This window comes from Callospermophilus lateralis, chromosome 6 (genome assembly GCF_048772815.1).
Source record: "Callospermophilus lateralis isolate mCalLat2 chromosome 6, mCalLat2.hap1, whole genome shotgun sequence".
In the NCBI taxonomy this organism is placed as follows: Eukaryota; Metazoa; Chordata; class Mammalia; order Rodentia; family Sciuridae; genus Callospermophilus; species Callospermophilus lateralis.
In genome coordinates, this window is record NC_135310.1 from 25,760,136 (window position 1) to 25,904,314 (window position 144,179).

At 33.4% G+C, this 144,179-nt stretch overlaps 4 protein-coding genes across 4 annotated transcripts; 2 read left to right on the plus strand and 2 right to left on the minus strand.

Moving 5' to 3' along the window:
* Positions 1 to 3,951: 3,951 nt before the first annotated feature.
* Vta1 (vesicle trafficking 1) lies at positions 3,952 to 71,273 on the minus strand. The gene is made up of 8 exons (XM_076858194.2): positions 71,102 to 71,273; positions 49,550 to 49,644; positions 48,096 to 48,223; positions 47,334 to 47,409; positions 30,388 to 30,496; positions 19,229 to 19,414; positions 14,501 to 14,581; positions 3,952 to 4,193 (listed from the first exon to the last, which is right to left on the minus strand). The coding sequence occupies exons 1-8, from the start codon at positions 71,211 to 71,213 to the stop codon at positions 4,048 to 4,050; spliced, it is 933 nt and encodes a 310-aa protein (XP_076714309.1). The 5' UTR covers positions 71,214 to 71,273; the 3' UTR covers positions 3,952 to 4,047.
* A 9,310-nt stretch (positions 71,274 to 80,583) lies between these two features.
* On the minus strand, positions 80,584 to 82,287 carry Gje1 (gap junction protein epsilon 1). The gene is made up of 3 exons (XM_076859680.1): positions 82,249 to 82,287; positions 81,453 to 81,635; positions 80,584 to 80,979 (listed from the first exon to the last, which is right to left on the minus strand). The coding sequence occupies exons 1-3, from the start codon at positions 82,285 to 82,287 to the stop codon at positions 80,584 to 80,586; spliced, it is 618 nt and encodes a 205-aa protein (XP_076715795.1).
* A 32,430-nt stretch (positions 82,288 to 114,717) lies between these two features.
* Nmbr (neuromedin B receptor) lies at positions 114,718 to 127,127 on the plus strand. The gene is made up of 3 exons (XM_076859682.2): positions 114,718 to 115,139; positions 124,027 to 124,375; positions 126,726 to 127,127. Exons 1-3 carry the CDS (start codon positions 114,718 to 114,720, stop codon positions 127,125 to 127,127), a joined length of 1,173 nt encoding a protein of 390 aa, XP_076715797.1.
* LOC143402287 (transmembrane protein 254-like) lies at positions 119,201 to 120,805 on the plus strand. The gene has a single exon (XM_076859681.1). The coding sequence runs from the start codon at positions 119,213 to 119,215 to the stop codon at positions 119,585 to 119,587; it is 375 nt and encodes a 124-aa protein (XP_076715796.1). The 5' UTR covers positions 119,201 to 119,212; the 3' UTR covers positions 119,588 to 120,805.
* Positions 127,128 to 144,179: the final 17,052 nt, after the last annotated feature.

Consider the following 144,179-nt stretch of genomic DNA (forward strand, 5'->3'; position numbering starts at 1 on the left):
CCAGAACCCCAGTTTCTTAACTCTACATCACCCTGTGCCTCTGGCTTTTACAACCTTCACACCGTTTCAAATGCTTGTCTATGGACTTGCGGGAAGCAGAAAAAAAGTATAAATTGAGGGAGGAAAATCAAATGAATTGATCTTCTCCAAACGTTCAGATCTTAATGGCAGTTTCTGTTAATTTTTAATGATTTGCCTATTCACCTGTAAAAGTAATCTTTTGGTTACAATTTCCTTGGACACAGTAATTATTTTCAGTTTCCAATGTGGTATGGATATTTTTTCTTTTATCACACAAAATTGTACTTGTTAAATAATTTTAATGGGTGGGATACATTATTATTTTTTGCCATAATGTTACATTGACTAAGAATATGTAGGCTGTCAGCAGAGGACGTATAGTGTCTAGGATGTTACAAGCACATATTCTAAGAATGTTCTGAGCACATCTGATTCACTATTACAATTCATGATTTCAAAAGATAAAGACCTATGTAAGTTAGACATCATTGAGACTTGTTAGGTGACATGACACTGTAATATTCCAATATTCTGATGGTCGCTATTTTGGATAAAGATTGACAACTGATTTTGATGTTTTTTTTCAGTACTGGGGGTTAAACCTGGTGCCTTGAGTCTGTTAGGCAAGAGCTCTTCCATTAAGCTACATTTTCAGCCCAGATTTTAATTTCAGTACAATTCTTTCATCTATTCACCCATTAACTCCATTAGTTAGGGATACTTATTATGGACCAGGTTTTATAAATTTGTATAAATAGCTCTTACCATTAAAGAGCTTAACATCTTTTGGGGGAGATGAACAAGGAAATAACTAAAAACAAACATCATTGTTAATTTTGTATTGAAATCCATATTCCAATCAGATCTTTTGAAGGTGAATGCTATCTAATTAGGAAAGGCAGTAATGTTATTTAAAAAACAAGAAGGAAGCACAAAAAGTACATCTGAAAAACTTAAGGTTCCCTAGTGATGTGGGACACCCTCTCCAATATTATACATTGATCTACTGCAACAGTTACTTAAGTCCTGATTTTTATCTGCTGAACTCAAGTCCCTTTGATTTCAGGCCATAATCTAGTATGTTCCAAACATCAAGGATCCAATTATATTGAAGTTCGTACTCTGTGTTCCCTATCTAGCATCCACAATTAGAAGTTAGTGCTCAAACAATGGAAAAATCTAGCTGCTCTGCTCCCCACAAATACAAGGAATAGCCAACGATGCTGATAACGTGGGATTCACTCTTAACACCTCACTGGTGATTAACTTACATGGATATGAATACTTTTAATAATCTGAACTAGGCAGTCTGAGCTTAGAAATAACAATTAGCAGTGTAACTTCAGGCAGATTGATTATCCTACCTGTGGCTCACTTTATTCACCCGTGAAATAGGGATGTAGGACATACCTTCCAGGTCTATGCTCTAGTTTTCACTGCCCATTATTGAAGTTTCCAAAGTGTCATCCTCAGAACTTTCTAGCAAGTTCCCACATCACTAGGAACTACTTCCTCTGGGGACTCTCTCCTCCCAGCTTCTCCATCTTCTTGATTTGGGAAGAGGTAACCCCCTCAAATATTAGGGATGAACAGACTTTAGGAATTAGCTAAAGTATCTGAAAACTCAAAAAGCTGGGTCCTATCCTGAAAATTTCTGATTGGGTAGGACTAGGCAGGGCCTGAGAATTATATTCCTAACACTCACCCTTTGAGAACCACTGGTCAAATACTATATATGGTATACCTTTATTGAGTATGTCCATTTCCTCCCCATTAGAATGTATGAAGTCTATGAAGCAGAGATCGTATTTTTTTTTTTGTTTGTTTTCTGCTATTTTTCTTGCAAGGAACAATACTAGGTAGATAGGAGCTGCTCAATGCATACATGTTGAATGAACAAATGAAAATTGCTTATTCTAGTATAACATCAGAAAACATTCTAATTTTATCATCAGATTTTATATGAAGAAAGACAAATACAAAGTTAGAAAACATCATATAGTCAGTCTCCTCATGCAAGAAAGCATTTGTAAGCCTTTGGCCACAAAGACAAATGAAATTTCTAGATATTTAGGAAATAAATTATTATTAATAACTTATATTACATTACTATAGCATTAAAATGAACAATGATAAACACTTATGGAATGCTACCAGGTGCTAAGCACTTCATGTATTATTATTATTATAATAAAACTCTGAGGTGGCTAATGGTGTCATTTCCATTTTACAGAAATTGTCTCTGCTGCACCAAAGATCTGGCTACTCAGTGGACTTCATGGTTTCCATGATGTCTCCTCCTCTCCATGTGCTCTCCCTACTGGGAACCAACAAGGGTGTCAAATAGGGGGCAAGTTTGACCTTGTAGAGTGCAGACTTGTTAAGGTTTGAATTAAAATGTGTTTACATCTTTTAAAAAGGTCACCCTGACCAGTTTTTAATTACAATGATATCCTACACAACTATACTAGAGTACTGGATTTCCAGATGCAAATGCTTAAGACTACAAATGTCTACATATCTTATGAAAAATCCGAGAACGATTTTCCAGAGGTAAGTTTTTTTGGGGACTTTTTTGGGTGATTATTTAGAATAGTTCATTAAGTTTGAATATTTATTCTACCAACCCTGTACAAAGGCAAGCATCATATTTACGCAGGAAAAAGCTGACAGATAATTATGAGTTAGTGATTTATTTTCTTTCAAATGGGCAGTTAGATTAGATGTTGGCAAACCTTTTCTTAAGGGGCTAGACAGTAAACATTTTAGGTTTGCAGGCTCCAAACTCTGTAGTTGTGGTGAGCAACCACAGATCAAAAAAATAAGGATGGTTTTATTGCAATAAATTCTTAACACAACAATGTGAATAGCCCAGAGGCCACAGCTTGCTGACCCCTAAGTTAAAAGATTACAATCCAAGTAGCATAAATGAAATTGACCAGATAAATTTCTGGTAAATTTGTCAAATTCATTAATTTTTTTTTTCTTACTAAAGAAACATCTATATTTCTGTATCTAAATATAAATACTTAAAAAAAAAAAAAACAACGAATCTACCACACAAATCAAAACAGACATTTGGCTTTGTAATAAGTTGAACTAGTTAAAAGAATCCTTGTATTTATTTTTTTCATAGCACAAATGTAGGAGGTGACATAGTAAGTCCATAATTCCTCACAAAATTATCAACTTAAAACCAAGAACCTAAAGTCCTATGATTTTCTGCATCATTCCATCCATACACTCTGTGGATTCCATCCCATAACAGCAGAGAACCTTAATTTAAAGCACCAAATTTCCAGGCTACATTTCCCCCCGCCCCATTTTTTAATACATGCAGTCAAACTGCCTAAGAAACAAACACCAATTCACCTTACACTTCAATGCATCAGGGGAAGCATTTGGGAAACCAATTATATTCTTTAAAAGTCATTCTACTTTTCAAACTTACATTTCCTTCCATGAAGCCTTAAATTTTTAATGTATTTATACTAACATGAAAAAAATTGAGTTTTTAATATAATCTCTTGGACTCATCTAATATTTTTAGATGTTCATATTTGTTTTATTAACCTTGAAGAGAACAAAAACAATCTCTAATCTAGAAATCTGGAAATCTTTTTACTTTAAGTTAAATTTAGAATTTTATAGCAAAGAAATACGGTTTGTGTTTCCAAGTATAGACTTAAAAAAATACCCTTAATGTAAGTAAATTAGGAAAACTTATTCCCAATAAAATTTTACAGAGTATGTTTTCATTTTTGGAAGGATGACCAGTTCAATGGGCATTTTGGGGACATTGATAACACCGACCCTAGGAACTCAAGACTTGTTTACTGGAATAAATGAAAACTGGCAGAGGCTGTTGCTGAGTGCTTCAATAGGAATTAGACACACACAGATTTCACTGTCATTTTCAATGGAATTGAAGTCTTTCTTAAAAGTGTGCTCCTGATAGGCTGAAGATAAAGTAATGGATTGGTAGTTCCTTATGCCAAAAATACACAGATCTGTCGTACAAAGGCTTCATTCTCTGCCTGTAGTCAGTAACTTGAGAGCCTTCTGGAGATTCTGTACAGCAGCGCTTACATCTTCATACTGCAAAGCACTGCCAGCATATTTGCAGTATTTCTGAGCTCTAGCAAAGTCCTCTGGAGTTAGACGGACGTCCCCTAGAAAAAAATAATAATTAAGATATTTATTAGGTTATAGAAAGTGCTGTTAGGCATGTGCTTACATTCAAAATTAATGAACATATTTAAGGTTACATAAAAACATAAAGGTTTTCTTAAACTCAAGTGCATTTTGATCACTTTACTTCATTCTTTTCAATATTTTATTACTAATACAAACCACAGATATGGCAACATAGTTGTGGAAGATTTTCCTTCATGGGGTATTAAACTAGAATTCTTTATATTTTAGCAAATTAACTGCAAAAGTTACAGTTTGTGCAAAACAAGAAAAGTAGCTTTGGTGTTCATGCTAGAATTGCTGAGTCTCTCTCTTCATGGAACAATACACCCAGACTAAACTAGTCAGCTAGAATATAAATATAACCCTCAATATAGAAAGGTGAATAATGTACTTTATATAAAAATTACATGTCACTTAACTTTTTCTTGCATGAAAATATCTTATGTTTTTGTACCATCTGTGGAAAAATTCTTAAGATTTCCAAAACTTTTTAACATTACTATAAACAATTAAAACATGAAAACAACCATTATAAATTCTTTCTCCAGAATTTATCCCTAGTAAGTTTTCTAGCTCCACATATATGATTAATATGTATAGAGCCCAACTAAATAATTTGGGGAAAATATTAATCTAAGATATGAATATACTTGCATGTATATTTCTAAAGACAGGGTAAATACCTGGCATTGTTTCTTATCATTTGAAATAAGGACTCTAAGGAGTACTGATTAGAGAGGGCTGGGGTCATAAGACCATGAAGAGCAGATGACATATTTCAATTCTGTTTATAAGGCTATATTTTTAAAGCAGAATAATTTTTTTAAAGCTGTTTTAAATTTTGCTGTAGACAGACATAAAATGAAACTATGACATTCCCTAGGTAAACAGGTAGCAATGCCAGGTAAACTGATATCAAATTTTGATTAATATAATTATTGCTTTCTAAAATTTTCAAATAGTACTAAAACAACGTATCTCAAGCTTTTATCTCAATGCCAGGTACCTGCAGGTACTCAGCTCGATAATTTTACTGAATGAGTACCAACAAGTTGTCTATACTTCTAGTATTTGTTGAATTATTATTAAAGATTGCATAAAATTTGGTCCTTCTATTGTGAACCACATATTACACATTCTAATTATAATGAAAATTATTTTTCTCCATAATTCTTTTAGTATTTTAGTGGACTTGGAATTTGTTTCCCATCAAATCTAAAAAAAAAAAAAAAAAAAAAAAAATCTGTCCTTCAGTTCTGTTTACAATTTAGTAAGCACACTTTAGTTTAATTATTTATTTTTCTTGAAAAACACTGATCATATTCTTAATTATTCTTTTTCAAAATAATTAAGAGACTTTAGTCACTTGCATGTATACACCATGTAGGTGAGTAAGGCACTTTTGATAAACAGCTTCCCTTACTTAACACTACCCATTCGTGCTTTAATACTCTATCCTACCATCATAGGGCAACCTTTAAAATATGCAGGGCCTATGTCCAAAATTTACTGGACCTGCTGGAAGAAAGCCCTAATGCTCAAACTAATGTTACTTTTACAGCATAGCTTTAGCACTGTTTTGCTCACATATTGCTTATTTATTAAAAAGATAAAATGCACAAATGTTACTATTACTATTTTAGTTCTTATAAACTTATCCACTAATAATAAACTATTTCAAAACACAAATATTACATTTTTCATGAAATAATTTAAATATTTTTAAAACATGAAATATTTTAACTGAAAAATATAGACTGTATATATAAAGCTTATAAATATGCATAACAAATTATGTAACTCATATAAAACACAATCATTTCACGATACTTAACTGTAGATACAAAAATGCTTTATAGTCAGAGATGTCAGACTTATTTTCAACAATTTAAAGAAATTTAAAGGCCTTATCAAAAACTTACTTTAACTATTATCTAACACAACAGGCATTCTTTCATTTAAAAATAAAGTAAATTAATAACAAAAATACCTAAATTAAAGTTTTAAATAGAATAAAAATAAAATCCATTTCCTAATTATGATTCTTATGAATTCTCATTATTTAAAAACTCAACAGAGAAAGCAGAAGGGAAACATATTTCAGGAAGAGAATAACTGTTCACTTTCAGTTTATCTGATTTTATATTCAAAACAAAACATAAACTTAATGTAACCAAATACAAGTTGTTTTTCCTGCCATTCAAAATTATTAGAAGTTATAATAAGAACCAGGGAGGAAGGACAGCAAGTATATGTACGATGAAGATTTAAATGATGTCAGGATTAGAAATGTTGTCTAACACTATCTCTCTTTTAAAATGTGTGCTTCTAAGTTCCATTCAGGCCACAACCCCTCTTTACAGAAGATTTCTTCTCCCCTACAGAGGACAGGACAATGATATGCAGAAGATACTATCAAATTCTCTGCTGTAGTGGTGAAGGTGGCCTGGGTCAGCACTGGATCAAAGACATTTTTTGGTGTAAAGAGAAACCTCTGTATGCTCAACTGACATAAATATCCATTTCCAAGGTTGATTTGTCTAATGTTAAGACAGAAGACAAAACAATTAATTCTAAAAATTTCCAAAATGGGTTTTTAAAAGCTTTCTAATGTATTTAGATAGATCTTGAAATTGGTATGTCCAGGGCCTTGGATAATCTCATCCTAGTGTACTCCTGACAGGGAGGACTGAAAGAGAACAATCTGACCTGCAGTTAATCTTAGAGGTTGTAGGGAAAAATATACATACACTGTGTATACTTTTCAGATATAACTATCTACATAAACTGGAAAGTTTTAAACAATCATTTAAGTAAGATTCAAAAGACTCAGAAGTTGTTATTCTTATCCTAGTGCCATATGGAGATCTACAAATAGAAAATAAAAAAGTAAATACTGTGCTTCATTCCAATTCTGTTCTCTTCTCCAGAATCAGCCACAAATGCATTGCAAAAATATTTAATATACTTTGATACTGATATACACAAATATAGCAAAACAACACATTTTTATTAAAAGGTACTAAGCACTAAGGAGACAAATGTATCACAAAGAGGAAGTACTAGAGTTGGTGGTGATGGTAGTTACCTTGATTATAAAACCTCTATTTTTAAAAAACCTTAAAGAGGAGTTTTAGGCTCACAGTCAAGTTGAGAGGAAGGTAGAGAGATTTCCCATAACACATGCATCACCTCTTCTATTACCATCACCCTGCAACTGTGTAGTGGTACTTTTCTTACAACTAATGAACTTCCACTGACACATCATCATCAAGAGTCTAATTAGGGTTCATTCTTGTTCTGTAATATTCTTTGTGTGAAAACAAATTATACTGACACATACCTATCATTATAGATAGTATTCATTCATTCACCATTATAGCTTTTCTGCTATAAAATTTCTCTGTTCCCCACTCTGTTCATCCCTCCCTTCTTTCCTCCAACCCCTGACCAACTATTGATATTTTTACTCTCCACAGTTTTGCCTTTTCTAGAATGTCAGAGTGGGAATTACATAGTATAACAGTCTTTTCAAAGACTGGTTTCCTTCACTTAGTAATATGCATTTAAGTTTCCTCCATGTCTTTCAAAGGTCTGAAATTATTTCTTTTAAACAGTGAGCAGAATCCTATCTGGATGAATGTATAGCTGACTACTCTATGTGCTATTCTGTTGCACTGATCTGTCTCTTCTTTTGGTAATACTACACTGTTATGACTACTGTAGATTTATACCATGTCTTGAAGTCACGTAAGATCAGTCCTCCAACTTTGCTCTTCTCCTTCAATACTGTGTTGATTATTCTGCTTTTTAATTTTATTTATTTATTTATTTGCCTCTCCAGATATGTTTTATAGCCAGTTTGTTGATATGCACAAAATAACTTGTGGGATTTTGAGTGGGATAGCATGGAATCAACAAAAAGAACTGATATCTTGGGAACATTGAGTCTTCTGATCCCTAAATAACATGTAATATCTCTCCATTTATTTAGATTTTTATTTCTTTCATTAGAGTTTTGTACTTTTCTAGGAATCTTGTATGTTTTATTAGATCTATACCTTAATATTGTTTTTTAACAGTGTTGATATACACAGTACCTTGTATAACTATTTGTATTTGTATAAGCATAAATACAACGGTACTATGTTTAAATTTCAAATTACACTTGTTCTTTGCTGGTATATAAAAAGATTGTTGACTTCTGTCCATAAGTCTTATATTCTGCAATCCTGTTTTAATAGCTCCATAGTTTTAGCTTCTGCATATAAGAGGAAACAAATGACATAATTTCATTCTTCTTTATGGCTAAATACAATTTCATTGTGTGTATATATATGTGCAGACACACACACACACACACACACACACACACACAAACATTTTCTTTATCCATTTGTCCACTGATGAATTGATGAGCACTTAGGCTGATTCCATAAATTGCTATTATGGATTGTGCTGCTATACGCATTGGAATGCATGTATTACTAAAGTATGCTGACTTTAGATCTTTACAACAAACACCAAGGAGTGGGATAGCTGGATCCTATTGCGGTTCCATTCTTATCTGTTGAGGAATCACTATACTGCTTTGCAAAGTAGTTGCACTAATTTGCAGTTTCACCAATAATGAATGTGTATTTTTTCCCCTACATCCTCACCAGAATTACTGCTATTTGTATGCTTGATGATTGCCATTCTGACTGGGTAAGATAAAATTTCAGTGTAGTTTTGATTTGCATCTCCCTGATTGTTAAGGATATTTTTCTTCATATTTGTTGACCATTTATATTTCTTCTTTTGTGAAATGTCTCTTTGGATCTTTTGTGAGTGGGTTATTAAGTTTTTTTGGTGTTAAGTTTTTTGAGTTCTTTATATATTCTGGTTATTAATCTCCTGTAGGCAGAGTATATGGCAAAAATTTTCTTCCATTCTGTATGATGTTGAATAGCCATAGTGAGAGGGGATATTCTTTCCTCCTTAGTGACGGTCATAGAGTTTTTAGTTTCTCGTCATTGAGTATGATGTTAACTATAGGATTTTTGAAAATATTCTTAATCTAGTTGAGGAAAGTCCCCTTAATTCCTAATTTACTCATTTTTCATTCATGAATGGATATGATATTTTGTCAAATGCTTTTTCTACACTTACTGATATGATCATGCGACTTTTCTTCTTTAGCCTATTAATGTACTAGAGTATATTGACTGCTCTTCAAATGCTCAATTAGTCTCATATACCCAGAATAAATCCCACTTGGTTGTGGTTTATAACCTTTTTTTTGATATTGTTGGATTCAACAAGATGACACACTGTTGAGGTTTTCTGCATAGATATTGGTCTACAGTTTCGTTTTCTTGTAATGTCTTTATGTAGATTTGGTATTAGGATAATATTAGTTTCAGAATGAGTTAGGAAGTATTCCTTTACTTCTCTCCTCTAAAAGAGATCATACCAAATGGTATACTTTCTTTCTTAAATGTCTTATGGAATTTATTAGTGAGTTGGAACTTATTAGTGAGTTGGAACTTATTAGTGAGTTCCATCTGTACCTGGTACTTTCTATTTTGGAAGGTTATTAATTATTAATTCAGTTTCTTTATAGGTATAAACCTATTCAGATTATTTCTTCTTATGTGAGCTTCGTCAGACAGTTTATTTCAAAGATTTGGTTCATTTCATGTAGGACAGCAAATTTGTGGTCATGGAATAGTTTGGAGTATTTCTTTATTATCCTTTTAATGTCCACAGGATCTGAAATAATGTCTTCTCTTTCACTTGTGGCATGAATAGTTTGTGTCTTTTCTTTTTGCCTCTCTTTAGAGGCTTATTAATTTTACTGATTTTTCCCCAAAGAATTAGCTCTTGGTTATACATTTTCTTTACTGAGATTCTATTCCCAGTTTCATCGGTTTCGCTAATTTTTGATTATCAAGTACTAACTGTACATATTAATGGAACTCGGTGTGATATTTCAAAACATATGACGGGTAATGGCCAATCCAACCTCCCTTTGTCCACCCTACTCCCAGTCTCTAGTAATCACTATTCTATGTTGAGGTTTTGAATTTAATGTTCACATATGGGAGAGAAGATGCTTCTTTGTTGGCTGGCTTATTCATTTAACATAATACACCCCCATCCCTCCAGGTTTCATTCATTTTGTTACAAATAATAGGATTTCATTTTGGCTGATTTCTGGTTAAATAATTCTCAATTGTGTGTGTGTGTGTGTGATATAACATTTTCCTTAGCCATTCATCTACTGATGGGCACCTAGGCTGATTCATATTTTAGCTATTGTAGACAGTGAGGCAATGAACAGTGATCTATTATACTGAGGTATGTCTTTGGTATGCTGACTTCCTTGCCTTAAACTATATATCACAGAAATGGAAGTTATATCACATGGTAATATCTATTTTAGTGTTTCAAGGAACCCTCATACTAGGGGTTCTTCATAACAGCTCTACTATTTTACATTCCTATCAACAGTGAGTAAAAGTTCCTTTCTCTCCATATCCTTGACAACATTTATTATTATTATTTATTTTTTCATAAAAGTCATTCTATCTGTGGTGAGATGATATCTCATTGTAGTTTTAATGTGCATTTCCCTGATGGCTAATGATACTGAGCATTTTTCTGTATGTGTTGGTCATTTGTATTTTTTCTTATGAGCACTGTTTGTTCAGATCCTTTGTTCACTTCTTAATAGAATTATCTTTTTTGAGTTCCTTATATATTTTGGCTATTAATACATTTTTGGATGAATAATTAAAAAACATTTTCTCCCATTCTCTAGGTTTTTTTCTTGACTCCATCAACCATTTCTTTTGCTGTACAGAAGCTTTTTTAGTTTGATGGGATTTCATTTGTCAATTTCTTCTTTTTTTTTTTTTTTGACTCCCCCAAAACTCACTGTCTATTAAAATGTCTTGAAGCACGTCTATATTTTCTTCTAGTAGTGTCATCAGAGTTGCACATCTAACACTAAGGTCTTTGATCCATTTTGAGTTATTTTCGTACAGGGTGAGAGATGGGGTCAAGTTTCAATCTGTTATGTGGCTATCTAGTTTTCCCTCACCACTTATTGAAGAGGCAGGTTGTCCTTTATCCAATGTACGTTTTTGGAAACTTTGTTGAGAATCAACTGGCTGCAGATGCGTGAATTTAATTCTGGAATCTCTATTCTGTTCCACTGATCTTTATTTCTGTTTTTTATGCCGGTACCATACTGTTACAGATACTTGGCTTTGGATTGTCTCTTGAAATTGGATAATGAAATGCTTCCAGCTTATTTTTGTTCAAGATTGCTTGGGTTATATGGGCTCTTTTGTGCTTCCAAATAAATTTTAGGATACATTTTTTTCTAGTTCTGTGAAGAATATCATTGCTATTTTGATAAGGATTACAATGAATCTGTAAATCACTTTGAGTAGTTATGGGCATTAAAAACAACACTAAACTAATTTTTCAATCCATAAACATAGGAGCTTCTCTATTTTTGGTATGCATTCATCAATGTTTCATAATTTTCATTGTAGAGGTTTTTCACTTTGTTTAAATCTGAGGGGTGTTTGCTTTTTGGGGGGAGGTAGTCATTATAAATGGAAATGCTTTCTTGCTATAGTGTTTATTATTTGTTTTCTTCTGTTTACTTTGGATTTACTTTTTCTAATAAACTAAGGTAGAATCATAGATGATTTTTAGCTTCTTCTTTTCTAGTATAGCATTCCTTCTAAGTACTCTCTTTTCAGGATTCCCCAAATTTTGATATGTTGTATTTTCAAATTTCTCTTTGTATTTTGCCTTTGACTTGTGTTATTCTGAAGTATGTTTCTGAATATCAAAGTATTTGAGATTTTTTGTAGCTATCATTCTATTATTGATTTCTAGTTTAATTCCAGTGAAGTCTGAGAGCAGAAACTTTATGATTTATAATTTAAAAAAATTATAAGGTATGTTTAATTTGTCTAGACTCTAATTTATCTGAAATCACCATTCTTTGTATATTCTACAGATTGTATACATAGGAAGATACCTTTTTGTTTTCTTTTTTTCCTAAACAGGGTCATATTATATATAATGTTCTGCAATTTGCCTTTATTAGTCACTCGGTATATCTGGGCAATCTTTTTTTTTTTTTTTCCCACAGGACAGTTACATATTCTTCTTCTTTTTTACAGTGCTGGGGATCAAACTCAGGGCTTCATGCATGCCAAGCAAGGATTCTACAACTAAGCTACTTCCCCAAGCCCTAACCCCCTTTATAATAAATGTACAGTATTATGCAGTAGAGATAGACCAAAATTAATTTAACTATTTTTCTGTTAATGAACATTTAGAATCATTTTTATTATTACTACAAACAATGCAGTAATAAATATTTTCATAAATATATGTGCCCATGTCTGAGTATTTCCTAATGAAACATTCCTACAAGTGAAATAGCTGAATAAAAAGGCTTATGCATTTGCAATTTTGATAGTGAAATATGCTACTGAATACCAATTTATACTCCCACCAATATGATGCAGGAGTCATTCCTCATACCTTCATTAGCACTGTTGATTATCATTCTTTTAAAGTATCTTTGCATTGATTGATAAAGAACTGAACTCACCTCAATTAAATTAGTAAGGTCCTGCATCTTTCATGAATTTATTATACATTTGTATTATGTTTTTATATTTTCACTCATTTTTTTCTATTAAGTTTGACTTACTCATTTGTAGGAATGTTTTACATATGTTCCGGACATTATTTATTATTTAAGAATTATATATTTTCTCCTGGTCTATTAACTACATTTTAATAATATAAGGGTTGAAAGTGGATCTTTTCTTGTATGAAATTTGTTACTTTCCATCTTTCAAACCTGTTAGTCATAACTAAACGAGACACAAGAATTATGAGACAGGTAGCCCATTGTTTTAATTATGCTTTACAACATATATTCTTGTCACAATGATAAAATACTATCTTTACCATTAGTTTAATGTCCACACTATGTCACTTGATTTCCGTTTTAGCTATTCTGTTTCACAGATCTATTTGTATATTTTTCTTTCTGCTATTTTCATATCACACTTTAGATTTAAAAAGTGGTGGGACTATAGAAAGAAACCTGGACACCAAGACTAACAAGAGGCATATAGTATTAATTGGGTAGGCTATTTTCTGTCTGCTAACAATATATATCTTCCACTATTCTCCTGAGTAATGTGACAGCTTCCTAATCTATTCCTTTTACCCAAACACTGTCATTCTCTTAAGAAACATATAAATGCTCTTAAAATAAGGACTTCCAGGATTTAAATTTACTGTAGCTCTTAATTTTAATTCCCATAATTCATTTGCTTTTAATAAAACTGGAACAAGTAGAATACATTTAAAATAACTCATACATTTAAACCTAAGTAAACAATATACTACAGCTAAATGTATAGTAAACAACAAAGTTCATAGTATTGGACAACAAGATCACCGTATAAACATAGGTATATAGATCTATAAAAATAGACTCTCCTCCCTCAATGACTGAAAGACATGTAGGCACAACGACCAGTTCCAACTCATATAGGGAGCACATAAAAATAAAAGTCGCAAAATATATCTACATACATAATGTCAGAGAAAAATGAAACATCTTCTTAAAAAAATCTATTAAGATCTTCCTTCTAGATAGAACAAGACTAAATCTCATCAGACACATGAAGAAAATAAACTGGGAATGAGAAAGTCCAACATAAACTCAAAATATGACTTGGGATAAAAAATGGGGAGAGTCAGAAAAGCAGGAAATATTATAATCAACAAACCAATCACCCAGCCTTGAACCAACCAACCAAAATATCAACCAAAACAATTAACTTCAAAGATTTCTGTTTTCAACAATAGTAATCTCCATTCTTTTCAGATAATCTAAAAACTCAGGGTACATAATAAAGAACATAATCACAATACATAGTAATCTTAAACCAAACTAATTTAGCATAAACTTCTATGGTAGCTTTGCTAGATGTTTCTGCCACTATACCCAGTAGTATGTGAAAGAAAAAAGAACTTCAATAAAAGGGAACACCTTGGGAGTTGGGTATTTTTAATAATATGAAACAATCTTGGTTCTTGTGAGAAACCACAAAGATATTTGTTTTGAATTATCTTGATGTTTGAATTTAAATATGAACACTTAAATATATGGTACTCTCAAGGTAATATTACAAAATAACACCCCAAAATGGGAAAGACAACATAGCTCAGAAAACAGCTGACTCACCCTGGGAAATTGTACTAAACAGTGCAGGATCAATGGCTGGAATAGTCTGTGGAGTAGGTTGGATAGTGTTACTCGTTACACCTGCAAATCAGAAAATTACAAACAGGTATAAAGTGTTACAGCTCTTAAATTACATGTTAGAAAATAAAACTAGAAGATAATGGAAGAATTGTATTACTTCATTTAAATATTTTCTTAAAACCTTTGTGCTTATTTGAGGTTAGAGGCTAGTAGAGAAAATGTCCCCCTCCTTGATTTTGTTTAGTGCTAACCAAATATATTAAACTATAAACACCTAAAAAAGTTTTCTCCACCAAACCTGCTTAACATTTAAAGGCATGTAAATATATGATATTAAGATAGGTTAGAATGTAGGATCTAAGAATCTTCAAAGATTAGTCAAGTCCAGTGCTCTGATGCAGCTATACTCAAAAAATGTATGTAGATAATAGTATATATTTTTCATATACATCTTTAAAAAAAGACAGTCTATATGTCAATACCATTTTTGGCTAAATAATTTGTATTTGTTCTTAAATTAAAATTCTCCAACTGCTTTTTGGAAAAGGTATATAATTTTGTTGGGCTCCTGCTCTAACCTTTTAACTTATTTGTGTAACTTCTATGTGATCAAATAAAAAGGCACTATTAAGAACAAAACAGAACTCACAGGGAGAAAATTTTTAGTTATATAGTAAAATTTCATTTGAGCAATATTAAACAGTCTGCATGTTATGAAATAATGTCATTCAACTAAGACTTGAACTGACAACACAGACCCTTTAAAATGCCTCAGACAGCACAAAGACGCTACTTCTTATTCATCTTGAAGCATAGAGGCCAGGTTTGTCCTCTTGGCAGCAATCATGAGCATGTTACCACTGGGCCTAGAGTAACTGGCTCAACAAAGTTTATAAATACCCGTGTAGTTATTAAAATGCTTTTTTGTTTATGCTGTTTGTTTATTTAATGAGATGCTCAAATCTAGTTATTTCTCCTTCTTTCTTGATTTGGACAGGTCTCATGTGACAATTTGCCACACGGTTGTAGCTCTCTAGATTGCAATATGTTGGAGTGATGTGACCCTAAAGCAGTCCTGGGGAAAGCAGAATTGGGTTGGAGATTTCCTCTATTCAACAATTTAATAAAAAAGAACTGTTGTGAAGTAACTTCTGATTAACTTTTAAGTAGATAGTTATACAGCATATTAGATGGGATCAATACATATTAAATATTGCAAGATTTGTAGGTATGCACTAAATTGCTTTACTGACAAAGCAGTGTGGGGATCTGAAAAGGGAGGCATGGCTGTTGGTTAGAAAATTAGATAAGATGATCCAAAAATTCTAATTAAATAAACACCCCAAAAAAGGAATTCAGAGAGGCAGAGAGAAAAAAAAAAGTTAGCCTATGAGGAACAAAAGGTAAGAAAATAGGAAGATTAGATTAAGTTAAACCTCAGTGTAATCATGAAAATAGAACTGAGAGAAATGGGCAGGCTAGAATACCAAAAACACATCAAAGCCTCACAGAAAACAAACTCAGTACTTTTGACACCAGGACTACCACAACATAGTTCAACTTTTCTATGTATAAGGTGAGCTACACTTTCAATGAAAAGCTTAGCATTGATTAAAACATGTTCTATTAATTCATCTAATTATATATTCTACCAAGAGCTTCTATAGTATTTATAGACTGTAAGACGTATATGCTTCAAGAAAGAGGAAAAAAAAGGAGTTTACAGTCTCCTACAATGTGATGTTTGCGAGTGGTTAAAGCAAAAAAGGCAAATATTTAGCTTTTTAAACAATCACTATCCATGTCCTCTTTACACCCCCTTTGCTTTTTTGTGGAAGAACTAAATATTGTAAATTAGTACACACTATTCTTTTCAGCTATCTTAAGGATTTCCCTTTGATAAAAGTGCATCCTGGACCTTTATATGAGAGAAAGTAAATCACCCTTAAAGTGAATAAGAGGGGAAACATCTGCTATATTTATAAACTAAAAATGTTATTCTGTTTTTTTTATTAGACAACTATAAACTGATTTTTAAAATGTTTCAAGTATAATAGAAAAAAAATATCTGGGGACTAGGAGGAGAGTTCCATATCTCAAACCAGCGTTAAAGAAAACTATAAGTTCGCTTTACTATCAGAAAAGTAGGTTTGGATTTGACAGTATTTTAATTCTTTGGAGAAAGGGACACAGAAAGGAGATCATAAAATCATAAAGTCATAGAGGTTTGGCTTCAAATTTCGCTAATGTCACTGGGTATATTTTTTTATTTTTATTTTTTAATTGTAGTTGAACATACTACCTTTATTTTATTTATTTTTATGAGGCTGATGATGGAACCCAGGGCCTTGCATGTGCTAGGCGGGGGCTCTACTGCTGAGCCACAACCCCAGACTGTAGATTTGTTTTAAATGCAAAGTTTGCAAGAATTTATAAAGTAAGATAGAACTTTATCCTGTAAAAATTCAAAGGTTTTAAATTTTATTCTGTCCACTGAGGACCAAAAGTCAGAGAAAGAGAGAGAGCAGGGGAGGTCATAAAGACCAATCCAAAATAAAAAACAGCTTATGCCCGAGTTAATCAGATCAGATTAAAGTGTCTACACTAGAAAATTTCCTATTATCACCTCCTAATTTCTATCTTTACAACATGAATATTCTAATAGACATTGTCTATTAGTTTGATCACATGAAACTATCAATATTTTGTCATTTTTGTTGCATAAGACTAGCAATTACATATAAAGCAACTTAATACAGACCTTCTACTAACAGTATGTTCTTTTCTTTCACATTGAGTAAATCTGTAAGTACACCATATACATATGTGACTTTACTATAGTTCTGCCCTAAGATATATTGTCTAAAACAATATCCCTTGGATAATATTTTTGTAAGTTTAATATCCTCCCCCCCAAATATGACACTTCTTTTGATTCATAAAATTATTTCTAATTTTCATTAACTTAGCATTAAATGCCCTGTGTCTTTGGCAAAGAAATAGGAAGGAAAGGGGAAAAAAAAAAAGAAGGAAAGAAAGCCAGTTTGCTGATTGCTGAGTTTTGTGTTAGGCTTAATAGTAGTCAATTTTTTATACTTTTTCCCCTTTTAATAATTAAAATACCCATGAGAAATAAGTATTAATTTCACTGTAGAAAGAAGAAAAACCTAGGTTGAGGGAAGCTGAAAAATTGTTGAGTTGGTGGTTTAAGAAGGGGTAGAAATTAATAACAAATACCATTTGACACAAAAATGTCCCGCATTCCTCTATAAGAAAGCTTGTTTGGGACTCTTAATTAGTGTTTAATTTTGAAGTACCTTTCAAAAGTATTCACAAAAGGCTACACTGAAGTAACTGGTTTTGCTTAATTATCCTACATTGGGAATACTGAATGTTTCTACAAGATAATAAAATATTTAAAACAAAGTTCCATAAAATTTTACTTACAAAATAAATTCAAATTGTTTTATTAATGTCATCATGCAGACCAATAAACACGGAAAAGTCAGGGTAAAATATGCCAAATGCTGACACAAACAGATCAGGGATATGATGATCAATTTCATTAATCAATTTAAAGACAAAAAGTCAGCAATATCTGTAGAAAATATAAGGCTGAAAATTTTAAAATAGGAAGGAAAATATTTATTGTAATTGCTTCTACAACTGTTAAGATGAAAAACTTTTAAATGTTATTCAATTTGTGCAAAATCACCTGAATGAGCTGGATAAAATGGGGCTGAAAACTAACTCTATGAAGTGAAAATGTGGGACTGTAGCTCAGTGGTAGAGCTCTTCCCTAGCATGTGTGAGGCATGGGGTTCGATTCTGAGCACCACATATTAATAAATAAAAACAAAGGTCCATCAACAATAAAAAAATATTAAAAAAGAAGGCTAACTCATTTTATTAAATATCCTGTAAATGTTATATAGTGTTATACCATAGATTATTGAGGCTGAGACAAATGAAAAAAATTAAGGATAATTCTTGGAAAAAAAATCAAAATTGAATGTAAGAATTAAGTAAGAACACACATAGTTTTTAATTTGTGATTAAGAATGGTACTTGTCAACAACACAAGTAAACTGGAATGTATATTCAATTTTGTGAAAGTGTCTTCACTGACACTGACCCAATGCTGGATATCAGTATTTTCATAAAAACACCCACAGAATACTGATCTATTCAAAGATCATATACAACTCTCCTGCTCTATTTTAAGGCCACACATTTATAATATTAAAAAAAATATAGTAACCTGAACTCCCTTCTTTCAGCTATGATTTCACTGCTCCCAATCATTGATAATTTCCATATAGAGGGTAGAAGCAGGGTCCTAATCTTGCCATCACAGTGTGACCCTGACATCTCCTACAAGAATCCCCACTCTTCTCAGTGCTATTCTTAAACAATGGTGGAAGAGAAAAAAAAAAGGGAGTCTAGAAAAACAGCAATACCCACAAAAAAGTACAGAAACTACTCTTATTAATAAAATATAAAGTTAATAGTAATCCACACATAGAAATATTTGTCTTGCTCAAAAAAGTAGATTATAAAACATCAAAATTATGAAAATAATTTTTATGAGATCACACAGAACTTAAGTATCATAGAGTTTATGACTATCAGTATGAGATTCAAATATGATAAATGCAGTTCTTCTTTCTGAAAGGAGAATTCGAAAGCTGAGTTCTGATTTCCTACCTGTGCTGTGAGGCACTTCTGCTGGAGTATTTGCTGGAGCATGTGCACCTGGAGGAATCTGTATTCCAATATAGCCGCCTGAAGGCATGCTGGATGATGGGTCATAAGATGATGATGATGATGATGATGGCTGAGTCGGCTGTGTGGGCAGGGAGGATGCTCCAGCATCTTCATTTTCCTCAACATCTATTATGTAACACAATATACTGTATTAAAGTAGGCAGTTTGAAATACAAATGCTGAATACTCTTATTTTACTATACACACAAGATAAAAGGAATCTTCATATGCAATTCTATTTAAGGCAATTGATAAGTAGGCTCTTTCTCTTGAAATAATTACTGCAATTTCTTACAAAAATTAATTATCCAACAATATGATTATCACTTTTTTTCAGTTTAACACTAATTTCATAAATTTTTACACATAGCATATTTTCTTTTTCTTTTTTTAAAAATTATTTATTTTTTTAGTTATAGGTGGACACGATAACTTTGTTTTATTTTATGTGGTGCTGAGGATCAAACCCAGTGTCTCATGCATGCCAGGCAAGCGCTCTGCCTCTGAGCCACAACCCGAGTCCGCATAATTTTCTTTAAAATAAACTTTCTTTAAAAACTTATGAAAGATCAAGGAAATTTTTGACAAAGAATGAGTTGAATTTATGCTATTCAATGTGAACTCTATTTTCTGAAAACTGCCTTTTACTCAGTACTTTGTATTAGCTATTAAATAACTTATGTATGTTGTTCAAATTAAGTTAATAAAAACAAAGGAATATAATTTCACATTTTGTTATGTAGAAAGAAATATGAGCTACCTGGTTTTTAAGTTTTGAAATGTACATTTAAAAAATATATAGTATCATTAGCTGACTCTAAACACTAATCTGAGAAAATTAAATTTTGATAGTATATTTCAAGTGACAATTATATATCCTATCTTTAGGGCAGGTGGCAAAGATTTTCTCCCATTCTGTAGGTTCTCTCTTCACACTCTTGATTGTTTCCTTTGTTTTGAGAAAGCTTTTTGGATTGATGCTATCGCATTTATTGATTCTTGATTTTATTTCTTGTGCTTCAGGGATCTTCTTGAGGAAGTCGGTTCCTGAACCGACATGATGAAGAATGGGGTCTACTTCATCTTCTAGTAGGCTCAGGATCTCTGGCCTAATGCCTAGCTCCTTGATCCCCTTTGAGTTGAGTTTTGTAGGGTGGGAGATAAGGATTAAATGTCATTCTACTACATATGAATTTCCAGTATTCCCAGCACCACTTAAAAAACAAATAACCCAGTCAAAAATGGGCAAAGGAACTGAACAGGCACTTCACAGAAGAAATATGAATGGTCAACAAATACATGAAAAAATGTCCAACATCTCTAGCAATTAGAGAAATGCAAATTAAAACTATACTCAGATTTGATTTCACTCCAGTCAGAATGGCAAATATCAAGAATACAAATAACAATATATGTTGGTGAGGATGTGGGGAAAAAGGTACACTCATACATTGATGATAGCACTGCAAATTGGTGCAACAACTGTGGAAAGCAGTGTGGAGATTCCTCAGAAAACTTAGAATGTAACCACCATTTGACCCAGTTATCCCACTCTTCAGTATATATCCAAAAGAGTTAAAAAAAGCATATTACAGTGACACAGCCACATCAAAATTTACAGCAGCTCAATTCATAATAGCTAAGCTATGGAATCACTCTAGGAGTCCTTCAACAGATGAAAGGATAAAGAAGATGTGGTACATATACCAATGGAATGTTACTCAGTCATAAAAAAGAATGACTATGACTTTTGCTGGATCTGGAGACTGTCATTCTAAGTGAAATAAGTCAATCCCCCAAACCCAAAGCCTGAATGTTCTCTTTGATATGCAGAGGCTAACACACAATAAGGAGTGGGGACAGGGAAGAATAGAAGTTCACTGGATTAGACAAAGGGGAATGAAGGGAAGGGAGGAGGGATAGGAATAGGAAAGAAAGAAGAATGAATCGGACTTAAGTTTCATATGTTCAGATATGAATACATCAACAGTGAAACTCCACATCATGTACAACCAGAAGACTGGGATCCTAATAAGTTATATTCCATGTATGTATAATATATCAAAATACACTCTACTGTCATGCATATCTAAAAAGAACAAATACAAATAAACTTCAAGAAGATACCTGCATACCCCGGAATTGTACATACACACTTAGGGACTACTCAAGGAATCCTTAAGAAAGCAACAACTTAAAGCTGAAAGTGGTAAAAAGTTTAAGTTAAGGCAAGTTAACTGTTAGAACAAGAAACAGGACTTTACAGAGGAAGATAACAAGCTGCAGAGAGGCTATAACATGCTATTAGCAATAGGAATTATTCGTATGTGGGAAGAAAGGACAATGTGAATAGAAATCAGAAGAAAAAATGTTTATAGAAAAAGACTTTGGATATAAAATTAGCATAAAAGAACATTAAGTTAACTATTATACATATGATTAAGGTCATAAAGAAAAACATGGCCAAAATGAATGGCAGAGGAATAACTCTCTAAGAGAAAAGAAACTATAAGATGAGAACAAAAATAGATGAGACTAAGGAGACACATGGCAAAATAGGATGAAATCTAGCTGTAGCATTTACATTCAATACAAATGGATTAAACACTGTTTTGAAGGTAAGTGGTGAGAGAGCCATTTCTGAGGTGATACAACTAAAAGTTATGACATTAACACTAATTTATGATACCAGTTATATCTTAAAATCATTCACATTTATACTTGTTGTGTGTGTGAGTGTGTGTTCATGTACAATTTAAAAACAAAGTAATCTCCATAGCTTCTCTGTGTGTGTGTTGGAGGAAGTAAGTTAAAAAAAAAAAAGGGTGATGAACAGAATATGAATGAAGTCAGAGAATGTCGAGCCTGGATGAAAGGCATATAGTAACCCTTTATTCTGTTCAGACAACATTTTGGTAAATTTTCATCGTATCAAAAATAAAGTTACCATATAAAAGGAGTTTATTTCAATTTTATATTTTTTATATCTTCAATTTTATATAATGTCTATTAAAATGTCATGGCAAAAGGGTATACATTCTGCTGTCAAAAGTAAGTGTATTACTTGATTTTTACCTAAATTAATTAAGTTACACTATTATTTTCTATTGGTTTTATTAGAAATTCAATTTTAGGATAACAGATTAGATTTTGGTTAAATATAAATACACTGTTAAGAGCTGAAAAATACAACAGAATATAATACTATACTGAGAAAATGGGAAAAGATTTTTTTCTCATACAAATTGAGATTTAATAACTTACTCTTGTAGAGCCTTAAGCCATTTCTAAGCAGATACTGTAAGATGTTGTGACATTAACACCTGATTATGACACCAAGTTTGTTTTAAGTTAATGAGCTAAAAAAGTATACAGTGAAAAATATTCTCCTCTATGCCTTTCAGGATTTCTGTAGACATAATTTTCTACTATCAAGAGGCTCCATGAAATTTGTATGACAACAGAGAATAGAAATTAAAACTTTGGGCTGGGGCTGTAGCTCAGTGGCAAAGCACTTGCTTAGCATGCGTGAGGCACTGGGTTCAATCCTCAGTACCACATAAAAATTAACAAACAAAGGCATTCTGTCTGTCTACAACTATAAAAAAATTAAAAAAAAATTTAAAAAAGAAATTAAAACTTTTCCTTACACCAAGTTTTGGAAAACAAAGCAAAAACTACCTACACTTAATAATCTACTTAGTGTGATAAAAGGGCAACAAATAACTGTTTCAGAACAAAGGAAATCAAGACGATAACCAAAATGTAAAGGAAGAATACCTAAAAAACAAAACTGATAACTCTGATATGCCTAAAATGACATGTGAAATCATCCTAAAAAAGCAAACAGATGTTTAATGTAAGTATTTTCATTGTATATTTAAGAGTATAAGCATAACCATATAAAAAAGCTATCTTCCCAAATCAAATGTGATTACTACACATAAAGACCTAGTCCATTTTTGCTTCCATCTTCTTTTAAAATTTTTCTGTATTTTTTTATTGGTGCATTTCAGTTGTATTTAATGGTGGGATCTGTTGTTATATATTTGTACATGCACATAATATAACAAAATAATTTGGCCAATACCATGCTTGGTTCTCCCTGGGAGATTCACATTGCACTTCTGTTTCACCTCTTGCTTTTGAGCTGAGAGCTTCAACTTCTACTTTTATCCCAACCCTTTCTTCAGAAATCTTTGGTAGAATAGCTAATTGCCAGTTGGAGCACTTCAAGTAGTTGTTACCTTAGCATCTCAATGTCTTTTTAAATAAAATCTCTCCAACCAAACCTACTCATCCTGTACTAGCCATTTCTTTGATGGAATTACCATGCCTCCAATCACCTAAGTTGGAAAAATAGGAGTCATATGCCATTATCTCTGTCTTCTTTCGAACTGTCTTGAAGTCCTATTGATTATACTTCTCTATTTGTTCTCTGTATGCCCATGGCTGAGAACTTACACAGGCTGTTATTATCATTTGGATTACCAAAAGCCCTTGAATTTGTCTCACAATTAGAAGACCTCTCCTCCTCCAATTCATATACCCTCACATTCTGAATCTGCCTCCCTGCTTCTGTGGAAGTTCTTTTCAGATATAGCATCCCTCTCCACTTTTTACCTGACTTTAGTTCAGTTAACTACTAAGACATTGTTCAGGCATAATCTCTTACCATTAAAAATGCTGACTAATCTATCATCACTCCTCATGGGAATAGAAGCTCCAATAAGAAAAGGGTGTGTGGCATATTCATCTCTAGTATTTGGCTAATACAAAAAAAAAATGACATTAAAAAGGAAAAAAAATTTCTTGAACAAAAGAAAAAATACATAAAGATTTTAAAAACAGAAGCACAAGTGTATGTCCTGGCAGGTAGAGGTCTGCATCATGTCGAAAGCACAAAAATCCTCCTCATAATGTTGATACTATCCTCTCAAGGGAAGATTAACAGTTATGCTGAATGACTGGCTGAAATTATTTCTTAAAAGCTCACTGGAGAAGATAAATATGTGTAACTCTTCTTATTCTATGTCAAACTAGTTGAAGGAAAAAAAAAATGCATGTGCTCATTTGGATTAAAAAAAAGATCTGGGTTCCAACAATGGCTATATTAACTAGTTACTAGAACTTGGGAAAGTTATTTATTCTTTTTAAATACTTATTTCCCCAATAATAAGTAGGGATGATCAACCATGTCCCAAATTTAAGACGACTAACTTAGATAGTAAATATTTAGCATTGTGCCTAACATCAAGCAAGTACTCTATAAATCATATTATTATAAGTTATAAAGATACCTTTTATGTTGAAAATAGATTTTATAAAACTTACTATGCAGAAGTTCAGATGAAAGAGGTCATCAGATATCATTAGGATTTGTATAGGCAAAGAAAGAAAGAAAGAAAGAAAGGAGAAATAGTTTTCACTAAGGAGACAATGGTGCTTTCTGCTAACTACTATGGCTGTCATAACAAATTATATGGATGTCATGAAATGAACTGTGCACTTTCACTCAAATGGTGAAGCTCTGACCCCCTTGTGACTGTATTTGGAAATAGTCTTTAGGAGATAATTAAGATGAAATTAAATCATAAGAGTGAGGCCTTAGTCCCAAGGAACTGAGTCTTTTTAAGAGGATACAGAGAATAAGATAGAGACATTTTTCTTTCTTTGCCATAGCAAGAAAATGGCCATCTACAAGTGAGGAAGGGATCAGAAATTTATTCTATTGGATCTTAATCTGGGAATTCTAGTCCCTGGAATCACGAGAAAACAAATTATTATTACTTAAGCCAACCAGTCTACGGTATATTATAACAGAAGTTCAAATCAAGACAGTGAAAAGTGGAATGCTATTATAATAAGTAATTACAAATGTGATAGTAGCTTTGGAACTGGGTAATGGATAGTGGCTCTATTAGTTTTGAGGTCCATACTAAAAATAATGGATTGCTAAAGGCAACTCCAGCTGGACCAGTGGTGCATACCTATAATCCAGTTACTTGGAAATCCAGCAGGAGAATCACAAGTTTGAGGCCAGCCTGGGCAATTTACTGAGATCATGTCTCAAAAAAAAAAAAGTAGGGGGTTGTGGGGGCGGCTGGGAATGTATGTAGCTTAGTGGATCTATGTTACTCAGTGGCAAAATAATGGCCCCTTGGAGATTTAAATCCCCGTTCCACACCAAAAAACAAAACAAAAAACCAAAACCACACAATTCTGGTAAGGTTTTAGATGGAAATGAAGAAGTGATCCTTCTTACATAGTGGCAAAAATCTTGGCTAAATTGTATTCTAGTGATGAAACTGTATATTTGGCAGGGGAGATTTCTCAGCAAATACTGAAGGTGAAGCTTGGTTCTCCTTAGTACTTATAGTAAAATGTAGAGAGAGGGAAATTAAGAGGGATTTATTAGGCCAAGAGGAACCAGGACTTGGGAGACTTGGGGAAAATTCTTAGTTTATCCATATTGAAAAAATTAGAACGCTTGTTTTACAGAAAACACTATGGGTGTGGCTGAAGAACCATTTAATAAAGAAACTAGGGTGCAACTCATGGAATTGATCAGCTGTCTAAGCAGAAGCCAGGAATAAAAATGGAATTTTAGCAGTAAAAACATTGTCAGCTAGGACTAAAGTGGATTGAGAGAGACAAAATGAAGGAAGGCTGTCATCCTTCTTAGATCACATAGAACCTAACCATAAACTGCTCAGTTGTAAATATGTGTTCTTCTCTTTAAGGGTGGAGCTATCACCTCTATTTCAGTGTGCTAGATTGCTTCCATCCAGAGTCATAGGGACAGAGCCACTTGTCCTGGAGTCTTGTGAGCAAAACTTCAGGGATGAGATTACCACACCAGTGGGTCCAGAGGGTAAAACACTGAATTAAAGAGGATTATTTCTAAGTTTAAAACCTTAATGGAATTTGCCTTTGCTAGGTTTTAGATTTGCTTAAGACCTGTCCCTTGTTTTTCTTTCTGATTTCTCTTTTTTGGAATGGGAATATCTATTCTATCGATGACTGTCCCACTACTGTAGTTTTTGGAAACATATAACTTGTTTGGATTCATAGGTTCAAAGCTGGAGAATAATTCTGTCTTAGTATGAACTGTACCTAAAATCTCTCTTATTTATCTGATTCAGATTAACAGGTGAGACTGTGATGTTGGAATGAGTTAAGACTTGGGGCACAGTAAAGAATTACTGTATTTTTCATGTGGTAAAGACATTCCAAGGACCAGAATGCTGCAGACTGAAGTGTGTCACCCCAATTTTCATATAGTAAAGCCTGTCAACCCAATATTACTATCTGGAGAGAGTCTTCAGAACATATTAAAGTCAAAAAGGGATATAGATAGGGCCCTTATCTGACAGGACTGTGGCCTTATAAGAGGAAGAAGAATGGAAGAGGCTCTCTTTTTGGCATGGGGGGACACAGCAAGAACCATATGAAAGCCAAGAGAGAGTTCTTATCAGAAAGCCAATCCTGTTGGACCTTTGTCTTGGACTTTCTTGTCTCCAGAATGGTGAAAGTAAATTCCGTTTGTTTAAGTCATAAAGTCTGCAGGATTTTGTTATGGCAGCCCAAACACATTAATACAACAGAAGGTAGGTTTAGAAAATAAAGAAAGTGAAATATAGTGTTACCAGACAGTGGTGAGTCTTGCTGATTAGCTAAGAATCTCAATTTTTTTCTTGTGGTAAACTAGAAGTAATATACATGAGGCCTGGTATGATACATACCTGATTATAGTCAGTATTAACATAGAAAAGGAAGTATGTAAAACATTCTAAAATATTAATTGGAAAGTGAGAAAATCAGGACAACATACTTTAAATAATCAATTTCTACTGTAATGACGAATAACCCCAAAACTTAATTCAGAGTGGTCAGGACTCAGAACACTCAAGTTCTGGTTGTCTCCTTGTGCTTTTATGATCTCAGGCAGGCCACACATGACAATACCCAATTTCTTCTGTAAAACGGGAATTATATGAACTAGATCTTAGGAATTTTTGAGGACATGAAATAAAATATGTTAAAAATGATTTGCAAGTTTTATTGCACTGTAAGAATGTGAGGCATTTATTATATAAAATTACTAGAAGCAGCATTTTTTAAAGGATATTTTTCTAGTTTTTTGGGTTTTTAAAAATTGTTTTAGTTGTTGATAGATGTTTATTTCATTTATTTATATGTGGTGCTGAGAATCAATCACATGCCAGCAAGGGCACTACTGCTGAGCCCCAGCCCCAGTCCCAGTGAAGAAGCATTTTGTATGAAAAATTACTTTAAAAATTAGGCAAAAACAGATGGTAAAATATACTTCATAAATAGATAGGAACAAATTAACTTGAAATGCTATATGAAAGAAATGAATAGTAAAATAATTCACACTTAGGATTCATATGTAAAAGTATGATGTTTTCCACCATATTAAAATTCTTAATAATCTTTGAATAAACAAAACACAAAGATTTTCCCTAATTCCTATTTTAAAAAAATTCTTATAAGGTAATAATTTATATGTAGTGAAACTCATCCTTTGTGGGTAGTCTTAAAAGCTTATACAGTGTATAAATACCACCACAGCTATAATACAGGATATTCCCATCATCCCCTAAGTTTCCCGTGCTCCTTTGTAGTAAATCTCCTTCCCTATTCTCTGACTGCTCACTGATTTGATTCTAATCCTTATAGTATTGCCTTTTTCAGAACATTACATAAATGCAATCATATAATAGGTAGCTTATTGTGTTTGGCTTTTGAGATTTAGTTCACATTGTTGCGTACATCTGTTCACTACCTTTAACTGTTTAGTATTTGAGTGCAAGGATATGCTACAATTTTTTGACTCATTAAAACTGATGACATCTGGATTACATCTAGATTTTGATAATTACAGATAAAGTTCTTATAAACATTTACATATAGGTCTTTGTGTGAAAATACATTTGAATTACCCTTGGGCAGATAATTAGGAATGAGAATGCTAGGCCTATATGCTAAGTATATGTTTATTTTTTTATGAACGTACCAAACTTTTCCCCTTTTTTTTATGAGCAGTATATGGGAAATGCAGCTGTTCAGCATCCTTGTCAGTAATTCTATGAGTCTGTAAAACTTTAGCTCTAGGTTCCAGTAGGTGTGTTGGGAATCTTGTTTTGTTTTTGTTTTTCAGAATGAAGATTTCTGCATGTTTCTGTGTGCTTCTGTGACCCCCTACTCATTCTTCAAATGATTTGTAGAAATACTCAAGATAACTCATATTTTGCCAGTGGATACATACAACTCTGTACAAGTATGCACATTGTTATACTAAAGTGCAACTCAGGACTGAAAAATGGTAAGGACTATAAATATGAAGAAATAAGATTGGCTAAAAGAAGTAAAATACCACTTATTTTATCAGTGCACATTCATTTAGTGTGAATTGACTGAGGAAAAAAAATTCCATGGCAACAGATTTGCATGAAAAATTAATGCCAAAGAGCATCTTCAGTACCAGGGCAAGCTGGTTTCACAAAAGATTTCCAGGAAGCATTTACAGAGTAGAGAATTCAAAAGCTATTTAGTCTGTTCCAAAGCATAGAAAAAAACTAGAAATTTTCAAAATTTTATTTGAGAAGCATAATATTGACAACAAAAAGAAAACTGTAGACCAATTTTAGTTATAAATGCATTGCAAAATCCTCAATGATACAAGTGTAGGGAACTGAATCCATCAATAAAATTAAAACATCACAACCAAGTGGGATTTGTTGCATGGTGAAAACTCATTTAACATTAGGCAATCTTTGAAAAATTCTCTATAATAACATAAAACATAAGGAGATGAATCATATTAGAGGCCAACTAGCCAGTGGCTGGTTGCCTACTTTTGTAAAAAAGGTTTTACTGGAACACAACCATGCTAAGTTGTTTACATATTATCTATGGCTGTCTTAATACAATAGCAGTAGAGTCAAACAACTGTAACAAATCATAGTCCACAGTTTAAAATATTGTAACTGATCCTTTTTGAAAAATTTACTGACTCCTGCATTAGATCATTGTCACAGATGAAGATGTAACAAAACATAAGGAATCATTTGGAATTTTCTCAGTTTAGAGAACAAAATTGTTCTTTTTGGAATGGTCTTTTACCTAGAGGTCTAATCAATAGAAAAAAAAAAAAAGTGAAAAATGTTTTTCCTTTCTGTTCCATCATACATTATCTAAAAGGTCAAGTAAAATAAGACCTTCATTTTTTTTTCATAATTAAATTGTGTAAAACCCACTTACAATGTGATAAGATTTTGCTATCTGTATAAAGTTAAAAAATGACCTCTATAAAGATACACAAAAAACTAAATCTAATGTTTACTTATTTGAATTTTGGTAGGACTTAGGAATATGGGGCATGGTGTGGGGAGAATAAAGTTTCTTTGTACTTTTCACATACTCTGTAATTATTGAACCATGTATTACTTACCTACCATCCTCCCAAACTCCTGCATAATTCAAACATGTATACAAAAAATAATAATTAATTATTAATAATAATATTCTTTGTTGTCTGGAAACATTTTATAAATTATGAATGCATTGCTTTTCCTACACAGGAATAGAATTTGATTAAGATATAGGAGATAAGCTGGTGTGGTGGTGTACATCTGTAATCCCAGTGGCTCAGGAAGATTGCAAGTTCAAAGCCAAACCTCAGCAACTTAGCAAGGTCCTAAGCAAATAAGTGAGACCCTCTCTCAAAATATAAACAATGAAACAAAACAAAAAGGGTTGGGGTTGTGGCCCAGTGGTTAAGTACCCCTGGATTCAATCCCTGGAACCAAAAAACAAAAAAAAAAAAAAAAAAAAACAAAACAAAAGGTGTAGGAGATACTCAAGTCATTATGTGCACGTGTGAATACATATTATAGCAATTTGGCCTTAATCTCTCATTGTCCCCAAGTTTATGATTTTTATACTTGACTTTTAAGGATTTTGGACTTTATAAAAAAATTAAAACTGTATCATTTCTTCCTAGAAATTTTGAATAATGTTCTGAAAAATATTATCTCATTAAATAATTTCACTTAAACTATATAAATACATACCATTATCTTCTTCAATTCCAACAGGGCCCGCTTGAGGAGTCTCTCCATTCTTTAAACAATTATGGATATACGCTGCCTTCCACCTTGCATATTTTCTGTGTTTCACATTCTAAAAGAGAGTATTTTTATATTAATATTAGATAATGGCAAAAAAGTAAAAATACTAAGCATTTAAGATAACCTATATTATATTTCTGAGATAAAACCTATTTTTATGTCGCACAGCTCTGAAGTGTCTGGTGATCACCCCACCCAGTTGCTGATTCTATTAACCGTCTAGGGCTTGACAGACTCCATGTAAAGCTATCTTCATCAAAGAACATGCCCAGTTCTTCTATAAAGTGTCACATTTCAGAAAAAGTCTGCAGGGAAAATATGAGAGTTTTCTTCTAGCAAAATTTGCAACTCTTATGCACAACAGAGAAAGACACTAAATGGAATTTTTAAGATTAAACATAAAATAGAATAACAACAAATTAAATTATTTTCACTAAAAATCTGTGCAAATCTATGAAAACTAAGATGACACAGTTGTTAAAACATGCATTAGACTGAGAGCCAAGTAAACTTAACTTTTAACCTGTCATATGCTACCTAATATCTGAATGTCATTAACTCAATTCTAAGGGGAAAATGATGCCTCATTGTAGTACTGTGAGGGGAACTGAAAATATCACTTAAGAACTTGCTAGCTGCCTCTTTCCTAAATTCCATACATTAATTCCTGTCTTCTTCCAAGTCTGATTGTATTTTGTTTCACTTTACCAACAATGTTACCAAAAGAAACATCCACATTTAAAGTCTTCGCTTTTTTACCTTTCTGTTCACTCAGTGGGAAAGGGTTTGCTTGCTTTCTTTTCTGTTTAGTTCATGTTTCCTTGTCAGAGAATTTTAATGTGATGGTGCATTTTAATGACAGGGAGTCCACGTGTGAGCAGCCTGTATGTCACTAAACTGCTCTTGCTAACCTCACCAACAACCTACTTCACACTGGCAAATCTAATGGACATTTTCCAGGTTATCACCTAACCAAACCTATCAGCAGAATACTAGAATCTGGAACATTCCAATTGTTGAGAAATACTCTCTATTTTTGATTTTTTGACACTCTCTCCTGGGTTTTCTTTCTACTGTCTGTGTCTACTTATTGCTCTATCTAAACACCAAATAATCTGCAGTACCCTGTAGAAGCAGAGATTGCAAACTAGTGGTTCAGTCAATGCTGATTCCCACAGAATTTAAAGTATGAATTGTTTTCCATATTCTAGGAAAATTATGGAAATCCACATTTCTCTTTTTTTAAAAATGGGAGTTCTAAAAACACGGAGCCTGCCTTACTTGGTAATAATTACCTGAACTGAACTGTAAGTACAGTTCTCTTCAGTTGATGTATGCTCATTTATACTCATTCATTCTGGTTCTCTCCCCTGTTCCCCACCCCCTCCTTCCCTTAGTTCCTTGTTGCTTATCATCAGCTGCCACCTATTATTTCATACTGGGCTGCCTTTATTCATTACCTATCAGGTTTCTACAAGGTAAGAAAAAGGTACCCTCATATAGTCTATTTTCTTATCTCTCCACAGTCATTCCCATGGCTTTAAGTACTATGGACATCTTTATCACTCTTAAATGTCTGTACATAGCCTGAATTTGCTTCTGGCAAATATCCAACTATGTGACATCTCCAATTGCATGTTCATATACAACTAAATTTAATTTGTCTAAACTTTTCTCTTGATTCTCTCCCAAACTCTCCTACTTGCAGGGAACTTCATTCTCTTAAGTTCATACCCACCCACCTAATCCTATTTTCCCAGTTCCCTCATTTAGTCCACTAGGGATTCATTTGTTTTTGCTTTTGGAACAGACCCTGAATTGCTCTTAATCCCACTTTCTCTGCATTATTCCCCTAATCTGTCTCCTTACTTTCACCCTACTACTGCCCCCCATCTTCCTCACTCAGTACTCAGGCTGTGCCTTTATAAAATATAAATCCCTGCCTATCAATCTTCAATGGCTTTCCAATGCACTTAAGATAGAAAACAAACTTGTAACCTGGGCTACAGGAGTCTATTCTACATAGTTCTTAACTGTCCAGCCTACTCTAATGTGTATCCCATTCATTCAGTACCACCAGCCAGGAGGATACATTTTCTATCTGTGTACATGCCAAGGTCTACACCACCTCTTCTCCACCTGATTTCCTTTTTTTTCCCCCACATGTCAATTCACTCCTATCACTCCTACTCAACTCACCCCTTATACATAAGATCAAATGTTACTTCTCAAAAATATTTCCCTGACCATCCCAACTTAAAAACACTCAGTAATTCTATATCTTTTCTATAACAATATTTATTACAATTCATAATTATATACCTAACTGTATGTTTATAGAGTATTCTCCCCACAAACACACACTTAACATATTTTAGAAAACAAACTCAAAAAAGGCATAGTTCACGTCTATTATTTATTACAAGCACTTGACCTTGGTTTCAGCACATAGTAGCTGTTAAACAAATATACACATTTCCAACATATAATACTTTGATTTTAATGGAAGTTATTCTGTTCACTAAACATATTTATTACTTCTGTGTTAATGTAATAGATTATAATTTTTGTAGTAGGTAATGGAATATTGGGATTAGACAGTTCAATTAAGATTATTGATTTAAATGTATGAATTGCCAAGATCATTGTAATGTCATGTGTAGCTAATTAAAAAAATAAAATTTAAAAAGAGATTATTATACAGTTAGATAGAATAATTTGAAATTTCTAGTCTTTGACTGTTTTTGACCTACAGAATAGTATTATATGGTTCATGTTTTTCTTCCATTTCATTCTTTGGGAGTAAAGAGTAGGTACACTGAAGCACTGAACGTTTTTTTTCTTTAATTTTTCAAAATCCTGAACAACTGAATTCAAGTTCCACAGATGTTACATTATTTCAAATTTAAGATACTCCAGGTTTAGTTGTTCACTTGAATTCATTATTTGCAAACATTATTTTCCTTCTTTTGAAAGAAAAAATAAGATAGGCATAGTTCACTTCAAAATTTTTGTAGGCTCAATACATATTTGCTATTCTGAAGACCTTCAATTACCAATATGGGAAATATAAAATAAATCAATATGTTATTTCTGTTTGTAGGAAGCTACCTTTTTTTGGATGCAGAATTAAAACATCAAAGATTACTATATAATATAATTAAGTAGGAAATATTAAATTTGTTTCTTACAGTAAATGCATGTAAGAATTGAGTAAAATATTAAAAAACTGGATAAGTAATAAAGGAAACAACATTTTAGTTTGGCTTCCCAGGGTAAGCACGATGGGACAAAGTAGAAAGTAGTAGTCAGACTTCTCTGGGGAGAAGGAAAACCATGAGCAATGTCAGAAAGACAGCAATAAAGGAATTATTTCATTTGAAGATAAATCAATTTGCCATGGGTAGAAGATACATATTCAGGGCTGGTGGGATAAGTAAGATAAGTCCAAAATAAGACAAAATTTTGAATTAATACCTTGATAGTACTTTACAGGTTATAAAGCATTTCTGTACATTTTATTCTTATTTGGTCCTCATAATAACCTTGAAATATAGGCTAATCGTGTTTTAGTTCCATTAAGGCTTTGAGGCATTATAGGATTAGCTTAGATACTTTGGCACCCAAGGCCCTACACATTGTTGACACTGCTTCAGTCTTGGTTCCTGCTATTTCCATTAATTTCAGAAGGGATTGTTTATCATATGCCATCTTTTCCACATTACCTTCCCTTATCTAACATGATTTCCTTTTCAACCCACAGTCTCTTTCTCAAGTTTCAACCCAAATATTCATTCCCAATCAGCTTCCTGCTTTCCAGTAAGATAACATTTGTCATTTATTAAATCAGGCACTATGCTAAGTGTTGAGGATTACCAGGATCAATGAGTCAGGTATAACCATTAGTCCAATATGAAAGCCAGGAACTAACTGCCACGCCTAAAAATGATACCCATCTTATCTAAAGTTTGCTTTAGTCAGTCTTCCATTGCTATAACAAAATAACTAAGGTAATTAACTTATAAACAGAAAACTTTATTTTACTCCTTAGAGGCTCTACTCCATGACTGGTTCACCTGCTTGCTCTGGGCCTGCCTATGGTGAGACAGCACATAAGGATAGGAGTACACAGTAAAGCAAAACTATTCGCCTCATGGCTAGGCAGTGTGGGGTAAGGAGGGACCAGGAATTCCACAATTCCCTTCAAGGGCAGGGTTACAATTATATAAGTATCTCAAAAAGGCCCCACCTCCTAAGGGCTCTACTACCATCCTAGGGATCAAGCAATTAACACATGGACTTTTGGAGGTCTCTTATCCAAAACACAACAGTCCCATAATAGTTCTTCATCTTTTATCTCTTAGGGTTTTAAAAATCTCATCACTGTAGAGACAAGGAAATGCCATTAAAAAGTCAAATGATTTGCCCAAGGTTACAATAATTTAGTAGTCAAGCCAGACAATTCAGGACTTCCTTTGTAAGCTATGCACTTAGCAATTCAGATGGACATACATGAAATAAGGGAAAATGGGCTTTAACAGGTGTTTCAGCCAGCTTTTTTTTTTAACTGCCCAGACCAAAAGACCTGACAAGAATAATTAGAAGAGCTAAAGTTTATTTTGGAGCTCCGGGTTTCAGAGGTCTCAGTCCATAAAAGGTTGGTCCCAATCCTTGGGTCTCCAGTGAGGCAGAACATCCTGACAGAAAAGTGTGGTGGAAGAAAGTGACTCAAGGACATATCACTGAGAAGGGGGGGAGGAGGGATAAGAGAAAGGGAGAGAGAGCATATGTACAAGTGATGTGCCAGGGACCAAAGGCACACCCCTAATGACCTACCTCCTCTAGCCACACTCTTATCTGCTTTCAGTTATCACTCAGTTAATATCTATCAGGGGATTAATTTGCTGATCCTGTTAAGGCTCTCATAACTCAATCATTTCACTTCTAAATCTTTTTGCATTGTCTCACACATGAGCTTTTCGGGGACATCTCATATCTAAACTAACAAGTCAAGTACTTAATATGTTAAAGTAGGATATATCTTGAAAGATAAAAAGAGCTTCACTTTGAAAGTATATGAGTACATTGTTTTGGATAAGAGTGGTCCTAAAAATAAGACAAATCTTTCCCAATCTTGAATGCTTTAATCCTTTCTGAAGATCTAAGAGGGAAAATTGTACAATAATGACTTATAAAGTTGTCTTTTCACCTTAATAGTATATGAAGTTTAATAAAACATTAATAAGCTAGAAAGTGTTCATTTTAGTAAGCATAATTTAAAAAGTGTACCCAAAGCAGACAAAGCAATAGTTTTATATTACAGTTTACAAAATACCTTCAGTTGGACAAACAGGAGTGAATAATATTTAGCAGCAAATTCTGACAGTAGTAACTTCAAATTAATATAATCTAAAATACTGCTTTCTTTAAAAAAAAGAATGCTGGTATTGCAGAATATTTTATGAGAAAATTTTTAAGATGTCAATATTCTTGAAATCTGTTAACTCCTTTTAGTTGATTAGACATCCTTTTTGGGAAACAGAAGTTGCAAAGAAACCTTTTACGTTTGTCCCTGGCCTCTAAGTTTCTGTTTTGTAATTGGATAATGAGAACCACTGATAAATATAAATTTAAGCTACTAAAGTCAGTAGCAATATACAAAGTTTTCATTTAATCCTAATTCATCTGGTTGGACTTGATATTCCTAAGAATGACTGGTAGGAAAACACTAGCCATAGACTAGATCAGATGTTTTAAAACTCAGTACATTTAAGAATGACATGAGGATAAAATTAAGGCACATACATGAATGTACACACACTCACACACACACACTCTCTCTCCACAAAATTCCAACCCAATCTATAAAAAAATTTAAGATAAAATATTCTTCAGTAGTATACCAATGAACCATCTTAAAAGAGAATGTTTTGTAAGAGCTACCTCCAATTCTCCTTTTTCGATTTTCTCTTGAATCCAGCCTAGTCAAGTTTTTATCCCTACCACTCAATGCAACTGCTTTTGTCAAGGTGAGATTTCTTCTCTACTGCTAATCCAATGGTTAATGTCATGTTCCCCAATCCTATCAATATGAAAAGATGATCACTTTTACCTTGAACCTGGGGTTTCCTGGTTATCAAGGTCTTCTGGTTTTCCTTTTACCTTGTTAGAGTTCCTTCTGTCCTTTGTAAGGACCAAAGGCTAGGAGTGCCAGACTTCATTTCTTAGATTCTTAATCTTCTCCTCCTATACTTTATCTTAATGTTCTCATTCAACTTTATGGATTTAAATACCATCTCACATGTCAACTCCCAAATTTATGTCTTCTGTTCATACCTCTCTTCTAAACCTTAAATCTTATTATATCCAACTTGACATATTATTTCTACATTGGATAGCCTTCTTAAAGTTCCAAGCCAACTACTGATCTTCTGCCCCTAAATCTGCGACTCCACATGTTATAAATGACAACTCCATTCTTATTAGCAGTTCAACACAAACCCTGAGTCACTTTACTACTCAAATCTCTTCTGTCATCTCTATATTTGAAATAATCCTAAATTCAACTCCTTCTTGACATGACCTCTACTGTAAATTCTGGTCTGAGTAATCATTATCTCTTACTTGGATTATTTAATAATGTACTAACAGGCTTCTTTTTTTCCCCACCCTTGTCCACTATAGTGAAAGGAAAAATAGATTTTTTAAAAAATTTTCAGTACTGGGGATTGAACTCAGGGTCTCATGCATACTAGGCAAGTGCTCTACCACTGAGCTACATCTCCAGCCCTTGACTTGGTTTCAATTCCCCCTCCCCATCCTCATCTCCTGCCACTCTTCTTCTCCTTACTCTGGATTCAGGGACACTGTCCTCCTTGCTATTTCTTGAATAAGAACAGGCAGCCTATATTGTCTTGAAAACTTTGCACTTTCTCTGAGTACCTGTACCATTTATTCCCTCACTTCTTTCAAGGCATTGCTAAAATGTTGCCTTCTCAGTCAGGCCTTCCTCAGTCAACTTACTTAAAAATTAATTGATCTTTTTATTCCTACCTTGAATTCCTTGATGACACTTACCATAGGACAGAGTATACATTTTAATTATTTATTTATTATTATTATTATTTATTCATTGTCTCTCATAGGACTGTGATTCCCATAGGGCATGCATTTTGCCAATTTCTATATTGCTAGTGCCTGAACAGTGCTTGGTGCATTGAGCTTAACAAATATTCGGTGAATGAATAAATCGATAGGTAGGTTTTAAGTGTCCATATTTTTACTTAGTACACCAAATGATTCTGAAGCTATTTGGAAACCATACTATGAAAATCACTGAAACGAAACATAACTCTTTTTGCTAATTAATAAACAGGCATATCAAACTTGAGTTCATAGTTTTTAGACTTTTGATCATAGGGAAGATAATACATGTATATTCTTAAGTCCCTAAATTCTCCCAAGTATATCATACAAACAGATGGTCTACATAGCAATACTAGGATGTAATACAATGAGAAATGCTTGAAAAACAAGCATTAAACAAACATTACCATAATGAGTAATAACTCAATATACGAAGCATTTATAGTTACAAATTACATGTACTTCCTGAGATTCATTAATTTTTATAGTCTGATACTTTTTAAAGCACACAGAATTTCATAAAACAAGTTTTAAAAAAGGAGAACAAAACTGCACCCAAAAAACACATTTAAAATTGAATTCGAATACTTAAATTTAATTAGTCTTTTTATATTTGAATGTACATTCCAATTAGCCAAAAGATTTAGCTATTTAATCCTTTGTTTTCATTGAACTTATAAAAAAGTTTCAACAATAGTACAAGATATTCCCACGTAACTTTTAATTAGATTCTCCAACTGTTTACATCTGTCAATCTATTTATGTAGATGAAAACATAAAATACAAATGTGTATATACATTTTTTTTCCTGTACCATTGAAGAGTTAAGTTGAAGACACTGTATCCCCTTATCCTTTCACTGTACATTACTAAGCTCCAGGACAATCTAATACACAATGGTTATGAAAAAACTAATGTCTGATACACAGTTATAATAAATTCTGTCAACTGTCCCCAAAATGTTGTCTGTTATTATTAGCAGTTCAACACAAACCTTGAGTCACTTTACCACTCAAATCTCTTCTGTCATCTCTATATTTGAAATAATCCTAAATTCAACTCCTTCTTGACATGACCTCTACTGTAAACCTCTACGTGGGTTCTGTCCCAAGTTTAGATCTAAGGAGCATGCATTATTTAGTTGTCATGTTCATTTAGACTTCAATCTGGACTACCATTTGTTAGTTTTTCTTGACCTTGACATTAACCTAGTTGTATAATGTCTGCTGACTTGGATTTGTCTGATATTTCTTCATGATTATATTCTCATTGTGCATTTTGGTCCATTACCATGAAAGTGATGTTTTTCCTTTTCAGTTGATTTTATGAGGCACATGATGTGGTTTGTCCAATACTGGTGGTGGCAGGTTTGATGACCTGGTTAGAGATGTATATGACAAAATTTTTCCTCTTTGATAAGCAACTTGAAGGAAATAGTCATTGGACTCTATGGTAAAGACCCTTGTTTTTGTTCTATCATTTTTCTTTGCATTGTATTTGTTAGTATGAACCCACAGACTCTTACTTAATGGGTTATTATTCATTACTATCATTCTTCATGCTAAATTGTTCATGACATGGACAGTGGGAACTCATTTGAGTAGTTGCTGGGCCCCTGATTATGACCATACTTGCTTACTTTCTGGCACAAGAAAGTTCAGTTGTCTAGTGCTTTCTCTGACCCAACTAGAGATTTAGTCATTTGTATAGGACTCTTGTTTCCTGTTATAGAAGACTGGTATTTAAAGCCATATTCATGTACTAGGGGTAATTATTGCTACTGCTGCAACAATGCTTCTAGGTCTTTTCAGTATAGAGATTAAAAAAAAAACTTCTATACAGACTTATTTTTCTAATATATTCAAAAGCATGATTTAATATAATTCTTCCAATTCTAACCAAATGCCACAACACAATTTAGTCATCTCCCATTCTTGTCTGAAAATGAGAAACCTGTCTCCTTCAATATATTCATTTACTCAATCCTTGAGTACAGAGGAAGTAGGTTTAGAATTCCTTACCTTATCAAGATAAACCAAATTTATGGAGAGTTACTGTTAACTTTATTTGCAGGAAAACTGATATGTCTTGATATGTATAAATCTTAAAGTGTACGAGTTGATGTTTTGTGCCTGTGTAAACCATACTGCTATCAATATACAACACTTCTAGTTCCCCAGAAAGTTCCTTTCCAGAATTTCAATTTCCTTTAAATTTTAAGTTCCTTTCCTTTCAATTTCCTTTGCTGCAAAAAAACCTAAAACTATTTTCTATTTTTATTTTTTTTTAGTTACAATTTGTAATAGTACTTGATAAGAAGGGAATCACAGAAACTGTATTGACTATTCTTTTACTCAGTATGTCTGCAAGATTCATCCATGTAGACTATACTAGTAGTCAGTTCCTTTTTGTGTCTAAGTAATAGCACAATTTGTTTATCAATTCCCCTGTTGGTAGACATCTGGGTTGTTTCCAGCTTTGGGCTATTATGAATAAATTTCCTATGAGCACTCCTGAACAAGTCTTTTTCTGGACATATGTTTTCATTTCTCTTGGATAAATACCAGAAAAGGAATTGCTGGGTAAAAGGGTGGGAGCATGTTTAACTTTACAAAAATCTGCCAAATCTTTTCCCAAAGTAGTTATAACATCTAATATTTCCACCAAGCAATGTATGAAAGCTCTTATTTTTCCACATTCTGGAAAACATCTGATGTGGCTGGTTGGTATTTATTCATTTTAGTTAATATTACTAATTTTTAAATATATTTAGTCTATCAATGACTGAGGAGCATGTTAAAATCTCCACATATGATTATGAATTCTATATTTTACTTGTCAATTTTTATTTCATAGAATTTGAAGCTCTCATTATTAGGTGCATAGACATTTGTAACTATAATGTTTTTCTTATGAACTAGCCCTTTTATTATTGTGGAATATCCCATTTCACTTCCAGTAACATCTTAAAATTTACTTTACCTAATATTGTCACTTGTGATTTTGTTTACCTAGAATCTGTATTTGATGTCTTTCCCATGTTCTCATTTTCAAAATGCTTGTCTCTGTACTTGTTTCTTGTAAACAGCATATAGTTAAGGCTTGCTGCTTTCATCCAGACTGAAATTTTCTACTTTTATAATGAAGTGTTAGTTCATTTGCACTTATAGCACATATTAACATAGTTGTATTTAGGCCTGACTAGTTGTTTTGTATTGATTCCATTTGTTTTTGTTTCCCTTTCTTTCCCTTCTTCTGGGTTTAACGATTCTATTTACATACACACACACACACACACACACACACACGCATACACACATGCACACACACAAAGACATGCACACACATACAAATAAACATATATAAAATGTAGAGTTATAAAATTTTTACATAGTTATATATCTTTTAAAGAAATAAAGAAAGTATATAGTTTTTTTTACATTTCCACACATCACCATGCCTAATATTCATTCCTTCCTGTAAACTGAAGTTTTCATTTGGTATAATTTTTCTTCTGCCTGAAAAACTTATAGCTGTTGTTTACATGTTTAGTACTCATCTGTTATCAATAAATCAATGTTTACTTTAATCTTCATTTTTTGAAGTATATCACTGCTATAGATAGAATCTTGAGTTTATAGGCCTTTATTTTTTCTGTCGCCACTTTAAAAAGTTCATTATTATCTTCTGCTCTCTACTTTTTTCAAGACTTTCCTTGGTTTGACTAAGATGCTCATAGGTGTAAATTTTTTCTTTTAAAAGTAATTAATTAATTAATTTTCTTTCCCCTCCCTTTTTTAAAAAGTCCTCCCTGCTTTTTTAAATCCCTCTGCTTTTATTGGTATAGGTGTGATTTTCTTTATGTTTATCTTATCTAGTATGTACTGAACTTTTGGAGACTGTAACTGATTTTCCATACAATCTGGAAAATCTATGGTCTTTATTAAAGTATCTTTTCCTTTTCATTTTCCTTATACTGCATCTTTTGTGGAACTCCAAATGTGCATTTTAGATTTCCAAATATAGTGGCAATGATACATAATGCTTAGGTATTTCTGCATAAGTTCATTTAAATATAGAATAAATACATAAGATTGATTAGGGTAGTTTCTGTTGAAATTCTCATCTATTTGTTGATATCTCTAAATACATTTTACAAGAACATTATTAAACAGGGTTATTACTCTTTATTATATTAATTATTCCTTATTATATAGTAAAAATATGGTTCAGACTCAGGTTACAAGCCAAAATAATTTTAGATTCTGGAACATTTCAGAATATCATATTAGCATACTCAAATGGTAAAGTCTATGCAGTTATTCCAAAATGCCAAAATCTTGGAAATCTAAAAAACTTCAGGTCCTAAGCATTTTGAATAATGGATACTTAACCTGTAACACAGAGACTGTATTTAAAAAATTCACAGCAAATTAGGCTCATATTTTCTGTCTTTCTAAATTTTAATTTTTCTAATAATCCATTTATTCTTTACATTTTATAAAAACAATCACTCTGAAAAGGATTGGGAATTAAAAAGTAAAAATTTAAAAAAGTCTTATTTGTAAATTTTATCATAGAGTGTTTGAGGAACATTATTCTGGACTATAGTACCTGGGACATAGTACTCATATTTTCATGACCCTCCATTTTCTCAGTATAATTCAGAGATGTGAAAGGTGGAACATGATGTATGTGAAATGTGTCAGTACAGTGCCAGGCAAATGGCAGGTGCTGCACATGGTCCCTTCCTTTCACTTCATTAGTCAACCAAGTAGCATCATAGTTATTTTACTTCTCTACATTAGAATATAAGCTCTGTGAAGGTACAAAAATATATTTCATTAATCTGATCCTCCCAAATTAATAGAAACAACAAATAAGGACAATATTATCTTTTACCTGCAATTTCATATTTTTTCTAAATAAGCAGTATGAAACTTTAACCTAAGATTATGATAGTAAAAAGGTAAAATGTTACCCATTCCTCAAATATTGTTGGTAGTGAGATAAATCTAAAATATAATAAAAGGAAGCCCATGAACAATACTGATGCAGATTACATAAAATACCATTATAGAAGAAAAACAATTGTATTTTGAAGATCCCTTGCTCTAAGATATAAAATGTTTTTAAAAAAGTAATATATACTCTGGTGTTTCTATTCCTCAAATTGGGACACTGACTCAAAGAGAGCCACAGGAATACTAAAGGTTTATATAGCAAGAAATTTAATTAAAATGCTGAAAAAGAAATGATATAAGTTAAATGTATATATTTAAAACAGAGGTAAGAGAGTTGAGAAAGAAATAGGGGCAGATCAATTATACTTTAAAAACTAACAACAAATGAGTTGAAGACTAAGGAAAATATACACTTATTTAGTTTTGTATGAGTAATAATATGAAGAGGAAAAAAAAATACCAGGAAATGGACCAAGAAAAATTTGGTGAGTAAATGAGATTTATTAATTTTGAGGAGAATTAGGAAAGAAATTCTGTGTACAAAAGTCTAAATATTTTGATCTACAGATAGAAAAATAAAAGGCTGACTATAGCAATGTTTGAAACATCAAGTAATCAGTCACTTCTTTAATCTGATATTTTACTCAGTGTATAAATTTATACTTAATGTTTCAGAAGGAAAAGAAGAAAGTGAGACATTCTGAATTATAATATAAAAAAAGTCAGTATAGTTACAATGTAATATAAGTAACTCTAAATAAAGGGTAAAGAATTGAGAAAATGGACAAATTCATACTCAGGCTAGTTAAGACTTGAAGAGAACGTAAAACGTAGGCAAAGCAGGCTAAAAATGCATTTTCCAAATGAAAACTGACAGGATGGTGAGCAGACAAGTCCGACAAATAAAAATTAGGACAGGTAAGTAGTATAAGTCAGGTACAGAAAACTATGATAGAAAGCCTGGAAATCTAGCAGGACAGCCTAGACTTGCAGTGCCAGGAAACAAAAGTCCCTGAACATTCTTTAATAAAACAATGACAGAAGAGAACGGACTGTGAAGAAACAGAGCTCAAAATAGGAAGATAAATAAACTAGGTAAATTACACTATTTCAGCTTGTGATCCAGTGACTTTTATGCAAAGTGCTGAAATTTCAATTAAAAACCTAACTGGAAGACTCACAAACATTATGCTACAAATATCCTACAAAAGGCTTCAGGTGTTCGGGTTGCTTCTTCTATGCTTATTACCTCCTATTATTTTTATATTTTGTGTTATATTGGTATTTTGAACCTCCTAGTATTGTTGCTATGAGACCTGACATCCTCCTTCTTCCCAGAACTTTCTTCCTTGCTGTCATATTTTTCAGGTTCTACTTATCACTAGTCAATTTTTTACCTCCCACCCTAGCTCCTAATTAAAAACTTTTAGTTTCTCTCTGCCTTTTCATTTTTTGGTCTGCTTTTTCATCTTCTTTATTTATTTATTTATTCTCCTTTTCCCATTACTTCTCATGTGCCTGCATACATAATCATAACTTGGTACAGTTGAAATGACTGCAGTGATTGTCTTATCTAAGCTTTCTGCTTTACAGGAGAGTAATTAAATCCAGAGAGGTAAGATGACTTCTTGTTCTGGAGTTCAGTGAAGCCTGGCTCTGACAACCAGAGTCTCTTTTCTTTTTAGCATAATTTTTAGGGCCAATAAGAGACAATTGGAAGACTGAACCCAGGGCCTATTGTTAACTAGGCAAGTGCTCTCCCACAGAGTCACAGCCCCAACCCTGGAAATATAATTTAAAAATACAATAACAAAAACAATTATAAAGCTCTTCTCCCCATTTTCTGATGCTATTTTAGTGTTTCTCAAACAGCATATTTTGAGGAGCAAGGGAAGGAACAATTTTGAAGAGAGTTTTGACTGTGCTGAAAATCTCTGGAACATGATGCAGTTCAGTACCACCACTGCTTTTCCCTTATAAATGAATACACTAGTTATAGAGTCCTGAAGTACATCTAAAGATTATATATTTAAAATAAAATCTGCCTACCTGAAATCCTCAACTCATTCTTTTCCCACTTTTCTGTTTCCTGTCTTTGTCTCTGCTAGTTTTTTCAAAGTACAGGATGAAACTAAAGTGGAAGTGGAAAGGAGGGAATGAGTTAAAACTGCTAAATGCTTTAAGTAACCAGTTTATACAACTAAGCTTTTTATTAGTTTTTGAAATAAGAAATTTTACAATAGTTTGTGTCTTATTTTAGGTACCTTATACTTATATCACCAGTATATACAAGTCTTACATTTACACAAAGGAACTATGAGAAAGGGCTAATGCCACTGATTGCTCTGTTTATCCATATTTGTAGGATAAAAAAAATCACAGCTAGAGTGTATTTCTCCCTATTCTACTGAAACAGAGCATCATTTAAAATTAGTGGCATTTTAGGCCATTATTTTTTTTAAAAGTTAATCTCAGTAATCATTATGAAAACTCCATTTCTAGAAACGAAAAACAATGGAACAATAACAACAGCAACAACAAAATGGAATAAAATTAAGAGAAAACAAATTTGAAACAAGGATGATCAAACTAATTGGTTTCAGGATTATGCTGATGGCATATGGCCAGTCTTACTGGCACACTTTCTTTGTAGGTTGACTTTATACATTTAGTTAATCTTCATTCATAGTAGAAAATCCTTAATCATGTAAGGATAAGATCACTATAGCATAATGGTTATGAAAACAGCTACATAATTACCTGTTAACTGTGTACTCATATATTTTCTAACTTAAAAATGTGGAATTTACAAGAAGGCCTAAGAATAAACCTCAGAACAATCAGGTGACAATACGGGCTTCCCTTTCAACTTTGGCCTTAAATTGTTTAATTTTCTTTCTTTCTCTCTTTCTCTTCCTCTGTTTCTTTCTTTTTTTTTTTTTCCTGTACCATTCCAGACCCCTCCAGGTATCTAGAGTCCCTTATTCAACAATAAAGATGCTATTTCTTATTTTGTTTTAGTGCAAGTGCAGGGCACAGGAAGTGCTTAGGTAGTGAGCTACCTAAGTGGGAAGAGTGTCAACACTTTGGGAAAATGTTTTATGCTACCTTATTGGTAGTATAATGCAAATTCTGCCTCAAAATCCTGAACTTCTTGGGAAGACTTCTCAGTGGCCTCATTTGAAGTCTTTGCCTTAGATACAATATTCAAACAACTAGGGAAACTGTCGTCAAGGGTACATGAAATTAGATGTTTCTTCTGAAATGCAGAAAAATCATAGGCTTTATGCGTGTGAAAGTGTTTAGGTATCCTTTAAATGAGAAAAACCTGTTACTTGAGATTTCAAAAAATTTTGTTTTCTTTATCTTGTTTTTTCATATTATCTGAACATTTCTAGTATTTATAACTTTACTTTCTCCTCTTGTATTTTAAATACAGATGTTTACCAAGATATCTAGTTGAACATGTTCTCCTCTCTTTTAAAATAATCCAACCTGACTTTCATAACTTGAACTGTTCTCTCTACTTTGCCATTTCTTGCCTATTTATTTCCAAGAGTGATTTCTTTTTGATGTCACCTATGCTTCAAATTTTGAAATCATAGTCTGAACATATTATTTTCTCCAATCAAAACAATCCAATGTGTATGACTCTCTACTTTGTAATTAAGGTGTACAGAATTCATCAAATTATTCTTCTTTTGCCAAATGGCTTGCAGTTCTCTCCTTCTACAGATTCCTATCATATAAACAACCCCAAAGTACAGTTCTTTACTACAACACTACACTAATCAAAGATTGCAGGCCTTCTATTATCAGTCTAATCTGGCTTATAACTTACTTTTCTCACTATTCTCCTTCACTGTCCTTTTAAGCTGGCAAAGTCCCTACTTCTAATCATCTAAGCTACATTTTATGTACAAATAAAAAGAACTTTTGCAGTTTTCATATACAATCTTTTTTTTAAAAAAAAATGCATATATCTCACAGATAGACAGTACTTTTTGATTGGAACTTTACTAAGAGTTGCAAATTATTTTTAAAAAATCGTATCATGGAACACGATGCTCTTTGTAGTATTTAAACCACCATATATCATGACTGCATCAGTCGAGTATGTAGCTCTCTTTATCTCTTTCCAGATAAATATCTTTCCTTTCACAAAACAAAATTTTCATGCCAATTGTAAAGCCTGTTACCGTGAAAACAAAACTGAATTCAAATCAATGACTTTTGTCACGTAGCCTCTATGTGGGCATGTATAAAATAATTATGTACTTCGCTTATCTTAGAATCATTATGAGAAACAAATTAATAAAATGGATATAAAGTAGCTTTTAAAGTATCAAGTTCCATATGTACTTCATGAGCAATAATACTTCTGACTAGAAATGAAATGGAAAAAATGTCCTAAAGACTTACCTCTGTTAATTTTATCAGACAACAGCGTAGAAATTTAATACTATACAGGATTAATAACATTTGAACACTTAATAAAATCAAATTCTAAACTTGTAGCTGGCTAATAAAGCTGCTATACATATGGTGAAGAGTAAAATACATGCTGGATTTAAAGAACTTAGTACAAAAAATAAAATATACTATTAAAAATAATTTTCACTTTTAAACAGTGGCTAATAAAAATTTTTTAAATTATGTTTTGTTTCCATTATATTTCTGAAGGATACATTGCTTTAAATAAATCATAAAATAATAAAATTGATAAATGGCAACATTACTCATCTTCAACTAATAAGACAATAAAGAATATACACTCACTTCATCAGTGAGTTCTCCAAATATGGTTATGACATCTATTAAAAGGCTTGCAGTATAGAAGGACTTGATCATGTTCCTAGAAGAAAAAAGAGAGTCTAGTTTAAATGAAAAAAATTACAATGTAAGATTAGCCACCTAGCTTGAAGAAGAAAAATTGCAAGGTTTATAAAACCACTTTGAAACTAATGTTTAAATAAAATCAGATTTCAAGAACACAATGGAACTCCTATATTAATGTTATTAGAAGAAAGTAACAACACTTACAAAAATACTAAAACAAGGTTTCATAGTATGGTTTTGATTTTATAAAATGTAATTAGAGTACTATCTGAATCCATACCATATCATAATGCACTTCTGTACATTTAATTATTAAATTATAATAATGACAAATCATTTGAATTGGGAGGAACACTTTAAAAATCAACATTACTGGGTTAGGCTGTGATTTTGGTGAAAACATACTCTTAGATTTTCCTAAATGTTAAGAATGGCTAATGGCTAATTAGAGTAAATTTACCTGGGGGGGGGGGGGAAACAAAAAACAGCAAAGCATGCCCTTTTTTAGCCATTTCTCTAAAAAGAAAGCCCCATATTTATAACCCCAAGTCATCCTGAAGGTCTATAATTTAAAACAAAACAAACAAACAAACAAACAAAAAAACCCTAAATCATTAAAGTTTCAAATGAAAACAAGATAATTCATATCAGGCAATAAATAAACTTATAAAGTAAATTTTAGTTTCTTCTTTCTTGACTTACTTGTGAAATCGCCCAGCACGATCTTCATTGTCTGCATACAAAAACATTTTCAAAGCATAATTCTCCAAATGAGCACAACCAACTATTTCTTGAGTAACAGCTTCATTATCACCCAACTGTTTCTTAAGCTAAAACAAAATCAGATACATAGCTCATAGTTCTGAATTTTTAAGTCTCTGCTTAAGTGCACACGAAACTAATAATCATTTAAAGTAAATTATTTTATATTCATTTCAATAAAATATAATAATGAAATCTTACAGAAAGTGGTTGTCTCTTAGTCCAATGTATTTAAAACAAAATCCAATTTTTATACAACTATGAAGAAATATACTTATGATAACATAATAGTATAATTTAGTTCTAAAGACAAAAAATAACCAAGAACAATCAGATAATATATGCAAGCATTCTTATGAAGCATCAGAAAAATATTTCAACAATATTATCCCATATACTATAAGTTACCCTAATAGTGAGATTAGAAAATTATTCCCCAAAAATATATAATTAAAAATCTTAATTTATTCTCATTTAAATTTCTTCTATCAAATATAAAAAAGAAGACTAGAAGAAGCATTATGTCTAAAAGCAGTATTTCTTAGAGCACAATGTGTAAAAAAATCTAACTCTAAATAAGATGACCAACTTAGAATTAGATTATGGAAGTTTTAAAAATTTAGACAATAGAAAATAAGCCACAGCTATCAGTGTAATAGCCTAGGAGAAAATGCATCGATATGGACTAGCCCTTAACTTTGTTAAAAGCAAACGCCGGGACAGCTGGCCACAAAAAATCACAGGGTAGCCTGATTATGAAATGAAACTACTATGCCTGGCACTGCATGTTTTATGCACTGACATTCAATCCAACCCATTTGATTTGTCCTCAATAGTCAACTCTACAGTGACCCGTGAAGTTATAAAATGTTCAAGAATGTGACTTATTAGTCACCCCCACATTCCTGCTAGGAGGGAATGATGCTAAACCCTAAGAGTAGCATGCCCTGACACTCAGAAGGGGAGGAAGAGAAGATAAGTAACTGGTGTCATTTCCTTTTTCATCTTCCACTAAAGAAAATAGCCTACTTCATCATGATAAGAGCTATTTAAGGCCTTCCAAAACAATCATCCACAGGACTATGTGAGGGAAGGTTAGAAAGGGTTTGACACTCAACAGATGATGAGCCAAAAGTGATCTACAAAAATGGGGAAAAAGATATAATCTATATAAATAGACAGTTCAACCTAATTTATACTCAACAATTCCTCTTAGAGTACGATGTAAGTACAAAAATGGTGTGTCATTTTTTTCCTCAGGTATAACGATACTGCCGAATGTTGCTAAGGGAAAGAACAAAAATGACCAATATATACACACGAGTACACAAACACACAAAATAAAATGGCATTTAAAACTCATTCTGATAATAAATTATCTGTGTTTAACTTACGGCTTCTAATTGATCCATTAACTTTGATAAAAATTTACGACATTCAGGAGTTTTACTATCAATCTTCATTCCAGTTTGCATAGCATATAAACGACCTACAAAGGAAAGAACAATAAGTTGATTTTAAACTTCCTTTTAAATGACACAAAGTTTTGCCTAATAACTAAAATAAAATTCTCATTTACTATGAATTTTATTTATAAATATGAAGGATACAAAAGTATCATCCAAATAGTAAAAGGAGGTCCATAATGATAGCACATTTTCACTAAGCAAGGAATTATATTTTGGATTATGCTTCAAAACAAACAAAACCAAGAAATGACTAGGTAGGTTAACTTGTCAAAACAATCTACAATTTAATTAGCAAGTCAAGACATTCAGAACAACCATATGTACAAGAACACTCAGACTTTCTGAACAGAGATAGTAAGAACTTTTTTAGTTATTTTTATGTAGTATCTCTTTAAATAAACCTTCTCTTTAAAAAAGAATAAAAACACTTGAGATAAGACTAAAGACCTTTGTGACAAACATTATAATTTTAACAGCATTCTCAGTGACAAGAGCTGTGAACAGTTTTGGTGTAATTACTCTTATCACTGGTATATACATTCAGGGTCTGTCATTTCCTCTAATATAAATTCAACTATATCCCCTAGCGATCCATGTAAGCACTAGTTTCCACAGTATACATGTATCATTCAAACTAAAGCACATTTATGTAGTTTTCAAATTTTCATTTTTTATAAATTATGTTTTTCATTGTTATAAATGATGCTGTGATACCATATCTCTTTGTATATACACACAAGAGTTTCCTGAGCTAGGTGCAATTCTCAGGTCCTGGTATGTGTGCCTTTTTTCATTTTGGGATTGTCTTTTATATGTCTAAATTTTAGACATTCCCAAAATGAAAAAAGGCACACATATCAGGGTGCATATAGATATAAGTGCATTCGTATCTATAATATATGCAAGCACCCATTTTTCTCTCAACTCACAAATTAAACCTAAAAATTCTTGTCAATCAGAAGACTGAAAATAGTAGTTCACTCTTTAAGTTTGCATTTTCCTGAATTCTAAAAAGGTATTAGATGTTTATGGGATAGCTCTATATTCTCCTTTGTGGATACAGAAATAAAAAAAATAAAAAAAATAAAACTTTTGCTAAATTGGTTTTCTCTTCTTTTTCTTTTCTTTTCTTTTCTTTTCTTTTTTTTTTTGGTACCAGGGATTGACCACTTAACCACTGAATCACATCCCCAGACCTTTATATTTTTTTATTTTGAGACTGGGTCTTGATAGGTTGCTTAGGGCCTTGTTAAATTTCTGAAGCTGACCTTGAACTTGTGATCCTCCTGCCTCAGCCTCCCAAGCCACTGGAATTACAAGTGTGCACAATGGTGCTGACTCAGATTGGTTTTCTTTTTAACAAAATGATTTGTAGCAAAATTCCTTACAGGTTATGAAGTAGAAATATAAATTCCTTCCCCTTCACTGGAATCTTTGTGAAACTATCTTCCCTCCCTGCTTTTCACCTAAAGACAAAATCATCTTATATTTAATAATGCTTAGTATTTATCTAACCACAATTCAAACTTCATGATAACGAGGATTTTATCCTATCTTGTTGCTGATGTATCCCTGGCATCTAGGCTAACGCTTGGCTCTGAATAAACATTTTCTGGATAGATACAAACATAAATGAAATAAAGTGCATTCTGCCCCACTGATAAAAATGTCACTTTTATCATCCATTATGTTTTCATGAAATAGGACCCAATTGTTCATCCTGCTTTTAGTCCAGTAGCTTATCACCATTTGCTTTACTATAGCATCATAATGGAATATGTTAGTTACTCCTAGGATTTACAATTCAATTATGTCTACCTGATAAACTCCTCTTTGAAAATGTATTAATATATTCACCATAGTGATTTACTGTACCCGCTATTAATTTTAATGATATTATCTGATTTTGTACTTACACAATTTTTTTTTTAGTTGTAGATAGACACAATATCTTTATTTCATTTAATTTATGTGGTGCTGAGGATCGAATCCATTGTCTCACACATACTAGGTGAGTGCTCTACCACTGAACCACAACCCCAGGCCCTAATTTTATACTTTTTAATGTCTAAGACTTTTAGACCTCTCATGTTAGACAGCTTGAAATTTACTAATGTATTTATTTCCTCATACCAAAACTAAGGATTAAATCCAGTTTCGGAAGGAAAAAATGGAGGTTCAAAATGCCATACATGGGCTGGGGCTGGGGCTCAGCGGTAATACACTTGCATGGCATGTGTGAAGCACCAAGTTTGATTTTCAGCACCACATATAAATAAAAATAATAAAAGGTCTATCAACAACTAAAAAAATATTTTAAAAATGCCATACACATTTGATACTCCCATAACAGAGTAAAGGCATGGTGCTTTTATTGTATACTAGCCAGCAAAAGTGACCACTTTGATGTACAGATACTAATTTGAAAGGCAAAAAAAAGAAAAAGAAAAAAAATGTTGAATAGCTTAAATATCCATTGCTTTGATCACACATCTGACTTAAATTCTCCTTTTCATTTCTCTTTTAACCATTCACATTATCAACCAAATATCTAGGCCTTTTTCCCATTTAACTATGCTAGATTTTAATCAGTTGCCTCAATCCCTATTAAAAATGCTTCCAAGGCTGATTCACAGGGAGTGGGAGCATGGGAGTAATAGACAAACTTTAGATAGGGCAGAGGGGTTGGATGGGAAGAGAGGGGGCATGGGGTAGTTAATGAAGTGGAATGTGATGATCATTACGATCCAAGTACAGGTATGAAGACATGAATTGGTGTGAATATACTATGTATACAACCAGAGATATGAAAAATTGTACTCTTTATATGTAATAAGAATTGTAATGCATTCTTCTGTGATATATAAATAAAAAAATTACATAAAAATACTCAAGGGATGCAAGTAAGAATAAAACATAATGCCATGAAAAAAATGCTTCCAAAACCACTCATATTTCTTTTGAGTTATTCGAGTCTTGTGCCTGACTAAAGCATGCTGTTTTACTTAAAACTATCAGAACTCCCTAACCACTTCTTTTCTGTGTGCTGTCCTTGTCCTTTCAGAGTTTGTGCTATGTTTCTTTTCTTTTAAAAGTGTATCATATGAGCTCTTTAAATAATAAAAATATTGGCTGTAAATACTATGTCCAGTCTTTTAATTTTTGAATGTTATTTTTAAATAAAGTACCTTATAATGCTTATGTAGCCCAAACTACTATTTGTGACAATCCTCCAACCCCAACAAATCTAAGTCTGGAAAGTTCTTTTATCTCCAGAGAATTAAATAATCAGTTATATGACATTTCTGTTTTTTTCTATGGTTTAGTCTTTTCAATTTAACTCTAGTCTAACTTGTATTTCCCAAGTTACTGGTATCTGTTTCAAAATCACTTAATATGCTAATCTTTTCTACAGTGGTTTATGGTTTCTTCTGTAATGCTTTTTGGCTATTTGATTTTTGCTATCATCCCATATCATGTCATCTTCTTCCATAATAACATCTATAAATGATAATATAATTTTTCTTTCCCTAAATTTAATCTTACTATGCCTTACTGTACTGCCCAAATTCCTGAAGGCTAATAGGGTCCTTGCTCTTATTTTTAAGAAGGCGACTTCCAGTAGAGAATAGGGATTAGAATGCCAGGTTGCATGCACATTGCTCATATTTTCTTAACAGAGCCAGTACCCTCAGTTACACTGAAGCTAAGATCTTTGAGACTCACATATCCCAGGATTCAGAAAACAACTGCCTGGAGTGTACAAAGAAAACATTACCATTTTTGACTGGGTACTTTTATTTCATTCTTCTAAATTTTATATTTTTACATATCTCATGATATATATTAGTACATCAATATAATTTACAAATAATATACACAAAAGAGATTTAGGTTCATTTAAAAATATATATATGGGCAGGTGATCAATCAAAAGGTTGAGGATCATGGCCCTACTGCATGACTAATTCTCTTAATTATGATGAGATATTTTCTTGCCCCAACTAGGACAGTTTCCTCCCTACGCCCTTATTCCCCCTATTTCAGGTCCCTGGATAACTACTGCTTAATCAGCATACCCCTTTACATCTTCTCAGATCTCTTTCTCTGACTTAACTAAAACCTGATGTCACATGAAGAAATCACTTATAATTTCAGTTCTTTTGAGTAGTGAGGGATTTAAAAAAAAATTCTCTCACATTCCTCTTAAGATTGGCATGTTTTCCTCTTCACATACTTAAATCTACTGCTATTTAAATTTCAATATTTTCTCAATGTCTTCTCAACACTCCGGTCTTGGGCTCATGCCACCCTCTGCCATCTAAACATGTTACTCTTGTAATCGCCCATGAACTTTGGGGTCTTTTCTTGTCCCTTCATCATCTTGAAAACTTTGTTGTTACATAGATACTCAATACCATGGTAAAGACAGTAACCATTTCACTTGATTCTTCCCATCTTCCTTTCTAAAAGATACCTCTATCATCAAGGATTATAATGTACTTAGTCAAGAGTAGATTCCCTAGTATTCTTCAAAGCAAACTAAGGCCATGTAAGTAAGACTAACATCATACAACTTATGGAAAGTCTCCTTAAAAGAAAAAATGACATCAGAGGAAAGATCTTACTGATCGTCTCTCTCTTTTCTCCTCCTTACTGCCGAGAATGAATATGTGAGATGACTAGGTTTTAGCATTCATCTTAGTCTACATGTAACCCTAAAAATTACAACTGTGCTAGTTAGTAACTTTGAAACTAGAATGAGCTTCAGGGAGATGGTACAATGGCACTGCCACTATAAGCCTTTCTTTTAAAAAAGGGATTCAATCCTTATTTTACTTAGCCATTATTAACATTAGTTTTTTGCAATAAGCAAGCAAATCTAATTCTAATGTAACCCCAGCAACATGTTCTTAATTCTTACTGACCCCAATAATTTTATGTACTCTAAATTACACTCTGACCATCCCACAATTAAATTAACATTTCAAAACGCTGTAGTGCCAAAATAATCACCCACTCTCTGAATGCAATCTCCTTTTCTTCCAAAATTTAACTTTGCACATTACTACAGGCTTCCAGTCAGCTGGCTCCTCTCTATTCCCTTCACTATTTTGTGAAACCAGACTTAATTTTATAATATACTTTTCAACAATGTTATTGTCCTATCTCCTCTACCTCTAAAACTTTTTATTACATCCCTCTGGCAAAAGTATACTTGTATATAATACCATTTATCTTTTTCCTCTATGCCTGCATCTAAATAGCAAAAACTGATAGAAGATAGCATCATTAAAAATATAACCATTCCACTGTTCTTCCCGCTCCCTTTCCCTTCGTTCCCTTCACCTAGTCCACCAATCTTCTATTTTGATGGAATCCTTCCTTCCTTCTCTCTCCATCCCCCTATTTTATACTAGCTTCTGCATATCAGAGAAACCATTTGATCTTTGGCTTTCTAAGTCTGGCTTATTTCACTTAACATGATTGTCTCCAGTTCCAGCCACTTACCAGAAAATGCCACAATTTCATCATCCTTCTTTATGATTGAGTAATATACTATTGTATATATTCACCAAATTATTTTATCCATTCATCTGCTGAAGGGCACCTAGGTTGGTTCCACAGCTTGGCTACAGTGAAGTGTGCTGCTACAAATACTGATGTGACTGAATCCCTGGAGTGCACTGATTTTAGATCTTTTGGATATATGCTGAGGAGTGGGACAGCTGGGTCAGATGGTGGTTCCATTTCTAGTTTTTTGAGAAATCTCCATAATATTTTACATCTGGGTAAAATGTGCATACATATATCTTCTCTGAAAAAAAGATCAAGTTGGTTCCATTTCACCATACCCACCTTGATCATTGAACTCTTATCCTTTAGAGTTAACCTAATGCACCTGAAATTAAGTGTAAATGATAAGACAGTTTATGGGACTTGCATGAATATATATATGCATATGTGTGTGTATGTATATATGTGTGTGTGTGTAAATATATATATATATATATATATATATATATATTTAGTCTTAGCAAATAATAAGGACATTATTATATAGTAACATTCTTAATTGAAAAACTGGATCCTCTCAGAATGCCTTAGGACAAAAATTGGTTTGGCATAGTTTCATAATAACTTCAGTGATTTACAATTCTTAAGTACAGAAAATTATCACAAGCTGTATTTTCTAATATAAACAAAAGTGAGAAGATCTTAGATCTACTTATTAAAATTCGTAAGTATACTAAAATATTTTTTGCCATAGGGATGGAAAAATGATTACTTTAATACGGAACTCTATAATTCATTTCAGCAACAGCAATATGAAAAATTAATGTTTACCATGGAAAATACCTACCAAAGCAGAACAAATAAATGTGTAGTTAAAATCATCTATAAGAAAATAATCTGATTTATTTCATAACAGAAATGTTTATTTTTTATGAATAAATATCATTCAATGTTAAGTTATGAGGCATGTTTGCAAAAGGATTAAATACTTCTAACCTGATGTTAGTTTAATGTGAGGCATTTAGGAAACATTTATTAATCCTAAAGGTATATGTAATTCAAAGTTCCATGGAGCCTGAACATAAATATTCTAAAAGTTTGCTTATCCTTGACAAAAATAAAACACATGATATAAGCACAAAAAGATATATCAAAGCAAATGTGAAGAGTGAAGTTTCTTAGGTTAAAGAAATGTGGCACTCAAATAGGATATTTATTGATATTTTGAAGCAAAATTTCATTCCTAAAAGTAGAACTGAAGATACTATTCTAAGTATATTGAAAATACCTGCTACATGATTAGTGTTATTGTTTGTGAAGGGACTTCTAAGTCAAATATTAAATTACAAAATTTTTATGTAGGTATACCTTACTATTTTCCAAAGTAAAATAACAAAAACACCCCCTTGTATACAATTTGACATTAAAAAAAAAAAAAAAAAAGGAAGGAAGCATGAATGGGTATGTACTAAAGGGTATTTCCTTATCCATTAAATAAATATTTTTGGAGCACATGTTATAATATAACAATATGAAGTTAACAATTACTTCAGACCTTCTAAAATTAAAAAAAAGTTATGAAAAAGTAATATACAGGTTTTTTATTTTCTATAAAATAAGCAGACATTCACTTTGATCCTGAATGTTAGCACTGTGCCAATACAGAGCAGGCACTGACTATATGTGATTAAAATGAGACCACAGAGTCTACCTCTGGTAATGATGAAACAACAACTTATCATTCCATTTTATATACCTGCACAAAATATAGGAAACAAGTTTTCAGAAAACAGAAAAAAGACAGCAGATCATCAGAGCTGGAGAAAAGAACAGAAGTGGTGACATCATTGACTAGCCCTGCACTGTGCCTGGAGGCACATTCCAAATTAAGGGTCAAAGAGGAGAATTCCAAGAAGACTGTGTCCTCCAGTTGAATTGAGAAATCTGAATTCAAGGAGACTGAGGCAGTTATATGTTGAAAGGCAGCAGAGTTGTGAAGAGTGATTAGCTGAATGCTACTATGTTCATGTGTACGGGAAAACTCCAAAAGGCCAGCAGAACAAACAAGAGCTACAGAACATTTAAGTTCCAATGAGAGTAGACCCAGATGTTTGCCCTGGGTGTTCAGTAGACTCCAACATCCATACCTTAATAGTATGGTTTACCTGTCCGTGGAGCAAAGGCTATTTTATACTTGCCTCAAAGCTAAAAACAAAAACAAAAAGAAACAACAACAAAGGCACAAAAGGATTAAAATGAACTGCAAATAACTTGGTCAGATCAAACCCATTTAAAGTAAGACCACAAATGTCAGATATTAATGAACTTAAATTTACCATGTCCTGCATTCAACAACAACAACAAAAATCACTAAGTATGCCAACAGATTAAGAAAATGTGACCCATAACAAAACAATGAACAGATCAAACAATATCAAAATAATGGAAATAGCAGATATAAGTCAGTACTAGGAAATATACTATGAAAAATATTTAAAGAAACTGAGTTAAAAGGAGAAATGGAACATAACACAAAGGAACTCAAATGGAAATTCCTAGGGATAAAAAATATAATACCTGACATGAAAAACTAACTGGCTATGATTAATATTATAGATACCAAAAAGGAAATGATTAGTGAACTTCAGAACATGGCATTAGAAACTAACCTAAAATAAAACAGGGAGAAAAATGATTGTTTAAAAAAAAAAATCTACAAGGCTCAAAGACCTTGTTTTTGGATTATCCATGTAACTGAATTCCTAAAGAAGGGAGAAGAGTGTCAAAAAAACAAAAACAAAAACAAAAAACCGCTGAAAAAATTTTATATTTTTCAAAAATGAAGATGGGAAAGAAAGCTTATTTTTCAAACAACAAAAGCTAAAAGAATTAAATGACAGCAAACCTGCAAAATAAATGATAAAGATCTTCAAGGGAACAAAAAGACATCAGATTTAAAACTTGGATCTACACAAAAGAATAAAAAGAGATGAAAATTGTATTCATGTGGTCAAGTTTTAAAAAATTATTTTCTCATTTTATAAGCATCTTTAATTGGAATGTATATTTAAAAAGAAAAAAAAATCTATTAGAGGCTATATAGCATATGTGTATGTACATAATAAGACAACCACAGAAAATGACAGGAGAGGTGAAAAAAAAGTAATTACCTTATATGTGAGGTTATATATTATACCATGATAATATTATATATTATACCCAGCAACTTGGAAAGGAGGCTGAGGCAGGAAGACTGAAAGTTTAGAGGGAAGCCTGGGCAACTTAGCAAGACCATATTTCAAAATAAAAAATAAGGAGTTGATGATATAGCACTGAAATAAGTAAATAAAATTAAGAGTTATATAAAAAAATTATGACCCTGATCTATTATTTTGAGTTTATTATCAAAGAAAGCAAATCTCCACAAAGTGAGGTGTATTTGCCCAAGGGCACACAGCAAACAAGTGTTAGGTTGAGTTTGGCACCAGAGTCATTTTTCTTTATACATGCACATAAAATTATATATAACCACATATTTAAGTTTGTGACCCATAAGAAAATGTGACCCATAACAAGAAGAAATAAACCAACAATCAACATATCAAACAGTATCAAAATAATGGAAATATCAGATGTAAGTCAATAGCAGGAAATATGTTATGAAAATATTTAAAGAAATTGAATAAATGGAGAAATGGAACATAACACAAAGGAACTCAAATGGAAATTCCTAGAGATGAAAAATGTTTTCTGCACCATGCTTTTGTATACTATGTTGTAGACATCTTCTGTAATAAATATAGCTCCATATCATTTACCTAGTTACATAATATTCTATTATATTAATGTACAATAATGTACCTGAACTTGCCCATACTGGCATTTAGATTTCTCAATTTTAATTATTATAAAAAACAGTTAAGATACCTTTATATGTCTACTTTTTACAGTGTCAACATTGCCTTTAGGTAAAGTCTAATACACTGGACTAACACATTAAAAAGTCTAGTTCTCTTCATATGGTGACTGTTTAATCAACTTGTGATCATTACAGATTAAGAAGATACTAATCTGATAGAAATCTTACTGACCCAATCATTAATTGGCTGATTTTTTTTTCTTGAAAGAACTGAGGCCTTAGGAGAGTAGGTGGTACCCGAAGTTATAGAACAGATGGTAATGCATATAATTTTATATTTTAGTTCAAGAAAATGATGCTCACTAAAGAAAACTGAATGGAATGTGGCAAAATGCTAATGGTGATGATTTTAAGTATGAAGCTATGTGCTTCCTTTATTTTTTTCTATGCATTACAAATTTTCTATTGTAAGTACATATTATTTAGACCAATGGTTTTCAAGGGAGGCAAAAGTAACACTGCTTTTTGGGGAAGCCAGAAAAGTGGCGGCTTACTTATTTTTTAATTTTGTAATCTGTTAATGCAATGTCAGGGGGGACCATTTAAAACAGTGATATACTGAAATGTGCTGGGCAATCCTGACAAGAATTCGCCCTTCAAGATGCTAACAGTGTTTCCAAAGATAAACAATAATAAATTGAGGTTAAAAACAAAAACACACAAAAAACAAAACTGAGAAGCCCTGTTAAAGCACAGTGGGATGGGAGGGTAAATATGATCCATCTGTGATGAATTTGAGCAAAAGCAGGAACTAAACAAACATGGTTATTGAACCTATTATAGAGAATCCTATGCTGCTCAAAAAAGGACATAAAGTTACACTTTGAAAAGCAAATGTAATTAATATTTAAAAAAAATCCTTATCAAAGATGTTTACATTTGCCTGGGTACTAAAGAAAGAAACGAAAGCTCAAGATGTGTTATTTGACTCCATAGACCCCTATTCCTTCAAGCTCATGTTGTTTTTTTTTTCTTAAGAGATATAAAATGATTTATTTTATTCAAGAAAAGAGTATTAAAATGACTACTGTTACAAAATAAAATTAGTATTTGTATGTATACCCATAAAAACAAATGATGAACGGAATGCTGATTAAGTTGGTAGTATACTCTTCTGTGAATTTTTGTTATTAACCTGTCATTCCCACAGTATAGTATCCTGAAGTAGTCTATAATAAAAAAAAAGAAGTACTTAAGCAAAAGAACTATGGTCTCCAATTTATCATTCAGATTCTGAAACCAGCAAAGAAATAAAAGAACTGCTTTTATTTACTAGTTAAGCTTGTCTGACTTTTAAAAATCCAATTTCTGTGTGATCAAAATAACAATAGGAAATAGATTATTAATGGCTAATCTCTATGTAGATTACCATCTAATAACAAAGAAATCCAGTATTATTTAGCTTTTACTTATACTAAGTTAAATTTTTCTATATGTCCTGTATCATCTCTGAAATAAAATAAGCAGATGAACTAACAACTTCCTAAATATTTAATTTTCCCTTTGATCATATAAGCAAGTGAAATCTCTCAGGAACGTTTATATTCCTTCACTGAAAGTCTATTGATTTTACAATGTCACCCCCTAGAGGAAACTTCAAAAAAACAAGCGTGAAACTTTATACTTTTAGTTATAACAAACTTAAAAAGGGAAAGAAAGATCTTTCTGGCTTTAGCTTTACCTACAGGATTAAACTTGGCAGTATCAAAATGTTTATCATACAGTGTCTGCTGTTACTAGATGCAAAAAAAATTTTTCTGCTTTATTAAAGGGAAGGGAGATGCAATTCAAAGATATAGTGTTAACAGAAAGTCTGTCCTTCATTTCCAGTCTCCACTTTTTCACTGTCTTTTTGTCCTCCCAGTTTAACTATCCCCTTTCCCCTCAATCACTCTGCTGCTTATTCAACAACTTGTCCTCTCATTATAGGCTACTGACAATTTTTTATTCAGCCATTTCTCTTTTGACATCTGACAATAAGTTCCTGAGTCTATTACTTAGTTACAAAAGGACCAGAATCACAGCAAAGACCAAATGAGGTTATCTTGAAGAAAATCATTATTGTTACAAATGCCAACAGCTGCATGTCAGTTGCCTGGCTTCTTGTTTTGGTGACAACAATATGGTTATTGTTCCCTCCAGGGACCACTATTGCAATAAAATCCAGGTCCTTTTAGCAAATATTTCTGGAATTCCTATTCTTTCAAAGCAGCAAGGGAGCAAGTTGGCTTCCATAAGTATAGAGTTTAGAAGAGAAGACAAATAAAAACACAACTAAGGTAAAGCCACATAAGACAGAAAAGACAAAGCAAATATGTACCTGAAAACTAGGGGTTTAAATGAAGGCCTCCCAGGAAAAATGACTTCAGGCTAGTAGTACTTTAAAGATAAAAATGGAGTTTGTGTGGTGGGAAAAGGAAGAGGTGTGGAAGTAGAAAAAATAATGTTCAAGTCTTGGAAACAAGAGAAAGTAAGGTACCAAGAGTGGAATGAAATTGATTAAAACTACAAACTATTATTCGAATTCAAATCATAAGGGGCCACTGAGGACACATTTTTTTTCTGACTGACATATGGAGCTCCTAACAGGTGGCTTTAAAAACATTTTTTGCTTTTCATAAAGCTTTATCTTATTTTTATGGTCTGAAATATGCCTCCTTAAAAGAAAACAGAAAACTTAAAAATCACCATCTCTGAACCTAAAAGCCACAACATTCCCCTAAGTACACACATACAAAAATACATATCAGATCATTGTGTATATAGAATTGTGTACCCTACATTTTCATATAACTTTCCCCTTACAGAAAAAAAATGCTTTGTAATTTTTACACGATTAAAGTAACCATTTCCACAATAACATTTTTATATATATTAACATTTATATAACATTTATATATGTATAACATTTATGTGTATATTTATATATGTGATATCACAAATGTATAAATAACTACTCAGGAAGTCTGCAAAAGTTTCTTAGTATATTTGTGATTATTTCCTAAAGATGAATTTCCTAAAACCAGAATACTTCATTATAGATATTTTTATTTTACCCAAAGACCTTCAAAAACTTTCTATCAATCAACACTGCTATGTCAATACAGGCTTTACAACATTGATTGGCACTCAGGTAAAACTTTACCATTTTAATTCACACTTATTACTAAGCTGAATGTTAATAGTTACTATTTACTTTTTCATGATTTGTATGTACATGGTTTTTTTATTCAGTAATTAATGGGAATCTCAGTTTTAAAAATATATATATTTGTGTTTTATATATTAGAGATACTGATCCTTTGTCCTGTTACTGAAAATGTTTTCCTAATGTATTATCTATTACATTAATTTGTAATATGCAGAAATTTGTAATATGCAGAAATTGTGTCACAGAAGTTCTACATGGTTAGAGTACACTACGTCATTTACTTGAGTTCTTTCATTAAACATTTGAGGCAACAGGAATCACCTGTTTGAAGCAGAAGCTAGGAAGATACAACAGTGCAAGTGTAAGATGAGGGTATACCAGAAAAACTGAGATGAAAAATTAATGAGTGGTCAGTTGTGAGTGAAGGGAAGTTCAGCTTTTAATTTTCAGCAATTTGAAAGTATGGCAGAAATAGAAGATATTCTAGAAAACTTAATATATCAACATTAGCTCAAGCAGATTTTTTTCAATAGAATTTAAGAAATACATTAAACTTCCCAAAGATTACAAGAGTTTTGCTTTATTGATGACTTCTTAACCCAACTTAAGTTAAAAAAGATGTGCTCTTCTCAAGAATATTTAAGAAACCAGCATAACATTGTCACCCAAAATCCCAAAATGGTAACTTAAAAATAATGATAATGAAAGAACTAAATAGTCTCACTTAAAAACATTCTTGGGAGAACATAGACAAAATAAAATGAACTAAGTAAGAAAAATAATAGTCTTGATGTTCCAAAGCACAATACAAAAAAGAATAAAAAAAATAGAAAAAGATAGATGTCACCCAAATTACCACCTTTTTGTTTGTGCAATACTTTGTTATGAAGACAAAAAGACAAGCTAAAGACTGGGAGAAAATATGTGCAAAACAAATACCTGACAGAGGACTAGTAACCCAATGATGTAAAAAAAGGGGGTGGGGGCAGAAACTTAAAATTTTCACCAAAGATGATATGCATGTAGTAAAAAAGCACATGATAAGATGTTCAACTTCATGAGCCATCATGAAAACAAAAATTAAAACTCTGACACACAAATTAATGCTAGGTACAGGAGTGCACATCTATAATCTCAGCAGCTCAGGAGTCTAAGGCAGGAGGATAACAAATTCAAAGTCAGTCTCAGAAATTTAGGGAGGCCCTAATCAACTTAGTGAGACCCTGTCTCAAAAAAAAAAGTTTGTGTGTGTTGAGGATATGACTCAGTGGTTAAGTGCCCCTGGGTTCAATCCCTAGTATCTAAATAAACAAAAAACCAAATAAATAAATAAATGCTGTGCTGAGGTTTTGGAGAAACAGGTTCACTCATTCATATGTTGTAAGTCGAATGTAATATGATACAGTCACTCTGGAAAATCATACTAATTTCCTTTAAAATTAAATGTACAATTACTAATTTTCTAGATTAATGGTAGAAAACTAAAAGTAATGAATTGCTGTATATATAAGATCCAGAAATTATACTTCTGGTCTTTTATCTCAGAGAAATGATAACTTATGTTCACACAAAAAACTGTATATAAACATTCTAGCATTATTTGTAATATGTATATATTGGAAACAAACATCCTTCAATGGTCAAATTGTTAAGTTTTAGTATAGACACATGACGAAATATGACTAAGCAAACTAACTTGGATCAATTTCCAGAGAATTGTACCAAGTAAATAAAAGCCAATTCCAATAACTTACATAATGTATGATTTCATTTATATAACATTTTTGATGATAAAATTTAAGAACCAGAGAACAGGTTAGAGTTTACCAAGAGACAGAGGTGAGGTAGGGGTAGAATGGAAAGTAATATGGTTATCAGTAGGCAAAATGAATGATTTTTCTCGTGGACTATTCTTTCTTGATTAAGGCTATAGCTACAGAAGTATATACTTGACAAAACTGTTAAGAACTAGGAATGTATACACACAAACAAATGTAAGTAAAACTGGGAAAGTCTGAGTTAGACTTGTGAATTGTATTAATATTAATATTTTGGTTGTGATGATATATTTTAATTTGGTAAGATATTTCCACTGTGTAAAAGGCACGTAGGGTCCCTCTCTCTGAATTTCTTAAAACTGCATATGAATCTCAAATTATCTCAAAATTCAAACAGGGAAACAATATACATGTTTTCTGTATAAATAGACAAAAAGTAATCTGACTTACATTGTTTCAGCATTTCTGAAGTGTTCTGAAAATAAAAGAGCAAACAACCTAGAAACAAAATTAAGGCAATTTTCGAATATGGTTAAACACTGGAGAATTACCATTAAGGCCAAAGATGGGTAATTTTTGGAAATTATAATAAATACTAGAAAAGAGAAGGCACAATGTGTATATTCTATCATGATATGACCTATGACTTATTTGAAAACTGATAACAAACACAGTAAGGCACAGGTTGAGAATCCTTTATTCAAAATGCTTGGGACCAGCAATGTTTCAAATTTTGGAATATTTGAATAAACATAATGAGATATCCTGGGGAAGGTACTCAGTCTCAAAGTGAAATTTTTTTATGTTCTGTACACATTTTGAAGGCCATTTTCTATAATAATTTTTATTAATTTTGTGTATGAAATAGTTTCATGATGTGGAACCTTCTACTTGTGACATGCAGCACTCAAAGTTTCAGATACTTAGAGAGTTTGGGTTTTGGATTAAGGATACACAACCTGTAATAAATTATAAAATATACAGTATTGGGATCCTATTACATTTCCCTCCTAGATTAGTGGAAGAAAACTAAAAGTAATGAATTGCTGTATATTTACTTATTCAATTAAAAAAATAACAATCATTCACTATGTCTTAGTGAAAGAATACAAGATATTAATTCTTGTCCTCCAGGAGGACCAAGATTGAAAGGAAAATAGATGTTTATAAACAACACAATGTGTTAAGACAGGACCATACTAGAATAATTTCTAGACCATCCTTAAGAGGTCATAAAAAGCAATCTATAAGAAATAAGATTGTAGTGAACCAGTAAGAATAAGTTAGTCAAATTCAGACGACGTCAGAAGGGGATTCTGGCAAAGAGCAGCTGATATAAAGCTTTTATGAATCAGAATGTAGTTTAGCAATATAATTTTAATCTTTTTCTCACAAAAAATTCTTCCTTACTCTAGGAGTTTAGAAAAGTATTATTTGCTATAAAATAGAAGAGTATCCCTTCACACATTTTGAAGCTGACATATAAACCTTTTCTTCAAGAAGTTTACACAGGTTTTAAAAAAGTGAATTCTATACTATAGGGAATTGACTTAACATCTGAGCAGTCATCTTAAATGTTAACCGCCATCTTATGAGTTTCCCTTTCCTGTACTTCCTCTGCGGGAACACTCCCCAATCTCCACAGTGACTTACCCCATGGTACCATAACCCTATGCCAATCCCAAGGACATGACCCCTTGAAAGCCCCATGGTGCCATCCACCTAAGCCAATCCCATGCTATTTCCCACCCACCTAGCTGACACAAGCACCCCCACCTAACACCTGAACATCTCAGGGCCTCTCTCTACTCTATAGAGGGATGGCCTTTATTTGTCAGCTCTGACAAATAAATGTTCATGTGGATCTCCACTTGGTCTCTGTCCTTCATTTCTGGCTCCCCTGTCTCTCGCTTCTCAGTTTCCTTTCACAGACTATATCCAATACTGATATCTAAAAAATACATCACTCTTCCAATTTTAAATATTTTAACAATGTGGAAACTATCATAATCTTCTGATTATAAAGAGCTCCTAAGAGTCAAGAAAGTTTAATTGTACCTTTTTCTTTTGAAAGTATCTTTTTCTGATATTTCTATTACTTAGCCTATAGAATTTCACAATAAATGGTGCATTTGTATGCTTAAGAGTCCATTCTTGGTTCTCCTTTATACTTCTGCAACAAAAAGTGTTAAAAAATTTACAAAATTTCCATGAAACAAAGTATTTTGAGTTTTTACAATTATTGTTAATATATAATTGACAACCACACAAATACATATTGTACATTTTAGTGTTAAATATAAAAAATAAATTTTTATTGGAAATGTGTCTTATAATCAGTTAAATCAAATTAATATGATTAATACTTTTTTATGAATTTAACATGGAAGAAACAATTCACATAAAAAGTTAGAAGAGAATGAAAGGAGTTTGTCACAAAAAAATCCTTGAATCATTTAAATTCCTTCTGGTTTATATGCTAAAAACCATATAATTACCTCCCTTCAAACAATATTTTTAATAATATCTTGGTTGACAATTGAATTAGGTGTGTTTCAAAATTTCTTTAAAAACTAGAAATGGATTTGTTAGGCTATCATTCCAGTAACTCATTTTCTCAATTTCTATGACATATACAAAAATGATATTACAAAGATTCATCGTTTCCCTTGAATCAGTCTTCTTGTTTATTGTACGACACAGATTAAATTAAAAACATTAATTTCAACATGGTTTTGCCAAAAAAAGGTTTAAATGTTTTTATCCCATCATCTGTTTCAAATATATTTTTGTTTAAACAAAACAAAGCCTAAACAAATAAAAACAAAACTAGACAAGAGAACCTCAGAGCCAAAGATTTAGCTCATTAGTTTAAGGAGAAATGTCTAACATATTAGATAAATGGCAAAGCCAGTTGTTAATGCCAAACTACTTTTTCAGAAAAATATAACTTAATATTCCAACTGGAATATCAATCATCCCTTTTCTAAATTCTAATTCAATAGAGCAAGAAGCCACAGAGCCCCTAGAGGAGCTTGTTGTTTGGATGAAATAGAGAACTTTTGCTTTTGGTATTTTTCTTTTGATTGCTATGCGTTGCTCTCAACTTAGGAATTAATGAACAAAGCATGCAGCAATAAGGTCATCTAATGAAAATTCATATCATTTTGAGAATTTGGAACACTGCAACACAGGACAGTGTTTAAAATGAAGCATTACCCCTAAGAGCAGGAGAATTTTCCCCTCTGGCCCTTGCAGGTAATTTTCCCAAAGCTCCCTCCCCAAACCCTCTTATGCATGACCTAGGCCCCAAACCACTCCTGCTAGCCCCCTTGATAAAATCGAAAATGTGGGTGCTAATATTCCAGAACAATTTCTCCCTCTTTTGAGATTCATTCTTGTTCAACTGTTTCTAAAAAGAGAAAAACTCAAGGTGACTCCCTGCATCCTGCTAACACAATGTTCTACCCTCTTTCCTCAAACTAGATTTTTTTTTTTTTTAATTTCATGACTAGTATTTTAAAATAAGGGCTTAATCATTGCTCTACTTAATTTTCTTCCCTACAAGTCAGGGAAAGTCAAGAAGCTCTACCTATTATCTTAATTAATAGAGGCTTCACTAACACCAGCAATTTGAACTGTCTCATTTTTCTAGACACTTTGGATTTTCTAACTTCTCCCTCAGGGCAATATACCATAACAATAAGAAATTTGACAATATAATTTCTTTGTTAAAATAGAAAGGCAACTGGAAACAGGATGTAGGCAAAGACAGTGGCATACTTTGCTTTCCTGATCAAAAGCACTTGTCAGGAAGAACAATTTTAGAAAAAGAGCTTGGAAGTTGTGAATTGGAAAATTGATTCCTTTAGACTTCGAAGAATATTATAGAATCCCCAGTTTGAAAAGTGCTGGTTATGTATGCTTAATGGACAATTACCAGAAAAGAAATCTTGATTAGTGTTCTGTTGAACAGCAAAGTAAGATCCACAAATACAGCAGCTAAAGCAATCATCAGATGGCAAATACAAACATTTGAATTATTCAAAGTAAAAAGAGTATTTAAAAAATATCAGTGGTAAAAAAACTATCTGAAATATTCTTTTTTTTCCCCCCTTCCTTATTAACTTAGAATGATATTCTTTACTTATAAACAGTTAAGGTCATCAAATGACCTTCTTTCCATTTTGGGAATCTGGAACACTGCAGCACAGAACAGTTTTTAACATGAGGCATTATCCTTAAAAGAGAGATGTATATATGATATATATGAATTATAAAATACACATATTGGGATACTATTACATGTCCTTAATAATTAGGGATAGCATCTTAAAAAGTGACAAACTGCTGTATAATTTATTTATTCAAAAAACAAAAAATTTACAAGTATTCACTATCTTAGTTACTATATTAGGAGTTGGAATTCAATATGTACCCATACAAAACAATCTGGAAACAAAAAATAAAAGTAAACTCAATAAATGGGATAAACAATAAGGTTCATGGAGATGAAGACAGGCCTCCAAAAAAATCAATGTAGAATGTAGAACAAACAAAAATGAAAAATTGTGGAAGAATTAAGAACAAAGAAGTTAAAGAGGGAAAGTGCAACATTAATCAGTTTCACTAGGGAACAGAGACAAAGTAGAAGTAATATCTGAATAGATTCTAAATATTTTTCTAAAACTGATGAAAGGTATCTATCTACAGACTCAGGAAGCTAAAAGTCCCAAACAAGTAGATAGAAATAAGTAAATAAATAGATAAATACAGGCCTAGAAAATTAGAATGTAAACCATAAAGCAAGAGACTGATAAATTTTAATAGTTTAAAACTGAATTTTTGAAAAAGAATTTCATAGAAAAAATATCAAATTATGAACTGGAGAAGAAGACATCTGCAACACAAATAACAAAGCATTAATGTATATATTATCAAGAAAAGACAGAACTATAGATAAAAGGGCAAATGTGGTAAATGGGCATTTCAAAGGGGAAATCACATATGGGTAATTAACATATGAAAAGATGTTGAACATCATTAAGACTCAGAGAATTGCAAATATAATTCCAATGAGACACCATTCACCCCCACCAGATTTGTAAGAATTAAAAAGTCTAATAACATCAAACATGATGAGTACATTAACGTTCATTTTATTATTCCTTAAACTCAGTATGCACATTATGCATATTCTTATATATGAAAAATTTTATTAATAACTGGACTTTGCAATAAAATGTGTGTTCATCACCTTGGGGAGAGCTATTTCAGTGAAATAGTGGGGATGAAAACTAGACTGCAGTGGGCTGAAAAGGCTCTTTAAGAATATAAAGGCAACTACAGACTATAGACAATTCAAGCTTATGTATGGGGTTGGGTAGATAGAGCTGCAGCTTTAGGGGGAAGTCCTGGTGAAAGTTTCTGTTGTTTTTATTTTTTGAATAAAGAAAATCAGACAGGCTTAGAAAGAAATAACAAAAGGGTAAGGATAATCACACAGGAAATAAAGAGTCTGGGGCGGTCACAAAGGTACAAAATAACTCATGAATAAGGATTAATTTTAGATGAGAATGAGGGGTCCTATTTCACTGCTATGAGAGATTACTTCTTTGTTGTTCTCCCATCATTTTCCTCTAGCTCTATCCACTCCAGTCACAATGGTGTCCTTACTCTTCCTTAAAGCAGGCCTCTGCCTAAGGATTTTTATACTTCAATCCCTCTATAAAGAATACTCCTTCCCAAATGTACATGAAGAGTTGCTTTCCAATCCTTCCTTTCATCAAATATCAACTCAGGTGTGTTCTCTGACCAATTTGAAACTAAAATCCCCTTCACACTCTCTACCACCACTCTAAGTACTCCCTATTTCCTTTCTCTGCCTTATTTTTATTCATTGTCTTCTAATATTGTATAGCACATATATTTGATTGTTTAACTTCCTTACTCCCATTGTATGTAAGGTTCGTGAATTTGGACCGAAGTTAAGGTTTTTAGTAATTCTTGGTAAAAGATAAAAGCTCAACAAATACATGCAAAATGAATGATTAATGGTTCCTGCTTAAAGAAGTGAAAACAATGCTTTAACATTTTAACAAAATGAAGTGAGGCATAGAGTATAATCAATTTACTGCCTACAGAAGAGGTGAAAATTGAGTTGCATCTTAAATCAGGAGTCTGACAAGCAGAGAAAAAAGGGGGCATTCTGGGACATTTGGGAATGGGATATATGTGTAGTACAGTAGAGATGATCAGATTTTAGCTGACCTTACAATGTCAACAACAGAAGAAGTATACAGAGCTTCTCCACTCTAAAAAACCTTTTAGAAGATTTATTAGTAGGTCACTTGTTGTATTTGGAGTACCAAATATATAATAAAGTTTATATAAAAATACCCACACTATTCTCTTTAACTAATGTAAAGGAAAAAGTCTAAACAAACTTAACCTGTTTTCCCATAAGCTCTAGTACACAATATGTAGCACAAAGTGGGAATACTGCTAACAAACTTTTCAACTAGAAAAAGAAGCTAGGAGTAAATACTGCCATTGGTGGGAAAGAGCAGTTGGGAGGCGAAACAGGAATTGTCAAATTCAACTATTTAGTAGCATATACTCTCTAATTATCATTTACGAATTCTGCACTGGACCTGAGTGCTGTCAAAACCAACCTGCACTTACCCGTTTTCAGAGTTTATCTTCCTTTTTATCCAAATCACTACTAGATTTGAGACACTTTTTCGTTTTAACCTCATCTCAGTTACTCAACTATGCAGACTATTTCCAGGGGGCAGGAAGCTCAGAAAACCTGGGGGTGTGTTCCAGAGTTCATCAACCCCTTTAGTCAGTTCTGGAACGCAACAAAAAGAAACGGGAGAGGCGGTGGACACTATGGCTTTTGGAGTTTGGGCCATTCTGGGGCTTGTGAAAAGGTCTGGCTCCCTGAGAAGGGCGGGGACCAGGCGTTCCCAGAGGTCAAAGCTCAGGTCGAAAGCGGTGGCGGGGGGGGGGGGGGGGGGCAACGGGGCGTGCCCCGAGAACCCTGGGTGGCCTGTGGGCCCCGGGGTGTAACTGGGAGGGGAGGGGCGCGGCGACTCGGAAAGACTCACAGTAATAGGCCACCACAGGGTCCCGCTTGTCATGCTCCTGAGCGGTCCTCAGATGATGCTGTATGCTCTTAAATTGTGGGGGGAGCGGGGGCAGGGGTGCAAGAGCAGCCATCTCTAATCCAGGAATCACCTCTTCCTACTCGCGCGTCACCGACACTTCCGCTTCCGTCTGGGCGGTCGCGCGGCGAACGTCGGGCACATCCCAGTCTATCTCTTGTTGCTCAGCGACGTCAAGTCAACTACGGATGCTCAGTAGGGACAAGCAGTGAGCGCCTGGCTCTTGGCGTTTATAGCCCAAAGAGGGCTGAGCGCCTCGGCAGCGATGTTGTACATGACACCGGCGCTCTCTTCTGGTAGAAGGAAGAAGAGTTGTTTTGTTTTGCTTTTTTTCGTTTGTTGATTTGGCTAGTGGCAAAAGGAGAGATAACAAAGGGAAAAACAAGAAAATAATGTTTATTGACTGGGAGGAAGAGTAAAAGCCCAATTGCTTTTGGCATCATTCAGCATTTATCCCTTTCATTTATTTCCTCAAGTAATCTTAATAGTGTCCATAGTAACCTTTTTTGATTAGAATTTTAATTTACATTATTGCATGAGAAGAGAAATTGTGAGTTTAAATTTTAAATTTGAAAATTCTGTGTTGATACATTGGATAAAATAACCAGATTTTTTCAAAATAAATACTAAATGCATGAAGCTAAAAGAAAATCAAACTTCTGTTGTGAACTTGCTAGTGAGTATTTTTAGTGAATGAATGTTCTGTAGACTGCTATTACTGAAGAATGATTAGCAATTTGCAAAGTATTTTTACATTCATTATCTTGTCCTCTATACAGAGTGTTGGGGACTTATTTAATGCTGTTGTCTCATACTGTGGTGCAACAGACGTCAGCCTTTCTTTCTACCATCAGTGATCTCAATTCTCTTTGCTTTCATTTTCATCACATAAAATCATACTTCAAGACTTTACGTTTCATTTACCTCCTTTAACAACCTGCATCTTTGCTTTGTCTCAGTCCCCGGTTTTGAGGATTTTTCTTAAAACTCATTTCCATTGAAATCCTATTATTTTCAAGAACCACACTCTCAAGCTCTAGAATTTCTCTTTGCCTCCAATTTTTTTAATTACTCCCCTCTCCCTACCACCAATAAGTCATTCCACATCTTTATATTATTACACTCTGCATTCATTGTTTGCAGAATTCATGGTATCACTGTGGGTTTGGTTTTTTACCCAGCATGAACAGATTTCTGTACCCTTCACCAGTCTCAGCAATACATTCTCAAATGATATCTTGAGATTGTATTTTTTCTTTGTCTTTCTCTTTTCACCTCTCTTGACTTCTTAAAGTTTCTGGGTCAGTAGAGAAATCAGTGAAGAAACACAGACTGGAACCTATATATGTCTTCTTTCCAACCACACAACTTGTCATTTATTATTCACCTAATGAAAATTTTGAAATTTTAATGGTGCATGTACTAGAGTCAAGGACCAGTGCCCTAGTGAGTGTTCATAGATAATATTTCAAGATTTGCCTACTTTTTTCAAGTCAGGACTTCTGCCCTAATTGCTTTGACGAACAATTTACTTCTTGCTATGAGGCCACAGATACAAATTCTTTCACCTTCCCTCTGTCACAACTCAAAGTAATTGTAGCTAGCATTTGCTGAGCCTCTACTACATATCATGCATGTTGCTAGTGTCTTTCTATTAATTTATTTAATTTCACCATAGCCTGTAAGGCAGATATCATAATTATTTTACAGATGAGAAAATGGGTCACAGAGTTTAGGTAATTTGCACAAGTCACAGTCAGTAAGGATGAGTGTTTAACATTGAAATCTAAGTGTTTTGCTTTCAGAACCTGTGTACCTAACCATTACCACTGGACCGGGTTGTCTCGGTAGACCAATATATTCTTGTATTTTATCTTTGCTCTATTCCATTATCCTATTCCATCATCCTCTTTCTTGTGAAGGCTGCACCTCCTGTTATTTCCTGACCTCTCCCTTTGGGACCCCAATTTTCCAGTCCTTCATTTGCTTATGTGGGCAAGTTGGAAAGGTGTTAGGGGTAAACAAATATGTGAAAGTGATGGAATTGGCTTTTGCCCCATTGTATCAACACACAACTGTCTTTTTTCTTAACTGAATACCTTCATGAGAAAATAATTGATATGATGGGGTGCCATGCAAAGAATAGAGGAACTTTGGGCAAAGGGGAGGGAGGGACATGGGGGCAGGAAAGATGGTGGAATGAGACGGACATCATTACTCTAGGTACATGTATGACTGCACATATAGTGCAACTCTACATCGTGTACAACTAAAGAAATGAAAAGTTGTGCTCCATTTGTGTACATTGAACCAAAATGCTTTAAGCTGCCATGTATAACTAATTAGAACAAATTTTAACAAAAAGGAAAACTAAATTAATAAATAAGAAAGAAAAGTTCAGACTGTGTTAGCACTACAGCACTTTGGAATTATGCGAGGAGATGAAACAAATATTAACAACAGTGATGTTTGTTGTTCTTCGTTTACTATATGAAGAACTTACTATGATATTTTGCCTAAATTCCTCTTCTGTCTGGCCAGTTTTGGAGGGATCTGCCCTTACTTTCCAGGACCTTGGTAAGTGAGGGGTTGGTAGAGATGCAGAGCGAGATGGGGGTGAGGGTGACTCAGGGAAGAAGAAAAGGGAGAGAAATTAGAACTGAACCATGTTTCAATGGGAAAAGTTAAAAGTTTTGCATGCCCAATGGACTCCTTGTGTATGTATGTTTACCTCACAGTAAAAGTTTCTGTTCCATTATGGTCAGAATTAATTTGATGGTAAAAGACAAATCAATCTATGCAGTGAGAGTTATATCTGTAGCTATATCTTTTGGGTACCCTGCATGTGTTACCCCCATCCAAATATCATGAGACTCACATCCTAATTTGTTGGAATCCCCCCCAAATAAAGATGTTTCTTGTTAGAAAAAATCTATCAGAAAAATAAGGGAAGATCCTGAAAACTGGGATAGGCACATTTACTCTGCTATGGCTGTGACATTTTGAAACCATAAAAGTTACAGTTTACATTTTCAACATGCATAGCTAGTTCTACAGCATCATTGAATTACATGAATACATTTAGAAAGAATTAACGTGTATATGCTGAATTATTTCTGCTCCCTCTGTTCCTATTTAGGATGCTTATCCTCTTTCCAGCTCCAGATTCTGCTTAATATGGCTTTAAAGAAAACTTGAGAGTATTTGGTATAAGTCCCCCTTCTTATTTTACTTTTTCACAATTGCATGAGATATTTTAGGTCTATTGTATTTCCACATAAATTTTAGAAACAATTTGTCAATTTCTACAAAAATTTGCTGGATTTTGACTGGAATTATAGTGAATTTATAGATTAATTTGAAGTGATTGAAGTTAAAAATGATTAAGATTTTCAACATTAAATTTTTTGTTTGAAATATTCTGCAGAAATGTTAACTTTGATAAATTTCATTATTCAAGTAGGGTTTTCTACATTCTTTAGAATTTTTTATGTGCTTTATTATGTTTATGAGTAAAGATAATTTTCTTTTTTTCCAATTTGTGTTTTGCTTTGTTTGCTTTATTTATTGAATAAATGTATGTTCAAGTATATATTTCGCTTTTTGTGATTTCTTTTATTGAATTCTAGTTCAACATGAAATAGAAGTGATAAAAGTGGATATCCTTGCCTTTTTCCAAATTATAGGAAAAATTATTCATTATGTTGATATTAAATGAGATGTTTACTGAAGATTTCCTAAGATGCTTTTATTAAGTTTAGGTAATTCTTTTTTAGAATGAAAGGCTTGAATCATTTGTTTCCTCATAAGTGGGTGTTAAATTTAATCACATGCCTTTATATGTATCTATTAAGATATCTGTGGACTTCTTCATTCATTTAATACAGTTCAATTACATTAATTGATTAACAGTATTAAACTTTCATTCCTGGGATTAAACTGCACTTGAACATAATGTATTATCTGCACATACATAGAGGGATTACATTTGTTAATACACTTTTGCTAAGATTTTTTAAAATCAAAGATATGCTGGTTTCATTAAATGAAATGGGAAATATTCCCTCTTCATTTCCAAAAGAGATCTTGGAGTATGATTTCTTTCTAAACATTTGATAGAATTACAAGCAAGTTCATGTGAACCTGCAGTTTTCTTCTTGAAAAGGGTTTGGATTTAAAATTGATTTCTTTAATAGATTCAGGGATGTTTCTTCTATTTATACTAATTGTTTTCTGTTGAATCAGCTTTTAGGAAAATGTGTTTCAAGGAATTTTTCCATCTTATCCAAGTACCAAACTTATTGTTATACATTATTCAAGAGTCCTTGTAATCATTTTAATGTCCTATCATGAAATCCCTTTTTTCCCTTCATTGTATGGATAATTTTTTATATATATATCCTGTATCATCTATAATGGTCTACTTTAAAATCTATTAGTTTTATGAAGGTTTCAATGAACCAGCTTTTTGTTTAATGCATTTTCTTTATTACCTTTCAGTTTCTATCTCTATATTTTATATGCTTTTTTCCCCATTCTTCTATTTAATTTATATTTAAATTATCATATTTCTAATTTCATAATATGAGATGCTTAAACTATTTTATTATTTTTTTCAAATGTAATATTTAGAACAAACTTTCAGTATTCTGCTAAACACTGTTTAATGCTTCCTACAATTTTTCTTTTAATAAATTGTGTTTGTATTATCATTTTGTTTTTAATTTCCATTGTAATTTATTCTTTGATCCATGGATTAATAAAAGTACATCATTACTTTTTCAAACATTTGGGCATATTCTTGTTATTTTTGTTGATTTCTAGTTTAATTCCATTGTTATCAATAAACGTATTCTGTATGATTTCCAACCTTATGACATCTTATGGCCAAGCAATGATCTCTCTGTGAATGTTTTGCATAATACTTGAAGAGAATATATATTCTTCTGGCATTGTAAGGAGTGGTGTATAGGAATCAATAGGTTCAAGTTGGTTATTAGTAATGTTTAATTTTGTTTTATCTTTATGATGTTTGTTTACTATTTAACTGAATACTGAGAAATATTGAAATCTTAAACTGCAATTAGATTCATTTCTCTTCTTAATCTATCTTTGCTTCAATGAATTAGATTAATTTCTCTTTTTAATCTATATATATATAGATTAAAATATTGACATATATATATATATATATATATATATATATATATATATATATATATCAATAGAAAATGTTTTTTTAAATTCCTATCATTATTTCTTGCCCTGAAATTTGCTTGGGTTTTTTCCTATTAATATAGTCAATTGAGCTCTCTGATGTTTAGTGTTTCATGATATAACTTTTCTTTTTTTTACCATCTATATTTAAATGGTTTGAATATTAAATATTTTAAAATGTTTAAAATGGGGTTCCTGTTAATAATTTTGTCTCAATTTAAAAAAATACATTAAGATAGATAATCTCTATTTTTATATAGAATTTCAAAATCTTTTATATTTATTGTAGCTATTGATGTGTTTGGGTTTAAGTCTACTAACTTCTTGTTGATTTCTATTTGTCTTATTTTTTTCTTTTTCTTTTTTTTGCAAGTGAAAATGAAATGATAATACAAACACAATTTATAAAAAAATTGTAGGAATTCACTTTGAGATTAAGTGATATTAAGTGAATGTTTTATGATTAATGTTTTATGATTCTACTTAATTTCTATTTAAATTTCTTTGTTGGCTTGTTAACCAAAATTTTGTTGATTTGATTTGTTGGTTGTATTATATTTTATATCATATATAATATATCTTTAAAATTATCACAATATCTGCCAATGACAATATATAACTTACATATATATTTATGAATATTATAGTAGTATACTTCTATACTTAAATTGATTTGTCAGAGGCTTATCTATTTTATTGTTATTTTCCACAGCCATTTTGGATTTATTTATTCTACATCATTTGTTTTATAATTTATAACTATCTGCGTACATCATTTAAAAACTATCTTTGTTTTTATTTTTATTTTGAAGTTCTTAGGTTTGTTTTTGAATTACCTTTATTGTTTCTGTGTTCATTATTGACTTATTTTCTGCTGTCCATTTTCTAAGCACTACAAATTTAGTTATAGCTCATGCATTTTTATATGTAATATTCTGCCTATTGTTCATATATAAATAGTCTGAAAAACTTTAGTTTAAATTATTTATTTGGTTCAAGAGCTTTTTATATAAATAGTTTAAAATATCTTTTCAAATAGATATAATTTGTTTAGTTTAGTTTTTTTTTTTTTTTTTGTACTGGGATTTGAACTCAGGTTGAGCCACATTACCAGCCCTGTTTTGTATTTTATTTAGAGATAGGATCTCACTGAGTTGCTTAGTGCTTCGCCTTTGCTGAGTCTGGCTGTGAATTCACTATCCTCCTGTCTCAGTTTTCCTAGCAACTTGGATTATAGGCATGAGCCACCACACCAGTCAATTTGTTTAGTTTTAGTAAAACTGTTCTTTTTAGGTTTACTATATTTTCATTTTGGTCAGAAAATGAATTTTTATATTTAAATCTCAATTTTTTTACATATAACATTTATTATCCAGGACGATATACTGTTTGCTAACAATCCTGATGTAGGTACTACAAAATGAAATAATAGAACAGTGGTTCAGTAAGAAATTAAAAAGATTGTCCAAACAAATTCTCACCTTATCTCTATCTTTAAACATGACAATTTATACTTGTCTTGTTTCATTTTTTTTCTTGCTATAATAAAATATCACAGACTGGGTAATTCATAAAGAAAAAAAATTTATTTCTTGGAATTCTGCAGGTTGAGAATTCCAAGAACAGAGATCTGGCATCAGGAGATGACCTTTATGGCAAAAGGAGTCAATCACATGGTGAGAGAGCAAAAGACCAAACTTGCTTAAATAACAAATTCACTCTTCTGATAACAAGCCCTCTCCCTGATAACAACATGGATCCATTCATGTGAGCCGGGCCCTCATGACCTAATAAAGATCTCTCTTTTCAATACTGTTGCATTAAGGAATAAGTATCTACCACATGAACTTTTGGAGACATGTTCAAACTTTTGCAGTGCTGTTTTCTTAAAAGACGTAGAGATAAGCAGGGTTCCTTTGGGGGCTCATAAATCCATCTGTCTACATTGTCAATAGAGGAGAAACAGTCCAAGAAGGCCACAGAGGATGGAATTCAAAGGCCACACCGTTGTAGTTAGAGGTGAAGCCACAAAGCAAGACACCTGAGATCTGCAAAGGTCTTCAGCTGAGTTTTGGGTAGGGTAACATCTTCAAACATATTTTTCGGGCAAGAACTGCTTAAAAGGATTCAAAGGAACAATACCTGAGATGTACACAGGACTGAAATCGTTGCTGTTCCCAACAGTGAGAGTGGAAAAATCTTTTGTCGAGGGGGCAACTTTGACAATGCCCAACTTTAAAGGATAAATTAAATAAAAAAAAAATAAATCAAAATATTTGTGTATGAATGGGCATACATTAAGAGAAAATCGGCTGTGCCCTTTTTTTTGAAAGCATGATCTTCCCGAAGGAAAATAATGAGAGGCAAACCAGGAAGAAGCCCTTTTCCCCGTTGTGCATTCATTCTTTCCTTGGGCACAATGAGGACCTGTCCCTGCAAATGCAACAGTTTATTCGGCAGCCATGGGTCAACCAGTGTGAGGATGCTACTTAGGATTTTAAGTAGTGGAAGGAATACATTTCCTAACCATTAAAAGGACACCTCATAGGGCACTCAGAAAGGTTTTTGCCTTTGTCACTGGGCAAAGTAAGGACTATACTGGTCCCATCTAGCAAAGTTTAAAAGGAAGCAGAGGCAACTACCATTTTCAAGTAACGTAACTATGTTCCAGAAGAAACGTTAGGAATATCTCTCAATAGAAAACTATCTAGCATCCAACAAGGTAGAAGACACTATGTTTGACATCCAATTGACGATTAGCAGCCTTGCCAAGTTGTGGGAAAGAAAATATAACTCATAATAAATAATATGTGTATCTTTGTGGGCAGATTGTTGGGAACAGTTCAATTTGGATATAAACAATAAAGGGGTATGTTATCTTAGATAATTTAAATATTATAATAATAATAATAATAATAATAATAATAATAATAATTTAATATTTTGGTTTATTGATACCAAAGATCAGATATCTTAAACAAAGACAATAAATAAATATTATTTTTCTTTAGGGTAAGTTATTATTCCAGTCCTCACTATCTTGGCTTGGTACTAGACTGCTCATTAGAATGTGTTCTCATATAGATACTAAATTTCAACTATCTTTTTAAATGAATTCCCAATGCAGTACATGTTAAAACTAGCTATTCAGTAGCTACTTATTGAATGAAGGAAAGTTATATTTACTCCTATGCTTTCATGTAGAGAAAGCTTAATGATGTAAAAAAATTAAATCCAGAAATTCATAATAGTAAACATAGGCTCAATAATGCTTAATAAAATACTAAAATCCTCAGTATTTGGTTGATATGGCTATTTCTCTAATAAGACAACAATGTAAGGCAATATTACATAAGGATTTTAAATGATATAAAATGAAGATGACTATTAGTAAGACAGGCAGATAGAAAGGCATGAATCAATATGAAATTATTTTAAATAGTTTTATAGCTATGGAGGAAGTCTAACTTAATGTAAACATAATTTTTATTTCAATCAAGTAAAGGTTATTTTTACTTGATACTTACGGGAACAACAAGAAAAGAGGAAACCATGCACAATAATATTCATAAAATTTTAAATTTATTTGGTGGTTATATTTCCAAATCATTTAATATTAAAAATTTCAAGAAAACAATGTAAGTATTAAAAATGTAATTGCTCCATTTCTTCAAGTTAGTGATCAAACTATGGAATTACTCCTTCAATAATTATAACTTTGGTGTTTCAGTAAGTTATATTTTATATGAATGCAAAAATAGTTACATCCTCAATGTTAAAACTGCATGATTCAGAGGAAAGGGAAATAGGAAGATCTGGATTCTAGTTTTTATGACTTTGAACACCTAAATTACCATCCCTAAACATTAATTTTCAGTATGCTAAAAGATAATGAAAGTTTAGCCACAAAATGATCTGATCAACTAAGATGTTGTTTGTGAGGGAAGAGATGATTAACTAATGTTGATGAGTTGACATTAGTTTTCTATATATTTTATAATAAAATAAATGCTAAAATTAAAATAGAATGAAACATTTGTTCAACAATCTCTGTCTTAGATCTTAGTATTACACTTTATAGTAGACATAAATTTCAGACACACCAAAGTAAATTTTAAGAACATATATTTATATTTGAAATTGAGGTACTCACTGAATAAATGAAACTAAATAAAAATGATACATAACTATGGCATGATTAACCCTTGTCATTGCCTAATTAGAAAACATAATCTTCTAAATACAATCTCAAAAACCTCAGTGACACATAATACCACTGTGATTACAGTAAATGTATACATTGCAATGAGAAAAATGGTCTTTTCAACATGTTCTGGAACCATGCATTTTATAATAGACATTTTTTTCCCAAGAGATGCAGCATCACACAAGTAAAGTGGTTTTACTTGGAAACCAAAGAGGTGAATCTGAAGCCAAAATGCTATCACCTCTAGAGTAATTCTTAATAAAACTGAGAAGATGTAGATCACAGTGTAGATGGGCTTTTGAAGAATACATTCTTGATTGATGCTTTTACATGCAGCATAAAGATGGAAAATAGCTCCAGGAACCAGGACAATCACTAGTTGTAATGCCCAGAATACCTAATGTATGTCAGAAATATCTTAGTCAAATCAATGGATCAACATATAACCAAAAATACCCTAAAAAATGCCGATTCTTGACAGAAGCTAAATTAAAAATTCTAAGTTTCATAGAAGTCTTACAAACAGTAAATAGAAGATCATAAGCACAGCAATGTTTGACATATTTAATTACTAGGACATTTACAACCCAAACACAGTAATTGTTAAAATATGATGATATTTTACCTGTCAATAATGAATTACTTAATTTTAGTAGCTACTTAATTTCTATATTCTAAATACAAATCTGAAGTATAATTTTAGTATCAATAGATGATAGAATTTCTGAATACACAGCCAATGAGAGAAAAAGTAATATTAATTCTGGAAACCATGCCTGTTAAAATACTCCTTTTACTGATATTATTTTACTTTAAAAAAAAAATTGTGTGTTGTGGAGTCAATGTTAATGTGCTCACAGAAAAACTTACTTGTGGAGTGATCGGCCTGAATTGATTGTAGCAGAAAAGGTTTATGTCTCTTTTGTCTGGATCACAGCTGAAGTGCAGAGCCTCGTTCCCATAAACCGCAAAACCTAACACTCCCAGGAAGAACATTCGGACAGATCCAAAGAAAAGTGTGTGGAATTGACCAATCACGGTCGGAGGTTTAACCTTTTATAGTTTCAGGAGGAAAAAGGTCATTGAAAATAAACATTAATAAAGGAATATTCTAAAGGATGTTCTCATGATCACATTTTTAAAATTTCAGGTTCAAGAAGTTTTGAAGCAAGATAGATTTGTAGCAATCATCAGACAAATACAATGCCTCTATTATGAGATTTCTCATGCCTTTTCACCCTCAAAATATGAAATGCAACAGTCAAATAGGGACATATTGTCAATGAAATGTATTATTTTTAGAAATATTTTAAGCAGCTTTGAGTTCAATTAATATCCTCTTCCCCTCTAAGCCCTTTGGAAAATTAGATGACAGATTGAATATTAAACACTATCTTAAATATTGTTTATTTAGTTGTCACTACAAGTTTTTTTGGCTTCTTAATTATGGAATTGAAAGAATGAATCATTTTAAGACATCAACATCTAAAGGTACTTACTGAATTCTTCTATTTATAGATTTAACTTCAGAATATTTTGAAGTATAAGGTTGTTATTTATATTATTCACCATAAATATAGAGGAACTTACCTATCACCACTCATGTAAATCAGGTCAATAAACACAAATATCATAAAAATTGATTATTTTTTGGTATCATACTTACACATCCTTCATAGAAGTTTTTGATGTAATTTAGAGACATGTCTCAGGAAATGCTATCCTGGCATCCCTGTGGGTTAATTCTTGAACCACGTTGCTGGTTCGCTTCTGCCAGAATCAAACTCCTATATTCTCTCATGACTCTTAGAGCAGAAAACACTCATCATTGCAAATTTCTCTCCCCTCCTCCTTTTCTATCTTTTTTTTTTTTCATAGATCTCTGGGGCCCCAGTCAACTTTCCTATCTCTGTCCCAAAAGAAAACAAAAACAAAGACACAAAAGCAGAGGGCATGTGGTCAATCTAATAATCCCTTGACTTGCACTATCAGCATAGCCAGCCAGTCAGCCAGGAGTGCCAGCAAAGCAAGAGGCCAGCTGGACAAAGGCTCTGAGCACTCAATGCCTCTGCAATTACCTGAGAGTTGTCTGCATGTAAACCAGTGGACTCTTTAGCTTGGGGTTCTATTAGGTGTGTCCTAAAAGATAAGTATATGGGCAATATCCCAGACCCCTTCTTGTTTACTTCCATGGAATATAACTAACTTCTAGCAAGTATAAGAAATAGTAACAAGGCTATGATAAATATTATCATTGAATATTACTAGTGTGTTCCTTTGTCTTTTTGCTGAATACTTGCCGCATATATAGAAACACGATTAGGTGTCAATTCTAAGAACACACTTATGGGACTACTAATCAAGGTGAGACTGGGGTCTAGCCCAAACCATCAGAATGATACTTTTTTTCCCTTTCATTCTTCAGTAGATAAGTTTCTCTGTTCCTCTTGCTGTGGGTGTTCAGGATCTTCACTAACCAAGACAGACAAGTAACTACTTCTAATTGATGCATCTATTTTCTATCTTCCATACACCTATAATGCTAGATGGAACATATTTGATTTCCTTACCTGTCTTTCTCATCTTTATTTGTCTTGTAATTTGTTGAAGATCTTAACTCCAGACTTCACACTGTATTCTAGCAGTGGAGAAGTGACTGCATGGTACCTGTCACTATGGGCAAAGGGCAAAGGTGATAGCAGGGCTGAATAGGATTAATGTGCTGGATAGGAAGCAATAAAAACAAGCAACTTGATGATTCCTCAGAATTATTAGATAAAAGTATTGGAGAAAAGGTTCTCATTTTTCCAGAATCAGAATTCCAGGCTTCCTTTGTGTTGATTCCTATGAAGGGACATCTAAAAGCCCTAAGAGCCATATGCATGGGAGAAATCCTGTTTTGACTTCTAATGTTGTGCAGTAATGAATGTTATTGTATAGTTAAATATATATAAGTGTTGGACATGTATGAATTATCAGCATCTTCATTGGTCCTTTAAGGGATGTAGATAAGTGTCTAAAAATTGATGGTACGTGTAGAAGAGGGAAATGCAGAATCATCTTCATTGTTGGGTGATCTATGAGGGGCCAAATGAATAATATCAGTTTTTCCCCTTACAGGTTCTGACCAAACTGAGTAATAAGATAAAGGAATAAGATCTAAAGGTGCCAAAATATTATCCTTGTTACACATCAAAATTAGAGGTTGACCAGGGCTGTGGTTTCTCTTTAGGAAATTGTGATTCTTAGTAAATTGTTGTGTCATGGTCAATGCTACATCATGGTTGCTTTTCCTGCCTATGTGGGGTGCCTGCCCGCTACTATAAGAGTCAAGGCATGAAAAGAGCAAGATAGAACTGCTGATCTTTGTAGGGCAACTTGCTCACAGGAAGAAAATGCTGGACAATAAATAAGATAGCAGCTTTTGTGAGACGGGCATCACACTCTGACCATTGGCAGGGCTGTTAAGGTAATGCCGTGGGCTCTTTTGCATTCTAATAGTTGCAGGTTTTAAAAAGCAGCAAGACAGGAAGCCCCCAATATACAAACATTGCTTAGGACTTTGCTTGGCACATGTTTGCTAATCCAGATTTGAGAAACAGCTTTCTGCTTCTTCATGGATCTGCAAAATCATATCACAGAGGTATGGGTTCAAAGACAGGAAAAAATTGTGGGCAGTTGTTTTTGTATTCTTTTATGAATATTCTATCATAAGTATTTTTATTTCTTCCAGCCATCTTTAACTGTTATTCCAGGATGCTGAAACTCTTCTCTAATTATAGCATCAATGCTAAAATCTATGGCTTTATGACTTGCATTATATCTAGATATGGCTCCAATGTGACTTTCTTACTCCAGAACCTGGAGTTACAACAGAAATATTAACACAAAATGGTGATACAGGTATAGGTTGATCACATAGATAATTCTAATCCCAAACTGGAAGAACCAGAGGCACATATGTGTCTCTGCTCCATAACAATTCTGAAATCTCACAGGGAGAATTGTTGTCAGTTTTTCCTACTTCGGACAAAGGGAACATTCCATGACTAGGGCATAGTACTATTCTTTGAAAGCTGCTCTCCAGCCTACTGTGCTTTCATGCTTAATAGAAGGGATTCCCTTTTGCTGACAATAGTCTGTAGATATTCAGTGGTCTGTAGTTCTGTACTCTGTGTTCTTGGCTGAAAGTATTTTCCCTTTGACATTAGAAAAAAATGATATGTTAGAAGCTGAATAGCTTCTTCAGTTTGCTTTCTGCTTTATTCTGCTAGAAGAAAACTGGAGAACCAGCAGTGCCTTTTTATAATTTGAGCAATATCTGGCTGTTTTAATGCATCCTAATGATTCTTTTGTTGGTACAACACTCTTAATTACATTTTGCCTTTCTATGAATTGGATTTAATATACTTAGCTTGACAAAAATCATATAATTATTCAATTATTATTATTATTATTAACCTGGGAATTTAACCCAGGATCACTTACCTACTGAGCCACATTCCCAGTCCCCTGTCTTTATTTATTTTTTTTTTTAAATTTTGAGACAGAGTCTCCTAAGTTGCTTAGTGCCTTGCCGAATTGCTAAGACTGGCTTTGAATTTGGGATCCTCCTGCCTCAGCCTCCTGAGCCATGGGGGTTACAGGAATACTGTTATTTTAAGGCCATGTTTCTCTTTTTAAATATATATTTACTATTATTTTTGTATTAGACTTTCTCTGAGACCATGCTTTTAAGATTTTTAGAAATCTTTTTACCAAACTGAGATACTCACTACTCATGCCTTAAATATTTAAGTAACATAAGCACATTATAGCCACACCATTAATTTAATTTTATCCCAAGACCATTTCTTACATTAGAAATTTCTACCAGCCAGGGAGATTAAGGTGAGCAAAATATTTCCATTCCCAGGTAGGATGTCCTGACTCCTATCTAGTTTTTCCAAATTTTGCTTGTAAATTTATTTTTAGGCTTCTAGACAAAGTAATATATGGAGACTGATTGCTAGGACCCAGAAACATGGGAAATTAAGGGGGAAAATAGTTTGTACCCTCTTTATTTTTCTCTTATTTTCTCCTGTGAAAATGTTAGGGGATTATGGGGTACATAGTAGGTGGATGGTGCTGTGGAGTTTGACCTTATATTACACTCCTGACCATTCTCATTAAGAGAAAAGACCAAGTAGAGGACAGTGCATATCAGTGGAGTAGTAAAGAAATAAGTGGCATCACTGTGAATGGGAAGAGCACACAGTACCTAATATCATGGGCTCTCAAACTAAAGATTTGAGATCTCAAGCAAATTATTTACCACATCTGAATCTCAGATTCTCTAACTGACAAAAGTATTTGCCTCATATGGTTGTTGTAGGTGGATCATCAAAAAATTCAGGGAACATTTCTCCGGTACTCAATGAGAGTAAGCCACCTGTTGTTTTCAATTAATTTTCCTTATTATGTAGACTACAGAATATTAACAAATCTATTATTATTGTTATTATTATTATTATTATTATTATTATTATTATTATTATTAGTTCTGTGGATTGAACCCAGGGCCTTATTCATACAGGGCAAGCACTCTACCAACTGAGCTTTATCCCCAGCACAATTATCATTTTTAAAGAAGGATGTGTCACTATTCTATTCAGGTACAGAACCTTTGTGTTAGCCAGAGTAAAAATATTTTAGAGAAGGATGAATATCAAATGTAAATCCCGCATGTGTTTTCAGTTTCTCTTCTGTCTCTGTTTAATCTACTCAGGAAGGAGAATTCTCTTCCTTTAGAGTCTATTTATGTGCCAAGGCATTCATTTCTGCAACCATGTCTAGTGGGGGAAGGCATTAAGTAAATGTGATTATTAAAATTTACCTCTGTTCTCCTAACCCTATGGAGTTGAAAAATGAGCAGGATAACTGCATGAGTTTCCTAAGTAAACGGATTAAAACTTGAGGGAAAATTACCAGCTTACTTGCTCAAACTTAACTTAAAACTTTCACTTTCAGACAAAGGAGGGAAGACAAGTTCAGACCTACTATTATTGGTGTTAGTGGGAAAAATTAGTTGCTGACATTTAATGATCACTGTGGTTTGCCAGTGCAAATCTAAGACCTGGAAATAATGTATAATCTTTTGACAGATCTTGTGGGTATCTTAACATTTCTGTCGAGATTAAAAATAAAATTAGGACTTATCTGCTCTAACCCAGAAGTGAATAAACCTCTAATTTTGTGCAGAACCCAAGGTAAGGACTGAAAGAAATAAAAATGTGTAAAAGATATGCATGATAACTAAGACATGAAAACAAATTTGTAAATGCTATATATGATACTATTTACTGTAATTTAGTATTTTAAAAGTATGTAACAAAACATTCATAGAGTTAATAAGAATCCTTGTTACACTCTTTTAAAAAAATGAAAGAAAAGCATACACTTCCAAACTAATTTTATAGACCAGTATCACCAATGTGCCAAAGCCTAAGACACCATAAAAATACTGCGGGTTAGCTTCCTGATGGTCATAAGAGCCAAACCCTTCATAAAACGTTAGCAAATTAAACTCAATAGAACACTACAAGGATCATACATAATAACAAGAACTTTTCCTGTTGATGCAAAATATTCAGCACATGCAAATCAATGTGATATACCACATTAGCAGAATGAAAGATAAAAGCCACATGATCATTTCAATAAACACAGAGAAGCCATTTGACAAATGTGAATGACTATTCACTATAAAAACTCTCAGTGGAATAAGTGTAGAAGGAACAGACCTCAACACAACACAGGCCCTATATAAAAAGCCCACAGCCACCATCATCATCAAAGGGGAAAAATGGAAAGCTGTCCATCTAAGATCTGGTAAAGGCAAGGAGGATTTGTACACTCACCACTTTTAGTGAGTATAATACTGGAAGTCCTACCCAGAGTAATTTGAAAAAATCTAGCTCAGAAAGAAAAAAAGTGAAAGTATCTGTGTTTGCAAATAGCATAGTCATATGAGAAAAATACTGAAGACTCACTACCACCACCTCTCAAAAATACTCTTAAAACTGACAGATGAATTCAGTGAAATTGAAGGTTATAAAAATCAAACTACAAAAAATAAGCGGCATTTCTGTAAATAGGCAGCAAGCTATCTGGAAAAAAGTAAGTAAAACAAAACAGAAAAATTAGTATTAGCAAGGATGTCGAGAAAAGGGAAGCTTTGCCTGCTGTTGGGAATGTAACTTGGTACAGCCATTATGGAAAAGATAATGAAGGTTCCTCAAAAATCTAGAAATTCCTTAATGATCCAGCAATCCCACTTCTGGTTTGTATGCAAAGAAATGAACCACACCTTAGAGAGCTATCTGCCTCTGCTCCTATGTTCATTGGAGCATTTTTCAGCATTATTCAACAATAACCAAGATACCCAACAAACTAAATGTCTGTCTGCAGATGCTGAATGTATAGATAAGGAATATTATTCTGACTTAAAAAAATGAAATCCTGTCATTTCCAACAATATGGGTAAAAAAGAGGACAAATGCTAAGCAAAATAAGCCAGATTACAGAAAGATAAATCATTTGTGATCTCATGTGGAATCTAAAACAGTCCAACTTATAGAAGTAGAGAGTAAAATGGTGATTGCCATGGATAGGGAGAAAGGCCAACAGGGAGATGAAGGCAAAATTTTAGTTGTTCAAGATGAATAACTTCTGGAGACCTAACACACAGCAGTGTGACTAGAGTTAACAATATTGTATTGTATACTTTAAATTTACTAAAGAATAGATCTGAGTGTTTCCAAGACTCACACACGCAAAGGTAACTATGAGAAGGATGGATGTGTTAATTAGTATCACTGTGGTGATTTAACTTCACAATGTATATGAATATTTAAATGTTATACTGTACAATTTAAATATTTATAACTTTTTGTCAGAGACCTCAGTAAGCTGAAGATAAAAAAGTAAGTTCAGTTACATGTATTGCTATAGAGCCAGGCTTTTCTATGTTTTTGTACTTATTTGATGATTTTTGCATTTATTTAATAAATATTGAGCATCTACAGTACCAGCAACTGTGAGACCAGTGGAGCCCTTGCCTTCAAAAAGCTTACATAAGAGCATGTGTGCATGTGTATGTATGTACATATGTATATGAATATATGTTTGAGATGCATGCTGCTGAGAATTTACTTAAAATGGAACATGATTTAAATTTAATCATTGGGAGTATGGTCACATACTCTTATTCTTATATCTGGCAAACAAAGGTAAATTATCTCAATATAAATTTCCTCTCTAATATTCTTTGATTCTAAGTATTTTATATATTGTGTCATAGTAATTTACCTTCCTCCTCATGAGATACCCAGTGACTGCTGAATGGGTGGAACTGGGGTCAATTTAGGTACTCACAATAGTAGGTTTCCCAGAAGGACAGCTGAGATAAGGCAATCTGGGTAGCTGCCTAGATTCATAAATCACACCCCTTAATCAATTCACATCTCACTGAAATCTCTGACCTGCCAACATTGGGGTTTTCTTTCTGTATGAATAATTTATATTTTCTGGAATGGAATGGGGGATGGTTTCATAGAAAGGTCAATAACCAATGATGTTATTTTGGGTAAATGGTTTAACCTTCTGGGTTATGTTTCCGATTTTTTTAACAGGAAGGATCTGTAAGTAATTTCACAATTCTATGGTTTTATGATTCTAAGTATATAACCATACTTGCAGCTCTTGGACTACCTTTGAGATTTATTGTCAGCAATTCGAATGGTGCCAGCAATTGCTTGTCCCAACAGTTAAACTAAAGGCTTTATTTTCCTTCTTTTTCGGTGAGTTTGTATTTCAGATATTTCTGTATGACTTCTAGCTGGGTAACAGATACAGCAATTTATTTTTTGGATACTCCATCCACACAGCCATACTCTAAAGTCAAACATTGTCTGCATATCCAAAAGACCTCAGTTTGTGTCTTTTTTCTACCATTACTAATTATTATTATAGCATTTTGCATTAATTCTTGAGCTTCAGTTTTTTAATCTGTAAAATAGGGGGACATAATTCTTGCTAAAAGAGGTGTTGTGATTTGTTGTGATCAAATGAGAGTATGTAAGGTGATATCTTGCACAATGTCTGAAAATGTACTTGATTTTTTAGTAAATAATATTTTCACTCTTACCATGGACATCAGACTCATTGTAGACAGCATCATGCTCTTGGACTTCAAAACATCTAGAACCATAAGCCCAACATATTTCTTTTATCTATAATTTACCCAGTCTGTGGTATGGTAATCCACTTTATCTATGGGGGATACACTCTAAGTGCTCACGTAGATGCCTGAACTAGGTAGTGATGAATTCTCTACATATTTTGCTGTTCATAGTACCTTTGAGAAAGTTAAATATATAAATTAGTCAAATCAGAGATTAACAATAACTAATAATAAAATAGAACAATTCTAACAACTTCCTGTAATAAAAGTTATGTGAGGGTAGTCTCTCTCACAACATATCTTATTGTACTGTACTCAGCCTTCTTGTGATGATGTGAGATGTTCAAAGCCTCAGTAACAATATCAAATGAGGTGAATGACTTAAGCATAGGGACATTGATACTATGTAGGGATTACTTGAACACAAGTCCCGTGATACTGATGCTGCAATAGTTGTTATGATAACTGGGACAGCTGAGTGACCAATGCGTGGATCACATATGCAGAGTGGATGCTTAATCAAGGGAAGGTTTTCTTCTCAAGCAAAATGGAGTGAGCCCAGAGAGATTTCATCACATCATTTAGAATGGTGCACCCTTTAAAACTTAAGAATCGTTTATTTCTGGAACGTTCTATTTAGTATTTTTGACAGTGGTTCACTGTGCGTAACTGAAATCATGGGATGTGAAACTCTGAATGAAGGGAACTTATATTTTGTTATAGCAGCAAAACAAACAAAAAAAAAACCATAGCAGATGCAGATAGTAACGAATCCTTTCCATCTTCTGCTTTCAAAATATCTATAGTTTCATTTAGTTCATTTGCTAATTTCACTGATCTTTTCTATTCGAGGCATTTTTCATTTCTGATGCTGTACTTTTATCCTTAGGAAGGGGTCAGTGAACTATAGCCCATGGGTCTGCCATCCCTTTTATGAAACCTGCTTTTATTGCAGCATAGTTATGAACAGTCATTTACATATTATCTCTGATTGCTTTTGCCACAGGGTCAGGGTTGAATAATTGCTACAGAAATATGGTCTTATAAAGCTAAAGTATTTACCATCTGGCCCACTAAGAAAAAGCTTGCCTGCCGTTCTACAGTCAATCTTACTCAAGAGGATGAATTTGAGGATCTCTTCTTAATCTTCTCTTCTAGTAGTCATGCTAATATTTTTCTCTACCTATCTTAAACAGATGGAGCATAATTTAATAGCTTTTTAATATCTTTGTTTTCTAGTTTCATCACGTCTGTCATTTTAGGTCTGTTTCTAATCATTTTAGTCAGCTTTTTTGCTGCTATGACTAAAGGACCCAACGAGAACAACTGTAGAGGAGGAAAGGTTTATTTAGGGGTTCATGGGATCAGAAGTCTCAGTCCATAAGTGGCTGGCTCCATTCCTCAGGGCTCAAGGTGAGGCAGGATATTAAGGAGGAAAAGTGTGGCAGAGGGAAGCAGCTCACATGGTGATCCGAAAGCAGAGAGAGTTCACACTTCAGATACAAAATATATACCTCATAACCATGCCTCCAGTGAATCACTTCTTCCAGCCACACCCCACCTACCTCCAGTTACCACTCAGTAAATCCCATCAGGGATTAACTCACTGATTATGTTAAGGCTATAACCCAATTATTTCTCCTCCACCTTCTTGCATTGTGTCACATGTGAGTTTTGGGGGAACACCATATCTAAACCATAACACTAATGATTGGTTTTCTCCTCTTAATTAGTTATATTTTCTGGCACTTTATATACCTGATATTTTTTGACTGGTTGCCTGACATTGTAAATTTTACATTGTTGTTTTTTATTGTCTTCTTTAAACCTTGTTAGAATTTGTTCTGGTGTGCAGTTAGTCTACTGGAATCATTCAGATGTCTTTGAGGCTTGATTTAGACATTTTTAAAGATGGGTTTAGAATTGTCTTTTATTATAGGGCAAATTTAAGCTCATAACTAAAGTAATGTTCTTCTGAGTATAGTCATGCACTGCTCAATGATAAGGCTGCCTCTGAGAAGTGCATTGTTAGGTGATTCCATTGTTATGTGAATATCATAGCATGACCTTAAAAACTAAGATGACTGTGTTATCACTAGACGTTGTGGGACTACTGTTGTATAAGTGGTACATCATTACGGAAATGTCATGTGGTGCATGACTGAATTCTCTAGAATTTATCTTGCCTTACAAGGTCTTTCCATTGTGCTGTAGAGACACAAACTACTTTCAGCCCAGGTGGTACTTCAAACCCTTACAGATGGTTCTTTCTCTGGTCTTGAGCAGTTACTTTTCATTCAAGAGCAGCTCAATACTCAGCCAAAGATTCAAGTAAGATCCCTCTGCAAATGTCTGGAGTTCTCTATTTAGGTCCCCTTCTACGATGGTCTTACCAGCAACTTCAAACCATTTTTACTGCCTCCAATATTGATTTCTGGTTCCTTGATTTAGTGAGATCACTGGTTGTGTTAGGATTTCCCCTTCAGGGCTTGCTTGGTTTGTTTCTTTTTTCTTAAGTTCTATGCTGCTTATTTTTCAATGTCTGTCTCATCTTTTATAATGATCATTGCAGGTTTTTTGGGGACCTTTTTTCTAACTTTCTAAAGCAGAAGCAAACATGTAATCCTATCACTCCAATTCTTACTGAGTCTTACACTGGTTTTATGGTACTCAACAATGTTCTCAAGACCTAAGGTTATTGGATATGGGATCTCTGAATAAATATAATGTCAATTTTTACAATATTTGCAATATAGAAGATATAACTTAATACTTAAAATTGGGATGTCAACAGAGTTCCATGAAAGTATCAAGTTATTATGTGGTCAGTAATAAGCCAGGCTATGTAGGTTGTGTAGTCGAGTTTTTAAAACAAAAGACACTGACACACTTATTTCAAGTTCTGTAAGTTATTGGTTGTATAATATTACATGTATTAGGTATATACTTTTTTCTGTTTCAATTTCCCATATGCAACTGAAAAACAATAATACTTACCACATAGGATTGCTGTTAGGATCAAATGAGAGAGACTGTGTAAAGTATTTAACATACCTAGATTGTAAGCACCAAATAAACATAGAAATATTAGTATATTGTTCGAAACTGCTCATTTGACATACTTAGATAAGTTTATAAAATTTTAAGTTCCTGCTATGCCTAAGGGTTCTTGACAATCCTTTGTGCTCTAGTTTGGGTGAAAATAGACCATTTTTTTCTGGCCACAGCTGTGTGGATCAGCTCCTAGGGCAGCAGCCAGTAGCAGCCATGAATAGACTTGGTACAGAAGGCCAGGCCTAATGAGCTAGTTGTTTAGATGGGGAGAGGGCTTGACTCAGAAGTCGGGAATGTTATGATACTTTACCTACATACCATTCTCAGGCTGCTGGGAATGTAGATTGCCGACAGTGCACAACTATATCCTTCACTGAGCATAGCTCTGCCTGGCAGGGAAGTTTCTCCCCAAGCTTATGTCTTTTCCCAGAGGGTGACACATGGCTGATCTGTAACTGGCCAATGCAGGCCTACTCCCATTCCAATCTAGAAGAATAGTCTAGTGTTATCCCAGCTGCAGGGCTCCTCTTCGTATTGACCAAAACTTTAGCCTCCACCATAATGCAGGGGTTTCTTCTACTCAGTCCTGTCTTCCTCATTTCTTTGTGGAGAAAACTCTTGAAAGTTCTCTTTGATAAGCATCTTGTACACCTTAGAATCTGTTCATATGAAACCCAGTCTAACCCACTTGAGGGGTTAGTCAATTATCTAACACTATAACCACTGAGAAAATCAACTTAGAAAGAGAAATGGTTTTTGGTTCATGATTTTAGAGGTTTCAATCCATGACTGCTTGACCTTGTTGCTCTGGGCCTGTGATGAGGCAGCACATCATGGAAAGAGGTGTGTGGTAGAGCAAAACTGCTCACCTCATGGCCTAAGAGAGAATGGAAAAGAAAGAGGAAGGAGTTGGAGTTCCACTGTCCTCTTCAAAGGCATGTTTCAAATGACCTGAAGATATCCTACTGGGCTCCTCTCCTTCTCCTCCTCCTCCTCCTCCTCCTCCTCCTCCTCCTCCTCCTCTTTCTTCTTCTTCTTTTTTTTCTTTTTTTTTGGTACTGGGGATTGAACTCAGGAGCACTTGACCACTGAGCCACATCCCCAGCCCTATTTTGTATTTTATTTAGAGACAGAGTCTCACTGATTTGCTTAGTGCCTTGCTTTTGTTGAAGCTGGCTTTGAACTCTCGGTTTTCGAGTCTCAGCCTTCCAAGCTGCTGGGATTATAGGCATGCGTCACTGTGCCTAGATGGGGACCACTTCTTAAAGATTCCATCACCTTTCAATACTGCCACACTGAGAACCAAGTCTTTTAATGGCTGGACTTTGGGGGATCTAAACTATAGCACTTGGGGAGCAATAATGTAGGAAATATGCAAATGAGAGGATGCTGCATTCTGAATGTAACCAACCCAATCTTCTGGTTCTCCCTGAGATTTGGTAACGGCCTACCAATTGGATCAACAGTTGTACAATTGTTAAGATGATTTCTTTATCCTCTCTTCCCTATGCTTCTTAAGCATAACCTATATCATGTTAACAAGTATGAAAATGTTTTATGTTTTTAAACTAAAAGACCTTTATAATACATGCATTCCTCAGTACTTTTCATGCCTGCTGAGCAAGGATTAAAGAGGAAGAAAGGATATGAAGGAGGTATAGAAAGGATGGATATAGCTACACGAACTAGCCTGAAATCATAAAATGACAGCTTTAGGCAACTGTGTTTCCCTTCAGGCATGCCAGAGGATGGACTGTTCCAGTCTCTCAGATTCACGTCAACTTCCTAAAGTATCAATGCCTCCTGTCACTCTTGGAATAGCCCATCTATTCCAAAAGATGTTTGAACATGGGCACTTCTCCAATCAGTGATTCCTATATAATCATCTAGAGGTATAAGAGAACTTTAGTTAATAGAATTTTCTACTATGAAACGGTCTCCATATGGAGGGCTTTAATCTAAAGTCACCACACATTGCCATTAGAGAATGAGGAACTTGGCTATTAAAGTTGGCTGTATGCACATAATGAACATTCTTAGTAGTAAATTAGGTGTTGATTACAAATCTGCTACAATTGGAGTATTAGTTGTATCATTCAACATACTTAGGTTTTGTGTTATTTCAAATCACTTTAATACCAAAAATGTTAGTAATTATGTAGATTTACTGATAGGAAGATTGTATTTATCTTTCTGATAAATATTAAATTTAAAAATTTGTGCATGTCCAGTTTTCTTTCCTTTTTTCTTCTTTTTGTGAACCAAATATCTGTAGATGTATGTACAATGGCTAATCAATGGCCTTATGAAATTATTTAATACAAAATCAAACTTAGGATGCCTATGCTTACTGCTACTTCTTTGTCAGTGCTTATTCCTGACTTCATTCCAATTTTTATCAATATAATTCCACAAGTCATCAATTTGTTGTCAGTTTTCAATGTTGTGCATAATGGGAAATTGTAGATGCTTTTGGTTCATGCTTTAGTTTGGGAAAAATTAATGATTGCTTTATGTTTAACAAAGCACTATACTGTAACTGCTTCTTGATTTCAGTATATACTGAATCATATTTTGTAATTGAAATATAGAGCATTCCTTTAATTTATGAAATGCTTCTAGAAGTGAACTTTTGTGCATGTAATCAGTCTTATGTGCATAAGCTGCAGGTTACTGAATTAAATCTTGTGCCAAATTGCTGGGCTATCATTAGAACTTCCGTTTCTTATTCCCTTTGTGACATGTTACCAGGGAAAATTCACTGCTTTGAATAATAATGAGCTCCAGACAAATTTAGCTTTTGAAAGCTGATTAATGTCTTTTCCTGTTATGAACACGTAATTTATAAATCACCTTGGCTCTTTTTTATAAGGAAAATGTAATGTCCATTTTTCCCCATGAATTTCTATTTATTAAGTATTGGTATGTGTTAATTTATCTTTAAAATGTTAATGTGTGGGCTGGGGATTTGGCTCAAGCGGTGGCGCAATCACCTGGCATGTGTGCGGCCTGGGTTCGATCCTCAGCACCACATACAAACAAAGATGTTGTGTCCGCCAAAAACTGAAAAATAAATATTGAAATTCTCTCTTTCTCTCTCTCTTTAAAAAAATAAAAAAATAAAATGTTAACGTGTATCTTATAATGCAGATATACTGTTGCTGGCCAGATATAAAACCATATGTGAGATGATTCTATTAATATGCTACTTACTATAATTGAGTTTTATGAATCATATAAACCAACACCACTAAAACCATCTCATGTTTTCTGATAATTTTAGAATGAATGGTTTTCCAGCTTGATGTGTTAGGGGTATATATTTTACAACCTGTAGTGAAAGGTCTGTAAATATCTTGGTGACCTTTAATGACCTTATCACTGCAAGTGTTATTGTACATACAAATGAGTGGAAGCCAACCCCAGCATTATGTTACCAAGATTGGAATACAAACAACTGCAGACGAGTTTGTGTGTTCCAAGAGGTTTTATCTGTAAACTGTACATACAGAATTTTAAAAATTATTTTTGGTGAGATGACAGGTTTCCAAGGATATCAATAATTATAACATTAGTAGTAGTTAATAACAGTTTTAAAACAATTATGTGACAATGATAATAATAATTACAGCTTATTTGGATAATAGTAGCTAAAATTTATAGTATAATAAGCTGAAAGTGATCTTATATCAATCAATATGAAAATATTTAACACTAGATTATTAATGAAACATGAATGCATAAGAATTAAAGAGAATGTGTCCTAAAAATACTTGGCTACAAATTGCTTATTAATTGTCCAATGACACAAAGAGACTTAGACAAAAAGTAAGTCACTGCTGAAATGAATTCCATGGAGTTGATAGGAAGAAGAATTGGCATTTAAATTTCTTTTGATTCCTTACATTTCAGAATTCAAAAGCAGTAACAAACTGTAGAGTTTCAAGACTATCATTTAGTAGATTTATGGTCCAACTAATTTTCCCATGAGTCCTTCCTAAAAGATTCTGAAAATAAAATTCCTTGAAAGCCTATCTATGTCCAAAAATATTTTGATAACTCTTAGAGTCAAATATTCTACATACAGCTTTCTATTGTAACTGTAAACTTGACAGGTATTTTTCTGTTGGTGTGAATATGTATGTTTGGGTGGATGTATCTTTTTGTGAGACTATGAGGATAGACAGGGTTGCCAAAAATATATCTTGGTTTATCTTTATTAAGATTATTTAAATTCTTTGGATAATTTTTCACAAGTCTTATCTCTATGTCAAATTCCAAAAGATTCTGGTATTTAAATTTGATGATTGTGGGAAAATGTTAGATCTGAAAAAACCTGTATCCAATGCCAGAATAATCATTCTCTGTGTGGTTTTGTTGTTTCCCTTCTTAATCCTCATATCTTCTCACAGCTTAATAACCATGGACTTCATCCCTTAATTTAGTGTTCTGAGCATTCCACAAATTGGCCTTTCAGTCATCATCTTGTTAGAAAATCTGTACTTCAGCCACTTCTAACTATATCCTATATCTAAAATGTGCCTAATATTTTTTCCACATGTGAATTCAAAATGCTCTATTTTACTCCCCCTTCTCTTTATCTTCCCAACTAAAATTGTATTTATTTTTAGGTTGAATTTAAATCCCTTAGCTGAAGAATTCCATCCTTGATCAACTGAGGTAAAAACAAACTTTTCTCCTGAATTTTTAGAACACTTGCAATACCAGGTATATTATAAGGTTGTTTGACATCTTTGTGTAAATTAAGGAAAACAAAACAAAACAAACTTCATTTGGACCCCAAATCCTGAAGACACATAGCTTGGTGAGCAAATTACTTCTCTGAATTAATTTTTAAAAAGTGCCTTTAAAAATATAATTAAAATAAGTACATACACACACACACACAGTTTTTAATTGACCCTTGGAAGTTGTACATATTTATTGGGTATAGTGTGATATCTAAATACATGAACACAATGTCCAATGATCAAGTTGTTAGCCTCTTATCTGTCATCATAAAAAATCTGACATAATCAATTAACCATATAAAGAGAAATGGTTCATTTTGGTTCACATTTTTGAGGTTCCAGTCCATGATTTATTTGCCCTTATTGCTTTTGGACCTGTGGAGAAGCAACACATTATGGTGGGAGGATGTGATAGAGCAAAACTGCTCATCTTATCACCAGGAAACAAGAGAGAGCAAGGCAGGTTAGTGTCCCATATGCCTCTTTGGGAGCATGATCCTGATCAACTAAAGACCCATTAAGCCCCTGCCTCTTGAAGGTTATTCTACACCTCAATAGCAGCTCAATTGGGGGACTGGCTTTAACTCATGGGTCTTTGAGAGACATTCAAGATTCAAAGTAGTTTGTCCTGGATGAACCCAACTACTCTGAATAACTATAAAGCTCTGATAGAAAAAAAAAGATTCAAATTATACTGTTGATCAAGGTAACTGATTTATCCATCACCTCGAACATTTATCATTTCTTTGTGTTGGGAATATTCAAAATATCTACTAGCTATTTTGAAATACATAAATACTTGTTGACAACCATGGTGAGTCTATGGTGCTATACGACATTAGAAGCTATCCCTCCTATTCAGCTACACCCTTATGCTCCTTAACTATCCTCCCTCCATTTCCCTCTACTTTCATCCTTGCCAGCTCCAGGCAATCACTATTCTAATCTATTTCAATGGGATCAGCTTTTTAAACCTCCACATGCAAGAGAGAACACGTGGTAGATGCCTTTCTGTCCCTGACTTCTTTTAATCTTTGCAGCCAGTTTGCCTGGCTTAGTGCATGGGATTCACAAAAGTTTGCTTCTCTATTCTATTGCTGTCTAGCTGGGTGACTATGAGTATATTATTTTACTGCTCTAGATTTCTTTTTGTCACCTGAAAAGTGGTAATAATAATATGCAATTCATACAGTTGTTTTGAATATAGTAAGAAATAATGGGTATAAATCACCTAGTTCAACACCAGGGACATAAACCCTAGTCATTAAATTTTATTGACAATTGCAATAATTATGTGCTATGTTACCATCCTTATGCTCAGGGTCCTTCTGTATTTTCTCCTTGAATTAAAGTTTCTGGTATGTAAGTTAAATATGTTTGGAGACGCAATTGTGTTTTTTTTGATGAAGTGTTTCCTGATGATCATTATCAATTGAATGCCTTTTAAGGAAATATTAACAGGACTACATTTTTAAAACTATGATATTATTTTCTTCTAATGTTGATATCAGCTAGACTTATACAGACATTTGAAACCAGAAGGAAAAATAAATATGAGAAAGGTATTAATAATTAATACCTTGAATTTGATTTAAAGTTATAATGGGTTTTGAGAAAGATAATAGATAACATGATTTCATCACTCCTGTAATTAATGAGAGCAATTTCCACTTTCTGAAAGATAATTTGTGGGAAAATATCAGATTACAAACAACAAAAATGTCAAAATCACCTAGTTTTCTGAAAAAGAAGAAAAGGAAAGGAAAAAGTGATAGAGATAATTCTCCACACAATACCAAAGTAAAAGGTCTCAGCTCTGACCCATGGATATTGCCTTCAAGCCGACAAGGTAATTTGTTTTCCAACCTAGACTCATTCAAATTCTTGTCTTCTCTGGTAATATCACTGAAGGTTATTCTGTGGACCAAATTCATATCAGTCTTTTAACCTCTACAGAGCACTTTGTAGCTGCCTGTATTGGCTTTGAGTGGAACTTTTCCTATTTTATAATTGGGCTCTTCATGCTGAGAAACCTCTAGGGGATCAGGAAGAATAGCCACGAACATGAGAAGGCATGGGAAACTGTATGTGAGGATGATTTCCATTAAGGAATAATACATTTGCACATGGACAGTGGGATTGACTTTGATTTTGAGCTGTGATTATATTTACAAAATGTCAAAGCCTCCATGTGAGGAGGTAACATTCCAGGCAGTTATGTTCATGACAATCATTTCAATGCCTGTAGATATTTAGATGCCTCCAATTTTGGTAAAGCTACTTTTTACACTTGGATGCTGTAGATAAGAACACATGCAATGTGAGCATTGTTTTATTCCTTAGAACTGATGTTCTGGCCTGGCTTGTGGCTTAGTTAGTGGTAGAGCGCTTGCCCAGCATGCGGGGGGTGCTGGGTTCCACCCCCAGCACTGCAAAACAAATAAGTCTGCAAACAACCCAAAATTTATGTTCTACCTGTGTTAGGTATATTGTAGAAAAAATGAGTATAATAAATGTGTTTAGTCATATATGGAATTATTTCATTTTTATTTTATTATAAATTACATTGTTTTATTATTTCAGACAAGAAAGAGCTTAAATTTGTGAGTGAAGCTTTTTCTGTATAGAATATTCCTGTTTTATAAATCTCACCAGTGGTTAAATGTCATTGAGTTTGATTGTTGACCATATTATTTTTTTCACGTGCTTTATGAATCTTTCAGTAGTTTCAGAAAAGTCAGAAGTTTGAATCACCAATGTTTATTTTCATAAATGAAGTCTTCATATGTCGTGTTTTGTGTAAATGACTCAATCTGTCTTCAAAACTGAAAAATAAATATGACTTTAGATTGTAAAAGAAAACCTTTCCACCATGGAAATCAGTGTGGAGGATCCTCAAAAGACTAGGCATGGAACCACTCCATAACCCAGCTATACCACTCCTCAGTATTTATTCTGCAGAATTAAAGTCATCTTAACTACAGTGATACATACATACTCGTGTTGTAGTAGCCCAATTCACATTAGCCAAACTATGGAATCAACCTAGGTGCACATCAACAGATGAATGGATAAAGGAAATATAGTTTATATACACAATGGAATTTTATTCAGTCATAAAGAAAAATGAAATTATGGCATTTGGAGGAAAATGTGTGGAACTAGATATCATCATGTTAAGCTAAATCAGTCAAAGTCAGGTCAAGGGTAATACGTTGTTTTTCTCATATGTGGAAGCTAGAGAGGAAAAATGAAGATAAATGCAGGGTGGATCTCCTAAATATGAAAGGGAGATCAGTAGAGGAAAGGGACCAAGGAGTGAGAGATGAGGAGCTAGGGGAAGATCTGGGGAATAATATTGGTCAAATTATATTGTTATAGCATGTGCAGGTACAAACAACAAATTCCATCATTATGTACAACTACAATGCACCAGTAAAAACGTGGAGAAAAATAAATTTAGCTTTGTAAAAGAGATGATAGAGGGCAACAATACATTCTTTCAGAGGGGAGTGGGGACTGGGATTTGACCCAGAAACAATTTACTACTGAGAAAAAAAGTCACCACTCAATTTTTACAGAAATGAGAAGACAATAGAAAAATGAGTTCTAAATCATCTAACATAGAAAATATTTTTCTAGTAAAATTACATATTCCAGCTTTTCTAAATGCTAAGCTCAGTTGAACCTAAGCGTAGCAGCTAACTTGGATCATGAGTTCAAAGGTAGTATTATAAACCTTTTTGAAAAATTCCATTGCATTACGGTTAAATTATATAGAATGGTTTGCACTTTTAATGTTTTGCAAAGAATTTTCCTATTAATTAATTTATATAATTTTTGTTATTAGCCTGTAAGATGAGTAAGGCAGATATGTCTTAATAATACTTGCTTTTGTCAAAGTCTCTTTTTATCAAATCGAGTATCATATTTAATAAAATTTAAAACTTTTCTGAGTTGCCATTCACTTCTCTGATTACTGTGCTTCAACTTAAGTAGAAAGGATGAAAATAAAATGCAGGAGACAGAATCATTCTTTTGTTACTTTGATTCAGTTCATTCTGTGTTTTCAGCTGTTGATTTGTTAACTGAGATTTATAGAAAAAGACCAGCGCTCAGTAGGTGGCGCCAATGAGACATACATGATTGAATTGTTAACTCCTATTGCCAGGGATTTATTATAAAGTTTAATAACAAGGATGTTGTGGCAAAGACAGACTGGTTGTACTTTCTCTCACTTGGAGACTGCTTTTGTAATGTCAAATGGTTTTAGAGATTTATTCAATCCTGCTGTATACAGAATTTTATTATGTTTATTCTTTCTTGTCCACTTTAAAATATTTGAAAAACAATTAAGGATCTTCTGCTGAAAACTAAGCCTGGCACTTGCTCACACGAAGTACCTAAGTACCTTCCAGTCATATGCTGCAATAGGGGAAAAACTGGATCATGTTAGATGATTCCATTAAATATGATATATAGAATTCAAATAGGATTTTGGGAACCAAAAAGAAATTATAATTCTGTCGGTTGATCAGCCATTTCTAGCTGGTTATTTATCCGTTTCCCATTCAAGTCAATTGTTCAAAGTTGGAAAATTACTCTATTACACGTTCAGAACAAAAATTGGATTAACTGTGGCAATTAAGTGAGCTTATTAGAATAAGCAAATACTACTTAATTAGAAAGGATTAAAGTATTTACTTTCCTTGTCAATCTAAGAATTAAACTACAAAAACAACATTCAACTGTGTGTTAGAAGGTAACTTGGTGGTTCCTGAGCAAGATGAGAGCTATCCCCTCAAGAAAGAAAGAGTTGCATTTCAAATAGGGATTAAGAGATGTTTACTAAGAACAAACTAGGGTATATTCTCCAAAGTCACAATTCTGCATTAAATCATTGACAGAATTTCTGCTATCCTAAGTTTTTTACTTGTTTTTTTTCCGTCCAAGAAAATTCAGTCTCGTCTGGTTTAATATTTTAATTTGAATAAATCTGTTTTCCATTTTTATAATACTACTTGAAACAAGTGGCCTGATGAAAGTGTTTCAAAGAAGTTTCCTTTCATATGACTAAATATTTAAGTGACAGTCTAATTAATTTTTCACAAATAATAATAATAATTGGAAAGAAGTCACAGTGTCATATAAACAAGTAACTTTTCTCATAAGGGAAATAATTTAATTTGAAATTATGAATTCTTATGTTCTTTTCCTTTTGCTAACAGAAATGACCATTTCTTAGATACCAGTTTCTTGTAGATAGCGGTGTAAACTAAAGGCCATTTCTCAGTGAATTTAAACTGCAAGTGTTTTTTTTTTTGAGCACAGGAACCAATATTTGACCATTTTATAAGATTAAACTGAAATGTTTTTCCTAATGAGTATTCTAAGAATGAGTATTCTAAGAGAGTCTATCAACTTCTCAGTGGGAGAAAAATTTTTATGTATTTCTTGTGTCTACAAGTTTCACAATTGCTAATGTCTTATTTTGATCTATCCATGGATCAAAACTTCCAAGGAGACCAATATAAATTGCATTCCTGCTTAAAAGGATTCAATCAATTTTCTATAAATAGATTTGGCAATAAACTTGATAAGCTAGAGTCTGGGAAGCTTTCCTTCTTTCTCCTTTTTAGCACCTTTATTGGTATATAATTCACAAATCATGCCATAGACCCATTAAAGTACACAATTACATGGTGTTTAGCATATTTACAGAGTTGTACAATCATCACCACAATCAAATTTAAAATATTTCATTGTCTCCAAAGGAAATCCCACATCATTAACACTCCTCCATTTCCTCCCATTTTCCATAATTCCCCTTGTCTTGGGAAACCACTAATTTATTTTCTAGATTAGCATTTTAAATTCCTTTAACATATATGTATATATATGTGTATGTGTGTGTGTGTGTGTGTGTGTGTGTGTGTGTGTGTGTTTATATATATATGTTACATTTGTTGTTTTATTTTCTTACTGGTCATTCTAGGGCTTATCATATTCATCTTATCAGAATCATTTCAGATTTATATTAACAATTTCAGTGATGTAGGAAAACACTATTCCTATATAGCTCTATTCCTTCTTACCCCTTTTTGTGACAATATTATTATACACATTGCATTTATACATGTTACAAACCCAATTATACATTACTATAATTTTTATCTTTTATCACTTAATGTTTTTTAAAGAAGCTGTGAGAAGAAAGGACAGCTAGTATAAATTTTAGAGTTTTTGGTATTAGCTTTCCTATTTACCATTTTTGCTGTCTTCATTTGTTCTTATGAGTATTCTTCATTTATGCTTGCATCCTTGAGGATTTTTCATTTGTTCTGTGGATTCATCTAGTCTCTTTTCCTTACATTCATATAACTTTGCCTCCATCCACCAACTTTGGACATTTATTGTCAAACACCATTGCACTTCTGCAGTTCATTAACCCAGCAATACAATCATGTACATATTGTTTTATACAACTGATTTTAAAATTAAGAAAGCAAAGAAGGAACTTGCATCTGTAATATTTTTTTGTAATTATATAACTGTATTTACTAATGCTCTATGCTTTTGCATGTGAATTTGAATTACTAAAATTTGTCATCTGCCTGAAGAGCTTCTTTTAGTATTTCTTTTAAGGTGAGTGTGTTTATAAAAATCCTCTCATTTTTTGTCTTCATTTATGCTTTCGTTTTAAGAGGATAGTTTTGCTGGATATAAGATTCATGGTTGACAACTGTTTTGCAGTCAGTACTATGGTTATGTGATCCCACTGGAGGAATGTGCCTCCATAGTTTCTGATGAGAAATCAGGTCTTACCCTGAATGTTGTTGATAGGATAGAGTCTGGGAAGCTGCTCTCCTTCTTTCTCTTTCTTCATTTTAGCATCTTTATTGGTATATAATTCACATTTCATGCCATAGATCCATTAAAATATGCGATTAAATGGTGTTTAGCTTGCATTTGTTGTTCCCTTGCATTTGAAAAGTTGTTTTCTCTTGCTGATTTCACTATTTTATCTTTGTCCTTATCTTTGAATATTTTTATCTTGAGACATCTGGGTATAGATCTCTTTGTATTTGTCCTCCTGGGAATACATGAGTTTCTTCAATGCATCTCGAATGTTTTTCAGCAAATGTAGAAAGTTATCAGCCATTATTTCTTTGAATATTTTGTTTGCTCCTTACTATTTGTCCTCCACTTGTGATATTTCTATTGTGCATATTTTAGTATGACTAATTGTGTCTCACATTTTTGGGAATCTCTGTTATTTTTCCTTTTTCTCTTTCTATTCTTCAGATTGCATAATCTCTATTATCTTATTTTCAATTTTACTGACTTTTATGATAGTTCAAATTTATTCTTCAATACTTCAGTGAATGTTTCATGTCAATTATACTTTTCAACTCCAGAATTTCCACTGGGTTCTTTTTAAAACAATTGTCACCTCTTTATTGATAGTCCATATTTGATGAGACATTATTGTCATACCTTTTTCACTTTTTACACTATAGCGTCTTTTAGTTCTTTGAGTTTATTTTTATTAGTTACTTTGAAACCTTCATTGACATTGGTATCCTCTCAAAGGCAATTTATTGTTGTCTTCCTGTATATGCATCATATTTCCCTGTTCCTTTGTATTCCTCATAGTATTTTATTGAAAATTGTACATTTTAGATAATATATCTTAGCCATATTGTTTGCTTGTTTATTTGTTTAATAACTAGTTGGACTATTTCAGTGATGTCTATCCCCCCACTGCTGCCTACAGTGTGTAGTCTTGAGGTCACTCCTTGGGTGTCAAAACTTTGCGTATGTGCAGTCACCTGGTATGAAGTAGTTTTAACTTTGTGATTTTTGATCCTCTCCCTTTATTAACCTGTCTGCCTGTGTAAGTATCACATCCCAGCTGTTAGTCTCCAGTAATTGCTGGTTGATTACTCTATTGTTTTTAATAATACCGTGAGGGCATTAATTGCTTCACAGCTGGATTCAGTTAGATTCATGCCCCTTTGCAAGGGTAGTCTTTGAGGTCAGTCTTTAAGGTTCATTCCATCCTTAGGAGGGTTCTTCTTAGTTACCGTTTTCTGTGGTTCTCTCTGGTAAACTTGTAGCAGCTTTACAATTTAGCTTGTTTTTCTTTTGGGGTTACAAGCCTCCTCTTAATTTCTTGTCACCATAATATTCATTGTTTTCAAGAATGTACTTCAGCTTGAACTTTCCCACACTCTGTTCCAAATTAAGTTAGCTCTGTTGGGGAGAATTTTGGAGTTCAGCTTTTGCAGTCTATCTCCTCACCACCATCACTGGCTAACTTCTCTCATAACTCTGAAGGCAGGGACAATGACTTCTTTACTCTGAGTGACATAACTGCTTGACAAGCAGGGCAGTGGGCAAGGATGGTAACGCAATCTCCACAACTTGCTTCTCTCCCAGCATGGAATCTCCCCACCACAAGTGAGCCAGGGTATGAGTGACCCATCAGAGCTCATCTTTATACCTTATTGAGCCTGTGGTGGAAATTGTGCCTTACTTGTGGGGGTTATATATAGTAAGATAGCTCCAAAAGTCCCAACTGCTCTTGACTGTAACAGAGTATGAATCTGGGAAGGATGAAAATTGGTGGTGGTGGCCTACTTCTTTCCTTGGGGGAGGGTATTATAGCATTTGACTGGGAGCTGTTGGGGGAGGAGGTCCTGGGGGCACACACACACAGAAGCTTCTCTCATGTTAATGTGGAAATGTGGGGGAAAGAGGAAGTGGGTTGAGTTCCAAATGCCAGACTTTGGCTGGTTTTGTATCCTTAGTTGTTGAATGAACTTTAGACAATCTGAGAACCATCACTTGGTTAGGTATGTTTAAGATGTTCACCAGATATGGTTGTTTCAGTGGAATTAGTATCTGTGGAGCTTTTTATACCATCATTCCGGAAGATGCCTCCTCATCCTGGGTTACTTCTGCTTTAATTTGTACTAGTGTATCTGAAAGTCCTGCTTGAGTTAATGCATAAGAGCCTTACTACTGTTTTGTTAAGTCATGTTGTCTTAACATTTCCTTCATTTGGAAAACCAAGAAGTTTGCCAGGATATGCCATCTTTCTAGAACAGTGTACTCATGAGATGTCATATTCTTGTAAAAAATGTCTTTACTCTGAATGCATATTTGCAGTAAAAGCAAATTGTTTGTCCTAATTTTCCCGTGACTGGTTATGTTTCCACAAAGGTTTCTTTGATCTGATAGTAAAATTTTGTTTAATCTACTGTGTGTATTGTATTCAATGTCTGCTAAATTTCCAGTGTAATTAGGAAATATTTTAAAAAAATAAATATAATCTCTAAGACAAAGTCGCATGATGATAGCTATCCTTAAGTAAACATTTTTCTATGTGTGCTGTAGGGTTCAGCATAGGCTACCTGGATTTCAAGTGCTGTGAACTCTAGTACTAAAGCTCACTTGTGATTCCCATGTATCTGCTTCAACTGCCTCCACATTATGCTCTCTAAAGAAAAGTTAATTGCAATGATTTGAATGTTTGTGCCCCTCCCCATTCATATGTTGAAACCTAATCCTCAGTGTGACAGTATTAAGAAGTTAGATGATAAAGTTATGAGGGCAGAGGAATTAATGCTTTTATAAAAGAGGACGATGGAATACGTGGCTTCTTGCACTATGTAAGAATGGAGAAAAGACATGGCCTATGAGGAGTGGATGCCAACTTTGTCAGAGCTTTGATCTGGGACTTCCCAGCCTCCAGAACTGTAGGAAATAAATTTATATTGTTAATAAATTACCCTGTCTATGGCATTTTGTTATAATAGCCCATATGGACTAATATAGCAAGACACTGTTTGACATAGTAAAACTTAGAAGGCACAATGGTTTCCATATGCTCCATGCTCCTGTTCATTAATAATACCCTCCTTGATCAATATCCAATAACTGGGGTATACATTTGTTATCACTAAAGATCCTACATTAAAATATTATATTCACACAAAGCCCATAATTCACCCAAGGATTCACTCTTGGTTTTGTATGTTTTATGCATTTAGAAAAATTTATAATGATATTTATTCATCATTACAGGACTATTCAAAATAATTTTAGTGACAGTGACCTAAAAATATTCATCTCACTCTCCCACAACCACTGGTGAGCACTGATCTTTTTAGTGTCTACATTTTCAGATGTCACATATTTGGAATGATACAATATGTATCTTTTTAAGATTGTTGTGGCTCACTTAGTGATATCTGCTTAAGTTTTCTCCATGGCTTTTCATGGATCAATAGCTTATTTCTTTTTAATGCGGAGTAATAGTCTGTTGTCTGATTTGCTTTGGAAAGGCTTCTTGATTGCTTCCAGGTTTTGGCAATTAGGAATAAGGTTGCTATAAACATCCATGCACAGATTATTAGTGAATTTATGTTCTTGAAAAATCCAGTCCTATTATATGGAGACTAGCCCCAAAGTACCAAGAGACCAAATAAAAAGTCAGACAAACCTACGGTTGCACAGAGTGTAATCTATTGGGAGACTTACCGATGGAGATGTGGTCCTGGGCAAGAGTGATACATAAATGGGTTAGAACAAAAATGACTTCTTAGCTGGAATGTACTTAGTTTATTGTAAGCTAATATTAAAGAGTCAGGCTCATCCATAAAGCCAGGGTGTGGTTGTGAAGCTCCACATATTACTCTAATGGTTTTGTCTATTTCTAATGTGCTGGGAAAATATGCACGAAAAACTGGTTAGAATTATTCTGGGTGCAATCACAATGGTATGATTCAAGAGGTCTGCAGTCATGTCAAGCTGAATCCATTCAATGTATGTTTTTAAATCTTTTGGATATGTACCAAGATTGCAATTGCTTGGTCATATGGTGAGAATATATATATATATATATCTTTTTTGTGTGTGTGTTGTCAGTGTTTTGAATTTCAGCTATTCTAATAGGTATATGGAGGTAACTCATAGTAGTTTTAATTTGCAAATCCCTGGTCACATATGATGCAGCAGATCTTTCCGTGTGATTATTTGCACCCCCACCTTTGTTCATTGGTAAAGTGTCTGTAAGATCATCAATCAATTTTTTCATTGAGTTGTTAATTTTCTTATTGTTGAGTTTTAACCATTCTTCATGTCTTTTAAGTATTTTGAATTGTAAAAATTCTTTGTAATATTTGGTATATTTTGGAGCAAATGTTCCAGTCTATTGTCTGCATTTGCATTCTGTTGACAATAGCTTTTGAGGAGTAGAAGTTTTACATTTCATTTGACTCAATAAGTATAGCATATCAATTATTTTTTCATAGATTATGCCTTCAGTGTTATATCTAAGTCATTGCCACATCCAAGGTCATCTAAGTTTTCTTCTAAGTGATCTCCTATATAGTTTTGTAGTTTATGTTCTACATTGAGATCTATGATTCATCTTGAGTTAATTTTGTGTAGTGTAGATATCTGTGCATAGATGATAATGATGATGATAGTGATTATGATGATGGTGGTGGTGGTGGTAGTGGTGGTTTTGTATTTGAATATTCAGTTGTTCTAGCACCATTTATAGAAAAGATTTCCTTTGCTTCATTGCTTTGCTTTTGTTCTTTTGTCAAAGATAAACTGTCTATATTTATGTGGGCACATTTTGGGGGTCTCTAGTCTGTTCCACTGACATACATTTTTAATTCTTTTACTCATATCACACTATCCTCATTATGTTGCTTTTCAGTATGTCTTGAAATCACATAGGGTCAATCCTCTAATTCTGTACTTTTAATTCAATATTGTTTTAACTATTTGGCATCTTCTCCATCTCCACGTAAAACCTTATTATTAGTTTGTTGATATCCACAGATTTTACCTTGTTGAGATTTTGATTTGAATCTATAAATCAAGGTATTGAGAAGTGACATCTTGAGTTTTTCCATTCATGAATATAGAATATTATCTCCATTTATCTTATCCTTTGATTTCATTCATTCAAGTTTTATAGTTTTCTCATATTGATAGTGTATCTATTTTATTAGATTTATACCTACACATTTCATTTTGGGATCTAATGTAAATGTTTTAGGGTTTTTAATTTCAAATTATGCTTATTCATTGATGATATACAGGAAAATAATTGACTTTTGTTTATTAACTTTATGTCTTCCAACATTGCTTAAATTGCTAATTAGTTACAATGAGTTTTTATGTTTTTTTTTTCCTTCAGATTTTCTACATAGTTAATTATGTTATCTGTGAAGGAAAGCATTTTCATTTCTTCCTTTTCAGTCAATTTGCCTCATTACTTTTTGCATCTTATTGCATCTCTAGGATTTCTAGTACAATGTGGAAAAGGAATGGTGAGAGGGGACATTATTTCCTTGTTTCTGATATCAGAAAGAAAGCTTTTAGTTTCACATTTTGGTAAAATTTTCTTTATATTTCTTCTGGTAAGCTTTGTTGAGCTTCCATGGGTATGAGAGGTTTTTAGTTTTCCATCAATATGAGGCCATTATTTCTGTAAATACTTTTTCTTCTTTTCCCTTTTTCCAGGGACCTAATTATAATTTTATTGGTCTGCTTAAAATTTCCTACAGTTTACTCACATCTTTTTATTTGTGTCTTTCATTTTCAATTATTTCTATTTCTGCTTTTATATTCACTTTTTCCTTTGCAATGTTTATCTGCTCTTAATTATGTGAAGTTCATTTTTTCTTCATAAACCTTGTTTTGTCCTCTGTAGAAATTCAATGTATGTATTCTTATATTTTCTATAATGAGTTTCTCTTTTTTCTTAAACACATAGACTATAGTTTTTCAACATTTCTATTTAATGCCTTCATTTACTTATTATATCATCTATACCATTATTCATTTAACTTCAATTAATTGATTTTTGTCATGATTTTTGAGTGTAGTTTTTTAGAAAAGTATAATCAGAAGAGCCTTTAGTTTGTAATAAATTTTTCCCAACTATGGACACAATACCATTCTTGGGAGTCTACTTGATACCCTGTGTATTAAAGGGGTTTTTATACTCTGGCTACTAGAAATACAGCATATTAAAGTCATAGATTGACCTGGGGCCTTGTTTTCCTACCCCTTCTGAGTAGTTCCTTTAAAAAACTTGGAAAATTTTCTCACATGGGTATATAATTAATTATTTAGCTAAAAAATAAACATGGAATTATTTGTAAATCTCCAGAGTTCTCTCTGTATGAAGTGCGCGCTTGCGCTCTCTCTTGCTCGCTCTCTCTCTCTCTCTCTCTCTCTCTTCCTAGGACTCTGCCCTGCAAATTCTAGACATCTGGATTTCCCTGAAATCCTAAAACCCCACCTCTGAAAGTTGGAGTCTTCCAGGTCAGTCTGAGTTTCTTATGCCTTTTTATGGCTTTGAAACTCTTTCTTTAGGCAGTAAGTTTGAGTAGCTGTAGAGTTCACTTCTTTTGTTCACCCTATCTCAGTAAGCACTGTGTTGCTCTGTTTCTTGTTCAAAGTTTAAAACTCTTATTTTCTATATTTTGTCTTTCTTGTTTGATTAATGTTTTCTCTGTTTTTTTTTAAAAATCTTGTCTGGAAGTAGCAATCACTCATAGTCCCTTTGGTTTCAAATATATTATTATTATTTTTTTCTATTATTACTTTTCAGACAACTTTTTGCACTATGACCTTTCATGCTCTGGAACTCTTAACACTGAATGTAGTTTTGCATAGAGACTCAATTTTATTCCTCACAATGTGAACTGGTTTTCTCAGTACTCTCTATTGAATAATCTATAGTTTCTTTGTTCATTTGTTGCAACACACTTTAAAATGTTATGGTTTTTTTTATTTGCATGGAACTATTTTTAAACTTTCTATGTTCTTTTATTGATTTTTGTTATTTTGCCAATTTCATTCTGCTTTTAGTATTTTATGGCTTTGTATTGATGTCTCCTCTTTCTTCTTCTTCTTTTTTTTTTTTAAAAAAAAAACTTTAGGCTTTTTCTTTTCTTTTGTATTGCTATAGCATTGGTTGGAATATTCTGTACTTTGTTAAATAACAGTGATAATAATGGGCACCCTTGGATTGTTCATGATCTTAAAGGGGAATTTATAGAATGTCTTTCTGAGTATAATATTTGACCTTTCCTTTTTAAACCTTGAAGGAAGATTCATTGCAGCAGTTGAAAGTTATAAAATCAGTTTAAATCTTAAATTGTTCACATTCACTTAACAATAGCAATTACTCATGTCAGCAAATTTTAAATCCTAAGAATATGGTTCTACATAGCTTTTGTATTAAAGCAATAAAATGTATAATGTATATTAAAAACATTGAATTCCTCAGGATTTAAAGTGTATCATTCAGGCTGGGGTTGTAGCTCAGTGGTCAAGAGCTTGCTGGTAGGTGTGAGACACAGGGTTAGATTCTCACACCATAAATAGATAAATAAATAAATAATGAATGAATGATAAAATAAAGATCCATTGACAACTAAAAACTTTTTCTTAAAAAGTATATCATTCAATTATACTGAAATTTATGTTTATCCATAAATTTTTTCCTACAGGAACATTAAGATACAACAGACACTTAACTCAAGTAAAATAAACTTCAAAATATAGTTTTACTGAGGCCTTTTTGAAATTAAGCAGGTTATGTTGTCACTATGAGACCAAATTTTGTCATGTGTAAAATTCAGACTTCAATATCTATCTCAAAGAATACTTATAAACATTAAATGAGCTATGAAAGTAAAATGGCATATAGCGCATTAAATAGAGTAAAAAGCTTCTTTCTTTAGTAGATATTTATTTCTGCTCTGTATTGAGAAATGGTACAATATTGTTATATGTAATTATGTGATGTATCTAAATATATGTTACATAATTATAATAACTATAACATATTTTATAAAATATCAATAATATCATTATTAAAGTATTCACAATTTTCTCTGCTGCAACAAAATTTAACCTTTGAGTAAATACAGATGGATTTACTCAAAATGGATAAAATTAAATACAGATTCTTCATATCTTCAATCCATCCAATGATGTATTTGTTAAAGCAGCTTTTGGACTAACCATTTTCTCACCTAAATGGTTAAGATTATATAGAAAAAATAGAGGAGAATATAGAAATTTGTACAGTAATTTAGATTTCAATACATTTTCATACAAATACATTTAAATAAAATAGTGCAATTTGAATGTTTGAGATCTTTTATAATTTAGATTGTTTTATAAATTTACTTTGCAAAATGAGATTGGATGTTAAAAAAGAAAATTTAAATAATGTTCAAGATAAAATTTCTAGTGATACATTTCAATTTACATGTAATATTAATTGGCTCGTTATATTGTTAAGATATATAAATACAAATAGAATATTCATATATTCAAATAAATGTAAGTGAAAATTCTATTTAGTTAATCTTAACTTTATAATGGGTTATTTTAAATAATGAAATTCAAGAAGAGTGCAATAAAGATTTGTAATTGAGTGAAAAACAAAAATGTTTGTTAGGACATAAAACATTTACCAACTATGGTAATGAAACACTTTTCATGGTGGCTGAAAGTTTCTTGCTTTGCAAGTGCATGGCTTTGCACATGTACATATTATATCAACTTACAGCTGATCATTTTATGTGGTCTTTGACTAATTTCCTGCTTATTTTTTAATTTTATTCTTTAATAACCAAGTATAGGCAGATGTTTTCCCAATGAAAAGAGTGTGATTTAGTTACTCCAGAACTGAGCCATTATTTCTGAGCAGTTTATTTAGACTCAGGTGGTAGTGATTTGGAATTTTTTTTGCTTATATGGGCATTCTATTTAAAAGAATGTGTCAAATCAGGTGGAGTGATGCATCCTGTATGTGGTTACAGTCACTGAAGTGGAAGGATCACTTGAGCTCAAGAGTTTGAGTTCATATGAGACTTTGTATCAAAAGAAAAAAAAAAGAAGTATCAGATTTTTATTTAGGAGTGTCAGTACTCAATGTAAAAACCCACCTTTATTTTGCATTAATAGATTCTAGCAAGTGAGTTTCCAAAAGAAAAAAAAAAAAGGGTAGGTAATTCACTTTGGAAAATTGTCAGTTCTCCTACAGATGCATAAGCACTGTGACTAGCAATTTCACACCTGGGATTTATTCAAATGTGCACCAGAAGGCATGTACAAGAACAAGCAAAAGTAAGTTAAGATGAAAACAGGGTCCATAGTGGTTTCTTTGGGGGCTGGTGATCAGATTGCTCGTTCTGAATGGTGGTTAGATTGAGTTTAACACATAAGAAGTGTGTAGGGTGAGGGGCGTAGCGCAGTGATAGACTGCCCGCCCCCGCCCCCCCCCCCACCAAAAAAAAAAAGTATATGTAAGGTAATAAAAGAGGATGATAGAAATAAGAGTGAGAAGAGGGTTCTATTCATTTATTTCACCCTTCGTCACTTGTTTGCTTCCTAAATTCAACGCTGAGGACTTGCTAACTCAGCTCCCAAATCAGAGACCCACGAACTTCTTGCCTGGGGCTCCTCCCGCTGGGAGGCGGGTAAGAATGGAAGTATATAGGGACGCGATGTGAGAGAAAGGGCTCAGCTTCCTTCCAGTTCCTTACAACGGGACCTGCGGAAAGGAGCTGAGTGTAAAAGTGTGGGACGAACACACAGTGGCCGTGGCCCCGCGCGGGCGCTGCTTCTCACAGCTTCAGCGTTGGCAGGCTGGACAGCGCCAGGGTGACTTCTGCTGCTCCTCTTGAACAGTGGGGCAGGTGCTTCTAACCCTAGAGTGACAGATCTTTGTTCGCCAAAGGGCTTCTTTTCGCTTGCTATCAGCAAGAACAAGCCACTGCAAGACGGAACAGAGACACCACTGCTTTGCTTGATTTATTTAATTCTGAGCTAGCGGTGGCCAATGTAACCCCTGCCAGAGTGCGACTCTGGAGCGGTGGACCGACTTCTCCCCAGTCCCTGTGTGCTGCGGGACACCGCAGCGTGACAGGTTGCTGGGGAGCAGAAAACTTGCCAGAGCGAGAGGGGCATCAGTTAAACCCAAGGAGTGTGCATTGCACTTCACGGGGCACCCGGGCGCTTGAAAACTCCAGCAGACTTCCCCGGAAAGGACATCATGCCTCCCAAATCTTTCCCCAACCTCTCCCTGTTCATCGGAGCCAATCAGAGCGATTTCGTTCCCGAAGTGTCAGAAAAAGATTTCCTGCCGGGCTCCGACGGGACCACCGCGGAATTGGTGGTCCGCTGTGTGATTCCGTCCCTCTACCTGCTCATCATCTCGGTGGGCTTGCTGGGCAACATCATGCTGGTGAAGATCTTCGTCACCAATAGCGCCATGAGGAGCGTCCCCAACATCTTCATCTCTAACTTGGCGGCGGGGGATTTGCTGCTTCTGCTCACCTGCGTCCCCGTGGACGCCTCGCGCTACTTCTTTGATGAGTGGATGTTTGGCAAGGTGGGCTGCAAGCTGATCCCCGCCATCCAGCTCACCTCCGTGGGGGTTTCTGTGTTCACGCTCACTGCCCTCAGCGCAGACAGGTAAGACCACAGGTAGCAATGGAGTGTTGTGGAGAAAAGGACATGGTGGTGGGGGGAGCCGGGAAGGAAAGAGGGTGGGAAGGGCACTAGGAAAGGCTGAGAGTGGAGAGGGAGGTAAGGAGGGAGGGAAGGAGAAAGAGAAAATGGGGGAAGTAGAGTAAAAGGACTGAGATATGAAGCTTGAAAAAAAAATACAAAAAGTTAGGTAAAATGATTTAAATGACATTACCTTTAATATTGCCTATCCTAGTTCCTCTATTCCTGTACATACTTTGAGAATCTTTATTATCTCTTTCATTGAAAACCTATTGAACAAACACGCGAAAGTGCAACTATTTTGTGGGATCCCTTTGTGTGTGCCCAAACCTTAAAAGTGTACTTTCCTTACTCAGTTGGGAAATACTCTGATATGTTAAGAATGTCTGCTTTAGTATTAGGGATATGTTTTAGATTTCTTTTTTTCCAAATAAGAAGAAGCATCATTTACACACACTAATTATGTACTATTTATCGAAGTGAAAACAGAATAATAAATGTTCTTCAGACAGATGCTTTTCCCCACTCTTCCTATTTAATATCTGAAGTCAAGTTATATTATTTTTCACAGATAAAACAATGCTGTAAAATATGTCTTTGATATCCAATATGCTTTTTACATTCTAACAATGTGAAAAATGTCTATTATTATACCTGGCAGATTAATTGGTTCAACCTCCTGGTTTTCCATGTGTAGGTATTGAAGCTAAGGGAATGTGAGTCCACTTGAAAGAACTGGGAGGAAAATTCTAGGCCTCCTGACCCAGAATCCAGTGCTGCTATGCAGAATCATGCCTTTGGGTGTTTTAGCAAGAGAACTAAGTCAGGCAGGGGACAAATTCTATGATTAGGTGTCATTGCATGGAGCTGTGGTCTAAATTCCCTGAAAAAGAGGGAGGAAGAAGAATAAAGCTATTTAGATAAACATCTTGGATAATTAAGGTGAAATTAACTCTCCTCTTTAATTTACATATTAATTTCTTAATGAAAATGAGTCTGGAACTGAATTTGATGGTATTTGCAATAATACCCTTTTTATTTTTTAAACTTGAGCATTCACCAACCCTTTGTTGAAGGAAAGATAATATTCAGTGGAAAGTTGAAAGTCATTATTTTTTAAAAAACTGGAAACAATTGACTTTAGTTCATGTAGTATATTCTCTAAAACTGTACTCCTGGAGAACTGGGTGACTTTTGTGCAAATGATTTACTTCATTTTGTTTATGTGATACCATTTATCTTTTAAAAAATTTTCTTTGACTTCCAAAATTAAAATGTGACTTTTTAGTTTAGGTGCTCCTCTGTATGGGAACCACTTTAATTAAAAAGTAAAAAAAAAAATCTAGTTAATTATTTTAACAAACCAATGATTAGCTGTGACACAATTGGAATTACTATTATTATACTTTCTTTTTAGAACATGACAGTAGCAAAAACCACGGTTTGGTTTAATTCTTACAAATTTTTTCAAACTATTGTCATGGAGGCACACAGGTAAATTTGCTCTGTTTAGGGTTACAAAAATGCAAATCTTCATATAGTTAGTATTTTTTTTTTTAGTTTTATATGCATATAAGTTACTTTGTGCATATAGCACAGATATTTTATTTATAATGCTGAAGAAAGGTGGGCCACCCTCTACTTGGACCACAATCTACCTTTGTCTATTTTCAACTTGTTCCAAGGAATTTAAGGCAACGTAGAAAAAAACCCCCAAAACAACACATAATAGAAATAAAAGGGAGGAAACCATAAAAAGGGAAATAAAAATGGGTAGGAAAAATAAAAGTTGAAAAATATAAGATGACCCATACTTCACAAAATATGAGTTATAAAATTTTCTGAGTGCTATCTAGTTGCTAACTCAGGAAGGAAAATTTGCTTTTAATAGAAAGAACTCAGTTGTTTTTATATAACCACAGAAATAGGATGAATCATAATTTCTGCACCTAATTCATTGGTTTGTTATCAAGTGAAGGTTGTTATATTTGATTGCTAGAAATTAGATGTCTTTAACCCATTGAGTTCAATTACATCCAGCTCTTTTCTCTTTCCTTAGGACCATCATTTCCTGACTTAGAAAGCTGATGTATGATTCTCACAGTATTTGTAGTATTGCCATGCTTTATATTGCTCTATAGTTTTTGAAGATTATTCATCCACCTTGATCTGAAACCTGTGGGACTATAAATAAGGAGAGCAGGCACACAGCTGGAGTTTATGGCACCTGGGTACTAACCTTGCATCTGTTATGCCCAAATGTTTTACCTGGAGAAAGATGATAAAACAGCACAATACCTATGCTCACAAGGCAGTGTACTCCTCAGTTGCAAAATAAGAATAACATGTTCAACATGGAATAACATATGCTAAAGGCAGGCATCTGATTCTTCAAATACTGAGCTTCTTCAGGATTTTATCTTCTCTGTGCAGCTGCTAAATGTGCACCCATTGCACTGAACAATTTGTAGGAAGCCTGTGGCAAAGATGCCCATAGCTGTACCCTGTCTTCTTGAAAAATCATCTCTAAACCTGGCTGGTATTCAGAATTACCTGAAAACCTTAATAAATGCAGAATCTCATTTCATAGACATTGCATTGCTAAGTCTAGGGAGAAACTTAATAATACTCTTTATCTTTTCTTTTCCAGTTCTCTAGGTGATTCTGAAGATGGACATATAAGCATTGTTAGCCTTCTCTCCATTTCTCACCACCATTTCCACTTCTACCTAATACCTAATGACGCCTACTTCATTCTACCACAGTTGGTCTTAATAAGAGATCATCTTTTTATTCAGGCAACATTGTCACTTATTGAGGACATACTGTGGGCCAGGTATTATATTGTGTACTAGAGATACAGCAGAGAGAAAGCCCTCTCTTCTGTTGCATATAGTTCACTCTTAGACTCTTGTTGGTTTTTTTTCCCTGCCTGATAAATTAAAGTTTGAATAAGAAAAGGAAAAAAAAAGAAGATAATGTAACTAGAAATATTGTGGAAATGTGGAGATGGAAATTTTGAGGTGTTGTAAGAGATAAAACATAATCTAATTTTGTATTATGATTAAATTTAATTATCTCTTACATTAAATTTAGACTGTACATAGATAGCAAGATTCACAATAGGAATTGACAAAGAAATCTCTTCATTGATACTTAATACATGAATAGTGATTATGATTTTCTATTTCTGTTTTTTTGATTAATTATTCTCTACTATGCAGTTAGGGATAACATTCTAACACTATTCATAAGGGAAAATGTAAATTTTTACAAATACCTGTTGTGCTAAAGAGTTCAGTGAAACAGTTTTTATAGTGAGAGACATTTTCCCCACATTTTATATGAATATTTCAAGGAAATATGATAAAGCATGTCCACATTTATATGCAATAGATGGTTTTAGTTTTTACTTTCTGTGCTTCCAAAGATGCACATGCAACAGTGGTTGGTATATAATACATTCTTTGATGCTTGTGAGCTGTGTTTCAGTACTAATAATAACACTGTACTGTGTTATTTTCAACTGCAGTTTCTAGTTTTGTAGAATTTGTACTAATGCCCTTTCATTTAAATGTGTGTCCTTTAGAGAGGATTCCTGGGTTTGAGCTCCTTATCTCACAAGAAGTAACTCAACATCTTCCCTTTTGAAAAGATTGTCTTACCCTTGTCCCAATCTTGCTTGAAAGCGCCTTGCTTTTCTTAAGTGAATAATTTTGTATCTGTTGCAAACAATCTTATCAGATTGAATGATTTACAGTTTCAATTCTTATTTGAAGTATCCCAGCCTACATTATTCATACCTGCTATGGTATGAATGTTTATGTCTTCCCCAAATTAATTTGATTAAATCCCAACCCTCAAAGTGATAGTGTTGGGTGTGGGGATTTTGGGAGGTGATCAGGTCATGAAAGCAGGGCCCTCAAGAAAAAAAAATAGTGCCCTTATATAAATAACTCTAGAAAGACCCTTGTTCCTTCCATCATGTGAAGAAGAATCAAAAAGTCACTGTGCATTCCCCTGGAGATGCTGCAGCGATGTCGACCGTAGCAGGTGGTGCAGCCTACTTCCGGAGGGGCAGTCTGTTCTGGTTCACAGTCATCACCCTCTCCTTTGGCTACTACACGTGTGTTGTCCTCTGGCCTCAAAGTGTCCCTTATCAGAGCCTTGGACCTCTGGGCTACTTTACTCAGTATTTGGTGAACCACCATCACACCCTCCTGCATAATGGGTATTGGCTTGCCTGGTTGATTCACGTGGGAGAGTCCTTATATGCCATGGTATTGTGCAAGTATAAAGGAATCACAGACAGTCGGGCTCAACTACTCTGGTTCTTGCAGACTTTCCTCTTTGGGATAGCATCTCTCTCCATCTTGATTGCTTACAGGCCAAAGCGCCAAAAACACAGTTAAAGGAGAAAGTCAAAACTTCCTCTCCACTTTCACATTCAGACTCTCTTTTGGGGGGTGCTATGTTTACTTGATGATATTTCTACATTCTAAAAATTCTGTCCTACAAAGGTATTTAAGACCCTCTCAATGTTCATTTTTCTTCCATATGCTTGGGTTGAGCTTGAGTAGACTAGTTGTTATCTAAGAAAGAAATAAGAAAAAACTCTGGTTTTCTAAGTTCTGCAGAAAACTTGAATGGCAGCAGACTTGCAGCCTCTGCCTCTAAGGCCCTTGGCTGTGCTGGTCCCTCTCTGTCTTCAGGGCTGAAAGGAGTACTAGATTTGCTTGCTGGTGGGCCTGTGCTCCCTGTTTCTGAGTAAAGCATCTCTTCTAAATTTGTTCTCACCTTTCTGAACCAAAATGAAATGACACATCCATAATACATTTGTTAGATAACTGTGAGGCAGGATCTTATCTCCTCAACTAAGCAATTGTGTAAAGGCCCAAAGGACCTGCCAAGAACCCAGAGCAGAGGACCAGGGCAGGGTCTCCCTGATGCTGCCGGTCAGCAGCGATCCTTCCCTGCACATTGCCCCAGGGACACAGTGCTCTGTGGTAGGCAGAGTGTGATGGCCACTGCTAGATTGTCCCTTCAATTCAAGGCCACAACTCAGGCATCTGTCCTTTTCCCTGGGGCACCTGTTCCCACCTGTGCATCAGGTGGTCCTCCTCCAGTGTCACTGACAAAGGAGGGAAGCACTTCGCTTCCACTTGTTCTGTTTCATTCATTCCATGTGTCCTCATCTCCTAGAACAGCACAGGACACCTTCAGTAGTGGTGCCACCTTTCTGTGGGTCCTCTGGGGAAAAGTGGATTGTTCCCCACTCTCCTGCTGTCTGTAGCTTTCTTCATCCAGCCCTAGCTTACTCAGTCACACCCACATTCCTCTCTAGAGATGCTAACCTCTGGTTTTTCCAACTGATTACTACCTCCCTGATTAACCTGAATGTACTTTATTTCTACTGGCCTTTGGGGAGAGAGGTTCCCTATCTCTGTCCCTTTACCTTGGAAAAATGGCATCATCACACTTAGGAGACATTAGGGCTCCTTCTGTGGAGAGCATCTGCTTGTTCTCTGGAAGCTATTTCTCATTTCCCTTTGGGATTCCTTGGGCAGTTGTTGAATCAGCATACATTTATAAGAAAAAACTCTCCCCAAAAAGAAAGCCCCCATGAGAGATCATGAGCTGTGAATTGTTTTTAGTGGACATAATTTTTTTGCAAATATATCTCAGTCTTTCCTGATCTTCCTCTTGGAGTAGGGGTTACTTTTGAGTAAAGAAAAAAATTTGACCAGGAGTTAAGCATCATGGAGATCCAACCCAGATTTTTTTTTTTAAAGCATAGCTGTCTCCAGATGACCCTAATAATGACAATAATGGTGCCCCAGAACAATGTGGCAGATGATTAAATGAAATAGACTAACTCAAATAAAATGCTGTGACTTTCTCTACAAAAAAAAAAAAAAAAAAAAAAAAAAGTCACTGTGCATGTACTAGGAAGAGCATTGAATCTGCAAGCATTTTGATCTTAGACTTGCTGGTCTCCAGAACTATGAAAAACATATCTGTGGTGTTCATGAGCTACTCAGTCTAGGGTATTCTATTATAGTAGCCCCAATTAACTAAGATAGTGCCTCTGCAATAGCATGTGCTTACATGTTGTGGAGAGAAGTGACATTTTTCTTCTACTTTATAAATACACAGAGAGAGTTCAGAATGCCATTTGTGATTTTTGATAGTCTAAAAAGAAGGCTTGATCTAATTGAAGAGATCACCTATCTGCCTTTTTAAAATCTTCCTCCACATAAAAATAATTTATAATCTTGTTTTGTACTTGTTTCTTAAATATGAATTATCAATCAATAATTATCTAACTTTTGGGAAGAGATTCCAGCACAAAGAGATAAAACAAACAAAAAGTGGAACCATGCAGGAAGGTGAAGATTAATTTTTTCTGTTTAAATTTCACAAATAATATAAGAAAATACATGTATAACAGCATATGACACTATGAAAAAAGAATGATTTGAAAACAAGAAAGAACTTTTATAAAACATGAGTATTGTAGTAGAAATAAAAACTTTATGATAAAGGATGAAAGCTAAAACTAGCAAAGTATCTTAGAAAGTAAAATCATAAAAAAGGTAGAGATATGCTTGATGAATTGGAAACTAAGAAAGAAGAAGCACTGAAATGCAAGAACTGTGTTTCCAATTATACAGGAAGATGGTAAAGGAACATATAAAAAAACTAAATCCAGGTACATGGGAAATTATGCAAATGAAAAAATGAACAAGTATTAACTCTAGGATAATCAGAAATGCTAATAAGAAAGCATTTAATATATGATCATATATCCTAATATATGATCTTAGTATAGTACTTTATTCTGAAGTGAAAAAATGATTTCATAACAATAATTTTGTATCACCTATATTTAATAAACACCATGCAAATGACTAAATCAGGACGTTGGTCTTGGAGTGGAGTAAAGATAATATAAGAGGAAAATCTTGAACTTCCATAAAAGAATGTTGAGAACTGATATTAATACTTATTTCAAGTATTAAGTAAGTATATTGTTTATAAATATATTTATAAATATGTTTATATTATTTATAAATATATTTATAAATATAAATAAAAACAGTATATTGTTTAGAAATAGGGCAGTAATGATATGGAATTTGTTTTAATCCACAAGTGGGAAGAAACTGGTATTTCTATTTTTATTTCTAGGACTCAGTGCTCTCTAATTTAAAAAATAAAACCTCTGAATGTATTCATCTGATTTTAAAAAATAGAAAAAAAAAAAGCTCATTCTAATCCTTATTTCATTTCCTTAAGAATATGCAATTAAGAATAAGGGAAGGTAACACTTTCTACCATGTTGGAAACCTGGGGAATGTGCACTGTACATGCTACATGTAATTCAGTGTGATTGCTATACTGTTGCTCTCCTTGAATTTCTCTGCATTTTGTTTCATATGGGAAGTTCCTCTAGGTTAAAGTATGAATTGCACCCTTCTGCATGGAGGGTCTGGAAAGATCACTTGGATGAGTCAATATGTGGGAGGGGCTGTCTGGGGATGATGTTGAAGCTGTGAGCTATTCATATCTACTGGGGAGTAGAATCTTAACAGACCAGAGAAGGAGACCTAACTGGTTGTCATGAGTCTTGGAATATGCTGACCTTTATGAGCATCAGAAAAATTCAAGTTTAAATAAGGAGAAGGTACACAGAAGTGACATGGTTAGGATCTGCTATTTGTCTGGCTCTTAACAGATGTTTTTTTACTTTTTCCTAATATCTCCCCTACCACCACACATATACACAAAATGAGCAAAGTGTTCTTATCTCCACTTTACAAATGAAGAAAATTCAAATCTCTAGTGATTTTCCCAAAAGATATCAGAGATGTGATAATAATTCAGATTTGTCTGACTAAAATCACTTTTTACTGCATCTTGTTATCTCCTAGACAGATTGCAACCTAAAATGCTTCTGAATACAACAATAAATAAATTGAGGCCTGCATACAATTTTGATTTGTTTGCACCATCATTATGTCAATAATGCATGTGAATGACTTTGCTGTAGAAAGTTTTGAACTAAGTTGTGTCCTGGAGTATGAATCCTTTACCACTAGTTATAATTGATGTGTGACCACCAGTAGTACTTTTGGTGGGATGAGAGAGACTTTTAGGAATTGCTGATACGAGCAATAAAGAAAAATTTGAGCTATAAAGAAAATACTGTTCCATTTTAAATTCTATTTTTTTTTTTTTGTGGTACTATAGATTGAACCCAGGGCCTTGTACATACAAGGCAAGTACTCTATCAACTGAGCTATATCCCCAGCCCTATTTTCAATTCTTATTATTAGATTATAGAAAAAGTTCCAATTTGGATTAGTAGCTAAGATTTATTATTGTCTTTAGGAAGAAAGTTGGAGGTCTGAGGCTCAGAAGCTATAGAATATCAAGGTAGAATATAATTGTATTATACTATGGACATTTAATGTCTTATGGATGTAGCCTGTCTATAGCAATGACAATAATAAAATTTTGAAAATGAAAGAATTTAAACAAGAAAATTCAATAAATGATACTCAATGAAAGGTGAGACATGTAGTAGTATGTATAGATGAAGAAAAAATTGTGAAATAGGTAAACAGAAGATAATTCGAGAAATCCCAATTTAAAATATTTTTTCTCTTTTCTTGTCTTGCATACTCATTATCAGTGGAAAGACTTGAGACAGGGAACTTAGTTCTACCACACACTACCAAAGAGCCAGGTAGCAAGAGAAGCACTGGTACCTCTTTCCAAGTGATATTTCCTTCTTTATTTTGTTTTTTTTTTTTAAGGAATAATTCGAGATGAATTGTCTTTCTAGGTACAGAGCCATAGTAAACCCCATGGACGTGCAGGCATCGGGGGCTTTGCTGTGGACCTGTGTGAAGGCCGTGGGCATCTGGGTGATCTCCGTGTTGTTGGCAGTTCCTGAAGCTGTATTTTCAGAAGTGGCACGCATTGGCAGCTTGGATAATAGCAGCTTTGCAGCATGTATACCTTACCCTCAGACAGATGAATTACATCCAAAGATTCATTCGGTGCTCATATTTTTGGTCTATTTCCTCATACCACTTACTATTATTAGCATTTATTATTACCACATTGCAAAAACTTTAATTAAAAGTGCACATAATCTTCCTGGAGAGTACAACGAGCATACGAAAAAGCAGGTAAGCTTGGTAGATGTGTGTGCTGGGAATGAGTTGGTCGGAATAAGCAACTGCCATTTGTGTTGTATTTCGTGGCTGTCTGTTCCATGAATGGTGAGGAGACCATAGGACTTGCACTGGCTTTACCTGGAAGGGATATTGGTTATCTCTAGTGTGTGTTTGTGTCATAGCCCTGCAAAGGTCCACTGGATCCCGTCTACATGTGTCTGTAACTATGACTTGCATTTCCTACATTAGACATTAATATCTTTGAAGATTTTTATTTACATACAAATGTTTATGCAGACAGCAACATTATAAAGCCAAAAATTTCACATATTTAATACAAATTTACCTAATTTTTGTCTCTTTTATCATTCTACTAAGGCTGACAGGGGATCTGGCAAGAAGATGAACCAGAAAAGACTATAGGCACTGCCTGGCATATGAGGATAGGGCTTCAGTGGGATGCTGGAATGTAAGGCTCCGATAACATCAGAGCAGTAGAGAGGGAATAAGTATCAATCAGAGTGGGCTGAAAATACTGGTCTAATGCAAATATATAAACTTCCCTAAAAATTACGTACTATTTAAAAAATTATAATGTGTCTATATGCTTTTCTTTTCTTAAAGAATATGCAGTATTAATTTCAGGTAAAACTGTGTTGACTCACAAAGAGATAGAAATTGTGTTCTTGTGGGAAAGTCTTTAGTAGCACATTTGTATAATTCTGGAAAAGACCTTCTAAATGATGTTGTTATTACAGGGGAGTAGGGTTCCCAATCTGAGGGCAAACAAATTTTTTAAAAAATATTTATTTTTAGTTGTAGTTGAACACAATATCTTTATTTTATTTATTTATTTATTTTTATGTGGTCCTGAGGATTGAAGCTGGGCCACGCACATGCTAGGCGAGTGCTCTACCACTGAGCCACAACCTCAGCCTGAGGGCAAACAAATTTAATCTGCGATTATTAAAATTACTTGGATATGGATAGAATAGTAGACTGGATCCTCTGGAACCTTTGTTAAAATTAAAAAAAAACAAAATAGTTGTCAATAGATCTTTATTTAATTTATATGTGGGTGCTGAGAATCAAACCCAGTGCCTCACACAAGTTAGGCAAGCACTGTACCACTGAGCCACAATCCCAGCCCCAATGGTTTTTTGTTCTACCTTGTCTTTGTGAATTTGCCTATTGGCATCTATAAACTCTGGCAGAGGTAACTGGGTCATCTGCCAAGAAGTCTCTCAAGGTCCCCAGCCTACTCTACTCTAAATCTCCTGGTATAGATTGCCATGGAATTCTGGTACCCATATTCCACTTGCTGGGAAGGACACTGCTGGATAACCTAGATTTCACATTGGACATTGCTGAGCCATCTAAATTAGGCCATGGGGATACATCTGGACCACCCATGTTGCTTCCCAAGGTCAGCTCTGTTTTAATCCTAAAACTTTCCAGTCTTCTCTGGAATATTCCAGTTGATGAAGAATAGTTCTACCTAAAAAAACGTGATGTCTACCATCATTGTCTTTTGATAAGTTATGTTTCCCCATTGTACTGATTTATATAAATATTCAGGCAAAATGGACAAATATCAGTTCAAACTTGGACTTTTGATGTTAGATATAATCCATGATTATTTAAACATACCAAAATAGACTCTAGTGTCACGTGTAATTAAACAGAACAAATAAAAATACTAATGTTTGATATTTGAATTTTGTCTAGTTTCACATCTCTAAAGATATTCTTATAAAACCGTGTATATAACATAAATTTGATGAAAAAAATGTATTTTCATTTGTAAAAGTGATCTAACAGTAATGTTTACAGTGTTCCAGATGCTTTGATTTATGTGAGTTAGGAGTTTAAATTTCAAGTTCCTTTTCTTTTTTGTGTAGTCAGACTTTAAAAAAAATCCTTTTTCATATATCATTTTTTTTCTAAAATGCCCAGATTTTAAAAGAATATCTAAACTTGAATATATTCCTTGTATTCTTTAATTTAGTATACTTAATACAAACAGAAACGACATATTTATACTGAACACAATGAAAATTTAAGCAAAGGAAAGTAGTTGGAAAATAAGAAAGTTTTCAGATCACAGTTTTAACATGAACACGTAGCCATTTGGTAATAATTTACCATCTAGTCTTATGTAAACTCAATGAAAATAGTGTAGTGATCAAAATAGACTTTACCAAGCTGTTAAAATAATCATTTTGCTGAAAAAAATACATGTTTTTATGTTTATGGAGGTATTGTCATGCTATCATAAGCTTCACTCTTCTTGTGTAAATTTTTAATGTGACAACTCTGTTTTCATTTTAACCAATGGGACTATTTCCTTCTGCTTTTACAGATGGAAACACGGAAACGCCTGGCTAAAATTGTGCTGGTCTTTGTGGGATGCTTTGTCTTCTGTTGGTTTCCAAATCACATTCTCTACCTTTATCGGTCCTTCAACTATAAGGAGATTGACCCATCTCTAGGTCACATGATTGTCACCTTAGTTGCCAGAGTGCTGAGTTTTTGTAATTCCTGTGTCAATCCATTTGCGCTTTATCTCCTCAGTGAAAGCTTCAGGAAACATTTTAATAGCCAGCTGTGTTGTGGGAGGAAGTCCTATCCAGAGAGAAACACCAGCTACCTCCTTAGCTCTTCAGCTGTGCATATGACATCTCTGAAAAGCAATGCAAAGAACTTGGTGACCAATTCTACGCTACTAAATGGGCACAGTGTGAAACAGGAAATGGCACTGTGATTATGGCCATTCAACTCACTTCTTCAGAAGAATTTTCTAACTTTCCTATTCCTATTGAGCAGAGAAGAACTCTTAATTTCTCCATTCTCACTGTTGCTCAGTTAATTCGTTAGACATTTTAATGATTGACTCAGAAAAGGCAAGAAACAGTTTACTCTGAATGAAACTTTAAATTGCATTACATACACCCATATGCTACACACGTATCTCATATTAAAAGTGATTCAAAAACCAATTTAATATGTGTATAAATGAAAATTGCTTCAGGATTTAGGCTGTTGCTAGAGCCAACTCTAGCATATTTAACTTAAATTTGTTTTCTCTTGAAGCATAAAATAAATTACTATATTGAGTCAATGATTCAACAGGGGTAATATTGAATTCCTATTATTAGGAATACAAGTTATATTCTCCTGGTGAGTACATTTTATTCATAACTAGTACACACATGTGCGCACACACACATGTGTATTAGTAAAATAATGGAAAATAAAAAGTGGAGCTTAATCACAAATCAATATTTATTGTGATTCCTTGTGTGATAAATCATAGCTTATAAAAGTAGCCTATATCTGTAACTTCTAGGAATGTAATGTGAAGGTATGGTGACATTTGCATTATGAATTATAAATAGGTGTCATAACAGTATGGTTTACCTTATGAATGTTAAATTGGTTTCATGTGCCCCAAATTGTAAAATTATGACTCAGAAATTTGCATGTCTTTGTATACATTGCTAAATTCTTGACAGTTCTGTTGATTTTGTGTAAATGTGATAAGATTTGTGTAATTCTGGTGCGTTCTCATCCTCCTTGGCAATAGCCAGCTGACAAATATGTGAAATCTCACTTAAGCAATTTTTCTATGCATGATATCACAGTTTTCTCTGAATGAATATCTTGATTTTTTTTTCAGTAAAATGAAAACATGATCTCAATAAAATCCTAAAAGCTAGCCCCTTCTTAAGCATGTGTCAATAAACTTAATATTTGAAACAATGTATTTCATACTATTGCTTTTTCCCAATTTGCTGAGATAACTGTTTAAATATTTATATTTAAGCTCTTCCTTAAATACTGCTAATCCATTCCATTTAACATATGAAATTTTCAATTGCATATAGCAATTGGAAAAATAAACACAAGAAAATTGCCTATGCTATTTGATACCAATTAGGACAACAAGCACAAATAAAATATTTTCTGTGTTATAGGAATACTCCCAAAGAAATACATGTATTATTTAACTCAGTCCTTACTATAATCACTGAGGTGAAAAAGATTAGGATCCAGTTTTGGCAGGGTATAAAGTTATCCAATTTGGGGGTATCTTTTTGTTTTTCAAAAAAGCATACAGTTTTGAAAATTAGATTAAAACATCTGGTGTTGTGAACACTTTATCAGGATCCCATTAGGCTTCATTAACTACATGGTACATTCACTTCTGAAGTAGGTCTTTTTACTATCTTTACTTTATACATTAAGAAATTGAAACCCAGAGATATTAAATAACTTGAAGAAGATTAATCAACCATGTGGAAGAGCTGGGCTATTACAGCAGATACCATGGTGTGATGTGTGCATCTCACCATTCCACTGCCAATAAATAACCTGTGGCTTCCCATTACCTTGAAGAGTTGTTCTTCATCTGTAGACAAACTGTAGATCCTCCCATCATAAAGTCACACAAATAGCATGCACAGGATTTATATTGATTTTTAAATCTTCCAAGGGCCATCCATTGAAACCTAAGGAGTCAGAGCCTCAGAGTAAAAATGTTTGCTCAATGCAGAACTTTTCTTCTGGATGGTGTAAGATGATAGTAGATACCTATGAAAATCTCAAGATACATAAGCATATATCTTGAATAATCCTCCTAGTTTAATATATACATACATATGTATCGTGTGTACAGATGAAAACACTGCAGTATAGATGAACACATATCTTTCAAGATAAATATGTATATGAAACTATATATATGAAACTAAGGTATATGTGTGCATATTAACTGTAAATTCCTAATAATTTAGTTTAAAAGAATAATGTTGTTATATAACCTAAAAATCAAATTTGTTTCACAAGAATAAAAAAACGATTGTTTATAAAATATTTTAGAAAATTTTTACTTAACACCTATTTTATTAAAAATATTTTTCTGTAATGACAATGATTGAATTGGCACAAGTTTCTATTTTTCTGTTTTTAGAAAGAATAATCTTAATAATAGTCACATATCAGAGCATATAATATTATCAATTTTTGTCTGCTTATAAAATTTTCCTTCTGGCTGTTTTAAGTAGATATTGAAAGTCAGAGTTTCTTTTAGTGTTAATCCTGCTTTCTAGAGACTCAGTCAATACTCTTACAACTCTGTTTGCAAATTAAGCAGGTTAAAGATTATCTGTGGAGACTCTTTTTAAAATTTGACTATTGTACCTTACTGTTGGGTTATAATGTTAATCCACTCACTTCCTGTTAGGATTTCTTATATTTTCGAAAAGTTCTGTGAATCACATCATTTTCTCAAATATGCCCTTTAGAGTCCTGAGAATTACTACATTGCAATATGTTTTCTGATGCATAATCACATTTATCTCTCTTTCTCAGCATAAAGTATATTTTATATTATACAAAATATATTTTATGATTAAAATGAGTCTTTAATGGTTGTATATATCTTACACTTTCCAAGTCAAACAAAATTCCAGGCTTTAAATATCCACATTCATTCCACACACAAGATTGGGATCATATTAAAATTACAGTTTGTACTTTGGCATTTATTGGGTTTCAAATGTTTAAATCATACATATCTGTTTTACATATTTACTTGTAGAAATATTTTTATTAGATGGTCATACGTGATTTTTTTTTTCCATTTTACAATTGTTCAAAAGTGATATGCATTCAGTAGAAACTGCACTTTAGATTGTTGGTCATGATCCTCTCCTGAGTTGGTTAGTTATGGTACAATTACTCTTGTGAAGCTGGGCAGCTGCAGTGGGCCACTAAGTCTTGATTATGAGGGTAAACAGCTGATTCTGTAATCTGTAGGGAGTTATACTAAAAAAAGTGTGAGATAGTCAATACTTTGTATAAAATAGGCCTTCTATTTAATGATTTTGCCTCATTTTGGGTTAATATAAGTGTTCTAAGCTTAGTGTAGGCAAGTCTAAAATATGATGTTTGGTTGGTTAGGTGTTTTAAATTCATTTATAACTTGTGATATTTTCAATTTACAATGGGTTTATCAATGTGTTTTTTTGGTGCTAACTGTATTGTAGATTGAGATTATATTTGTGAACATTTGAAGATTTCAATGCTCTTCCTATTGTTTGTTTTGTTTGTTTTTCTTTGTTTTCTTTTTCTTTTTCTTTTTTTCTTTTTTTTTTTTTTTTTTTGGTACTGAGGATTGAACCCAGGGGCACTCTACTACTGACCTACATTTCCAACCCTTTTTTTTTTTTTTAAAAAAAAATTATTTTGAGAAAGGATCTCGCTAAGTTGTTTTAGACCTTACTAAGTTATTGAGGCTGGCCTTGAACTTGCAATTCTCCTGCCTCAGCCTTCAGAGTTGCTGGGGGTTACATTACAGACATGTGCTACCACCTCCGGCTACTCTGGTTGAAATGTGTGCCCCAAAGTTTATGTGGTTAAAATTTAATCCCCAATGCAAAAATGTTGAGAGATTGGACTTTCAGGATGTTATTAGGACACGAAGGTTCTGCCCTTAAGAATAGATTCATGTGCCACAATCAAGGGAATAGATTCAGTATTGCAAGAATAGCAAGCATGTGAAGGATAAGTTTGTCTTCTCTCCCTTTCTCTCATGCACCCTCTTTGTGATGTGTTCTGCCACGTTATAATGCAGGAAGAAGGCTCTTGCCAGATGTGGTCCCCTTAGACTTGAACTTCCCACCCATTTTAGTTAGCTTTTTCATTGGAAAGACCCAACCAGAACTGAAGTAGGAGAGAAGAAGCTGGACACCTGAGGAATTTTCAGGAAACTGGGTTATTGACTTCAGGATTCACAGGTGGTTCTTGCCTAAGATTCTCTGAACAAAGGTTTTGAAAATTCTTTGAATTTTATTCCCAGCAGAGGTAGTGGTGGCAGAGGGCACTTGGAGGTTCACATGACAGGTGCTTTCTGTTCCATCTCTCCTCTAGACCAGACACTGCTTTCTCAAGATTTTACCAAGAAAAGAGAGATAATAACTTTTTGTACAACAAGCTTTCGGACTAACTCTGTCACACCTTTTGTGTGCAAACCTGGTATTTACAAGAAAGAGGAAACTAACAACCACCACAATAACCTCTGTAGACACCCTGCTGATCTGACAAGAGAAGAAGCTTAATTATGGCAAGAGTCTTTTGGGTGGGGGTACCTAGTCTGCTTCAGAATAATTGTAGAGGAGGAAAAGTTTATTGGGGGGCTCATGGTTTCAAAGGCCTCCGTCCTTAGCCTGCTCCATTCCTCTGGGCTCAAGATGAGGCTGAACAACATGGTGGAAGAGTGTGGTGTTGGGAAGCAGTTCACATGATGATCAGTAAGTAGACACACACACACATACAGAGAGAGAGAGAGAGAGTGAGAGAGAGAGAGAGAGAGAGAGAGAGAGATCTCCACTTGCCAAATACAAATATATGTATTTGTATATACTTGCCCCACCAAAGCCCAACTTCCTCCAGTGACACCCTGCTTGCCTTCATTTCCCACTCAATTAATGACATCATGTGATTAGTTCACTGATTGGGTTAAGGCTTTCATAACTCAATCATTTCTTCTCTGAAACTTTTTGCATTATCTCACATGTGAGCTTTTAGAGGACACCTCACATCCAAACCACAGCACCTGCCTCCAGAACTGTGAGCCAAATAAACCTCTATTCTTTAATCATGTCGTTCTTTCCAGCAGTATTCTGTTACAGCAGCAGAAAGCAACCTAAGATGGTTCTTGCTACCAAACATTGATGTTAAAATAAATTAATTCCAAATTTATCTATGAAGTGCACACTACAGAAGTAAACCAATTGAGTAATGCATATTAGAAGTAAAATAAAAATGCTAAACTCTAAATCTGTTGAAATGAGCATAGATTAATACATGGCTTGCAATAGACCCATACAAAGGCAATCTATTACTGATTTATGCAATTTCATCTAGTAGTATCATAATTCAAGGAAATATTTCTGAAAAATGTGTTCATGGGGCAATATCTGCCATAATGAAGAGAAATTTCATCAAATTCTTATTTTTATATTCATGTAGACTATATCCTTTTGTGTGAATTTCTTCCTTTGAACCAGGAATTGTTCAAAAAAATACAAAAAGAGGATTCTTTGACTGCTTGAAACCACAGACTATTCCCCCTCAATTATGTTATTTGTAAAGTGGGTTAACAACATTATAAGGGTTAAGTTATGTCATGAGTGTAAACTGTTCACTCAGTGCTTTGCATATTTTTCAGTGTTCAGTGAAGGTAGCTTCTATCACTATATTTAACAGTTACCTTTCCTCATGTAATTGAATAATAAAAAAAAAACATTAAACATTTACCATGTGCCAGATCCAGTATTATACCCTTTATAGGAATCATTATGTCAGTCTCTAAGGCAGGTGTTATTCTAATTCTCATCCTATGACTGAAGGAATTTAGGATTAATAAACAGATCAGATATAGAAGGAAGGACTTTTGGTGAACTCTTATCTGTCTTTAAATTCTTATACAGTCCTTCATTGCATAATGGCATTTTGGCTATGATACACTGCATATATTAAGGTGTCCAAAGATTATACTAGCTAGTGACATTGTGGTCATATACATTTGTGTAAGTACACTTTGTGATGTTAGCACAATGATGAAAAAAGCTAACAATACATTTCTGGTAATGTATAACTGTATTGCCATTTGTAAGCAATGCATGAATGTATTTGATCCATCCAAGACTTCTAGAAATCTAGTATTCAGATAATTCATTGAAAGATAGAAGTATTTATGTCAATAGTTCCCCTCCTTAAATGTAGAGGTTACCTGAGGATGGAGGATGAAAAGATTTTTTAAAAAATTTACCTTTATTATCCCTAACATAAGAAAAACAGTTTAAATTCCGGGTCACCCATGTGAAAACCTTTACAAAAATAAATTTTATATGAAAAAATGTGGGATCATAATTTTGCCCTGAATTTCTTTCTTAATATTGTACATGCTATATAAAAAAGGGAAGAGAAATAAAAATTAATGGAATTTTTTACCCAAACATATATTTCATTTGACTATTTGTTAGAACCTACCTTAAATGTTTATACAATACTGCAGAGCTATAAAATGGTTAATAGATTTTAAATAAGTATAGTGTTCCACTTACTAACATTTTATTACTAGCCTCATTGCTCACTCATGAAATGTTCCAAGACATAAAATGTTTCAACCACTAGATCACTCTTAAAATAGTGGAAGAATATATATTTCAACTTTAGATAAATTATCACATTTGTATATTTTCCTCTGAATTTTCTAACCCAAGAGGAAATGTGAGAAAATAATGTCAGTTTTGGTGCAAAAAGCCATTTTTGTAAGATTATAAAAGAATAAAAAGAAGATAGCTAACAATGTCTAGTTAAAACTGCATTTTAAATGATCATTAAGAGGAATGTGTTAATTATATGTTGTGGTTAAAGCATTTTATACCTTTTCATTCTCTAAATTATGATGCCAAATTCTTTTAAGTGCTCTATTTTTTCCATATGTTGCATCTCACCACAAAATTTGGAGCAGGAAATTTTATTTGTCCAAGTCTTAATATGTATGGGAAATTTGTTCTTGAAGTGGTATGTAGCAAAACTTAACCAAGATTTCATTTCTGGGAACTAACTCAGGGGCAATAAACAGATAATACTTACCCATTATTCCTCATAGTGGAAGAATAATATAAATTTAACCCACTTAGGAACTTAAAAAGAATTTTACAAAATATCGAATGATACTCAGCAGAACTATTTGGAATGGGAAACTTATAATCATTTGAGGTAACTTGGCACTGTGGATAATCAAATCTTGAAATGAAGTATTAGAATGTTCAGATTATTATTTTCATATATTGCAAAATTTTTTATCTGTAACTTAGCTCTATTCTGAAAATTTTTAATTTTCTGCTGAATATTAGGAGTCTGTTTGCTTTTAGTATGTAATAATCTGCTGTTTCCTTCTAGCCAAAAATTGTAAGCAAGTTCTCAACGGTATAGTCCATTTTTTTTACTCTTTTGCATGTATATTCATGTGTATGTGTAAAAGAAAGGAGAAATCTTTCTTTCCTTCCTCAGGATAATGTTCCTATGAGAGTGAAGAAGTAGGAGGAAAAATATCCCATAGATGATTTTATATGACCCTGTTGTCTTTGTTAGACTGTGTCATCCTTATATATTCATGATTTTAAAAACAATTTTTCAGTTGTAGATAGACACAATACCTTTATTTATTTATTTATTTTTATGTGATGCTGAGGATTGAACCTAGTGCCTCACATGTGCAAGGCAAGTGCCCTACCCTTGAACCACAACCCCAGCCCTATGTTCATAATTTTTGGCAGACGAAGTCTCCTCATGGAAAAGCAGAAAGAGCATGGTCAAACAGCTATAAAATATCTTTTGATACTTAATAAAATTCAATGGTAAATTGAATTGAGTGTGCTCTTCTAACTTATTCGAAAAACAGAAATTTATTTCAATAACAAATTACCAACAGCAGTATGATTTCTGCTTGTTTCATAAAACACATCTCTTGTAATTAACAAAGACCTTATAAAAGCATATTCTGGAATTCAGGTATGTTTAATCTGTCTGCTTTTGTATTTCAGCCTAAGCTATAATAAACTGTCTAGAGTATTTAAAAAATTAGAACTTGGTTCTCCTCTTTGGCGGTCTGCCAAGAAAGATATTAATGAAATGAAGCACTGTTGAATAAAATGGTTTGTCATATCTCATTGCACAGGACAAGAGAATACATTTATTTCAGAAGAATTTGTCATTTGAGAACAAATTCAAGAATCCAAAACAAAGATAAATATTTGAACACTTTTATTGCTTTTTAGTTCCTTATTTTATAATAACCTCAGTTTTGAATTATTAGGTTGTCTTATTTTTAATCAATAAGATACTATTTAATAAAGTCAGAGCATAAAATTTTCACACTTGAAAATAAAAATAACCAAGTTCTAGATGCATGTTCTACAGTCTTTTAAAATCATGATCCAGGTGTTGAGTGAGGACACTTCTATTTAAATTATCTCATAATCATACCCTTTACTAACATTTCCTTAGATCATATAAAAATCTAAATATCATTATAAATATAATTTCTGGTGAAAGTTTATATATATATATACATATATATAATTTCAGTCAAAACTGGAAATCTTACTAAATGATTGTGGCAAATATCTTATTTCTTCCCTGCAATAGTTCAAATTACCAGACAACCAAACATTTGCAGATAGCCCTGAAGCCGAACACCTCTCTCTTTCTTAGCTTCAAATAATATTTTTTATTTGATTAGAAAACAATAGAAATTTGGAAGCTCACAAAATCGTGTAATATTCTAATTAGTGACATGTCAGTCTATGCCAGAATTATTCAAGACATTGGTGTGATTGTCTCAGTTGGATTTTCATAATCAAATTTCAAAGGTGCATATTAGAGCAAGTTACCTATAATGCATCAGACCTTTAACTCTAAAAATCTCTTCTTCTATTTTTTTTTGGTGTGTGTGTGTGTGTGTGTGTGTGTGTGTGTGTGTGTGTGTGTGTGTTTATTGATGGTTGGAGATGAATGCCAACCTAAAATATTTATAAGGAAAAACAATACCATAAATAATGACATATTCATGTTACAACTAACCTGATTAAAGTATTTTGCTTTAAATTAACATTCATTTTATTATTTAAGGTCTAAAAGACTTAGATGTCATGAGTAAGAGATCTGAGAGTAATTTTCTTTAAATCCCTGAATGATAATTTGGCAACATATGAATTGTGGGAATGTGCAGGATAGCATCATTAATAATACATTTGATATATTGGTATAGCTTTCTCCTCTTATTTTAAATGCATAGTGAACTTAATTCAGACCAAATCAGAATCAGTTCCAACATGAGGCTTTGTTTTATTTTCCCTCTCAGAATCTGTGGAAAATCATTGTTGGATATATCTTGAATATTGTGCCTTTCAGTGAGTGCTCACTGATACAATAGAGATATAGTAGACTTCATTGACTGCAATATGTTTTTTATTCATTGACTGAAATTTATATTCTATAAAGCATGCAATTATTCTTTATATTCCTTGATTTAATAAATAATTTTTATTGTATTATGAATCATGTTTTTTTTTCTTTGTAATAACATAATAAAATAGATCTTGGAGGGTATTAGTTGAGAAAAGCACACGAAGAACAAAGTACAAAATTTATAGTTGCTTAAAAAAGCTCTGTTTCAAAACCTTGAAATCTATAAGGAAAAGAAGGAAAAGTTGAAGTTGCACATTTCAGACACAAATACTTTGGCTAAAAGACCCCCTTCTGTTTGGTTTCAACTGTATATTCTAAGGAAGTAGAAAATCTCCATTTCCCAATATTCTTTTTCTGTGAGATTTTTTTACTTGAATATTAAATATGTGAGAAGTTTCTTCTGCTTTCAGGATTTAATTGACTGATGCATCATGTTGTTTTTTAAAACGTATAAATGACTTGCTTGGATTTTTGTTGCTGTAACTGTCTTGTGTAATGACTGAACTGTTGTTAGAGAAGGTATTTCTTGATGGGTATTCTTCAGAACTGTATTTGGGGATTTAATGTATATTCATATCAGTATTCTCAATTTATTCTAATATATTGCAAAAGTGGTGACAGATGAAAATGTCTTGACTCAAATTATTTTCATAAGATAGTGCAGGGGAGATGGTACGGAATCCTGAAGCCAACGGCTGCACTTGACAGGTCATCAAAGAGAAAATCTTTCACTCTTTTAGCACACATCCTTTATGCCGGGATAACATTCTTATCCTCTAGAGACTTACAAAACAACAATATATTGACAGTACCAAACTTCGGGAGGAAAATAAAGCATCCAGACAGTCATTTAGTTTTATATTTTGGTGTTTAGACAAAGTATCTGTGTGATTATGTGAACTTTTCACCTTATCTCAATATCTTAGTATTGATATAGGTTAAATTCTCCTATTAGATTCTACTGGCTATATTAATTACAAATAAATTATGTAATTAGTTTAAGCTTCTTGTGCTTTTCTTAGATTAAATCAGTTACCTCAAAGCATATGAAATCAACATTTTTCTTAATGTTTCCACCTATTACTAATCATCATTAAAGACAAATAATGAGAACATAATGTGTTTAGATAATTAAGGGCCAATTTTGTCCTTAGCTTTTGGGAATATTAACAACCATTGCAAATATTAATCAGGAAAAGCTTTGTGAATCTTCTTATTGGATATAGAAGATAGGAAATAGTAAGGAGAACTGGTACAGAAAAGGAATTACCCACCCCCCATATTTGACTTACTGTGGAAAGGCAGAAACTGGTTCTTACTGAAATTGTAAATACTCATAGAGTAAGAAAAAAATCAGAAATATAATTAATGAGAGCTTATTTTACTGGATATTTTACCTTACCAAGGAAATATAGTCAAAATGTTATATATAAGGCAAAATATTTGCATATTTCAAAGAGCATTCTCTGGTTTTAGTATGGTCCTTTTGCCATCTTTAATTAATTCTTCAGTGAAGACTCTAAGAAAACTTTAGATACTGCTCTTTATCACTGCAGTCAAATTACTCCATTAAAAAGCCTCACAACTTAAAAAAAAAAGTGAAGGGTTTGTTGTTTGCTATTTTCATTTGTAGTAATGACTTTGAAGAGAAACTTGAGACTTGAGCAGAATTACCCAACTAAACTAGAGATGGGGTTTTCATGGGTTTGGTTTGCAAGTGGACTGTCAAAGTTGGTGTGTAAGGAGGTCACAAAGGAAGTTACTCTATCAGCCATTGTTAAGACAGCAGAGGTAGGAAGGAACTACTTTTGGTAGAACTCATATATTTAAGACCAAATACAGAATCATTGGAAGTTCCAAAGTCATGCTGAAATGCGCTCTCATTCCTGGGCTGAGCAGTCTAACTCTTTGGGAATGAGGAAAGGAAGATTTCCTCGTAAGGGTGAGAAAACAAAAGAGAAGAAAAGTATGGGAGGATGCTATGGCACTATAATAGTGATTTTCAAGTTTTAGCTCAGGCTGATTTCCCAAGAAAGAAGGGTCTTGGGAGCTGGGTGGAGCCTTGAAGAGGCCCTCAGCTGTGGTCCAGACCTGTAAATCCTGTCTCTGTGGACATTCACTGTGAACATTTCACAAGCATCTCATAATTGTGTCTGTAGCTGACTCCTTGTTCCCCAATCTGCTTACTCCTTCTGTATATTAGTCAGTGTTATACCTTTCAGTCTTTACTGAAGGAAAATAAGGGCAAACGTACCATCCTTAATTCATCTTTCTCTGACCCTTGACTCTATTCTATCATCAAGTCCTACTTCCAAGGTTATATCTCAAATCTGTGCCTCTTCATTTCAGTTATTACCATGAACTCTTAAGCAACCACTAGGTCAATGTAATTAACTCTTAAACAACCTCCCTGCTTTCACTTTAGTTCGTATTCTACACTAAAAATAAAAATCATGGTAAAACTAGATGAGTTCATATTTTACTAATATACATAGGATAAAATAAAAATGATTTGCTTATTTTACAAGATATAGACCCCGACTTATAGACTTTTCATTTTCTACCTAACTCTGACTCACTGGCTTTCAGCCTCACTGCCTCTCTTTTGATCCTTTAGCACATAAACAAGTTCCCACTTTAATGCCTTTGTGCTTGAGTCTTGTGTGTAGAATTTTCTTTTCTCAGATATTCACATGGCTGTCTCTTTCTTGTCAGAGAGGCTCTCTGTGATCAATCTACCCATTCTATCATTCTATCATATGGTGTTGTCTTGATTTATGCTCTTATAGTGTCTATCTTGTCTCTTTATTGACTTGCTTGCATGGTGTTGCTCCTTCATCTTGAATATAAATCCTATAAAGGCAGGGACTTGTCTGTGTTGATGTATAGTATATTCTGTGACTTCAAATGGTTCCTACATTGTATTTTAATGTAGTCGATGCTCACTAAGTAATTGTAGACTCACTAGATGAAAGTTGAAATGTGCAGGATTGGCAGATAAAAAGGGTACCTAAGAATAAATGATGGAAGCATTTTGTGTGGTGTCTAAAGGGACCATCCTATATTCCTCTTTCTTATTGGAAATGAATGTGAACAGGAACTATTTTATGATTAATCCAATCTATGAAATATTTAATTTATCATTATTTTATACTATGCTTTTATAATCTACCTTGCTATGCAGAGATCAACACATATTTTTCCGGGACAGATACCCCCAGAATTTGATGAATTTTTATCTTTGGCCTCCCAAAGCATGAAGTTCTGTAAAATATAATTTGGGTGGTATATTTTTAAAGAAATGACATGGGCATAAAGCAAAACTGGAACTTTTGTCCTAAAAGCCACATGAGATGTTTATGCCCTTAGATTTGCTTTGTTCTTAAATACCTTGTGGTTTGAGGTGAGATTAGAGCTCATAGTCACTCATCAGGAATCAACACCCTTGAGAATCATTTTTGTAGGTTAAGAGTCACCATGTGGTGTGGAACAAGGACTCTTCTCTAGCTAGAAGGTAATCCACTGATTTACATTAGGTCTGCATGAAATCTTCTGTATGAGGCAGCTCATCATTACTATAATGACAACTTCTGAAGAAAGAAACTTTCTTTTGGCTCACAGTTCCGGAGATGAAAGGCCTAGGAGCCACATCTGATGTAGGCCTTCTTGATGGCAGAGTCCTGAGGCAGTGCAGGATATCACATAGCAAGAGACAGGGAGAGGCAGCTGTGTCTGTTTGGTCTCTCTCACTTTCATGCAGCCAACAGGATTCAATCATGGCACTCCACCCTCTTGATCTAATCTGATCGAATCCTAAAGACCCTACTTCTAAGAATCAAAGCTCAATTAAGTTTTTACTATCTTAATACCAGGAACATATGACTTTGGGGACAAAACTCCTGAATGAGTTTGGGGAAAGAGGGAACACCATACCATATTCAAACAATAATAACTTTCTTTCCTTTTTGTGGACTTATAATTAAAAATTGTGCTGTATGATGGTTCCATCAAGTTCAAAAAAGGAAAAAAGTCATAGTTTAATATAATCTGAGACAGTATTAAGTTACTGATATAACAGACCAATCAGTTTTTTTGGTACTGGGAGTTGAACCCAGGGTGCTCTACTTTACCACTGAGTTACATCCCTAGACTTTTTAAATTTAATTTTGTTTTGAGACAAGGAAGCTGGCCTCAAACTTGATCTCCTCCTGCCACAGCCTCCTGAGCTGCCGGATTTATAAATGTGTGCCACCATGCCCAGCTATGTCAAATATTTTCCAAATGGATGTGCTTTAGTGGTTGGATATAGTTTACTTATTAGAATATATAAACCAGAGGCTAGGTCAGCTGTGGCATTTGATTCAGTGATCTTTTAGTTATTTGATCTAGTTCTTTGTATTGAGAATCCTAAAATCCTGTATACTATAAATTTCTGACTTTGTATGAATTGCCACCCTCTTACCACTGAAGTTTGATTCTTTTAGACTCCAGGATGTGCATAGCCCAAAAGGATGGGGAATGATGCGGTAACAGCCCCAAGCAAGGCCAGAATTGTAGCTTTTACTATTTCTCCAGATGGCTCCTACATGTGTTCTTAAACTGGACAGATTATTTCGTTAGCTCACAGAAAATGTAAGTAAAGATAAAGCATGGATGGCTTCTTTATTTTTTTAATCTTCATGTGCTTACTAACAAAAACAAAAATAAGTTGCTTAGATATAGACACTGCTAAAACAAAAGTAGCTGGGTAAAATAGTCAACCTTGGGATAAAGTTGAGGTACAACACTTCAGTGTTAATAAGGATAGCTCTTTTTGGATCAATGTAGGTTCTCATCCTGTTCTTATCCTAACTCTTGCAAAATAAAGGGCATTAAGTTTTAGATTTGATGAGCAATTTTGAGTGTGGTTATTTTTTACAGATTCATGGCATTAGCTTGTCAACAACCACAGTTCACTAGAATTATAATCTGTGCCAAAGATTTATCTAAGTGTGAGAAGACATCTACACGACCAGGAAGAGAACGGTGGCATCTCATCTTTAAGTCTCCATGGAAACAACTGTGCAGCTTTCTTGTGTACCGCTCTAATACAACATTTTTCTTGATAGCCCACTTCTTTTTCTTATAATGGCCTACTTTGCCTGAACTTGAGTGAGGAGAGGGTCTTCAACTGTGTTAATTTGATTTGTTTTCTAGATTTTTGTGGAGTTTCATAGCAATAGGTCTTAGACTTATGCTTCCTATATAAAATAGCACAAAATCTTATTTATCAAACATTTATAGAATAACAAATATATAATGGGTACTCTAGTATGTTGAGTAGATAGTGTATAAACAGACATGGTCAGAAAATTCTTAGCTGTCAGAAATTTCTAACTAACTCAAGCAGAAGGAAAATCTTGGGCAATGATATTGAGAATTCTGAGACTAAATGGAAAATGGAAAGATGGGCAAGAAATGGGAATAAGAACCGATATTTATACAGGACAGTCAAACAAGTAAAGTATCCAGGCCTCCTAGACAATTGTGGGAGAAATAAAATGACCAAGATAACAACACAAATAATCATTTATAATTATAGTACAATCCTGGTCCTTTTAAATAAATACAGTGAAAGGACTTCTGACATTAAAGCTGAGAGGAGGTTGAAAAGGACCCTTCTGATATATTTTTTAAAAAATTATTACCAATATTTTTCTGTTGTACCACTTGTACCTGAAAGGATCTTACTTGACTCCTATAGGGCTAGGGATAGGAATGGAGAGTGATGGTAGTTACAGGAATGTTTTATGCAGAAGAAATAGCACATCTTGATGGCAGAAAAAAATTGGGTTAACTTGGTGGGCCCAAAACAGGACAGTGTGACTGAGGAAGAGTGAGTGAAGAGTAGGGTACAATGAAATGATATTTGGGAAATTGGTAGTGGCCAGTCATTCTGGATTTTTGAACTTAAATTTGAGTTGAAATTGCCATTGTATGCATGATGGTGATGTCTTCCATCAATGTGGTGGCCACACAGATCAGAGAGAGATGGTCAAATGTAAGATAAAAATGGGAGTACACACATGAAGAATTGTTGATGGATTATGGACTATTTCTAATAGAGGGGACTTCAGTTCTTGAACTGGGAAGTTTTTCTAATGTGTGTGATATATATTATTCCATACTGTTTTAAATGTAAGTGATAGAAGTTAAAATTAGATTAAAATGAATTTATTGGCCTATATAATAGAGAAAGGTGAATTAGAGTTGTAGGTAAAACTGTATCCAGGCACATAAATGGTTTGTGAATTTTATATCAGCCTCATCTCTCTGTTTCTGACCTATTTAAAAAGTACACTATTATCTTTCTTCAAACATCAGGCAACATGATACAGGTAGCCCTAGTTTAAAAAGATGGGAGGAATCAGAAATTCCTCACCTACATGTGGGGTTTCTAGAATGACTCAGGGATCTCTTGGGTATGGAGCTGCTGTAGTGGCTAAGCACGGGGTCTAAAGCCTGGTACATATTCCTACCTTTTTCCTCTTAACAGAGGTGTGTGTGTGGGTCTAACTACACTTAATAAAACAAACAAACTAGCAAGTAAACAAACAAATCCATGACAATCCACCACAACTACATAGAATAGCCTATGAAAAAGTAAAAATAATAATAATAATAATAATCTCATCTGGCATCCTGCAACTGGTCTGGTCCCAAGCTTGAGCTTGCTGTTCAACTATTGAACATGAACAAGTTTGTAGAACATTAATATCAGATCAAGCCATGCTGTAAGCACAATGTATCAGGAAAAGCAATACCACTGTGTAGTCATGTCTGAACATCGATCATGCGTATTGTTCAAGCCACAAAACTTACCCTAAAGCTCCCTTGGTAAGGGGAGTGTTTTGCTCCCTCTTTAAAGTGTTTGTCTGGTTATAGTTTATGAAGATTGTCAATCACAGAATTTCCCTTGCTCCCTGAGAACATCCCATTCAGAGCCAGGACCTGCTTCTTTCATTCCTCACTCTTCAAGTCTCAGCTGCTAACCCAGATAAAATGAACTCTCACATTTGAATCTCTACATTTATTTCCTTTATAAAGTTTATCTCAGAATCTAGGCTTCTTGTTTATCTATATTACCTTGTCTATGGTCTGTTGTGTTTGTGGTGCTATGGATCAAACTCAGGGCCTCACCTCATAAATTCTAAACATGTGCCACCAGCCCCTATGGTCTATTTTCCCCTGGAATGAGAATTCCATGAGGGCCAAAGTCTTTTTTGTCAGGTATATAGCTCTATCCCCAGTGCCTATGATGGGAATTGGGATTTAGTAGGTACTCAACCAATGTTTATTGAATGTGTTGAATAAAAAGGAACAAAATAAAATCAATTTTTTGGCTGATTTGAGGAATTATTCTCCTTTGGATAGAGCTGAAAATAAATGCTAAAATTATAATATTTTGAGAAATGCATTATAAACCCTAAGAAATGCACAAATAATGGAGGTTAAGGGACTGAGAGTTCCCAGATGCTTATGCTAGATTGTCAAAAAAGGCTTGAAGAGCTGGTTTCATTTAAGCAGGGACTTGAGGTAATTTCAGGTGGAAGCAATATCAGTAGGCAAATCTCTATGGGTCTATTTTGACAGAAGTGTACTTCTCAAAGGGAATTGTGGAACCAAAAGTTAGGAAGTCTAGTTGATTTCAGATTGTGCAGTTCAAAAGACATGTTATGACTAGGTTTTGTGTTGTAAGTTAAGGGCAGCTGGTGACTTTGATCAAAGGTAC

Bases quoted from the DNA above. Each gene is read 5' to 3' on its own strand.
- Vta1 (XM_076858194.2), bottom strand. From the start codon at position 71,213: ATGGCTGCTCTTGCACCCCTGCCCCCGCTCCCCCCACAATTTAAGAGC. The intron at 48,224-49,549 runs GTAAGTTAAACA...ATTTTGTTTTAG, and splicing joins TAATGGATCAATTAGAAGCC to CTTAAGAAACAGTTGGGTGA. The intron at 14,582-19,228 runs GTAGGAAATCAG...TCTGATTTGCAG, and splicing joins AGAAGTGCCTCACAGCACAG to GTGTAACGAGTAACACTATC.
- Gje1 (XM_076859680.1), bottom strand. From the start codon at position 82,287: ATGTCTCTAAATTACATCAAAAACTTCTATGAAGGATGT. The intron at 81,636-82,248 runs GTAAGTATGATA...AAACTATAAAAG, and splicing joins AAAACTTCTATGAAGGATGT to GTTAAACCTCCGACCGTGAT. The intron at 80,980-81,452 runs GTAAGTTTTTCT...GACATACATTAG, and splicing joins TCAGGCCGATCACTCCACAA to GTATTCTGGGCATTACAACT.
- LOC143402287 (XM_076859681.1), top strand. From the start codon at position 119,213: ATGTCGACCGTAGCAGGTGGTGCAGCCTACTTCCGGAGGGGCAGTCTG.
- Nmbr (XM_076859682.2), top strand. From the start codon at position 114,718: ATGCCTCCCAAATCTTTCCCCAACCTCTCCCTGTTCATCGGAGCCAAT. The intron at 115,140-124,026 runs GTAAGACCACAG...TTGTCTTTCTAG, and splicing joins ACTGCCCTCAGCGCAGACAG to GTACAGAGCCATAGTAAACC. The intron at 124,376-126,725 runs GTAAGCTTGGTA...CTGCTTTTACAG, and splicing joins ACGAGCATACGAAAAAGCAG to ATGGAAACACGGAAACGCCT.